Here is a 141,434-nt window from a genome sequence, read left to right as displayed (position 1 = left end):
GTCCTGGAGTCAATATTTCTTTAGCAATGTCCCGCGCCGTGAGATGTGGGTTGCTACGAGATGTACGCAAAATGTTGCGATCGACGAGAGAAGTAGTACAACGCGGTCGGCCACGTGTTTTCTTATTAATAGAACCTTCCTGAACCTTTAAACGCTTAAGCAACTTGGTCACCGCTGATTTGGAAATGCCAAATTGCTGGGCGAGTTCTTTACGCGTCCGTCCTTGTTTGCGACCCTCTACGATAGCTTTCCGTTGTCGTTCGTCCACATTTCGAACACCACGAGTCTTCGCCATCTTCTAAGATACTAAACTAATGTTTACAGCCGTGTAGAAGTAGCGACAGAATACATAAACATAACGAGTACACAAAGGTTGTCAACGGACAATTTTGGGACAATCAATAAATAACTTTGAAAATCATAGTATATGATGTCAAATTTTTTTATACATTACACACACAGTGTACATGATACCAGCTATCTGCTGTAAAAATTTGAATTTATTTTCTTTACTGTGAAAGAAGTTATGGTCAAAAACCCTGAAGGTGATATATTTTTGGCCGGTACTGTACATCATTGAAACGTCGACGTTTGAATTTGAACTTTAGGGTAGCCAAAGGAGCGGGGAGACGGAAGGCGGTGAAGGGGAGATACGGGACGAAAGGAGACAATTGTCTGATGAGTGTGATTCATAAAATTCAATACTCATAACGTAACGCCCTCTCAGCGAGACGTAAAATCCCTAAAAGAATTTTTCCGAACAACATTCCACTCGAAACGTGTGAAAAATTCATTCGAAGCAATAGTGAAGTTACGAGCTCTTTGATGCTCCATCAAATGAAGAAAGAAAAGAAGCAAACAGAGGCCAATGGAAGTCGACACAATGGGAGTTTTGCTTGGTAAAAGCATGAAGTGACGGCCAAGTATAAGCGGTAAAATATTTCAATCGATTGGAGCGAACCGCTCGAGACTTCGACAATGTCGAAGTCGTCCCTCAGCATGTCCCTTTCGCATGTAAATACGATCCAACGATTTCAAACGGAAGGTACTCCCGATGTGTCTTCGCTCAAATAGAATTTCGCTCGAAGGCATTTGGTAAAAATATATCGTCGTGCCGACATCCGCGAGACCGTTGAAATATTCCGGGAAATGATCCTTAGGTATTTCCTATTTGGAATCGCTTTCTCTCGGCCATGTAATAAACGTTCTCAATTATTCCTATTTATTCCCAATTCACACCTCAGGTTCGCTTTCGATCTGTACCGAAACGCGACGCTGGACGTGCACCTGTCATTACACAGTGGTTACCTGCAATCATAAAAAACCAAGGTACGCCCGGCGATCACTTTCACCGTACGACCCGACCGAGTTCGGTTTCGTTAGTAGTGACAATTTACTCTCTCCACTTCTCGAGATCTTTACACGTGGAAGAAGGGCAAGCAATTAGCCTATTCCGTGAAATGTCGCGACGACATGAAGAATGTAGCGGCTGGCAACGCTGAGACGCAATCGACGTGGGAGTGTGCTGAATTGAGCGACTTAAATCTCGTCCGACGAAGCTGGAGATCTCGATCGAACGAGGGTCTTTATTGTGTTTACGTACTGAAAGTACGTCTCGACTCGTCCTCGGTCGAAATCGGTCAAGGCGCAAAGTTTCCCCGCGAATAAATCGCGAGTAATACTTGGGAAGAACAGACGCGCCGGCGGCGCAGCGGATAGCGACTGTTGAGTGTGTTTGTTTTTATCTATTTGTAACCGTGTCAAGTTATATCGCATATTCCACAATTAATTAATTACGATTAAGGTCTAACTGGCTAATGGGGGTGGACAAGGGACATCTTAGTACATACGATGTCAGTCAGCAACCAGTTTCGCGCGGTATCATCGCGAGATTTTCGACACTCGAAAGTCACAATTATGAAGATGATAGAAATGTGCGAACTATTCGAATTCGAATCCGAATAATTCGAATAGGAATCAAATACGTTATCGTTTGCGTGCATCAGCTACAAAAACGGACCATCTGGGCCTGTATGTCTGAACCTTTAACTTGTAATTAACTTAACTTATGATTAAGAATTTAATTATAAATTACTTTAAATATTTAAATATATGTTTTACTTTAAGATGATATTACAATATATCAATATTCCCTTTCATATTAAAATCTTCCATCATTATTTTATATGTTTAATAGTCATGTTAAATTTTTTAGTGTTTTCATACGATTTCATTCGATTCGATTCGATTCGAATTCGAGTGAAATAGATTTCATAGATTCGATTCGAATTCGAATTTAAAAAATAAGATTCGATTCGATTCGACATGAAAATTCTTGATTCGCACATCTTTAGAAGATGATAAATAAGAAAGACAGGAAAAACGATTCCACATATACTCGATGTAACTTCAACCATTTTTGTGCGTAGTCAATGCGGCTCAGCCAAAAGAGAGTAAGAGAGGGGGCAGAGGAGAGGGAGAAAGTGAAAGAAGAAAAACTCGATATGACCTAACTGAGTGGCTTAACTGACTACATTGAGTCTCCTTGTGAAAAAAAGAGGTTACTTTCGAAAGAAAGATAAGTTATTGTAAATGCTACGTAGTCTGCCAAAAAAGAGTGAGAGGGGGACAAAGGAGAAGGAGAGAGTGAAAGAAGGAAAACTCGATATGACCTAACTAGATGGCCTAACTGGCTACATTGAGTCTCTTTGCGAAAAAGAGAGGTTACTTTCGAAAGAAAGATAAGTTATTGTAATTATTGCAATAGAGGAATACGTTTATGCAGTTTAGAAATGGTTTAAATACGCCATTCAATGAGCACGATGTTAAAGCAATATAACAGATTTTGATTAATTGTCATCCGCGAAAAAAAAACAGTAACATTCTCAAAACGTAGTAATATTCAGCCCGTTCGTGGTTAAAAAATAAAATTTCCAATCGAATATATTCTCTCTCTTATTTATTCGGGAGAATCATTTCATCATATTTACGCGTGTGTAAGTTAATGGGAACTCATGTTGATGAGAAGGTATCGTCGATCTTCGGCTCGTAATACAATATTTTGAGTTTCCAAGTCACAATTATATATTATTTTAAACGCGTTTCAAATATTTTACTCCGGAGAAGAACGATAAACCCGTTCGGACCTCTCCTAGAAACCTGTTTTTTCTGAGATTTCACTCTCCATACACCATAACGTGGCATGAATATCACGTAATAGTATCAAAGGATATAACTATTACCATCGACTGATAAGCTGCAATAATCCTACATGCCTAGGAGACCTACATGCCACTTTTGAATTGAGGCGAATTGCTTCAGATCGTAAAAATAATACATGTGACATTGTAATTCTTGTAGCGCTATACTTTGATAGCTTGATGAATGAACACTTCATGAATTTAACGATGATGGATCGCCTGATGCAAGGATAAGGCATATTAAACAAGTCTAGCAAGGCAGCGCAATCAGCGCAATTTTCAAATATAACTTAACGCACTCATATTTATATTTGCATTAAATTATACAGATTTCAAATGCATCGTCATACGTAAACGCGTGTGTGTGAAAAAAATAGAAGCGGGAAGGAAGCAAATGGCATAAAAAAAGAAACGATAAATATTAAACAGAACGAGCTAAAGTTTGCACGTCATTCTTGAATAAATATCTACGCACGCTCGTGCATGCGCGATAGGCGTAATTGTAAATTAGAATAAAGTTAAAAACGTTAAGTTACGTAAATCTTATCATTCTAACCGCGATAAATATACCCTGATGCAAATGTGGGGATACGATATTCAAAATAAATCGTCAAAATTCAATGTTAACTCGATTGATGAACAAGTGCACGAGTTGGCGAATGAAATTCAAGTTCAAAAAACACGCGGAGACCGACAAACTATATATAATAACTATAATTAGAGCGATTAGAACGTCTCATGATTACGCGACCCATCCTGTTCGGCTCGTGGCGGTTAGTTACGTGTAGTAGGGAGTCGTCGATTACATATGTACGATAGAATACACGTAGCGGTCGGGAATGGCAAACGTGGAACTGCCAAGCTCAGAGTGTAGATCGTTGTGTTAAACGAGGCTGCATCGCGCAAGGACAAGATCTACGCGCATAATTTAGAACCGTCTCTCTTCGTTCCTCACAGACTCGGTGAATACACCATCACGCGAAGGGAGAAAGAGAGTGCAGTCGAAGCTGGAAGGATAAATCGTTATTGCTGAATCTCGTGATACACCGTGATATACGTGAAAGTCATGGGCTCTACCGTCAGTACTTTGGGGTACGTAGAACAACAAGAAGCAGCGCGTCGAGCGGCAGTGATTACCGCTGACGTTTGATTCGCACACCATTTAACGCGTCATATTGCGGCCTATCGCTTAATCATGTCCAGGCACTCAGACGCTAAATATTACGTTAGTGACAATCATGCGCGTGTTTGAGATTGAGAGAGGCACGGGCAGAGGCTGTATTCGCGACAGCTACGGCCGTGCGAAAATCAACGCTCGCCGCGAATATTCGGTAAAATGAATTTGTGTGAAAAAAAATACAATAAATATATCGTTATGTGTGTGTGTGTGTGTATACGACGTTATAAACATGTTCGTGTATGTACATAACATTTCTTGAGGTTCTACAATCTCTTGCTTCGCGGTCTAACTCTACGGTATTATCGGAACTGCGGTATTGCGCGGATAACACGAATGAAATGCTTGATCAAAGAACCATGTATCGCACCTCCAATTTCGTAAGTGAGAGAGGAAAGCTGTGTATAAAACACAGTTGAATATAATTAAAAGATAATTCTTTTCCGAATATTTTCAAAACGAGTTCAGTTATTTCCTGTACTTTCTTGGACGTTGAATGCGAATCCAGCTTGCTTCATCACGATACGATTCTGAGCAATTTGCAGTTACTGCAAACTGCACAAAAGAGCCATTTTGTCATATAACTACGAAATGTGACGTGCGGAAGAAATTTGTTTGCGATCAAAATTGAGTATGTTGTCAGAACTCGCAGTCTTTAAAAGGAATTGTTTCTCATGTTTCTATACGGTCGACAACATATTCGTGGTTGACGATTTACTAAACAGCTTTCGATTACGTTAATTTAAGCTCAACGGTTTTTTAGATCTCCGAATCCGATGCCGAAATTCAAAATGGATTTCGTATGGTGGACATTTTTTTGAGTTTTGGCATCCTCTACGAAGGAAAGAAGTAAAGAATCGTACGTATCGTACGTTTACCACGTGAACTCCGTGCGAACCGAATGCGTAAAATATAACATAAACATGCTTCTTTTATGAAACTTTCATTAGATCAATATTTACATTTTTTCTTGAGTGGTCCGTGCAACAACTGCTACTTATAACTGACAACTGCTGTTTATAGCCCGCAAATATGACAAAGATAAGTCACTTTAGCAGCGCACTGAGCGATGGTACAATTAACAATAACAACTTATGAAACTTATCACTGCGAAATAATTTATGCCTACTTTATCTTGAATGCTCTGACACTATTCTCCTTAAAAATTAGTGCTTATTACGTACACGTGTGGTTCATCGCAGAACCGTAGAAATTTACGCTATGTTCTGGTATATTTTCTTACATTCGCAGCAACGAAAATACAACCGATAATAACTGACATCTGTCGCATATCTAATTGAATCATCGTCTAATTGAATTCAACATATCGCTAAGCAAGCAACGATCATACTTCAGGTGCGTATGATTTTTTTTTTTTTTTACGAAAAACTATCGTGAAGACGAGAATACCACTTCGTTGTCGTTTGTTCCGCAATTTGCATATTTTAATGTGTCGCAATGCTTTTGTCACCGACTGTACCATTACAAGAAAAGCATCGAGGCGGCACATCAAGGACGATTCTATATAAAAACTACGCAAAAAAAAAGTAACGCTGATAATTGGTCAACGTCATATCTAAGTATTGGTCATGGTATCGGTCATATCTAGGTATAAAAGAAAATGCGCATGTACATACAAACGGGGTGACTACATTTCGCACTATGCATCTGTCAAATAATCGTCTTTTATTCATCGCAATTAATAATTGTCTTTCAATGTGTACAATGTGATGAACGAATAATAACGAAGATACACGCCTCAAGGCTGAATTATAACTGTGCGATGCAATGACATTCACTAAGTGGAAATAATTTATCTTTTTCGGAAAATCTGCTGAATACTGTCGTCTCTCTCGAATATTCTTCATCTTATTATATTTTATACACGTGTGTATGCAAACGAAATGCGTGCGTAGAATATGAAGCAAACTCGTTTCAAAACAATTTTATAATCAAGGCGTGTTTCTTCTGAAAAGATACCGCGTCGTAATTCAGCTTTGTGCCGACGTTTCGCAAACATTGCAGCTTGCATCATCAGGACTAGGAACTCCGATGATGTAACACAGTAGATGATGAAACACATCTTGATTGTATCAATGGCCGCGAAAGTGTAAAAAGTAAAATTTCATAATGTTTTATAATGTTATTATTTTTATTAGAGTGGAACGACGTTGTATGAAGCTCATGTGAGGAACAATCGGTTCGTAAGTAATCCGTTGCCTCTCTTCGTTTCCCGACAATCGCAATGAATGGATAAAAGATAGAAAGCGGTTTGTAAGCCGACTGTAATAATTAATTCACCGACTGCGGCTGAAATGCGCTTGGGAATTTCGCTAATTCGCTAATTCGCTTTCACATCCTTTATTCTTCGCGTAAGTTCGCGTCTATCTCGCGGCAGCGTTTTTAAGCGTCGTGACGTTTGTACATTTGTGCCGGTCGAGTCCATAAATTCCTCGGAATTAGATGCAGATTAGACAGATGCACGTTACGAGCGCCTCAATGTTGTAACCCGTCGTATAATAAAGTGTTTCCGCGTGTAATAATCAACATCTTTCTAAATACATGGGAACACTCGCGACGAGTCACGTAATGAAGGTAATGACGCGTTGCGCGTAAGACAAAATTTCGCGTCTGGCTGATAGCGAGTCGGTCATTAAAAGTCGTCATTTGCAAAAGAGAAAAGATGACTCCGCCGTTTGCGAAACTCCGTCGCAAGTATTCATCATGCGCGAGATAAATGATTTCACATTCGATTGTACCCAACGAGTCAGCAATTCCTCCTTGTGTCTGACTACGGTTACATAAAGTCGCCGATTAAACTCATTAGACTTATCGTGAAATCTGCCGCTACAAAGATTCCATTGAGAGAAACGGCGCAACAGCCTTATTGCGTTGCATGTCGCACGCGTTTACAAAGTTCTTCGTCGCATAAAACGTAATGTGAGAGAATTTGTATTCTTCTATTTCTTCTTTCTCCTAAGAGAACTTCTCCTACCGCGAACTGTTGTCGACGAGACTTGATGGAGAAATATATGTAATCGGTCACTTTCGTTCGCCGATCGTTGATCGTCGTTGAAAGTGACTGTCGGGTCGGAAAGATCCGGGTGGCCATGATTTCTCGATTTTCGCGAAATCCAGATTTTTCGAATCCGGATTTTCACGAAGGGACGCGAGCGCGAAGTTCTGCGGATGTGCGCAAGTTATGCGCAAGCGAAGGAAAATTTCGCTCTCCCTGAAGCGCTATCGTTCATTTCGGCGGATTATTGTGTGTAAATTTTGAAGCGTTGAAAGAAGGCATGGGAGAAGAAGCGGTGGAGAAACCGCACTCTGAGTAAAAAATAGTAGATAAAATAGTATATGTAAATAAAATAGTATAGATAAACAGTAGATAATAAAATATTATATATGTATACATGTAAATATTATATATGTATATATGTATATATGTATATATGTATATATGTATATATGTAAATATTATATATGTATATTATGTAACTTGAATGGCGTCAATTCATGATGTATGAATCAACGAGTATTCTCGATATGTCGGTCTCTTGTAGTTTATGCTAGAAAACTCGCCGCCAGTTCTTACGCAAAACCAAGCTGCAGCGGATCGTTGAGAATTAACGAACCGCTATCGTTCCAATAGCAATTTTCATCGAGCGCAACCCAACCTGGTTGTTCGAGCGTGGTCGCAGGTAACAGTTTATTTTACACAACATTCGACAATATGTGCAGTGACATTTGAGACTTCTGTAGCCTGAAAAAATGTTTCGTTCAGCTTTTTTCTCGGTAAGGTGTCGCTTGTGGATGTCATTTCGATGCAGTGTCAGGGCATTGGTTAGTCGAAAGATTTCAGTCGACTAAAGTAATCGGCAAATCGATCGTGAAAATTAGTCGTATACACAGTGTGTGGAAAAAAAAATGTCGGGGCATTTTATTCGGAATTATTATTTCGAAAAGATATGACGTTTTCGGAAAAAAATGTTGTTTTACACAAAAGTTGTAGGGTACCAAGTTATCCATCGTGTGATGATATTGGTTTGATTTTAAACTTGGAAAAGTAATATCAAGATCATAAGTTTCTTAAATGGGAACCCCTATTTCTTAACATCAATTCTTGTAGCCGCTATCAAAATCTTTTCAAGCCTTTTCAGATCTTTTCAAAACAGTATGACCAAGTTTTGCTTAATCAAAAACTGTACGAGATATTCGTCCCTAAAATTTAAATATCGCCGGATATCCGAGCGTTATCCAAGGTGCACCTATTGTCAGCAATTATCTGACTTTATTGCAGCTTTTTTACAACAATTCTTAATCACTTATTTCTTTGTGAATGAACTAACTTCGATTTTATTATAGATTTCAAATCTACATCTTATTTCATTAAATTATTTATTAAAATTGGAAACAACGCTAACACCCGGCGATATTTAAACTTTAACGGCGCATGTCTTGTACAGTTTTTTTAATCATACTGTTTTAAAAAAACAGTCTCAATATCGACTACAGAAAAATAATTCATAATAAAAAATAGGGGTATCTATTTAAAAAACTTAAGCTCTTGATATGACTTTCTCAAGACCGTGATGCGATGAGTAACATGTGTCCTACAACTTTTGTATAAAACATATTTTCCGAAAACATCATTTTTCCGAGATAATTCAGTGTCCCGATCTTTTTGTTATACGCTGTGAATAATTCAATCGATTGATAACGTCGATTATTAATTAGTCCAGAATTAGAACATTTGATTGAAACAACCGCTACGTATCATCAGGATTCATTCGATGTTTATTTAAATTATTTTACTCAAGAATAATTCTCCATTCGATCAAACATTGGTTTTTGATGTTACATGGACAATTCAGCCCTTCCGTTAAAAAAAACCTGAAGAAGCGAACTGAAGTGTTGATGAAACATCCGAAAGAAATCCAATGACGCAATATCCTACTAGATAAATCAAATAACAATATAAAGATATGATGCATGAATCTCAAGAATAGAAACTCGTCCTACTGGTTAGTTTTTGCCTCTTTTTTTTAACACGTTGGTCTGAGATGCGGATGGCAGAGCGAAATACGAATACATATCTACGAAAGAACTTATTCAACAAAGTTTATAGGAACTTTATTTTAGTTTCTTCGGAAATAATAAAATAGGATAAACTTAAAAAAAAAGATATTTATAAAAAAGTAAAAATAGGATAACAACTGTGATGAAATAAAATAAATGTTTTATGAACATTTTATCTCAACCAAGTTATTATAATAATAATAAAATTATTATTATTATTGTTATTATTATTATAAGTAATAATTCAAACAAATCTTTTTGATCGTCATGACAGAAATATTTCGATAAAATACAATAACTTAAAATTATAATAACATTGACGGCACGACTCAGTCAGAGCGTGTGTTATTCAGTTCATGACCTAAGTAACCCTCAAAAGTAATCCTCAAAAAGAATAAGCCCGCATTTATTGTTTATTAAAAAATTATGAAGGAGCTTTATAAAAGGACCGTAGTTTTTCGACACAGATTTCCCGGCAATACACATACATTTAAATATAATATATCGTCATATTCAACCTATACGATTTATTTAATAAATAATCGGAATGATGCTGTAAAACATAAAACGATGGCCGTATCGATATAAATGTTTTTACTTTTATTCGAAATACATTCCTTCTGCGTCAATACACAGAATGAGAAGCGGTCAAATAAGGAGTAATTCTTTTCTGATTTCGGAATCGCTCCGAGTACCATTGTCACCTCCAACACGCACGTCGCTTGTGAGTACACCTTATACCTTGCATAGTCATTGCATATCTGTGCACTTTAATACAAGTTTTATTTGTTTCACTAAGTGGTCAATTCGATCATTGTGTTATTCAACATTTATTATTGGAAACAGGAATTATAATTGTCAGATGTACGCTATGCATGTGTGCAGTCTCACAGTCATCTCATAGTCAGTCATGTTTCCATGTTTGCATGTTACGTTTTTCACAAACAGAAATTATCGAATGTACAATAAAAAAATTATCATGTTTCCGTATATTATTATTTTCAAAAGGCACACTTGTACCTCATAAAACGCGTGTTGGTGGACGCAGGATGCCGATACGAGGGCTAAGTTCCAAAACGACGAAGTTAAAGACGATAATGTAAGTTTATGTTGCTGACTAACTATAAATCTCTAACATGAACCGACCACGATGTAATCGCATCTTCAATTATTCGAGAAGAAAGGAAAACAGACAAGAAACCGAAGTCAAATTTCGTTTTAGATTTATAAGTTCTGCGGTTTAATTTATTAATCTATTAATCGCCAATATTGTATAATTTCTCTCTCTCTCCCTCCCTCTTTCTCTCAAAAAACAATAAATGGAAACAATTCCTCAAAGCTTCAACCCGCACTTCCACTTTCGTGGAACCGACGATAATAATCAAATTAACAAAGAGATATCCCGAGAAATCCCGAGTGTGCAATAAAACTTTATGTCGGAAGAAATTAGCGTGTTATCTATTATTTCTCCCGGAAGTAGCAGTCAAGATAACGTGCCAGTAAATAACAACTGACAATAGCATGTCTTAATATATCAATATTATAAATTTCTCCCTCAACGATCGTCAATATGTTTCCTTACATTTACATTGCTGAGTTGGAAATAATATTGGTGACAATGATATGGATGGATGATGAGAGATGATAACGGGGAAAATTCTATTAAGTGATGCTTTCTGGGACACGTAAAACGAAAGCCGATTGAATAGAAGTCGGCATCTCCATGACTCATGGCACAAATAATTTTATCGCGTTTAACGATGCGCACATAATTGTGTGCGGTATGACGAAATCTCGCAAATAATTAACGCTCGTTCTTTTCATCCAGCTCGCATTTTATTTCAGGGATGCCAAATCGTCGGTCGAATTTACAATCAACGGAGAGTCGCATGTGGGTATGTATTCCCTTCAGAGTGTGATTTGTGTAAATGATGATGATTTCGCGATAGAAAAATGGACCAAATAATTTGATTAAAAAGAATTTACTCATACCACCCAGCAGTCGCCCATTGTCTTCTATTATCTTTTTATATATTATACACCTACATATTCGTGTGTGAGTGTTGCCAAAAAAACCGGGTCAGTCACCTCATCTTTGAGAAACCTATCAAAATTTGCGCGCCCACCCAGTTCTATAATATACATAAAAATACGTGAATCCGTGTGGCATGTTCATGCATTACGATTGCGATGTATCTTGATTGAGAGTGAGCCGATATCATGTCGCATAATCGCGATGCAATTTCAAAATCGTTTTCAGTGTCCGGAAACATACCGGTCAACACATCCCTCAATGTCTACATCCGCGACTATGCGAAACTGCGTGGCACAAAGGCGATGTGTCACGAAGGTGGTTGCGGTGCTTGCATCGTTGCTGCGGAAATCGACGGTCAGACAATGGCCGTGAATTCCTGTCTCATACCGGTGCTGATCTGCAACGGGTTCGTATGTGGCGTATATCGACTGTTCGGTCTCGATGAGTCGACGGTGATCGTATGCTTAGCGTATGAGCGGCTTTCATTATGTTCGACAAATAAATACATGCGTGTACAAATACCTCGACTTTAACCGCTATCAGCAGTCTAAGCATAAATCCTCATAAAAAACGTGCAAAACTTAATGAAAAGAGTAAGCAAATTGCCACGATTTATTGCTTCTTGAATAACGAAAACACGATGACAAGATAATTGTTTCGAAAATAACTTTCCCGATCTTAATTCCCAATAATAATTATCTGTTTAAAAATTTTACCATGCAGTTTCCCTCGATATTAATCCTCGACTTAAATATAATTGCGAAGAGAGGGGACAATATTCTCATCTGGCCTTGCGACTCAAAATTTCTCATCAGTATCGCGTCCGTTTTGATGGTATGTTTCGATTTCTGAGTACTTATTTTTATAATGAATATTTTAATAGATGGGTGGTTCACACGATCGAAGGCTTAGGCAACAAGAAGCAGGGTTATCACACGATACAAGCTACGCTCGCTGAGAAGAATGGCTCGCAGTGTGGATACTGTTCCCCCGGCATGGTGATGAATCTCTACAGGTATCCGCGCCACGAAGAGATCGATTGAAATTGATTGAATGTATAAGAAAGCGGAATATATAAAAGGTTCTACTCAAAATACAGTAGAGGGTCAAATATCAAATCTTCGTCGTCCTCGATGTTATTTTACTGACCGTAGCAGGATACAACGATAAACTCTGACCGGCAGAAGTTGTTAATTAATCAGGAACACAATTTTCGCTCTGAACACGCTTTCAACGATACACGCTGACGATTATAAAATATGTATTTTAATACCCTTTTCATCATATCTTCCAGCCTCACGAAAAATAAGAAATTGACTATGCAGCAGATTGAGAACTCGTTCGGCAGTAACATATGTCGCTGCACCGGTTATCGGCCGATATTGGAGGCGTTTAAAGGATACGCTAGCGATGCGCCCCCGTCTCTGAAGAAAAGCATTCGCGATATCGAGGTGAATATCGCGAGTAAGATTTTCATTCCTGCCAAGAATTTTATCTTTTACAATTCCGTCCAGGCGAAGCCTGGAAATCTAATCTTGTGCCATCAAAGAAAGTTCTATTCCCAAGATTCTCAGACTGGTCGTATTAACTTGAGTATTCCTTTCGATATCTAATTCGCGACAAAAACTATATTTTCGCAGGATCTGTACAAAATCAAGACTTGCCCGGAGAGCGGTTTGCCATGCACGCGTAAATGCGCGGACAACAAACTTCAGGCCGGTGTTCCGTTGGACATTAAATTGGATGACGCTGAGTTTTTCAAGGTTTACTCGATAGAGAATCTGTTCGCGATATTTCAGCAGAAACCGAAGGCCACGTACATGTTGCACGGCGGCAACACCGCTCACGGTAATTGCGAGAGAATGTTCCCTTCGTTCGCGAAACGACGTCTTTGGATAAAAATATCGAGACAGAATTTAGAATATTCATAAAATAATGCTACATTCCTGCATATTATTATCTACTTCGTCAAATAGAAAATATAACGGGCTTGTTGTAGCGATAAAAAGAGAATCCGGTCGAGCAAACATTCGATATTTTTACATGATTTTTATACGTTTTCATACGTTTTATATATATATATTTTTGATATTGATACGCTTATATATACGTTCGCGCAGGATCAACGATCTCGCGATAAATAACACGTGCCGATATTAAAGGGAAAAGCGAGCTCAATATCCGGTGTTCTGTGCCGATGCAGAATGCCGAGATAATCGCGAAACTTTCCGATGCGTTCGTCATCAGCGCGCTTAATTGAAAGTCACCAGCGCCGTTTTTCGGATAGTTACGTGTTAATGCAGATCACTTATGCACATGCGAAATATATCGTGCAGGTAGATCGGATACTTTTTCATGCAAATTGTATAGTTTACATATGTGGTACGTGCATAATATACATCTGACTGAATGCATCGACTCTCCACAAATCGCGTAACCAAGTTATAAATAACTCTCAATTTTTTGACTCTAAATGAACCTTGAAAACGAACGTTCCAAGAACGAACAAACAGAACCTCGATGTTACAAAACCTTGTCCTGTATGAGCCCGCAGGTGTTTACCGCGCGGCCAAGTGCGACGTCTACATAGACGTGAACGACATACCAGACCTGCGTCGTATCGAGAAGACCCACGACACCCTGACCCTGGGCGGCAACGTGTCGCTCACCACAGCGATGGAAACGTTCGAGAAGTACTCTAGCGAGAGCGGATTCAAGCACCTGCGCCATTTGGCCCACCACATCGACCTGATCGCCAGCGTGCCGGTGCGTAACATGGGCTCGATCGCCGGCAACCTGATGATCAAGCACGCCCATCACGAGTTTCCGTCTGACCTGTTTCTCATGCTGGAAACCGCCGGTACCCAGCTGCACATCCTCGACGGGCCCGGCCGCAAGCACAACCTGATGCTGTTAGACTTCCTCAACACCGACATGCGGCACAAGGTCATCTACAGCGTGGTGCTGCCGCGCCTGTCGGACGAGTATGAATACAGATCCTACAAGATCATGCCGAGGGCGCAGAACGCGCACGCCCATGTGAATGCCGGTTTCCTCTTCAAACTCGACGGCGGCGGCAAAGTTTTGGAGAAGCCCAACATCATCTTCGGCGGCATCAATGAGCACTTCCTGCACGCCAAAACTACCGAGCAGCTGCTGGTGGGCAAACGCATTTTCGACAAACAGGTGCTGAAGTCTGCCCTGGAGACTTTGCACAATGAGCTGCAACCGGACCATGTGTTGCCGGATTACTCGCCGAAGTTCCGCCGAACCTTAGCCATGGGACTGTTCTACAAATTCTTGTTGAGCATCAAGCCGGACGAAGTGAACGCCAAGTTCCGCAGCGGCGGCACCATTTTGAGCCGAGAAGTCTCTTCAGGTGCGTTGAAGTCATCCGGGGTGACCGGGGGTGGTCAGTTTCGCTCTCCAGTAGCGTGTTCTCCTTCTTTCTCTTTTTCACTCGAAATTGTCCGATCAAAGTAAATTCAATGAAGTCAGTAAGAGCTAATTATCGTGTCGTTTCCGAGACTTAACTAACCTTAGTCCGGGCCAATCGTATCTGTCGAGCGAAATTGTAGAAGCGAAAACACTTCTTGAAAATATTTCAAGCACGCTAGAATTTTGTAGTCTTTCGTTTCTCGCGGGAAACATACGAAAACGAGCAAGATTATTAAATTTCGGATGCAATAACAAAAATGTAAATTGCATTTGGCGTATTAAGCCTCAGCATTGACCCGATGTTTCTTTCAGATTTCTAATCGTGGGAGATTTATTTCTCCTTTGATGCTCAAATCTTTCCTGCGAGAATTTGACACATCTTTTGCATTACTCAGATACAAAAGGAGTAACTTTAGGGCCCAGCATACCCTGCGTAGCCGTGTTAAGATATTATACATCGGGCGCCATATATTCAGCCTTGAAGACCGAGACAAGTGTACTCTAACAGATCATTATAGGTGTGCAGGATTTTGATACTGACAAAAAAATCTGGCCGCTCAACAAACCCACGGTGAAGCTGGAAGCGATCCACCAGACCTCGGGCGAGGCTCAGTATTGCAACGACCTGCCGCCATTTCCCGGAGAGGTATTTTGCGCCTTCGTCCACACAAACATCGGCAACGGCAAGATCGAGAGCGTAGACCCGAGTAAGGCGTTGAAGATGAAGGGCGTGATAGCATTTTACAGTGCCAAGGACGTGCCTGGCAAGAACCTATGTATAGCGGCCGCCAGTCAGGAAATTATGTTGTCGCAGGACGAAATATTGTTCGCCGAGAAGGATGTGCTATACGCAGGTCAGCCGATCGGCGTGATCGTTGCGGAGACGCACAATCTGGCGAACGAGGCCGCGAAATTAGTGGAGGTCAAATATAGCGACTCTTTGAAGAAGAAACCTATAGTGTCGATCGATGACGCCATCGCCGCGAAAGACGAAACCAGATTCCTCAAGAACGGCGAGAAAGTTGCTAAAAGAAAGGGTACGTGTGCTTGCGTCTCGGATAAATTTATATGCTTCATCCCCCTGCCGTAAAATTCCTATTCTAAAAGGATATTCTGAAATAACCAGATATTTGCTCGAGAAAAACATGTAGGGAAGTAAATAAACTAAAGAAGTTTAATTAACGTGTTAAATAATAAATTGTCTTCGCAAGTTCGCGGAATACGGGACAGAAGCGACTGTTGGTGGATCCTTGATATTCAATACCGAAAGGACAATGAACGGACAACGGGCCTTCGGGCTGATTCCTGCTTGCAACATTATAGAGAATCCCCATTTCTGGCATTGCGATTCTTCAAGATTGTAAAATTGAGAGAAAGATCAACATAAAGCACGGAATGTGTTTTTTGTTGCTTCGCAGGAACGGACATCAAGCACGTGATAAAAGGTGTCTTCGAATGCGGTAGTCAGTACCACTATACTATGGAAACTCAGTCCTGCGTTTGCATCCCTGTGGAGGATGGTATGGACATCTATCCGGCGACACAGTGGATCGATCTCATTCAAGTATCGATCGCACAATGCCTCGATGTCAAGAATAATAGGTGAGTCATTAATCTCTCTCTCTCTCTCTCTCTCTCTCTCTTTCTCTCTCTCTCTCTCTCTCTCTCTCTCTATCGACCGCTTCATAGAACAGCTTCGTACCAACCGTCTCATGAGTGATAGTGTAATTAATAACGCAGGAAATTCAGATCTCTCCGTGCATAAAGAGAAGCTCACACTCTCTCACAGCCATTTTCTCATCGAAAACCTTCATTCGGGATTCGTCTACGACCTTGACCCCTGATAGCGAGGGTAGACGTTATTAACATAAGTTCCATTTCGACAGCATCAACATCAGCGTGAAACGAATCGGCGGTGGATACGGGGCGAAGATTTCGCGAAACATGCAGGTCGCGTGTGCTTGCGCCCTGGTGTGTCATAAGCTGAATCGCCCGGCGCGATTCGTCCTGTCGATCGAGAGCAACATAATGTCGGCGGGCAAGAGATGCGCCTCGCGCCAAGAGTACGAGGTCGGCGTGGACGATAACGGAGTGATACAGTATTTGAATTCCAACAGCTGGAGCAACAGCGGCTGCAGCTTCAATGAGCCTCACTCTTTCCTGGTGGTGCATCATATGGAAAGGTACATATCGAGAGAACACAGCGATATTACGTTATTTAAACAGGGTGTCTTGAAAATACCGGAACCCCCGGATAACTTTGCAGGATCAAGTTTTCATGAAAAGCTTTAAAGACAAAAGTTGTGGAAAATCGAGTAACGGACTTGATGGCGATCTTGAGTTTGACCTTGGCCATGACCTTCAAGGTCATTTGGAGGTCAACTTGCGTTTTTTAAACGGGAACCCTTATTTTTTATTACACTGTTTTTTTCTCTACCAATTAATTTGGACAATTGTTGTCTAAAACATTTTTTTATTTGTCTAATATTTTTTGAGATATTTGCGGAAAACTTGGTAACTTTTTCAACATTTGACTTACGATAACTTCTCGTTAACTATTTGTTGGAAGAAAAATGATACGAGACTTTCTTGCTTTATTTAGTCTGAAGAATATATCGTTGCAAGTAGTGCCCCGATTTTTGTTATTTAATTTGTTATTTATTTTGAAATTTCCAAAAGTCAGTAAGTTAACAAAAGTCAGGGCGCTATTGTAACAATATATTCTTGAGACTAAATAAAGTAAGAAACCATTTTTCTAGTGCCACTTTTTCTTCCGACGAATAGTTAGCGAGATATCGTAAGTTAAATATTGAAAAAGTTATTAAGCTTTCCTCGAATATCTCAAAAAACATTAGGCAAATAGAAAAATGTTTTAGACAAAAGTTGTTCAAATTGGTAGAAGAAAACAGTGCAATAAAAAATAGGGGTTCCCATTTAAAAGACGCAAGTTGACCTCCAAATTATGAACCTATGAAGGTCATGGCTAAGGTCAAATTCAAGGTCACCATCGAGTCCGTTACTCGATTTTCTACAACTTTTGTGTCCAAAGATTTTCATGAAAACTTGATTCTGCAAAGTTATCCGGAGGTTCCGATATTCTTAAGACACCCTGTATATTAAACTTTGACGTTGCCACTCATTCGACGATCCCGTGTAGAACTTGTGCATCTGTTTAAGGACCAATTGTTCCAACTTCGTGGTAAGTTAACTGATAGTTAAATCATATCTCTGTTTTTGTCCAAGTTGAAGGAAAAACGAAGACAAACATATGATTTAACTATCAGTTAACTTAGCAACACCGAAAAAATTTTATTCTACATTATAGAAAAGTAACTAAAGTATAGAGTATTTGTCACTAAAACACGCGCCAAGTATATATTATAAAAAAGAGAGGATTTCCCTCTAATATAAGTATAAGAAAATATTCTAATGAGATATTCTAATAAGAGTTAGAATATCCCTCTAATATGGATAAATAGTAGTAACCTCACAAAAACGTACGTCGAATCCACGTGGAATGCACGTTGTATTCACGTGGCGACACACGCTCGGCTGTTGGATAGACTGTCGACGAGGTTGAGTGTGCATCAGTACTTCTCAGCCAGAAACGGTTTGTCGAACCACCACCACAACATCGACATCGTTTCAACGTTGTTTCGCTATTATTTTGACGAATCATTTCAGTCTAGGTTACGTAATACTCATATACTTTTTCAATAATTCGTACTTACTTTCAAAACGGCAGACTAATTCCGATAAATTATGTAAGCAGCCACCTTTTCACTTCTTCCATGTTTCAGCACTGCATCACTAGATTTCCTAGATCACTAGACTTCCTTCGAAACACGTTCAGGACACGAACGCAATAAAAGCTGCGTAGACTATAGTTTACGCATGCGCGAGCGCGAGTGTCGCGTTCGTCAACCAACTGGCGACGAAATATATATATATATATATATTTTAGAATATTTTCTTTATTTTAGATGTTATTCTAAATAAAAGACTTTTAGAGGGGAATATTCTGAACTTTTTACAATATTCGATTAGAAGAAAGCTTTAGAGGGAATTTTTCTAAAATTAAGAATACGATTTTTTCGCTGAAGAACAATCTGCCCTAAGTCCGTGAGATTTGCGAGTAATCATATGCAGACTCATGGAAGAGCGCGTCTCCCGGGGATTTTGCTTCGTTGCGACGGGGTTAATCGACAGTAGCAAATAAATGCAATTGACGATGCATATTCACCCCCTCCCCCCTCCTCCGTTTGACTTTCTGTCGACTATAATTTGTTGCACGCGATTGGTTACGTTTTGCGCGTAAATCAGTGAAACGCCAGCGATATTAATTTCAATATGGCATGTTGAATGACCGTCGGTCACCGGTGACCACCATGACAGTCAACGTGCCGTATTATAACACTCCATTGAATACAATATTAGATTAATGATCATACCAATGCATGTCATCGGCAGTTGTTATACAAGCGACACTTGGACGTGCAACGGATACGACACGCGGACCGATCTGCCGTCGAATACATTTTGCCGAGCGCCGGGATCCACGGAGGCAATGGCCATGATTGAGCACATAATGGAGCACATCGCGAGAGTGACGAAGAAGGACCCGGTGCAGGTCAGACTGCTGAACATGCAAAGCGAGCATAAGTCTGTGTTAGAAACGATGATAAAGGACCTGACAAAATCGGCCGATTACGAGATGAGGAAGCGGGTCGTTGAAACGTTCAACAACGAAAACCGTTGGAAGAAGAAGGGAATCGCCCTGGTGACGATGCAGTACCCTCTCTTCTACTATGGTCAGTTCAACGCTGTGGTGTCGATTTGTGCACGTGACGGCACGGTCTGTGTCACACACGGTGGCATCGAGTGCGGCCAAGGCATCAATACCAAGGTACAGCTTCGCGAGTAAACTTGCGGGAACGATCGCATCGAGCATGTCGATTCGTCGAGGGGGACCTTATACAAGGTGGTGGCATACGTAAAGCTTAATAATTTGATATCCTGAGAACTACGTTCATCGATCAGCCCCTTAAACACTTTTCCTGAAATTTTATAGATTTCAGGAAGACTCAAGACTTAGCTTCGTTCATTCCTCTTTGTGAGAGTAAGGAAAGAATAATTTTAAAATAAAAACATATACATATTCACGGCATGATACAGTTTGATTCGCTGGAGTAAAAAATATCGTAACGTACGTCGAGCAAAATTCCAATGATGTGAGGCGGTGTGGACAAATATTTGACCTGATTGCCGCGGATCCATCACGGATTTGTTTCCGATGTTTTTGTGAAACGTTCACAAAAGGCAGAAACTGAATCCACACACAAGCAAAATTCTCTTAGAATTCTCTGTTGGTCTAATTGTTAAGTCGGCTTGTGTGAACCACCATATATTCCATTATAATTTATCATTATTTTTAATTTCAACATTATTTTTAAAATCACTAATATATATCTTTTCTTTCTTCAGGTCGCTCAAGTGGTAGCATACACGCTGGGGATCGATCTAAGCTTAGTCAGCGTCAAAACCACTAATAATATATTAACACCTAATAATTCGGTTACCGGAGGCAGTGTTACCAGCGAGAGTTCTGCAATGGTAAGACTTCTAATGGTTCAAATCCCAACTCCGGGAAGGAAGGATAGCGTGGCGCGTATATAATTTCAGCTTTAGAACTAACACGCTAATTTCACGTCAGGCCGCAAGAATCGCATGCCAACAGCTCTTGGACAGACTCGAGCCGATTAAAAAGGAAATGAAAGATCCGAGCTGGCCAGAACTTGTTCTGCAGGCGCACTTAAAGGACGTCGACTTATGCGCGCGTAACATGTAAGTGTACACATCAGTAGTAATACGTTAAATTATATTGACAATAGAGCGACAATAGAGAGATGGAATTCAATATTTGGCATACGATTGCGAATAAAGGAGAGAGAGAGAGAGAGAGAGAGAGAGAGAGAGAGACTTTCGACTCTGAAGAAAAATAAGCGTCCGAGAGCCGTCGTCGGGTATTGGCCGCGATAATTAAAATGTAACAACGGGAGGATATGATCATTCATGTCGATTCTCCTCGGACTTCCTACGTACCGCAAGTTTCTAATTAGAAACACATCACCGCGCAGAGACGCTAATTTGCTTAATATTCCAAAAATTGATTACATCGCGATATCTTCATCATTACTTGTAATCACTTGTGGGAAACTTTCTTAATATGTTCTCGATAATTTGTAAATATCTGCGCATCCTCGCGGGAAGGACGTGTCGCCCCAGCAAACACAATATTATATGTAACGTGCATGTTAATTGTGTCAACAATGTGTCGCAAATGCTCGAAAGTTTTTCTCACTTACCTCGTTCTTGACCGTCTCGACAGGTTAGTACCTCCGAAAGATTTACAAGGCTATGCAATTTATGGCGTCACCATCGCCGAGGTCGAAGTAGATATGTTGACCGGACAGCATGTGGTTAATAGAGTAGACTTAACAGAGGATGTTGGTATAAGCCTGAATCCGGAGGTCGACATCGGCCAAATTGAGGGAGCTTTCGTGATGGGGATGGGATACTGGACTTCCGAGGATTTGGTCTACGATCCTAAAACAGGATCGTTGTTGACTAACAGAACTTGGGTATGTTGGGTTTGATTAATAGGATACGTTACATAACAGCAACGCTAAAATGTGACGAACGCGCGGACCTTCCGTTGTACGTCCGTTTCTTAAGACGAATGCGTTCGTAAGATCGATGCGTGCCATGAGTGAGTTTGATTCCCGTCGTAGAACTATAAGCCACCAGGAGCGAAGGATATTCCCGTCGACTTCCGTGTAAGCTTCCGCAAGAACGCCGCCAACAAATTCGGTGTCCTCCGTTCGAAAGGTAAGTTTGATCATTCTGTCGATTCGAGTGTGAATACCATTTTCTTCCTCCACAATATCGCGCGCAATTTAAGAGTGAAAACTTTTCTATAATGCTCAAATTCGTATTTCGATAAGTGACAATTAAAAAACGAACAAAATTAAGTCTAACAGCCGCGAGAAGATAACACGTGTGATTGTGAGATGTTTTTTGAAAGTTATAATACAAAATTCAAAGAGAAATCTATCTACTGCGAAAGAGACGACAGATTTGAAAAGATTGAAGGATCCATCGGTTAATTCACACATTGTTAAGAAAAAAACGTTCTTTCACAGCCACCGGGGAACCACCGCTTTGCATGACCTGTGTAATTCCGTTTGCGATACGTAAAGCATTGGATTCCGCCAGAGCAGACAGCGGAAATACGGATGTTTGGTATCGATTAGGTGAGTTCTGCGTATGGCAGCACAAGTAATTGTACGTTCGAACAATATATGACGATCCGTCTCTCTTTGTTGATCCGGACTGATCTCTCTACTCTTTGCAACAAGGGGAAAAATTTAACTGATATTGCGCGGTTTCAACCATATCATTAATCGTCTACTCGTGCTTCGGTTACACACGTTTCGTTTCTTCTCTTCTCTCTCTCTCTCTCTCTCTCTCTCTTTCTCTCTCATTGAAATCCTAACCATTGAGGTTATTCGTATCAAGTTTCTTTGTCGTGCCAAGTCGTGCGATGAGCGTCTATAACAATCTCCAGTTTCGGCAAAGATAGGAAAAGAAAATTAAAATTTAGAATCAATAGTCGTAGAATCAAGCGACTCTATAAATTCCCATAACGTGTATTATTATAACACATATTCACTCATCATTCGTAATCTTCGCAGATGGACCACTGACTACGGAGCGAATACTCATGAACAGTTTGACCAGCAAAGACAATATGGTGCTCTGAATGAACGCGATATGCATTCGAGAACGGTGTTTGCGGAATCGATTTCTCTACTTGCTACATATCGCTCTTATCTCTCTCTGTAATAATTTAATCGTCTTCCTTAACCGAAATAACCAAGCAAGCTTTTGCACACAGTGCCGTCTTTGCGCCGCTGATGTGCGACGTGATCTTTCAGGTAATCAAGATCGACTCACTATAGTTAAGAATTAATTTGAGCTCTTAATACAAGAAGCGCACACACATACATAACGTGTATTATGGTAAATAATTTCAATAAATATTCTATTAAACGCCATTGATGTGCTACATAGTAAATATTACAACAACATATCTGCGGTGTGTATATTGATATTAATGATATAATATAATGTAAAGTAGTCGTAAATAATAAATTGTAAATAATCAAGGTATGTACGAGCATATACCAAGTATATACTTTTCTCGAGAGAATCTACAGCATACGATTACCACGTACAGACATCATCGTTAAACGTCGACGCTTGAATTTGCACTTGGGGATGGTGGGCCGAAGAGGGGGGCGGGCAGGTGGGAGGCGGTGAAGGGGAGAAATGGAACGAAACGAGGTAACGGCATGATGAGTGTGATTCGTAAAATTAAATACATGTAGCCGCGCTAGCGCAGCGCGGCGTGACGCTCTCCGCGAAGAGTGGAGTAGAAACGCTTCCTGGAATGTAGTTCCGCGGCCACGCCACTTTCAACACGTCCTGTTTGCGCGGAAAAATGTACATCACCCGCGCATCTTGCGCGCAAAAAAGGAAAGCACGCTGAATGCTTAATTGTACTCGCGCGCGCGCGCGCGAGCGTTCTTGAACAATTAAAAGTTGTGAACGCATAAGGTGAATACCCCAATTAGCGATAATTTCTTCTTAAAAAATCAGCTCATGCTAAATTCATGTCCATGCTAAATACGTTTATTTATTATTCGTGCTTTCATTCTCGTGATGATAATCGTTTCCGGGGAACTTTGTATATTTTGAGTTGTAATAAATTTCGAGTGAAATTAAAAGCTGTAGCAAATGCTGGAATTATAATAACAAGCGTACTGCTAACGGCGGCAGGTTCGGACAATTAATCAGTATTATTACAATGGATTTAAAATCTTTCTGCAAATTAGAGAAATATAATTAGTACCTGAAATGTTGAAACTTTGCGAGCGAAATGTTCAACAAAACGTTGTAGTCAATAAAAAATGTTCAACAAAATCGACGCTGTATACATAGTTTAACGCGTACATTCTTAATTTATTAATTTATTTTCACAGTGGGATTATTTATTCGCTAATTGGGACGTTCACCTTAATAACGAATATATATCGAGCGTGAACCGAAGAACCGGTATAATTTCGGCAAAATCAATCTTCGATCTTGCGGTAATGTGCAAAGGTGCTTCCTTTCATCACATTTTGTGTGATAAATATGTATGTATATATGTATACACACACACACACACATATATATATATATGTATATAATTTTTTATACTGTCATTATCTCTCTTTCTCTTTGTGTGCTTGCAGCGTCGGAATCCAAATCAAATTATCTCCGCAATCAGATCGGTTTCTTCGCCTGTGATAAATAGTTGCGCAATGCCAGAGAGTCTCACAATGATCTTCGTATCACGTACTTTGTCTATTTTTATCGTCTTTATCATTGACCGTTCTCATAACGTGATAATCATTTCCAGGGTACGAATGTAGCGTATGGAGAACGTTCTCTCAAGCCGAAGCTGCAACTTCGTCTCCTCGTCTCTGTGTGTATGTATGCGTATTTATTTATTTATTTATTTATTTATATATATATATATATATATATGTACATACATACATACATACACGTGCATATATACACACCTCTCTCTTCCTCCCTAAACTCCATTCGCTAATCCGATAACGTCGCGAGCTACCTTACACGCCGGGTTTACGATAAAAAGTAGAACGGTCCCTTTCGTTATTGTTTTGAACGGAGAAGTGATATTTTTCGCTTTTCGTTCTTGATCGTCAAGCAAGAACGCGGTGTAGTCGTGCGAGAAAGCAGGCGAATGTGATGACTATAGCTTTGACTTGGACGAAACATTAGCGAAACAAAAGGATGCGCACATTCAGAGATATAACGTCACACAGCGAACGACAGAATCGCATTGGTCACGGTATGCGCACTTCTGCGCACGCACGAATTTCTCCGAACCGCGGGATGTTCTTTCAGAAATCTTTCGCACCCAATGTCAAATGCGCTGGCAAAGCCGGAGGCCTCAAAGTGAGAGATTTTCATCAAGGTAGAATTCTGTGAAAAATTGGCCAAGCGGTCAAGAATCTTCCTTATTCCTGATTCCTCAATAATGAGTTTCGTTACACTTTTACAACGTAACAACCGACGCTCAGGTAAGTCTCTTCTCTTACATTATCCGTTATCTTCGACGTGGTGCAAATTCGTTAACCACCGAGACGACGTTGAAACAGCGATCGTTTTCTTCAGAGATAATTTGCCCGCCTCTGGTCCTTGAAAGATCCTTGAAAGAACGTCCCATGTGGCTCTCCACGCGCGCGCAAGGTATACACACGCATACACAAACACGCGCGAGCGCACGTTAGTTACTTAAAGGATTGATAATAAAAATAATTCGATTAAACTATCTAGCTACGCTTTAAACTTATCGCGCTCGATTGATATCTCACTCGACACAGTCCCGTCCAAATCGCGATCATTTAGTCGCCACTCGGTCATATTTCGCATGCCAACACATGGCTACATATATATATATTTTTTTATATTTATATATCATCTTTTTTGCACTATCTATCTATATCTATATATATCCATATACATATATATATATATATATATATATATATACACATATATATACGGATCTCTACGTATATTCCTTCTTCTTTTTTCCCCTATTACAGCGAAGACTATATGCTGATTTGCATATGTGTATACCTTAAAGTAAATATACGTCGCCAAAGATATTCTCTCTCTTTCTCGCTCTCGCTCTCTGACACCACTGATTACCGCTTTATCTTTCCTCTCTCTTCTTTATCTTCTTCCTCTCTCACGACATTTGTACAACGAGAAGGCATTGTCGGCTCGTCATTGCGCGCTCACGATGCCGGATCGCTGCTATTAAATTTAACCGGTGACGGCACCCGGTAAGGTCATCGCGTGTGTACGTGCATAATAACCGGGGCCACTTTAACGATCGATGATAATATTATACATAGCGGATTACGCATACATACATGTAACATCATAACACGTTTTACGAGAGATATAACTCTCTCTCTCTCTCTCTCTCTCTCTCTCTCTCTCTCTCTCTCTCTCTCTCTCTCTCTCTCTCTCTCTTTCTCGTTACCGCGCGCGCATTCGCGCTTGTATTCCAAATGCATCGATTACGCCGTGTATATGTATGTATGTGTATGTGTGTTGTGCGTGTGTGTATCTGTGTTATATATGTCACGATCAAGACGATACATCCTCGCAACATCGACTTACCAGCCAGAGAGTCAATTTATAGCGTGAATCGAATCTGGACGACGGTTCGCACCTACTGTGTGTGTGTGTGTGTGTGGGTGTGGGTGTACATACATATACATATATATGAGAGCGTAAGCGCGCGCACATATGCACGTATATGTACATTTGATACACATGCAAGCATAGACAGTACGAGATTACGTTAAAACTAAATAACAGTAAAGCTTTCTTCCGAAAACCCCGAAATCTTCCCGGGGTGAACGCAAGCGCGACAAGCCGTTCTTGGAGCAACAAGGCATTCTATCTTAAATCGCGATAAAAACTCGTCGGGAGTACGATTCGTGCGACGAGGCCGACGCCGATTTTTTCGCTCCTCCTCTCTTCTTCTCTCGCTCCTTCATTTACAATTGATTGCTATTGGTATCGATTTAGTTCGTCTCGGGCTGATCGACTATCTAAACCTCGATAAATAAGAGCCCTTCGACAAATCTTAATAATGTACAGTATCCCTTATGTGGCCGAGAGAGGCTGTTTTACATGGAATAGCGGGTAAGAGGTTTGCGAGACGGTATTCAACTAGTTTTACAGTGAGAGAAGTAGTAGAATACAGCTGGATCTCATTTATATCTCCCTAACGTAATAATATATACGTAATATTGTCCTGTTATGCTCGGCCACCGGTAGCTTCAAGCGATGCCGGCCGCGAGAGCTCCCTCTCCGCAGAAGAGGCAAAGGAAAGGGATCGATCAGAGAAAACGTGAAAACGTTAATGTAAGATCACAGTGAGAAGAGGAGGGCCAATTAGAGTCTAAAGTCGCTGTTACGAAGGATAAATATATGTGTGTAGTAACTTTAAATATATTACAAAAGAGAAAACAATGAGCAGCGATTCAACCTCGATCCGCAAAAACGGCCGAAGTCGGTGTGCCGAAAAAATTCGCTACGTGTGTGTGATGTATGTTACAATTTGTGTATCGATGTGGCTACGCCACGGTGAAAAAAATCTCTCCCTAAATACATATATATATCTACACGAACAAAACTCCCGCATGCAAGTTTTGCGAAAAATTTACAATGAAATCCCCCTTACTTACTCGACGAGTAATAATAAAGTAACAGTAATAATAAACAGTATCAATGATGTGTGATCGTCGCCGCTCGCGTCACCGTCCCAGAGCTACCGGCGACCCATTAAGAGAACTCGCACGATCTCTGCGGTCGCGAAGCTCGACCTTTAGCTACCGATTTATACAGACTAACTCTCCACGGGTCGGTTACGCTCATAGAGAGGATCCTGTGAGTTCGTAGTATCATACAAAAATACGTCCGACTACGAAGAACGACTGTGTGTGTGTGTGTGTGTGTGTGTGTGTGTGTGTGTGTGTGAAATCAATCGGGCGACTCAAGAACGGAAATGTACATCGACGGAAGGGAAGCGAAGCGTTTCGTTGATACGAGAGAGCTCGACGATATATATCTGGCACTCGCTTCCTCCGCTTCATCCGCTTTACGACGCCGCTTTCGCGCGTTAACCTTTCTCACTTTTCAACCGGCTTCAACCGGTAAAACGTACTCGTTTCCACTCGACTATTCGGAACAATTTCTTTTACTTATCCTATCAATATCAATATGTACACACACGCACGCGCCCAGGCACGTGCATTTTTTTTGGCGAGACAGTTCGAACACTTTTCGCGCGAAGTTAGGGGCGCGATAAATTGCGTGCCACTACTCGCTGAGCTTGCACATTGATTCGTGATAAGAATTGAAGTGACGATATATACAACATCCGACGTTACATCTGCATGTACGAAGGATTCAGGAAAAACGCAAGTATCTTTTATTACATTTTTATCCATTAGATAAAAATATATAGATATAATATAGATATTGGAAGGGCGAATATACTCGCGCCGTGTACGATGAATTTCAAAGCAGTTTAAACATTTTCTCGTACAACTCGGGACGCAGCGTATGCCTAATAAGAGACCTTATTTCCGAAAATTTTCCAGAAACAAGTTCGCTTTCATTGAGTCATGGGCTGCGATTGAAAAAAATATTTAGACTATTTCAAAACCCAATGTATCGTTACTTTAACTCCTGTCGTGACCGATTATCAGACAAACCCGACGAGCAATTGTGAGCATTTTATGCGCTTCTAACTTTGAAAGAAAACGCCCATACCGTTTCACAAACAACTGCACGTACGCGCACACACATAATGAAACACATACATATGCTAATAAAACTAAAGATATCGACGACAAGGACAGTGAGAAAGGTTAATAGAGTGTGGTCTTAAATCGCGGTAGAAAATATTCTGCGTAGCACTCGAGAAGTCATGATCGGCGGTTCAGAAATTCAATACTTACATCAGCTACTGTCTCGACGGCTCGATTCTACCAGCGTCGTTCGGCCACTGTGGGCCAATTAAGTCGTTAATTAGTCGAATGCCTCATTCGCCATGCGCGTTACGCAGATCCGAGGGGAACCGAAAGAAATCATCGCAGCGGCGGCCAGACAACGTTGGTAGAGTCGACCTTTTCAGTCCACGACGTAGCGTTGCAAAGGAATAGATAGAAGAATCGGAAAGAAAAAAAGTTTATAGACAATACTAAGCGAGATCGCGAGTAATCGTGCGCCCCGTCCGCGATCAACAGCCGGGCCGATTGATATAAGCGAGTCCCATTGATTGACGCGAGACCTCGACGGTGATACTTTTGAACACGCCCTTTGACGAAATAACTGAAGGTCGTTCGTCGTAATCCGCGAGAATATCGCGTTCGCCTCGTTTGTTGCGATTCTTCAGCAACGAATCTCTATATAGACTAGCACTGCATATGCTGCTAATCGCCAACGAATTCCTTTTCTTTCTTTACCTCCGTACACGGCGATTCTTTCCTCTTTCCATTGTCTCTACATGAACTAACGCTCACTCGAAGCAGTCGCGGCGTACAGATTTGCCCGGGTGAGACGGGTAAATCGCGGTTACAAATGACCAATCGGCACAAGCTACGATTCCAGACGACAGATTTTCGTTTTCGTACAACGACAATAATGCTACGATAATGACGGGGGAATCGAGCGTATACATCGACAAATCTCAAACGGAACGGGATATTGACTGTATTATATAGTACTGTGCTTGAATCGTAGGTTTATATCATACTCGTCATTATATATGAACGTCGTAGTCTTAATTTGTTTATATATATACATATACATACATACATATATATATATGTATATACCTCGTTTTAATCTACCTGATTACGATATCTTTGAATAGTACGGATAAAGAACATTTAACGAATCCATCTACTCGTTTCATTGTCTTTCTCTCGCGATGTATATATGTGTTTAATATGTATGTGTGTGTGTGTGTGTGTGTGTGTGTGTGTGTGTGTGTGTGTGTGTGTGTGTGTGTGCGCGCGCGCGCGCGCGCGCGTGCGTGTGTATTTGATAATTATCGCGCGTGTATATCTTTATTGTTTCATTTAATACTTCGAAAGGAAGCATCGAAATTCTCTCTCAAGTCAAATCCATACATTCGCAGAACAATATGTGCATGCGTGTTTGTTTACGTACGTAACGTACACGCGCGCAAACACACACACACACACACACACACATACACACACATACACACACACACACACACACACACACACATTCTGTGAGGACTGTTCTTTTTAGCTGAACTTAGTTAGCTAGAACCTCGTTCTTCTTCTTCTCAACGTTAGACCACATGCTTATTTCATTTTGACGGGGCAAAGAGTACAACCCAGTTCAGCTAAAAGACAAAAAGACAGACCTGTATATGTGTGTATATATATGACAACGAGGATATATATATCCGAAAAATCTATCTCGATATTTTTACTCTGCTTTGCACTTATTAAACGGTTTCGCGTTACAGCGGATATTGGTACGTGCAATCGTCGTCTAACGTATAACTCTAACGCGATTACGTTTAGAACCGTGACGAACCACCGGAATCTCCCCTTGCGTCGCACCCTTAACGCACCCTTAACGATATTACAAGCGACCCCTCTGCGACAACTAAACGTACCTAAATATCGCTACATCGTAATTACGGAGATCCTCCGTTGAACCTAGAAATGCATCTTCTCAACAAGCTTACCCGATATCAACGAAGAATAGTTCACGCGCGCTGCTAATTGCCACATCCGATCACTCAGTTCACTGTCCATTTTCACGGCACGAGCCTTCACGGAATCACTGGATCCGCACTCGCGTGTTCGTGTCATTCTAAACGCAATGCGTTCGCGAACAACTCTTGTCTGTCTAAACTGAGTCGTGCCCGGCTACGGATTTCAGGATGAGAAAACCACCCTTGACTACAGTACGATTCCCATGAACATTGGCTGGAATATTTAATGAAGGCTCAATCGCTCTCTCTTCTTTTATCTTCCCACTCACCGCTCCATTCATTTATCCTCTCTTTCCCTTTTTTCAGCTTATGCCTGATAAAATCTCCAAGACAAGGATTTTCGCTGAGAAACGCCAGTTTACTTTAACCAAATCAGTTCATGGGAACGACGCTTTATCGGAATAGTAACGCGTGTTACATACTCGGCAAGCACACACATATATGTATATGTATAAATTTATATATACACACATATATATGTGTGTGTGTGTATATGTATTATTATTATTATATATATATATATATATATAAAGTATGATACAGTTGCCGATCGTGTATTCACAATGTGACGGTTCATGTGAGATTTAATGATCCAAGATTGATCGGGCCCACGTCTAACGGAAATAAGCGGGAATAAATCATGTGTGTTTTGTTTTCTTTTCTAGGCATATTACACAACGATATTTACAAAACGTCGCTCCGTCTTCTTAGTTCCATTTTGAATCCTGGAACAGTTAAATTGATATTTGCTTTAGTACCGCGCGCAATGTTACGTTTCCGCAGTGTAACATCGTTCGCAATTCAATTTATTTCTTCAGCTATGTACTAACGATCGATATTTATACGATGTACCAAATTTTCATACAACGTACTCGTTTTGCAAGCAACATCGATCAGATTAATGACGTGATGCTGCGTGATAATAGAAAAAAAAAAATGATGTAGAAAATGTGAAAAGGTGTTATTAGTAACATAGAGTGGTCGGTAAGAGTTACCTAAAGTAGACTCGTGAAGTGATCGACGACTCAAAAATCGATCGGCGTCACAAATGTTACGTCGCACTTATTATTAATCACAGATGTATAAGTCACAGAGATTATATGTACATTATATTACCACGGCTCCAGAGAGTGACACCCATTGAGAGAAATCGTTCGAAAAGGAATATAAAGATCGCTTGTACAAGGGCTGAGGCTGTACAACTACTACTACTATATTTAGTGACTCCACTAATTATACACACACATATATATATACATACATACATATATATATATGTACATACATACATATATACACATATATATATACATACATACATATATATATGTACATACATACATATATACACATATATACATACATACATACATATATATATATATATTAACATACCACGCATCAAGTAAAATCATAAGGACTATATGATACAACTTACTATAGAAAACTCATTGGGTCTCGTAATCTTCGCGTATATTGTCTCTGCGCTTTGCAATCGTGAAGATTGTGATCAGAGTCTCTCATTTTCAAAATGCAATTCCCACAACAGAGTTACTGTAGCAATAGCAAATTTTCTTCCACAAGTGGGAATATTGTAAGTGCGGTAAAAATTATACGGATCCAATACGTGACTGAGCAAAATTACCGCCGGCCGTTGATCAAGAAAAGCTCAACTTGTATCGCGAGAGAGAACACGCTGTCGCGTTCCGTCGTGTTTCGAGCATTGCGAATCACATCGGCATTGTCGCGTCATCACGATTAATCGACACACGTCGTATCCCCGTGTCATACACAGGTCATCACATCCTACTGTAGTACGTTACTCCTCGAGATCCATCGACTCAAGCGCGCAGAATGCTAAATGAGGAAATAGGTACCTAATCCCTTCACAGAGCACCAAACGGATCGAGCTGGACAGCATTGCCTTGTGGCTGAGCTGCTGCTTGAGGATGCTGCTGCTGCAGGTTAGGACCCATCATGGGATTCGCACCGGCCATTTGCATCATGGGTGCAGTTCCTCCCGCAACCATCATACCGCTACCGGCGGCGGAAGCACCTGGGATAGTACACATCATCGGCCTCATACCCTGCATACCCTGCATGCCCTGTATGCCCATCGGTATACCTTGCATACCCTACAGACACCAGAGAGCGAGAGAATGAGATGTATATACAATAGAAAGCGTGTGCCTTTCGAAATAACGCTTTTCTTAAGGTAAGAGAACGGAAGACCGATCGACTGTGCCGTTTAGATCAAAAGTCGCACGGTGGTTGAAAAGGAGAAAGAAATATATCGCATTAATCGTCCGAAACGATTGCGCATTGACTCCAAGTCGAAGTGAGCTAAGATAAGAAATTAATTTTTATAAAAGTAAGCACCAACAACGCTGATAATCGAGCGAAATCTCAGCGCGATACGAGAAAGTATATTATAAATTATAAACCGAGGTAAAAGATGCGTTAAATGTAATGAAAACACTTTACAAGCGTCCCTTGCCTCTTTTGTTTCCTTCAGACATTCCCGACGTGTTCTCGCGTGCTTACTTTTTCCTCGGCCAACCCCGCTTGTAGATCATTTTCCCAACTGATCTGACAATTTTTATCGCGCGCGCACGCGGATTCTCTCACGGAAAATATGATACTTCATTTATCCTATGTGTTACCTGTGTATCATGTCATCACACGAACGCTTTTATGTCTATCTATCTATGTGACTTTCATCTACGTTTCATCTAGCTTAAACTAAAATATCTCAAGCGAACAATAGCCAAGGACGTACGAACAACGAGAGAGATCTCAAACCAGTCTGCAGGAGAGCGTAAAGATAAATCGTCTGCGATCAAGTATCCGTCCACTACATTCTCAAGTCGTGCGCCAGCGGTGTACATGTCGATGCAATAAGCACACAATGCACAAGAAACGCAATGAGGTGTCGGAGTGGAGGCGACTCGCCACTTCGCCTCGGATGGTAGAAGACCGAGATCGGTATGCAATTTACAATGGATGTCATTATTGACAAGGTGAGTTAGTGACAATACGTGTTATCGCACGCCGCACTCGCGTAGGCTGCGGCGAGTTTGGCGTTGCGTCGTCGCGCCGACGTTCATCATGCGTCTCACCAGAGTAAGGATGCGTCGTGATTGTAGGACTTACCATCATTGTGGGCTGTGTGGGAAACCCCATGGTCGTGGTGGTCGGTAGCAGCTGCGTCATCCCTTGGCCCTGTAACATCCGGTAACATGCCATATGCCATGCATGCAACACTCACCCAAAAGGGACGCTAATTGACGGGGAAAGTGTCGTTACGGTATTGCGAAGAGCGCGGAGGAGTCCCACGACGCTGCGGCTTAGTGGAAAACTTGCGCACATGTATCATCGGAGATCTACGTGTGTTTGTGTAGATATAAGAAAGAGGGACAGAGCCGAAGCCACGCAGATACACTACGCGCGCTTCGTCAACGTCGTCGTGCCGATGTCGTGCTAAAGCGGTAATTACTTACAAAAGAGTTTGCACCTCACGGAACGTATCATACAGACTCGTTTTAAACGCCTACCTGTGGTATCTCGAAAGAAATGCATCATTGGACGAAGTGTTTCAGACAAAAGCCTGAACAAGGTCAGACCAAGGTCCTATTTTACGTTCTATTGCCTCCTTAAAACCAAGCGACTTTTTTCTGAAACATTTTTCCACTGATGCACCTATTGAGAGAAATTTTCAGGCGAACATTTAAAATAGGTCATTTTGTACATATCACAGAAAGTTATGTGTGTATATGTGTGTGTGTGTGTGTGTGTATGCATGCATGCTGAGTCACCTGCGCTCTGCAACCAGTCGGAGTTAGTGAATTTAGCTCCGGAGATATCGACCGCTTTAAAGCATCGCAATTTTGTGTAAAAGTATCGCTTCATTATGCTCGAATCCAACCAAACGTGTGACTTTTGCGCACGCGGCTTTTTGCCCTCTGTAATAATGTACGTTCAAAAATCAAGCTGTGATCCGTGAGGTGTAATTCTTTTTATGAATAATTACCGCTTAAAACGATTCACTGGCCCGCGCGACCGACAAGGAACTCTGACGTCTCCTTCGCGAAATAGCGCTCAATCGAATGTGGGATGTGAACGAGATGAAAATGCCACTGCTACGAGAAGAGTCAATGAACTAAGGTGTTACGTAACATTTAAAAAATCTAAGTATGTCTAAGTCACGGTGTGTAAAAATAACTACAGCTTCCTTATCGGAAACGACAAGGCAGATCGCTTCAACAATGATGTAATGATCTGCGCACAGCAACGACAGCGAATAATAATACGTGCGCTCGCCTGTCCGTATCTGTGTCTGCGTTCATGTCTACGGTGTATTGATAATCGGAAGAAACGTGCTGCGACGATACTCTGTAACGATAACAAGACCGAGAAAAGAAAAGTCGGGGCTCACCATGGGTCGATATCCAGCACCAGTCGTAGCTGCCATTGGTTGCGGTGACCATCCAGCTGGACCGCCCGTTTTCGCGGCGTTCTTCGGAGAGTTCCATTGCATTCCCCTGAAGAGAAAGAGAAAGAGAGAGAGAGAGAGAGAGAGAGAGGAGTACTCGTTGTTCAACATCACGTTAACGATCACGTTTTACAACAGTCGACTTTGCAACTGACGATTCATCGTCAGTTTACCGTCAACGTTTTACAGGCGTGACATCAGCGAGATTTACGAAATTGAATTTCTATATTCGGAATTAAAGTTATTCACGTACAAAGATATGTTCTCAAACACTCACTTGACTTGCTGCTGAGCGCTCTTATTAATCGTCAAGTTCTGCGCAAGGCTGGCGAGGCTACTGTCCAAATCTCCGGTCAGGACCTTGCCGGTGCCGGCCGCCGCATTGCCGATCGGTTGCCCCGCGGCTGAAACATTGTTAGCTCGGGATACAGTTGCAAATACATCAACGCCAACTCCCCGCCCCCTCTTCTCAAACTGTCAAATCCCAAGCAACATCTACATCAAGTGGAACATCGACTACGGTGGAACCCGCGTGGGAACTCGAAGCGAATCGTGTAACTAATTCGTATAATTACGGGATCCAACGCAAGATAACATATTTTCGTAACGAAGAAAGAAAAGAACTGAACAAACGAAACGACAAACAACACCCGGCAGACTTTCAACGAGGGGGAGCAGCCGTCGTCGAAAGGTGTCTACGTGACCACAGCGTGCAGCAACAAAATTACGCAGAGATCTCTGTGTTTTTCTACGTCGTACGTCGTACAATTAGTCACGCGAATAACACAGCACATGCACAGCACGTCGTAGGTCAATTGAATCGTACGTCCCCGTGAGAGAAAAATAAGATAACCAGGGGAGGTTATCGCGCTATGTTCTCACCACTACAAGTCTCAGCTACACTGTACTCCCGTGATTTTTACAACGTCCGGGTGTAACCGGGCTGAACAACGCTGAACTACGAATGCTGAATCAAGATTGTCTCGCATCTTGTCGCGTGCTTGAAATCATAGGCGGCACTTCGCTTGCCGGGCTAGCGAGCGAGCGATGCGATACAAACCGAACGTGAAGTGCAAAGATTCGTGCTAAGGAACAAAGAGGAAACAGCAGGGCCGGTGCAAGGGGCCGGGGAAGGGCAGGAGTGGCAGAAAAGAAAAGAAGAAAACGAAACCTGGGGGTGGATTCACGGATTGAGAGGCAGAGGAGAAAAGGGAGAGGAGCAGAGGTGCGAGAGTCTCATGCAATTAGCGTGACTAATTGGGGGCATTCCCGTCACCTGACATGGCTTGCTTTGCCGGCGAGCCGTACCCCACGGGGACTTGGGCTTGGGTAGGGATACCATAGCCGACTATCGGGCCACCGGGCATGCTCATGGGTTGCTCAGTGGCGTCGTCCGGGTTACACGCGAACATACCGCCCGCCGACTGTGGCGGCATGCGTCGTTGCTGCGGCGGCGGCGGCTGTTGTTGGGCCGCGAGGCCGGCGGCTTGTTGTTGTTGTTGTTGCTGCTGTTGCTGGGCCAGTGGTGCCGGACGCGACGGAGACCCACCCAGTGCCATGCGGATACTGTCGTTGAGATCGTCAAAGGCGCTCTTGCCCGGGGCTGAACCGGCGGCGGCGTTCGCCGCCGCCGCCGCCGTAATCGCCGATGCAGTCGCCGACGCCGCCGCTGGCCTACCATGTGACGCTCCGCCGACGCACGTCGGTGACAGTGTACGCGGTGCGCCATTCGCGGCGGTCGCGGGTGGCGGTGGTCTAGGTGGCGGCGTGGCAGTGGACGATGGCTTGCCGGCGGCAGGAGGCGCCGCCGCCATCACGTCGGCCGCGGCGTCTCCGTCACTGCCGTTCGCGGCCCTCAGCATCGCGGTGGACTCGGCCCCGAAGAGATCCGCCTGACCACCGCCGGCACTGAAGAGGTCTCCGCCTTGCGCCGCCGCCGCTTGTGCCGGCTCGTTTATCGCGCCGCCAACAACAACGCCGCCAGCGGCCTGCTCGAACAGCCCGAAGGCGCCCGCGCCCGCGCCCGTTGCCTGACCGCTGCCACCCACGGACGGAAAATCGGACATGAAGGGATTAGGTACGGACGCGGCCGTTCCTGGGGCGCCAGCTTGCGCAGAGAAAGTGATCGGGGTGCATAAGTTAGCTAGTTTCTTCGTCTCCCTTGCGGTCCGGGCGTTGTGAGCAAATGTTACGATACCTTACACGAGATCATTTGCACCGTGACCCGATTAGTTATGTTAGTTAGAGAGATAGATAGATAGAGCGGAATGTGAGAAACTCTTACGTTGCAACGGGCGCAATGTTAACGCGACAACGTTCGTCCGTAGCGTCCGCTTACAAATCGCTTACACTCGCGGAGAGTATACCGAATAATCTCAACGATTACCACGAATGGCGCGCATGGACAGAGCGACTGTTATTCGTCTCGTCTCACTCTGCCATCATTGCGAATCTTACGACACTATCGGCTGCGAATCGCGGAGTCTCTCGCGACCGTGTAATCGCTGTCTCACTCGGTACTTCTCTGCCTATGTAGCGTTAAATCGGCACATGTGATTGCTCAGGCGTACGAAATGTTCAAAAGTAGAAGATGTATGATGCAAAAATATCATAAAAATGGCCGCGGAAGATACACGGACAGAGATGAAAAGAAAAGAAGAGTAAACGACAGAGAGGGGAAACTAAAAAGAAGATGCACAGAATCTGTCTCTGTCTCTCTCTCTCTCTCTCTCTCTCTCTCTCTCTCTCTCTCTCTCTCTCTCTGTGTGTCTCTCTTTCCTCTCTCTCAACTCTGAGTGAGTGAATACGTTCGTTACAGTATCTACAATGATCCCCGCTTAGCTATCTCACGATTAAGATCTCACTTACAAGATTGCTGATCTTGATTTCCAAATACGGAGGAAAAACTGTTATCTGTAACAAAGTTATTATTTGCTGGTGGCGCAGCCGCGAAACCTAAAAAATGGAAAATGGAAGAGAATGAGAAACAAAAGGGAAAAAAAAAATAATCAGATCAAGCGCGGTGACGGAAGAAGCAGCGATGATCACGCGCGAGTATAACGCGACTTAAGTCTCGTGCTCACCATTACCGTTGGTCATCCACATGTTGTTCTGCATCTGAGCGGGTTGCGCGGCCGCGGCCGGTTGCGCCGTCCCGAACATGTTCGCGAACGGGTTACCCGCCAGTTGCAAGAGATCGTCCGACGCCTTTTGCGGCTGTTGCGAGGAGAACAACAGAGCGTGAGTTTCAGCTGTCTCAAGTCGGAGTCGCATTAACATCAAACCACCGAGCGATTGACCGAGAAATGAACGACTTTTCTCATTTTTCCTAAACGTTACTCGAATTTACATATCGATGCATTTTATATTTCTGATGCAACATAAAAAGAAGCAAGTCAACGTCCTTCCTCGCCTCTCTGCATATTTTTCCGCTTTATATTTTTAACGCGGACATTGAGCAAGATTAAAAGAAATTAATACACGTTCTTTCCTTGCATAATTTACTTTGTACAACTTGCGTAACTCATATTCGTCGCTTCGATCGCTCCGATAGAGATGAGTCGCGCTAATTGTCGATTGGTCACACAGTATTGAACGTAGGACAAACATGCTGTTGCACGTACCTGACTGTCGGACGCTGGTACAGCACCAAACAGATCCACAATCGGCTGATTAGCATTGTTGGTTGGAGAACTGAGGAAGGGGTTTGTGCTGGGACCACCCGATGGTGATTGAACTTTAGCCTGCGGATCGAATTCACTGATCAAAAAGAATCGTTCAAAACAGAATTTGCACATTTCCAGTTGGAAGTTAGAACTTTGAGGACTATTGAGACACATTGGACAAGTGTTATTTGACAAGTAAAATTCGCTTGCAATGCTTATAATGCGACAACGCGATGGTCATCGATGGTCGGCACGTGGCGTGTGGACAACAAGTTGCGCAAAATTAGCCCGACATAGAACGCGCGTTAACTCGATATGGGTACAATTAGGTGCCTCGATTGAAAGATCACAATCAGTGTGACTGTGCGACGAGTCAATATACCTTGTATTGATTCATGGCGGCTTCCTCTTCCGCGAGAGCTTGCTGTCGCAACGCTTCGTCGATATGGCCGTTCCCGGTTTGGTCGAGTCGCGCGTTACTGGCTGCTGTTCCGAACGCGGTACTGGTGGAAGACAGGGCGGACACTCCCGACTTTACATTGGTTCTATTGCTGCTTGGGCGATGATAGGATGTCGGATGTTGTGTCGATGGAAAAGAGGACGGACAGAAGAATACGGAAGGTCCGTTTCAGCGTAAAATGTGGCGAGAGAGGAGCGTAAAGGAAAATATGTAATTGAAAACAAAGGAGAAGACAAACAAAAAAACAAAAAAGAGAGACGGTGTAGTAACGTATAGATGTAACAATGCGTAGAAAATTGCAAATGTGCATTGTCACGCACACATACAACAATATCCTTCCCACACACACACACACACACACACACACACACACACACACACACACACACGCACACACGCACGCACGCACGCACGCACGCACGCACGCACGCACACACACACACACACACACACACACACACACACACAAAACACACATAACACTCGTACTCTCGACTTCACTTCTCCTTTTTCTCGCATTCGCTCTCTTCTTCCCGCTTTCGCAACTGTATCCTAATATACACATGCATTTATCGATGTTCTACTCTCTATAGCAAGGAGTATAGCCTTAATATTTTGCTCGGTACACTTTACGTGACCTGTATTTGAAATGATGTACTACGAGTAGTGTTGTACTTGCGCTATAATAAGCAGTTTTGTATAAATACATGTGCATTGCGACGTTACGTAGTTCTCATACTCTTTGATACTTTTATAGATAAATTGCTTTAACAATTAAAAGTGCATCATCTGCAGATACTGAGTGTGCGGCAATCAATGAATGTACGATTTTTCTTTTCTGTAATAAATGGACAGATTTATATAGCTGTGTGATTCATAGCTATGTGATTTAATATTAAATCAACATTTATAAAATTTCAAGCGATGGCACAGCGTGATCGGTTCCGATCGCAATTGGTAATTCAGACTGAGATGTTAAAGCGTGCTTAACTATAACCAATGAACTATAAGGGAACTACGTTATAATTATCTAGATACATTGCGCTCATTCGTGCGATATGTAGGAGTGACAGATTGGATGGTGTAATAATCACACACAGTCACGACTCTCGATGAGAGATACGTACACGTATGTACATAAAAATTAAATACCCAATTTAAGAATATAACCTAAAACGGATACCTAAAACAGATTTAGGATAAAGGTCAAAATTTATAGGGATGTTCTACAACTAAACATTAAATATTGGAGACAATATTAACCTTGTATCCAGGGATACCATCGACAAATTTTTCAAGTTGGACAACTGTTCAGAAAGATAATCAAGAATACCCTTCCCAGCGACAACGCTAAAGAATATTATCCAGATCTCTGCAGTCGATAATTACATAAAAGAAAAATGATCAATACATTCCACAGGTCCAAAATAATTAATCGGGAAATCAGGATGTTCGGAGAAACTCACGGAACCACGTAATTCGTTTGCGTAATTCTTACATGTGCGTGTGCAATAAACGTATGTCAAATATTGTTCATCTTAAAAAGCTCGTGGCGATACGGAATAAAAATGAGATTTTCTGTCCATCGGGTATGAAAGAACGATGAGACGAAAAAAATAAATATGTATATATAGATAGATAGATAATGGAGTTTAGAGAGGAATAGTAATATCAGTTTCAATAGCATTCAGCATTCTATGTATCATAGATGTTTAGGATTATCCCTACGTTAATCGATATGTAAGACATAAATGAGTTGGATAAATGAAAAACTCAGCGTACCTTGCTGATTGTGTCGGTGTATTCGCGGCGGAGCCCTTCTTTCCTTCCAACGATGCGAGATGTTGCTCCAGGGCATCCAATAAACTGCTTGGTGCCTAAGAAGCAATACGCTGGTCATTCTCAGAGCATTATCGAGCTTATCTATCGCGAAGGTGCAAGGTAAAACTTTAATTGTGCATTTAGTCCCGAAAACATTTCCCTCCACTAAAATGCATGCATTCGTCTGGATGGTCAATGAAAGATGAATATATTATGAAAAATCTCCACAGCGATCAGCTAAAAAATGATTTGCGAACACGACTGATTCCACAAAATGTCCGAAAAATATCTCATAGCTCATTATCTACGCTGCTCTCTCTCTCTCTCTCTCTCTCTCTCTCTCTCTCTCTCTCTCTCTCTCTCTCTCTCTCTCTCTCTCTCTCTTTCTCTCTCTCTCTAATCTAAACCACACTAATTCTATTTCGTTAGATAATCAGTGATGTTATTACCTGCAATAATGTACAAGAGGGAGAAACAAATGAAAATATAATCTTTTAGCATAGCTATGTAATTTTGTTCGCATATAGTTAATAATTCCCCGAAGTAGCAATCGACAATTGAACACGAATAATTAAACAGACCGTACTGGTTGACGGTATTAGCGGAATGGCGAGAGATAAATAATATATTGAACGCACGCACCTTCGTCAGGTCTGGTATATCTCCCTTATCGATGCCGACATTCTGCAAGAAAAATATGCGATCAGTTTTGTATTAACCACGGCTGTCTTTACGTTCATCAAGCCATGCGTGCAACTTACTTCCGCGACTTTCAAAAACTCTCCGACCCTGTCCATGCGTATAAGGAACTTCTTGTAGAGGTCTAAGGCGTCCCGGCATTGTTTCTTATTCATGTCGAAATACTTTTCTGAAAGGTCACACGCAATTGGACCGATTAGAGCATAATTCATGATATTCACACGCGAGTCGCTCGCGATTAATTACACCGCCGTTATCGATATCAGCGCGGATACACGTTTCTTCCTAGATAGCAAAAGGGAGTAGTATGTTACCTAACAGATTAATGATGCCGTCATTATAGCAGGCGAATAACCGGATAAGATCTCGAAAGAGAAGCATGAAGGCCATGTTTATGACGCCATTTGTGAGGTCGTTAGCCGTGCAATCGAATTCCAGCAGTGCGTCGAGTTGCGACTGCAGCACCGGCAACGTTTTCAGAAGTTTCTCAGCATTCATTGTACGCAGAGTGCCGTCCTCCTTCCTACAACGTGATTTACGCGGCGATTAATTGCTTCAATATATATACACACAAACACACACATATATATATATATATATATATATATATATATAATGAGATTTATAACGGTAATTACAAATATATGAAGTGCACTATACAATATACACATTAAATGCTCAATCAGTCGCTGGAAAAAGCCAAAGGTGATAATCTCGATGCCGTTTGATTAGTAACGAAATTACTTTTAACACGCACACACGCGCGCACGCACGCACGCACGCATACACATACACACATGTGCACACACATACCCTCTTTTCACTTTGCAGAAGTCGAACGCTACCGTCCTGTAGGAGAGAGCTTTCTCGTTGAGGTACTTGGCGTATCGTCTGATAAACGGCGACATGTCATATCCTGACGCATAAAAAACGCTCATTACTCATCCGTACGTATACAATGAGGTGCGATGAAAGCACTAACACGCTACGCAACAGTGCGTAAAAGTGAAATTAGAAAGTCGGCTGTGCGACGGTGCTGTTGCATTAATTTCATAAGTTATGTAAACGTGCACGCGCGTCGGATCGCCCGTTCCCCGATTGGGAGTTACTCGCGTCTTTACCGGACATTTCGCAAATCTAGTCCGTTTACATTTACGACGATTGTAACTGTAAACACACCCGGTGTGATCTTCGATCTACGTCACATCGATACGCAGATTACAAAATTCGTGGAGTTATGCGGTTGAGTAGCATTGTAAAGTTAAATCGAAAGAATGCTCGCATACACGTGCTACGCGTATCCCTGTTGTTCTTGCAAAGTTTAAGTCGGACGATACAGATACAGAAGAGCTACGAAGCCACGTTAGTAAGTACCATGTAACGTGAAGGAAGTAGAACGAACGTTTTGCAATTAGAACTCACCCACGCGTATTCCTGCTGTGCCCAAAAAGATAGAAAGTTAGTCCAGGTTAGTAAATCGTACACACAGATGCCAGACACATGGAAAAAGAGAAAGAAATTCGCATTTTCCATGTAGACGATAGAGCCGCACAATACGAGGAAGTCGGTCGGTACGGAAAATTCGGATTCGTCGCGGGAAAAGAGAACGCACGCGCGTATTCATCGTCGTTCCGGAAATCCACGAGCGTTGTTACTTTTGCCAAGCGATTCGTTCTCATCGTCGCCGATCATCTCTGACCGGCTTGAATCAAATTCCGTCTCCGGTGTGCGCGTTTTCGGCGAAATCGGAGTGACCGTCGTCGCGATGATCGACTTGCGACGTTCAAATTCAGAGAAGTGTTGCAACTTCTTATGCGACACGTGCATATCATGCCTAGCCGTAGCAGCATTGCCGCGACTAATTCTGCGTTAATCGGATTCGCGCGTAACTCTTGCTGACGAAGAGGATTGTGCGGAAAGCCGTGCACATCGTGCTGCGTATGCTGTTCGCACCGTGAACTCTTTGGTTAATCAAGAGACGAGTATTAATTTTCCGTTCCTCAGGTGAATGAATTGCGTTTCTCGGTTTTGGCAGACGTTACAAATCGTTATGGAATTAGTTGCTGCGTAAAACGTTCCGAGATTGGCGGAAAGAAAAACGGACGTGCAGCGTTGCGGATTGTCGGTACATTCTTCGGACTTCATTCACGAGGACAGACATCGCTGGCAATAATTATGATCATCTGAAAGGCCCACGAAACATGATCGGTGTTGACTTCGTGAATCGTGAGCTGAAGAAGCGTGCCGAAGCACTGATTTGTTGTCCGTTGCTCGGTCCGAAGCGGGCTTCACTGAAAGGAAATTCCGATTTTTACAGCGCTCGGTCGATGTCCGAGTCATCGGCTGTCGATGTTGCGATAACTGCGACAAACGACAGAGGCGAGCTTTTCGCCGGAGGGAAATCCGCGAGGCGCGGATTTATCGCGCGTGTCCCATCGATACTTTCCGCCAATTCCGGAACGTCCCCATGTGATCGTTCCCGAGAAACGCGTCAAAGTACTCGCTGATAAAATCGTATCACGAAATGATCACCTTGTACGCCGCTCTTGTCGAGAAAATTGCTGAGCTGGAACGTACTGTTGCTGGAGGCGAGATACTGCGTAAACCTCTGCGCACAAGAAGATTATTTTAGAATCGGTCGGGGACGAAAGAAGAAATGTGCGAACACGCGTATCTCTAACGGAGAGAACTAGGGGAACAAAAGGTGTGTGTGTGTGTGTGTGTGTGTGTGTGTGTGTGTGTGTGTGGTGAGAGCTTTACCTCGTTGCCATAGCAGAGCATATGATGCACGGTGATCAGAGCTTTGAACACCACCGTCCAGTTTGTGTTCTGCGAGCGTTCGATCAAGAGGTTCGCCAGTTGTGGTATCGAGACGTTCGGCTCGTTGGTGCAGTGGATTAAATCTGAAACGAGAAAGAGAGAAAAAGAGAGAAAGGCAGACAGGGGGAGAGAATGTGTCAGTTTTTAGCGGGCGGCCGAGAGAGGCCAAGGTTGTCGGAAATATTTTCTGGAAATAGATCACCCGCGAGATAGAGAACGCTTTCGACATGAGCCCGCTCTACGGCTGCGGAACCTTGCATCACGAGTCCCCCCCGCAATGGGACATTGACCTTCGTCTCACGAAGAGATTACAAAATTGCACTGTAATTCACATACGATTCGCAATTAACGTCTGCGGCCTGCGGCTTGCGTCGCTGCGCTTCAACGATTATTGCTTTGTCGTTGTGTGCGCGCGAGGAACCACCCTGCCTTTTGTAAAACGCGTCGCGTTCTCTTGTTTCGGAGACTACCAACGCGACTTTCCGGTTGCACGGTTTCGGTGAAAATATATTTCTTTCTTCTGCGTTTCCGCACACTGCTCACGCTAGATTTGCACTCGACTATTGTACGTGAAAGTGCGAGGTAAAAGCGGCAGTGGTTGACTCGCGCGCGTACGAGCCCAGGTTTAGAACTTGGCTTGTTAAATGCAATCAAAAGGCATACGTCGACCTTTTCGTCGATCACGCAGTGATGCTAAATTGCAGTATCACATCAGTGACAGTTATCGATTCCGCTTCGGTTCGGTTCTCCGCTCGATACGATGATTCAGATGTTCAAGTGACTCAGAGGAATCTGATGATTCACAGAATTCGTATCGCCCTCGGCGTTGTTCTTCTTATTCTCCAAGTAGCCAGCGCAACAATGAGCCGCGGTATGTATAAATATGCGTCACAAGTAATTATGCAAGATAAGAATACGGGATAAATTGATGGGTTCAATCGGCGTGTTTCTACATGTGTATACGGCTGCTAACTACTGAAAAATTGCAAGGTCTACGACATCAAAGATCTCTCAGTCGTCCCGATGAATAACATGACACGAGCATCGGCTCATTCTTCGCTTCGTATCTCCCTCATTGAAGATATTTGCATGCGAGCGTAAAAGCGTTAAAAGCCGCGATGTAACAGCTTGGCAAGTAAGAAGTAAGTGCCTGGGAAAACCGACGCAGCATTACGCACTCGCATTCGTATACGCATGATTATAGCGTGTGAATTTACGACCGATACAATGTATGACCTTTCTCTCATCACACACAATTAGATGAGCAAGCCGACACGTAACGCTATCGACAGGATCTTGTCCCGAATTCTGCCCGGCGAATTGCGGCTCGTTTAAAAACAGCTCGTGGAGAGAAGCGCCGAAGGTTCTCGATACTCGAGCGACGCTCTCGAGCCCTGCTCGTTCCCTTCGCCGGCGTACTCGAAAACGGGAATAGCCGGTGCGCGCTATCGATCACACACCGTGACTGCGACCTGCATGTGCCAAACTCGCGTCACGTCGCTTTAATCGTCGCGTCTCGCGTCCATTGCGGACTGACGGAAGAAAATATCACGCGTCCGCGACGTTGACGCGCGGCGGCGACGGCGGCAGCGACGACGTTAATCCGGCGCAACGGAATCCGCGACGACGATGCAACGTCGGGCGACAACATCGATGGGCAACAATCTACGCGTCAATCGCGATTGATCGACGAAAGCGGCCACCACGTCGTGTAACAAGGTTAACAACGTATCCTCGCTCTATTTCTAAGTGCGCCGGCATTTAACGTCGAGACGGGCGTTGCTGGTGCGACGATCATATTCAGCCCTGGCTGGCCAATTCGCCAATCGTGAATTTGGTAATGCGCGATCGAGCGGTCAGGGGCATGCATTGTAAATCTCTCACTTGGGAGGGAGAGAGAGAGAGAGAGAAGAGAGAAATTGAATTATTTCGTGTTACAAGAAAAATAATAAATACAGAAAATTATTACAATCGAGAGAGGATTTTTGCGAGTATCGAGTCGTCCCAACAACACGCGGTGGTCCGACAGTTGCAGGCAAGCGAGGAAGAATAGCTCAAAAGTAGTGGGTAAAACTTGAGAATTTTAGGGCCTATTCCGAATTTTGATATTTATTTGCTACTTATGGTAAAAATCTTTGTTGTGACTCCGACAGTGATGATCAATCGGGGGAGCCCGAGAAAAGTGTTACCCACTTATTTTTTAAACAATTCTTTTGGTAAATATTCAGAAGTACTATTATAACTACGTTTTCTTGTTCAGTAATTTACAAAACTAGCTGTAAAAAAAAATGTACACAAAGTTTTACATATATATTAAGGGAGGGGGGCTAAGATCTTTATAGGAAAAAACATGGAAATTTTATTCCATATATTAAAAACTTTAAATATCGATTTTATACTGATTAAATACCGTTCACAATTATTACTCGAATCTTTCGCCTTACTAAACAGATGAGTCTACGATATACTAAAAATGGATACTGCAAAGATTAGCAAGACCCCTACGCAAGATAGGACATATCATAAATTACAAGCAGAGCATTATTCATAATCATGCTCTGCTTTAATCAATAGCACAAATTTATATTATAAAGTCTAAATTATAGCGAAGAATAGTTTATGTCTTCGGTTTTTATGCTTTTACTTAATTTTAAGTTTAAATTTGATTGGCATTTTTCCTTCAGAGTTTTATAAGATCCGAAAAAACTTGAAAAAAATAGGTCGGTAACATTTTTTTCGGGCTCTCCCCATTGATTATCATATTGTCGTAGTCACAACAAAGATTTTTATACTCCCACAAGTAGCAAAAAATAAACAAAAAAAAAAAAAAAAAAAAAAAAAAAAAAAAAAAAATATATCAACATTCGGAAAAAGCCCTATTCTAAAGTTTTACCAAGTTAGTGTAATTGGTTGGACAGTAAAATTTCACGTGTACACAATATGCAAGTAATATCCGTTTCTTCGAACGAGCAGCGAGAACAGCGAAGAAGAAGAACAAGGCAGGCAAACGGACAAACAGACAGGCAAATTAGACGCGAGATTGCGTCTATCTGATCCGGCGCGAAAAAGACGAGAGAGTTAAGCAACGCTTTACCGCGCGGACAGTTTCCCACGCCTCTAAAACCATCTCTCGCTCTCGACCGATGATCCCGCAATATCGAAGTCACGAGAGGGCTTCCAACGAAAGTGCAGCGCGCGAGCGGAGGGGCACACCGGATAAACGCGAATAAAGCGGTGAATCAGCAGTAAACTCCATTCTACGAGCTGAGGCATTTCCATACGATTAACGCGCCAAGTACACGCTCGGTGTTAACCGAGCGGCGATTTCCCAAACTTATTTGTATTTCGTATACGCGAGATGGGCGCAACTGCATTTTCGAAAGGCGCGGGACTGCCGCGTGTACGACGCGACGCCACAAACCACACCGTATACAACAATCCCTCTCTCGGTGTAATTTTCTGACGTTGTCGTCAGACTGAGTTCCTGAATGTTCACTTTCCGAAACGCGGTTCTGAAATTTGCAGTGTCGATCTCGATATATGACGAACCAGAGAATAACAGTCCGACAATCTCGAATTATAGAAGCTGCTTTCTCGATCGGCGACCGAAGAAATCGGGAAGCCGAAAAAATTCGCTTCATCAAAATTCTCAGTCGAGTGACTAAGCGAGGGGAAAGGGGGGAGCAGACAAAAGCTCATGACTCAGAAAGGACATCTTTATTGCGGCGATCGGACGAAAATTCGCCCAAACACTCGGCTGCTTTAAAACCCGCTCGAGATACTCGAGAACAATCGGGAAATCTCCTACAGGAGTCTTCCTTCCTTCCTTCTTTCCTTCCTGCTCCCTCCACCCGAGTTTTCGTCTGATCTTCAGGTAACGCAGAAAATCAGAAAATGACATTCCTCGGCCGAAAATTCCTTTTCGCGCAGATAACGCGTCCCACGAGACAATCGGCGGTCGTCTTGCCGAATGCAAAGGTTGCGCACGCGAATGCAACGAGCGGCGCGCTATTTGTCTCGGGCGGCGTGCCGACCTTGCGATGCTTCCCGTGCTAATTATACTCGTCTAAAGACGGGCGGATTTGGCGGTCAAGTATATCCACCGGCGTCACCGCTTGTCAAAGCAAAAACACGTTTCGCGAAAATTCATTCAGACCGCCCAATTTGCAACAATAACACACGTAGCCATTGTCGCCGCCTCCGCACGTTGTTGCGCGTGGAACGAATGCGAATTCGCGTTGTACGTTTTGTCGAAAAAAAAAAAAAAAAAAAAAAAAAACGCAGCCGCCGAAATGGCCGACGAACCTACATCCACCTACGAGGTATTCAGGATAAAAACGTAATTTTCAAGCGCTTTATTTAAAGTGTTTTCCAGCGCGAGAATAATACTATAGCTAGTATACTAAAAGTATACTAAAGATTTCATATATTTTTCATAGCACTGAGAAATTAATTATTAAGGGGGGAATATTACATGCGGAAGGCCGTTTTCAAGACTGTTTTTACGCTTTTTTACGAAACAGAAACGACAGGACTTGAAATTTTCACAGTGTATTAATTAATGTTCAAAGTACAAAATAAATTTTATTGAATCACAAGAACCGATCCAATTTGTAATTATAAATAAAAATGCAGTCATCCGTTTGCGAGCTTTATGTTTACTGTCGACATAATTCCGGGTCTCTCACTACTTTGAAATCAAAAACCGAGAAAGATTTTAAGAATATACGGCGGACGTTGTAGTCCGTACTAAAATGAAGGCGGTGAAGCCAAGTTTGGAAAAGTAATGACTGTACAAAAAAAAATATATCGAAAATGAAACTTTTCTCAATTTCATTATATTTAATCATGTTTAAAAAATAGAATAAAATAAAATATAACCGTGTTCTGAGATAGGGGCGAAAACTACACGTGTTGTTTACTGTACTATACTGTATAAAACTTTGAAGTTATTCGGTTCAGTAGTTATTGCGTAATCATGTCGAAAACTTAAGAAAATGGTGTTTTCAGGTGAACGCGCGTTTCAAGTTTTACGTGTTTACTACCCATATATCATAGATAGTAACAAATTTATTTTGTACTTGAACATTCATGAATACACTGTGAAAATTTCAAGTCCACTGATCCTACCGCTTCTGTTAAAAAAAAATTCGTAAAAATAGCCTTGAAAACGGCCTGTTCCGTATGTAATTCCCCCCTTAAAGAACCCAAGACAAAAAAGTGTCGGACTAATCATCAACATTTTCTAAGATAGTGTGTGGCGCAGTGTGTGGTCGGCAGGTGGTCGTATCAAACGATCGTTAAAATTGCTAGGTGTATAGATGAAACGAGCACGGGAGCAAAATAAAGATGAAAATAAATTAAATGAGCATGCGTATATGTGTAGCAATGTCAGCAGCCATTTGGAAAAGCACGCTCGCTACAGCAGCTCGAGCTGCGCCGAGAGGGGACGGCACACGGAGAATAAAATTCGCGTTTAATCGATACACAACAAATGTATGTTCAGCGAGACGCGCAGCTGATGATACGCGCGCACAGCGCGCGGCCTTTAAATAAATCTTCCGATAAAGTCGCGTGATTGGCAATTGTCGGAGGACGTTAAACAGCGCGCTGGTAAAAACAATCGCGCTATCTAGGAGAGCTGAAGGGGTGTGTTCGCCGGATTGCGCTGCGTGTATCTCCAGACACGGACACGGGGGCGTGCGCGATAATGTCGAACGCGTTTTGGCAAGGAGATTGCAGCTGTGCAAGCCGAGAAGACCAGCCACCGGCAGCCCGACTGCCAAAGGAACCACCGCGAGCCTTCTCGAGGAAGAAGGATCGGCTGTGTCGTCCCGGAGTGTCCCGGAGAATGTCCCCGATTTTCACCGCGACGAATCGACGAATCCCAGCCTTAACTCGAACTCGACGAACTCGCCTGAATAAAGCTCCCCGCTGAGCGCGACGTTGAGTATATTCTGTTGAGTTGCAATCGCGCGTCGCGAGACGGGACTTGGAGGGAGAAAATTATGCATTTCTTCCACGAGAAACCCGGCTACCTCGATACACGCACTACACACTACAATATCTGAACCCAAGGATGATCCTCGGTATTTTCCGTCATTATGAAAAATCGTGCCGCGTCGTGCGCGCGTCCGACGCGCGCCATAACGCGCGAGGTCAAGAATATGGGCGAGCCTTCCTCACTTTAGATTGCTGCGACTCACATCCTTGCTATATTCAATTTCTCACTTTTTCACCTCCTCTCGGGCTCCGTCCTCGGAGGACTATCAACTCGGAGGACAGCCCGCGTTTCGCGAAGCGATTCTCGCGCTCGTGTATACACACACGTCGATATGATATGTAAATTTCACCGAGCGGAACGTATGTACCTAGTCCTGCCGCGCGCTCGAATTCTCTCCCGGTTGTAATCCCGGTGTGAAACGCTTACTCATATTCGCAGCCGACTTATTGAGCGAAAAACGCGAGAATCATTTGAGCGCATCGAAACGCGAGCCTCGGGGAAGACGGAGGAGACTGTTAGGACTCTCGTGTTACATACCTATTATATTTGTCTCGAAATTCCGGTGGTGCCACTTCGTCGTTTCGTTTTTAATTAAACGTCATCGTATTTTATAGCGACTCCCTTCAGAATCAGGGTTAATCGAACAGCTTGATTTGTCCGCCGCAGAAAAATGTCGCATGCCGAAAAAGGTGAAGCGGGATTTTACATTGATAAAATTGCGACCTTCGGCTCCGGAGCGAAGTTTTCGCAACGTCACGTTCACTTTTCGTTCGCGACGATCGAATTACCCGCTCGAGTTCGCGCGTTTCTTTCTCAGCGCCCCCGGCGAAAGAAAGAAAATATAAGGAAAGAGAGAACGAGAGAAAGAAAAACGTAGCGCGCGTCCCGATTATATCAATGTCGAGAAGTCAATGCGATGCTAATGTCGCAACTGGAAGTAATGCGGCTTTATGCGGACCCGGTGATAACGCGACATACACACATGGATGAATTCCATTTCGGAATAAGTGGAACGTACGATATAAGGGTCGATCGATTGTGAGTTCGACTCGGCCCCGGGATCGATCGTAAATTGCGAAACGAGACATGCACATACATTCCGCGACGCGATCGATGCATCGCCCGGAATTTCTGCATTCATTCCGGATTTAGACCGGTTAGTAATTTCTGCGCGGTTCTTCGGCGACGCGCCGAAGAATCTTGCTTTGCTGTAGTTTAAATTGCCATTCTTGCCGTTTTACGAAGCGCAGGGTTTAAAAAAATGTCATGTTGTTTCAAATTTTTTTAATGTGTTTTATATTATCTCTCTCTCTCTCTCTCTCTCTCTCTCAAGAACGAGTAAAGAAAACAACGTCAGAGCTTCATAATTTTCCGGAAGGCGGCAAATTTTTCCGAAAAGAAAAAACATCTTTTCCGAAAGATACCGAATTGACGCGAGAAATTGCCGTCGACGCGACGAGTCGAGTTGTCCGACGACTGCGCATATCGCGCAGATTTAATTAGTCATTTTGTTCATGGGCGTCGTCAACTGTTGATATTGGCAGAGGAAGTTCAGAAAGTGCGACGAGCACACTCGCACGCAGTTGGAGATCCCTCTCGTGAATGATCGTGCGGCGAGTATCGAGGAAACAATATTCTCGCCGAATGATCTCGCGCACAGAAGGCGCGCTGTTGTTCCTCCGGGTAAAAAATAGAGGTGCTATCGATTGACCTCTCGGCCGCCGTGTGCATTGATACACGCTATGCAATAAGGGGAACGTTGACCGTGACGGCGACGTATAACTTTAATCCCGCCGGTGTCGAGTTCTCCCATTCGCTCGCTCGATGTCGCAACCGGCGTTCTCTCCGGCGTTATCGTAAAAAGCGTTATCGCGCGAGAATACGTGAAAGCTTTCGGCATTCCTCCAAGATTTGCCGAGGCGGGTGGGCCCCCTCCCCCCGCTTTAATATCGATCGACCTGAATCACACCCTGAGGATACTCCGCACGTAATTGGTGCGGAAATTAAGGGACAATGGGACGATTGACGAGACGAAAACTTCGCTGGACCTCACTGGTGCAACGATTTCGAGAGATGAATGATTTTTTCGCACGTACTTCTTCCCCGCTTAACTTGCCCCCCGCCCTCCTCCTCCTTCGCCGTTGAGATCTTCCCTCTTATCTTATCTCGAGTCTTCAATCACGATTACGCTAACAATATTAATTAATGATGAACTTGACATTAGTTCTCCCTCGTCGCCCACATCGCAGAACTAGAAAGGGACGCGGCGACAGGTCAGCGAGTAAGGGTTAATTAATCGAGATTAATTTGCCGGGCAAGCCGAGAGATTGAAGGTCGCCCTTCTCATGACCCCCGGCGGCCTTATTTTTTCGCACGGCACGACAGTTGGCGACTTTGTCACGGAGCAAGATACGATCTTACCGTGGCGTATCGATCGAAACCCCTCAGAAACACCGATACATTGTGTAACACCGCGATCGTTGACCGTGAGGGACGCGAGTGACTTTAACCTCTTTGCTGCCACCACAGCGCGGATACTAATAGGCCAACTTTTGAGCGACTCTAAAGCCATCTAAACCCTCCTCAGCGAGAAGTAACTCTGCTCAGGAAAGCAGAGCGAAGTGGCCGATAAAAGTGAGGGAAACTCGCTTCGTCCTGAATACCCACACATTTGCCAAATGTTTTTCTACTCGAATAAGGTTACGCGACGCGACGCGACCTCTTGCCGGCGTAAGGCCGGCGGCCATGTGAGGAAAACCTCGCGCATAATCACACTGAGCAACCGATATTTGACGAAAAATCTTGCAATTTGCATAGGAAGTATGAAGAAGAAAGCTGGCAATCAGAGGGCAATCGGCGCTTCGACGACCTATCGCCGCCGACCGTTGATTCTCGTTCATTCTCATTCGCGCGAGCGTGACGACGCACGCAATGACAGCGTCATCGATCGAGAGCCCGAAGCCGCCGATGCAGAGGAAGTAACGCCCGCGATCTTGAAAAGCGCGCGCGAGCGACTTTAAAGATCTGCTCGCCTCCGCCGCGCCGCCGTGGCCTCAAAAAGAGAGAGGTGATTTTTACATAACGCCTCGTCGCCTTCGTAATCGCGGCAATCGGTCTTATCGAGCCTCGCCTCGCTCCTCGCTCGACGATATCTCGTCTCGTAACGAGGAAAACACAAGCCGAAGTGGACGACTTCGAAGACCTTGGCGGATGCGCGAACAACCGGTGTCATTGTACGGCTCGGAGATGGAAGGGACCGTAAGTAAGCGAGTAAACGCTCGCGCGTCACGCTCGAGCTCCGGAATGAGAGTTCTATTTTCAAGTTGCACGAAAGAGTGCAATCCGAGATAAACGAACGGGCCGAACGGCATTTGGGGAATGAGAAGTGCCGAGAGAGAGAGAGAGAGAGAGCAAAGGAAGGAACGAACGGAACGAGCGCAACTTGGCGATTCTCCTCGCGCGACGCACGACACGAGGATCGATGGTCCCCGAGGAGGAGCTGAAGACTCGCTAATGGCTCGTCGTCGCGTTCGCGTCCACCTCGCTTCGTCCGATAATTCGTCGCACATACACAGCATTCGCAGCGCGCGCGACACACGCACTCTCGACGCACTCTCCGAGGGCACGTGGCCTTCCATTTGTGTCGCACAATGTGTTCTACACGAGCAGCCGCTTTCGCGAATGCTTCACCGTGACATAGAAGCCACCGCGCGGCCAATTATCGGGCAGTTTGACGCACGGCGGACTTGCCCGTCCGTAGTCGAGAAGCGACGGACTTTGTTGCTTCGGATCGATGGTGAGTTCGATTCACCTGCGCGAGGTGAGAGAGCGCGAGCAACGACGCTTTCGAAACAACGCGCGGAGACCAGCACAGTCAGCGGCCCGTCCGCGAGACGCGCTTTTAATTAACCCGCGGATTCCTCGGGGAAATCATCCGCGCGCAACGTGCGCGTCGACGGTGAGAGAGATTCTTCCGCAGCATGTCGCGCGTCAAAACGTGCCACGCGCCTTCCTCGATGTAGGTAGCCGAACGGCTCTGTAAGCCCTGTATCGAGTGTTAACCCTTCGCTGCACCAGTGATCCTCTTCTCACAAGTAAACCTCGGGAAACGTCAGACGCCGATTTGTCCCTAATTTTTTATAGGTATTTTTCATGTCAAAATATGAAGAAATCTGTTATCATTTTTAGCTTAAATTAATCTTTTCGAAAGTTTTGAAGTTTGGCACTAGTACACTATTTTGTACATATTTAAAACAATATTTCTTAAAAATGTATATATATATATATATATATATCTATCTGATTTGTTGAAACTTGTCGCCGATTGTGAATCAGAACCATTTTGTAAAATTCAAAATGGCGGATCTAATATGGCTGACGTCATTGTTGAAAAAGTGTTGAGTTTTATACTACATTCGACGTTGGATAATCTTTCGGCTCACTATCCAGCAAACAAACTCATTTTAACGTCAAAATCTGGTAAAAAATGAACAAGAAATGAACAAGAAAAGAAGAAAAAAGAATTTTGCAGAAGAGTAAACTGTCGTTACCCAACGTCGAATGTAGCGTAAAACTGAACACTTCTTCCACAATGACGTCAGCCATATTAGATTCGCCATTTTGAATTTATTGAATTATTTTTCCAATAATTAAAATTTTTCACATTTTCTTTAGCATATTTGCTTTAGCATTGCTGGACTACTAAAATGTTCCACTAGTTAATACATCAACTTTTAGAGTCATCATTTCAAATAAGTAATTTGTTATCAATAAGCATATACTGTCAAATACACACAAGACCATCGTTTTTAGAGAATAAATTCGTTCACATGAAATTTTAAGTAATAACGTACACTTCAAAATCATTATCCACAGGTTTTTGGGATCGCTGAATACAAATCCACAGGTGTGAAAAGTGCAAAAATGAAAACGGCAGACCCCATATGGTGGAGATAATTTTCAAAATCAGTCGGATTCGCTTGAAACTTGTTACTCGGGGGTTTTTGGAGTCGCTAAATACGAATCCGGTGTGAAAAATACAAATTTCAAAACGACGGGCCTCATATGGTGAACATAATTATAGAAATCAAACAAGCTGACTCTGCGCTTGAGAACCGGGCAACTTGGACCGGTGTCAACCTTGCCGGCGAACCTTGCCGTATATATCCGTCATAGCTCTGGTATTTCGAATTTTCGATAACGAATTTGCAATTAGCTACCTCGAAAATAACCTTAAATAACAAATTTCAAGCGAATTCGGCTGATTCTGAAAATTTCACCCGCCATATTGGGTTCGCCATTTTGAATTTCATATTTTTCACACCGGATTTGTATTCAGCGATCCTAAAAACCTCCAAATAACAAGTTTCAACAAGTAACAAGTAACAAATTTCACAAAATTATACTTATTAGAAAAAAACGTGCAACAAAGGAGAATTAATAAGAGAATTGATTCGCGTCGAGAAAGTTTCGGCGCACTCGTCGTGTCACGATGCACGCGTACACCTTCGGGATAAACGAGGGGAGGGACGAGCGGTATCCTGCAGCAGGATTCGGACTGGAATCGAGACAGTGGAGTACAATTTCGACCTTGTCTCACATAAGTTCAATAGATAAATGAGTCCTTTGATATCGCTAAAAAAAAAAAAAAAAGAAAATGTGTTACAGATACATGTGCAGATAGATGTGCTACAAAAGAGCACGCGATTGTACAAAAAGGGCTTCGACAAAGAACATTGATCCCGCATCTAACGTAAACCGGGGCTCATCACGTTCAGTCACGTTTCCGCTATCGCGTCGCCGACGAGCCGCGAGGAAAATTCCGGCTGGAGGTCGAGACAGCAACTTCGGCGAGAATCCAATTTCCCGTTTTACTGGTAGACAGGAGCACGATGATCCTTGCAGCGTGAGACGGTTCGCGCGCAGCGAGTCCGAGCAACGTCTTTTACCAGCGATTCGCGTTTTTCGTCCCCCGATCGAAGGTGTCGCAAGACGTAAAAATAACGCGGCGACATTACGAGGATTTTCTCGTAACCGCCGCGCACGGAACGCGACACGTAACGCGTTCGTCGCTCCGTCGAAATTATTGATCGGCCGCGGGTAGTGAGCTTTCGCGAGTGCTGGCTTCGCGATTCGGCCAGACGAGGACGAGGACGAGGACGAGGATCGAGTGGCTGCCGGTTTTCGAGGAGCGCATCTCTCTCGGATCATTAATCCCTCGGATTCACGCCGTGGATTCACGCACGTGCCCGCGCCGCGCGATTGTCGAACATCTCACAATTTGATTTACATCGAACTGGTTCGTGCGGGGAGAAATTAATCGGGAGAGCCGGGACCGACGTTGCGAGGAGAAAACACGCGAGAGAGGGAATTTCCGAGGCTCGTCCTTCGGTAGGCACGACCGCGCTGCTGCCGGGTGTCGTGACGAAGTAGTCGGCAAATAAAGGGTAACCTAACGAGAGATGGTAAAACGACACAGTACGTGTGATTCCGGTCGACGCTCGCGCGTGTAATTAATAAACGCGAGTCACACGAGGAGTCACACGAAAGTATCAGCTGAGACCGCGGTGGTTGCTGAAAGCGAAGGTGAGAGACGCGATATCCCGCGTGCGCACCTTTCGTATCGCGTCTCTTAACAGCCGACTCGACTCGACCCGGCGAAGATCCGCGAGCTGACAATCAACAGTGACCGATAAGTCTCAAAGACGTGATAATAAATATTATTCCGTCGCGAATACAGACGCATGTCTCCGAAGAGTGCTCTGAAGAGCCTCTGTATCGCAAGAAGACGCGGTAGTGATAAGCAGCCGGAAAATTCAACCCATAATCGCGCTTGGCGTGAGGTATCGGGACATGTTTGTCCAAATTGGGGCAAACTCGTAAATTCGAACGAGCTTCAACCACGACATCGGTGTGCGCGCAGTGCCTTGTATATAATTTAAAGTTTGAAAAATCTGTTTTATCGAGAACGAGAGAGAGAGAGAGAGAGAGAGAGAGAGAGAGAGAGAGAGAGAGAGAGAGAGAGAGAGAGAGAGCGCTATCAATTATCAAGTCCATTGTCACTCGTCCCGACGTGGTTTGCTCGCGGTACGACAACGGAAGGAAATCACCAGCGATATGTAATCACGAAATGGTCACATGATTAACGACCGCTGTCGCGAAAGGTTCGTTGGGAATTCTTCGCACTCAAGATCCTCGCCATTCATCCTAAACACGACAATGTACACTACGAGACACGTATGATTACACCACAGTTAAAGTGTGTTGTCGCAATCTATAGGTGTACACGTTACACAAATTCGATGAATCTTTGCAATGTACGACTATCCTGCGAGCTCTCGAGTGTAATTGTATTATAGTGACACGAAATACAATACACGCCCGGAGTATATACTGGTTGAAATAATTGAAAAGCAGAGTCGAATCGAGTAAATGAGAAGTGAAGAAATATATCCGGAAAATTTGTACAGACTGTGTGAACCTCGACCCGACGAGTTTCGATTTCTACCGATACAATTGTTTCTCCTGTCTGATCGGCGAGAAGCTTTAGAACAATGGCATTTTCGACGATTGTATAAAAGCAGCATCAGCAACACGCGATTGCAATGGCTCCTTTTTCCCCTATGCATTTTGTATGTTGTATATATTGTCTCATGTAGGTACAAGGTAATCTACAAGTGTTGTCATTGTTAAGATAAACACCGAGATTACATCTCGAAAGATACTTGGTTTCCTTCGTAAATTTCCGTCCCTTGCGGGATGTCTTTTATCACTCATCCTCCCTCTTTCCTTCCTCCCGTTCCTCTAATTCTCCCTTCCTGCTTCTGCTTCTCCACAATCGACTGACGGAGCGTACGTCCCGAATTCTCTCCTCGGACTGGAAAGGACCTGTTAACGATCGTGCGAATCGAAGGAGAGCCTTCTTCTCCGGAAATCGAATATGCGTGAAGCGCGAGACCTGTCCTCCCTCCTCCACTGCGCGCTCTCGACGGTTCCTTTCTTCCACCTTCCTTCTTCCAACTGCTAAGTACACATTTGAGAGTTGATAGAAGAAAAGCAGATGTAAACGCAACTAGGAGAGAAGACGGCAGACCTGACATTTCGATACACGTTCTCCTATCCAATCTCTCTCTCTCTCTCTCTTTCTCTCTCTCTCTCTCTCTCTCTTTCTCTCCCTCTCTCCCTCCCTCTCTCTCTCTCTCTCTCTCTCTCTCTCTCTCTCTCTCTCTCTCTCTCTCTCTCTCTCGACAATCCCTCAAAGTAAAAAACTACGAAAGACAGACCTCCGGCCGTTTCCTTGAGCGGCCGCGCATAATTATTATTATTGTTATTGTGTAGTTGTTACATCATGCAATTTTTCGAAACTCCACCTTCGCCGAACGACTCTCGCACATCGATCGGCCGTTGGAGATTTGCATGAATATATTTCGTAATACGTTGAAACGTAACGAGAGGGAATCGGAACGACCAGCGAGTCAAGGGGAAAATATTACAACGCGCATCGTCTGCCGAGAGGACATTCCACCTCTCGGAGAGCCGCACACGAGAGAGAAGAATTTTGTAACGATCGAAAGAGCTGACTCGCGAGCGAGGGGAACAGCTTGCACCGGGTGAAGCGAAACCAACAGTGGCGAGCGGCTCTCGTTCGCCTTTCTCGACGGGAGCGGACGGAAGAGGTGAGCTGACTCTCGTTCGCCGTTCGCGTTCGTTAACTCGCGATCTCCTCGCTGCTTTCTTCGCACTGTCACTCGCTCCGCCGAACAGTCGAGCTCGGTCACGCCGATCTGCGAGCGAAGTGCATCGGAAAGTAAGGGCGACCCCCGACCAGAGTCGCCAACCAGATCGAAACGTCCGTGTCCGTTCCACCCATCGATAATCTCGCGTCTGGACGCGCTTAGCCCCCCCCCCTCCCCGTTCCCGCCGCAAAGAGACCCGTCCAGGAAATAACGTCACGGTCACGTTGAGAACGTCGAAAATCGTTCCGCTCGCAGGACTCGAGCTGGAAAGTCGGAAAAGTAGCGCGAAGCCGATCTCCGCGGAGCCGAGCGCCCTGCCATTAAGAGGGAAACGCGACGGCGACGACGCTCCCCATGCGCGCACCGGGATACTCTCTCTCTCTCTCTCTTTCTTACTTACAGTCGAGATGCTTCTTCTTGGGCCCGATCATCTCCTCCGTGGTGGCCTTACAGACGGATTTAGCGAGACCCTGACCGGCGATGCTGTGTCTCGCGGCCAACAGCCTGTCGTTGATCGTCTGTCCCGCCATACTGTCGCGCTGTCAGTAGTAGCAGGCAACAGCAGTTACGTCCGCAACGTCGCGGATTCTCCCACGAGTGACGAGCAGCGAAGAGCGACAGAGAAAGTCCGGAGGAGCCTCGCTCTTGGTGTTAGCTCTCCGTTGGCACCGCGCTCTCGGCGAGACGCGAGCACGACGAACGTGACGCGACGAGAGAGCGGACGATCGCGCGCGCGCGCGCGCGCGCGGCTCCCGGCAGAGCGGCTGACCAGAGAGCGAGAGAGACAAGGCGGCCCGTGGTCCGCGGGGTTACGCGAGGTGCCACTGGTGCAACTTCTCAGCGTGTACGAGGCGACGGCGACGGCGACGGTGACACGCTAGCACCACGACGAGCACGACACGAGGCGCACCGCGCGAGGCGCCCGCGAGACGACGTACCGTTCTCTCCCCGAGCTCGCTCCGACACCACCGCTGTGTGCTTTTCCGGCCCTCCGGTACCTCTCCTCCTCCTCCTCCCCTCTCCTCTCCTCCTCCTCCTCCTCCTCCTTCCCGTCGTCCTCCGCCTTCGCGCCTCCGCCTCGGCCTCGGCCGGTTCAGCTGGCGAGAGTTCGCGTCTCGCGAGCGATGCCGCGGATCCTACACGCGATAACCAACGGAGCGGAGCTGAGGCTCGCGCTCGCGCTCGCACTAACAGAGCGGTAACGGCTCAGCTGGAACACGGCACGACGAGACGGTCAGCGGATAGCGGCGGACAGCAGGCTCCTTCTGTCTGTCAAGATGGCGGCGCTCTCGGTGCCGACGGCGCTTCCCCTTCCGTGACTGCCAGCTCTGCGCGCCGCGCCGACGAGCCGGCCGGACGACGACCAATCGCCGGTACCCGCCGCCGCGGATACTCGGCACCCGCTGTGACGTCACGCAACGACCAGTCGTTGCGCGAGGAGGTTGCGAGAGGGACGAGAGCGGAGCCGCGCGCATGAAGCGCGAATGACGCGCGGTTTTCGCTCTTTCCCCTCGGCCTGTGATAGCGGCTCCCTTGTACCTTCGACTGAATTCGCACAAAGCGAGTCACACACTTGGCTTATCGATCGCTTCTTTTCGCCTCCGCTGCGAGCGAGACGTCGCTGGCGCTGCTCGCTTCGCCTCGGCTCCTCGCGATCATTGATCGCAAGTCGGCAAGTTTTGACGTTCCTCGGCAGTTGCCAACATGAGGCGCCCTTCCTCAGGAACATTCGCGATGTCCATCCGGAGAACGCGGAGATTCGCCGCGAACTGCTTTCGCACGGCGATTGCTTCCGCACCTGCGCCGAGATACGAGTTTTCGATTTCGCACGGCACGGTGGAGATCGAGAGGAACGTGTTCGCGCATTTCGTAACTTTCTCCCCGCGTCGCTTCGCGGTCTTCAGCGGCTTTCGCCGAAATGTGCCATCTGCCATTGCTGACGCAAAGCTGCATTCAAGATCGAGCTTACCGATTGAAAATCGGACCCCTAACCTTGCGCATATACGCATGTAGGACAGGTGGTTCCAATTCCTTGATAAGTTAACTGATAGTTAAGTCATATGTCTGTCTTTGTCTAAGTCGAAGAGAAAGCAGAGATAAGCATATGATTTAACTATCAGTCGACTTACCCAAGGGCTTCCGGTTGTCCCGACTTCTTGGTAAGTTAATTGATAGTTGAATCATATTTTTATCTTTGTTTTCCCTTCAATTTAAAAGAAGACAGACATACACGATTTAACTGTCAGTTAACTTACCAAGGAGGTTGGAACAATCAGCCTAAGCTAACTGATAGTTAAATCATATGTCTGTCTTTGTCTGAGTTGAAGAAGAAAAGAAAGGCAAACGTACGATTTAACTATCAGTTAATTTACCAAAAAGTTGCAGAACAATTGGCCGGCACAGTTGAAAATCGCTGAAGACCCTACTAACGAAGCGTGCACACGAACGTGCGTCGCGAGCTTCATCAGCGACTTTATAAGATACCGTGAGAAGTAGGAAGTCGACGATGGTGAATTCATGTCGGTGCTCATCGAAGCCATAGAAGGTAATTAAAAAGAATATCGACCGGTGACCGATCTCGTCGATGACTACTTACGGCAAGCTGTGCTCGACACGCTGCCGACGACGAGCATCTTGCGGCACGTATTGCCAAGTCTCCCATTTTCGGCTAAGAACCGCGCGAGTGTGCGAATCCGTTTGGACGAATCCTCCCGGAACAATTCGCACGAGCACGCACCACATTTGCGCGGAGAATCGACCAATCGCGCGTCCGGCTTGAGCGGCGCAACGACTCGGTATATTTGAAATCAGCCGCGCGATTGGTCGGTTCTCCTGCGCGTTACGCATCACGCTATGCAAATCTATCCGGATGGATCTTCACCGCCGAGCGTCAATTGGCTGCGTTCAGTAGAACAAAATGATCAGTGAGCGCTTAGTGATTATTGTCTGTGATTGGAGCATTCTTTTAGATTCTTCATAGACCCAGAAGTATTTACCAATCAGGAGCGAGAATCGCTAAGCGCTCACTGATCACTTTGTTCTGCTGAACGCAGCCAATGGGTGCGTTCACAAAGCTCAACAGTTGAGCATCCGATGAGTGAGCAGTAGAAATGTACACTGAACGCAACTGATCAGAGTTCTGCGCGATTCGGTTGCGCGGGAAAAATGTCAGATAAACGTACTAAATATTACGGCCCGTCTACACGCTCATGTGTCTTGTAATTGTTAAGTATTTTTATAAATATAATTCATATGTGTCTGTTACAATGTAATTCTACGCCATCCTTGACATTCCCCGACATATATATATATTTGGATTTATATGACTATTTTCTTTGTTATTTTCTTTATTCATGGCCTGCGCCATGTTGGATCGGAAACACCTCAGTGAAGGTAGCGACGAATATCGGAGTTGCGTTCAGAAAACAAAACGCTCACTGAGCGCTCAGTAACTATCGGTCCTTACTGTTAGATCCTTACATTCAGACCAATAACGTTGACGAATTACTCAACCGTTGTGTAACCGTTGTGTTTTCTGAACGCAGCCATTGGCCGCGTTCAGTAGAACGAAGTGATCAGAGAGCGCTTAGTGATTGTTGCCTGTGATTGGAGCATTCTTTTAGATTCTTCATAAACCCAGAAGTATTTACCAATCAGGAGCGAGATTCAATGGAAAATCTAGTAATGTTGTCCAACTGTTGAGTCTGCTGAATGCAGCCTTTGGCTGCGTTCAGAAAACACAACGGTTACACAACGGTTGAGTAATTCGTCAACGTTATTGGTCTGAATGTAAGGATCTAACAGTAAGGACCAATAATTACTAAGCGCTCAGTGAGCGCTTTGTTTTCTGAACGCAACCATTTATGATGAGAAAAATGGCGACCGTTCACTCAACGTGTTGCGACTGAGTGCATCGCTCAGTAGCATTCAGAACGAAATCACTCAACTGTTGCACAACCGTTGAGTGTCGTGAACGCACCCAATGGCACGTGGGATGTCGTCGCTACGGAGTGCGGAGGCTAACGAGTCGATCGAGCACGGCGCGGTGGTAACTCGGCACTCGCGCGGTTACCGACGCGACTCCAGGAGTCGCGCCGGCGCTGGAACGTGACTGGAGCGCCAGCGAGCGACCGCCAGCGTGAGACACGCAGTGCATCGCGTGTCCGGAGCGCGATTCAGTCGGTTTCGATTCAGCGCGAGACTGCGCGGGGTCGAGCACAGCGGCGACGGCGACGGCGACGGCGACGACGACGACGACGACGAGGAGGTGGCGATCGACGAAAAGGTGCCAAGGCTGCTGTCTCGGTGCGCTACTCGCAGTGTCCCATCAGCGGCCCGGCCGCGCGAGTTCGACCGTTGACGTTCGTTTGTCTCACCGTTCGTCCCCGACGAGAGCGTCAAGATTCTGCGACTCACGCTCGCCGCGATCAGGAGGATGACGACGGCGGTCGACAAGGAGGAAGCGAGGAAGCGGCTGACGCCGATCCAGTGGCATGTGACGCAGGAAAAGGGCACGGAGAGGTGAGGCGGTACGACGCGCCAACTCGAATTGGCCAACTCTCGCGCTGATCGAGAGCGACGTCGAGTTTCGGCTCAGTTCTCACAGTTTTGCTCTCCCGCGAAAACGATTCCTATCTCGCGACGGTCGGTCGCGAGATAGGAATCGAGACTCTTCCGAAACGAGACTCTTCCGCGTGTCCCGCGAGGCCCGCCGCTCCGAAGTCGGTTTCGGAAACTTTGGTTTTGCTCGTAAGGTTGGCAGGCCTTGGACTAACGTAAATATGTTCCGTAATTGATCAGCTGATTCAGATCGACTTTACGATCGAGGGACTCGGTAGTCGGGATAAGTAATAAAAAATCTATCCATTTCACTGCTTGGTGTTACAAAAGTAGTAGCTAAAACCAGACAAATAATAAACCAACGATATAAAATAATAATATAAATATAAATAAACAGAAATAATGGCCGTGAACGTTCAAGCCACGTCCCTTCAAGCTCGTTGTACTAATAGAAATAGTTTGGCGAAACTAACCGCGCGAGCAGCTGATCAATTATAGAATGTAATTCTAAGTTAGTTTTACGACCTATCAATCTTATATAGTGAAAACCGAAGATTCCGCAACCGATTTCGGTCCTTTGAGGCCAACTTTCAGCCGAGCGAATTCCAGCCGGTCTTGATCTTCGATGTATTTCGATATGCCCCTTCGAGATATCTCCCTCTCTGTCTATCTGTCCGAAATTTTTTACGCTCCAAATTGTTCCAAGAGCGATCCTCAGCAATTGCTCTTTAACGATAAGAGAGACGTTCTTGTTTATCTCGCTAAACAAGACGGATGTCGTGGCAAGCCGAGCGTTCCCATTGCGGTGTCCGCTGATTTTGCAATCGCCGGCCGAAGCGCAGTAATCTTGCGTAACTGTGATAACACAGGACGTCGAATTATTCTAATTTTATCGATGACACGAACGGACGTCGTTCGTTACGCTCTATATTTACCCGATCCGAGAGATTCGTTTGCCTTACATCTGACTCGCTCCCGCGTGATCGCGCACGTCTGGCAATGCGCTGTCCAAATCTTGAAGAAATCTTCACATCAGTCTGGCGTAATTTCGTAAAAAAAAAAAAAAAAAAAAAAAAAAAAAATTCTCTCCTTCACACGTGTGACGCATATTATCCAATTTGAGAAATGCGTTTTTAGCAAACCCCTTGTTCAGAATTAAAAATAAAATTGTCAGCAGGCTTCCAGATTATTCGGCAAGGGAATCGTCCGGAAGTCTCGAGTGATATCGTGAGGCTCCGCGGGAGCAGCGTTTAACCGTTATCGCTATACGCGCGCGCCGTCGATCGTCCTGTTGACAATCGGCAACATAATTAGCAATCGCGATTGTGTCGTCGACACAAATAAAGGTCAGCTCAGAGCACGCTCCGCCGAAGAGCTTTGGCAACAATAGGTTCACGTCGAAGAATCGAGAATCCGAGAGAATCGACGAATGTTTTGATTGCCAACCAATCAGGGCGTGCCACTCTTGCTCGAATTCAAAAATTATATATTCACTGGGTTTTGTAAGAAGGGTTGGTTGGTTTGGTTGTTCGTCTCTCGACCAGTTAGGCGGCTCGTGCTCGGAGCTTCTTTTTCTCAGCGACAAAGCGCACTCGCTGCTGTCGTCGCCGCTTCTCCTCGCGTTTGCGAGTTCAATTCGTTCGTGCATTGTAAATAATTATCGATAATAGAAATTAGTTCTCAGTGTTTTCAATTCTGAGTATAGTTTATTATCCAATCCACGGCACGAATACAAGATTCGTGTCTCCCGTGTATCCGCGCCCAGCGCTGGGCGATTCCAGCAGAGCGAGATTCAGGTTTCCTAACCTGCATCGGAAACACCCCTCTTGAGACATTTGGAAGCAACGTCGGTCAAATGTCTAAACATTTTATGGGAAATTATTAATAACTAGAAATTATTTGCAATGCACGTACAATCCCGCTCCCGCGCGACACCGCTCGTGCGCGTTTAATCTTAGACGAAGAATACCGAAATAACTTTTTTTCAAGAGCGTAAGAGGCAACCTGGCTTTGAGCTGTCTCATGGCCAGTGGGTTTAAAAATAAACGTATGTGTGTCACTGAGAGTTTACCGTCTTTCCTTCGCGTCCCGCTAACGCCTTGAATTCGTTTTATTCGATGCAGGCCATTCACCGGCTGCTACAATAAGTTTTACGAAAAGGGAATGTACACCTGCGTCGTGTGCGATCAGGAATTGTTCTCCTCGGACACGAAGTACGACAGTGGATGCGGTTGGCCCGCATTCAACGAAGTGTTGGATCAGGGACGCATTAAACTTACCAAAGATACCTCTCATGGTAAGCAAAGAGCTGGAGCTCTGCTCTCAGTTATTATATATCTTTTGTGATTACGTTCGCGTTCTTAGAATGGCGCTATGAATATATATCTCACTCTCATCTTCACATTATCAGACGTTGCACAATCCTCGATAGTACGCACTTTAACATCGGATATCGCATTAATCCTTGATAGCACGCGAGTATGTCATAGAAATACGAATTGAAGAAATCGCGCAACACAGCGCAGAAGTTTGTTCGGTGTCAATTTTCTACCGACATACCTGCTTGCTATTTACAAGACGCATCGTTACACATCCCCGTCGTAACATCGCCGTCTAAATGCTTCAATTTTCGATATTTCCCAGTAAAGTCATAAAAGAGAAATCATAATTGTATCAAAAGTCAGTCAAAAAGTCCGGTTCGATTCTGTGTCTTTAATCGCAAATCGGCTGCTTTGTATTACGACAAATGCTGCCAGCGAACGGTTGGCGCAAGAATCATAAATAACACGAGCGACTACTTGATTGATGAATAATTTGCTATTAAATACAATAAAGTTAAATTTAACTTTAATGTTTTTAAAACTCGAACCAGACTTTTTGTTCAGTCTCATAATGATTTTTACTTGATGCTTCACTTGTTTATTTCGTTGTAATATCGGTCGTTGATTAGTAGAAAAATCCTTTTCTCTTTTTTCTTGTATGTAATTGTACACCGTATATATATTTGAGATTATATTTTAAATTTTTTTATAAAAATTCTTGTAAGAAAAAGAGGATTTTCTTTGTAAACTCGCTTACACGTAGCTCTACAATGTACATAGTACACAGTATAATGTTGTACATACATTGAACATTGACACTCCCCATTCTCCCCCAGTTCCTGCATGTACTCGCTTAGAGTGTGATTGTGTTAGACTTTTATCACTTTATATACATTGAACTAATATATCGCATTGGTTGTACATTATGAAACACCTGTTGAAAATATGAGCAAATAAGCAAGAATATTACTCAATTGTGTTTGCAACTTAGTGATGGGCGATTTTTTAGAAAAAAATCGATTTTCGTACCGATCTGGAACCGAAATAACTAGACGGATTTACTAAAAAAAAAAAAAAATCGATCCAAAGGAACCGAACTTCCTAAAAATCAATCTAAACAAATCGTACATGATAAGAGCACATTTAAACATTTCTTTTTATTTTTTAATGCCGACGACATGCTTGTTTTCGCGCTGGATTATTGGATTTACTGAGATCCAATGACATACTATAAATCAAATATCAGTTAGAACGAGGCATTTCTATTCTAGAAGAAGATACTCAGAAACAGCACACATGTCAGAATGAAAAATTGAAGGAAGCTGTTTAAAGAAAATATTTGGATTTCTTGAACATGTAGTCTTTTTATGGTATTATTTTAGATAATATAAAGATATTTTCCAAAAACGGACCCAACATATAAAATCGTATCTACCAATGCTAGTGTAAAGTAAACGTTTTTTTTTTCTTGTTAAAAACCGCTAGATCAGCCGAATACTATCAAATTGCCACGCAGTCTCGCATATTCACACGCGAGCAAGTCGTCGTAACCGAGGCGTTCAACAAAACAAGAAATATAAAAGATGACGGTCGCTCGATGATCGGGGCTTCCTGCGGTATGCGTGACTGCGCGCTTAAGGTGCGTTCGGGGAGACGTTATTAGCGTTACCAATACAGACGTCATCAAAGCTGCTCGTGAAACCAATGTCGCGATAGTGACAGCGAGCTCCAACAATAACGTGACATTGGCATCACAGCACCGTTTCCGCAGTTTAAAGGCCTTTTCAATTTTAACATCCTACAGATTTATTTAAACGCCATTGTCCACTACGTACGCGAGTAATAGTAAAATAATAAATAATAATGTACCGATATTGTTTTTCACGTACAGTGACAGATGTGCACAAAGTTTTTCGGAGTAGCCGTTCACGGAGCATACAATTGCTACGCTACCTTGGAAGAAATAGCGTCGATAGCGCGTAATTATAGCGTACAACGCTACCATCAGTTATGTCATACGTTTGTTAGCTTTATTATCTGGCTCCACAAACAGTCTATAGCGGTAAATAGCGCTAATAGCGTCTGCGTGAACACGCTCTACATGTTGACACACTTTAGATATTTTAAAGATATCCGATTTGAGAAATTTTTTAGACATATTTTTCGTGACAGCTTTTCGCTCTCAGAAAAAAAACAGCACACTAGATCACATTCTGACATTATCATGTCATCTTTTGAAAGTGTCTCTAAATTATCAGGCTCGGAAATGAAATATTTTAGAGAGCTTACTTTATAATATATTGTTGTCTGAGTAGAAATAACCGTGTAATTAAAACCTAGACTGAGTAACCAGAATTTCAACCGGTTAAATTCTGGCTGCTTGATATAATGATAAATAAGCGTATCACAACGAATCGAAAATCGATTCTGTAACGAAAGAATCGATATGTATACAAAAATCGAACAGGAAAGAATCGGTTAAGAAAATCGAATTTCAGAGAAAAAGTATCGATCTTCTGAGAATTTGAATCGGGATTGTTGTTCATCACTAAGTTTGCAAGCGCGAAATTTTCAATAATCGCTCTAACGTAGCTTAAATTCTTACAAGATGGCCAAGCATCGCCGGATGACATTTTTGTCCTCTCACGATTACGAATTCTCAATACATAGATATTGCTTTCTGCAGTGGCAATTAAATTTTTCTGCTTTTACGTTTGTTAGTTGTTACAATCGTTATAGCAAGTGATAATTGAGATAACAACGATACTTTGTTGTTTGCGAGTGTGTTTCGATATTCACAACTAAAGGTACAGACTAACAGCGTCGTAATTAAAGGATGCTGCGTACGTAATGTATCTGCACAGTAAGATTGCAAGGTAAACGATTGATATAGAAAAAGATTTATTCCTATGCGTTATTTTGTACATGAAAGAAAACAGTACGCTTAGTCGTGAGCAATGTTGGACGTGTCGAAAATAACGGTTAGCAACGGTCGAGCTCGCGTGTGAAACGTAGAAATATTTATCGAAAGTAAAGTAGTTTCATATATGTACACGTATCTCCCTGTTGTTGCTCATGTATTGGTATCTTGTATTGATATAAAGATACATGTTCTCTGTTACTTGATTTCTCACGATCGGATCTCCGCTGTTTTAAGTTCGATCCTCTGGACTGAAGCCCTCTTAGAGGGCTTCTGTTAGCGATAAAAAGTCATATGTAAGACGAGAAGGGCGTGTCTAATCATCACACTCTATTGTTCTTTCCTTCCGCCCTCCTTTGCCACTCCGCTACTACTACTACTACCACCAACCACCACTTCACTCTCACCACTGAAAAAACACCAATGAACAAAAATCGCGTCGCAAAAAAACGACGCGTACAGTTGGCGGCAATCTACTACTGCTGATCGCAAACCCAGATATGGTGCGGACCGAAGTGACCTGCTCGAAGTGCGACGCACACCTAGGACACGTGTTCAACGACGGGCCGAAGCCTACGAGGAAGCGCTTCTGCATCAATTCCGCCTCGATAAGCTTCCATCCGAGGAAGCAGGAGGAAAAGTCTACGCAATAAGCTATTTTTCCCCGCCGCTGTTACATTACATATTTACATAAGGGGGGAAGGGACTGTTATACAAATATTGAGATGTCTCCGTTTTCTTTAGGCATGTTATAAGGACAGAATGACGACTGTTACCACCGCGATACCCAGTGGGGTGTCTGAAAGCAAAGTCTGCCATTACGACGAGAGGGGATGAAAGAGAGAAAATCTAAATGTCATCTCCGACATGCGGTGCGATGTGAATACTATCGCTACTAACAAAAGTTTCTCTCTCTCTCTCTCTCTCTCTCTCTCTCTCTTTCCACGTCAAGTTTTATCACGTTTCCTTTCTCTCTTTCTTTCCCTCTCACGTGCACGTGCGTTTATGCTCGTTTAATTTATTGTAGTGTTTAACTGTTTTGTAAACAATGTATATGACTTTTTTCGTATACCGCGAATGTTCCTTTTTACATGAAAACTTATGCAAAAATGACAAAACATACCTATTTACATGGAGACGTGGTAGCATTTTCGATCAACTTTTCGCACGTGACGAAAAGCATCGGACGTTGTTATTTCTCTCGGATGTTATATTATTATGTACTCTCGATATTGCGTATATACATATCCGTGGCAGAATAACATCCTACAAACCGCGTATGCTACAAAGAATCTCAGAAAGACTATAAGAAATTTATATAACCGAAAGATGTTATTTTTCCAATATAATATATAAACGCCATATATATATATATATAAAATGTATAAATAATATTCTTAATACATAAGTTTTAACTTAATAATACATTAAATGAGGGCTGAAACGTGTGTGATAATCATTCTGCGATCCTCTTAATCCGCTAAGCAGGAAGGACACATGAAAGGAAGAGTGTGTGTCTTTGTTATAAAATGTTTCCTTATATTGTAACGTTCCAAAACAAACTGAAAGATGTTATAGTACAATATATACGTAAAGTTCTAGGCATTATTTTTACAATTCATTATTCCCATTTTTGTTTTGCGTACCTTCGCTTTGAAATTTATCATCATGCGCGGTAAAGTATTACATGCTTCCTGAGAGACCAGATTTTCATCGAATGATACCCAAAAGCGACAAGCGCGTTTCTTTCTTATAAAAGTTAAAGCCGGATGAACCTTCGTCTCTCACGAAAAGTCGTAGAATCGAGGTTTTTCTTTTTTTCTTTTTCAATCTTTGCAGTAAAATAGCGACTTTATTACTAGGCCTACTTCTTCCATTCGAAGAGAGATCACAAAGCATTTTCAAAAACATCGTAAAACGCTACAGCAAAAACATGCATACATACATACTTAACACGATCTGTAATACAGATCTATTAAAAGAAAGGAAAAAAAAATAAAACCTAAAATGAGACGATGATATGCGCGATAGTTTACACAAGTAATTAAATGCAATTGGAACGACTATTAAAAGATGCGAATGCGCAAACGGATGCAAAGTTGCCCGCATTCTTATCTCCTTCTCTCCGCCCCTCCCTTTACTTCCTCTCCTCTTTTTCTTTTTTCTTTTTATTGAAAAATTCACTTGCCCGCTTTTTTCTCGGAGCTCTCATATACTCGTTTGCTATATACGCGTTGCACGATTCGCTTGATTAATGTCAAAAATAATAAGTACTTTCGTATGCATCACTTATTATTATTACGTTAAGGCATGTTTGGTACAATTTTTTGTACTTTTGTTTACGCGACAGAGGATCAACGTGTTGCTCATCGTCCGGTTCGGTGTATCAGCGAATACGTCTACACGCTAACTAACTAACGTGCTTTTCAATCGGAGATGCTTATCGATCGTGTGTGATCTTTCACGCGGGCAGTTTTGCATCTCGCGGCTGCGCCATTCAACTCTCGTAGGTAAGGACCATTTAATATTAATAGCTGCTAGAGAGTAGCTGATAGGTGTCGCAAAGAAACATAACAACGCATAACGAGGGACAAAGCTCTCTATCGCTCCGAAATATTTGTGAAAATGCAGGACCTCGCTTTATAATGCTCCTGTGATCGCTTGAATGTCAATCTTAACCCTGGATCCAAGCACTATCCTGTGCTTGTTCTTTTTTTCCTCTTTCTCTCCTTTTTTATTCAATTACATCCACTGAACTCTATCTCAATCGAAACCAGTGTCGGTCACAATCACAATCACAAAGTGCGCCAGTCATGTCTCTCGCTTTGTACACAGCGAAAATGAAGTAAGACTCGTCAGGTGAACTTCGATCGAATTAAAATAACACGAGACAATAGTTTTTCACATCGTATAGACATTAACATAATGTTCAACATTATGCACGTATTGTTAAACATACACTATATATCAACAAAACTTATTATATACATAACAAGAGTAGAAAAATGTCGAGCATATAAAAAAAAATCTGCAACATTAATATTGAAACAGAGCAACTAATTACCGAGCACAGAAATATATTAGAAAATGAAGTACTTATACGTATCTCTTTTTCGTTATTACAGACAAATTAAACAGTTAAAATTCAGACTGACGAGCTAACGAGGAAATGAAAAAGTCTACAGTATATCAAAGAAAGAGTTGTAATGGTCTATGATGGCCAGTTCCAGTTTAGGATAGAGTTCAATGATCATACCTTTTCTTTGCTAATACTAAGACGTGCGCACGTTACTTTGTCCTTAATGTCTCTTAACGCCAACTTATAATACGACCGATTCGGAGACGGACGTCGAAACAAATCAGTGCAGAGTATTTGCAATCATAAAATACTGACCGACACAAGAAATCTCATTAATTTGTCCCATGACGGATAATATCGACGAATAATAGCGATACATTTCAAATATCGTCAATCCAAAAAGTCACTGTCGTCAAATCAAATTTTACGTTAAAATCCTACCGCTTTCACCCTTCCCAAAATCACAAACGTCACGGACAGATAGATCCTCGTTCTTCTTCAGTGCAATCTACTAATCAGCCATAGCCAATGCATACGCAACTTCTTGAAGGTAAATAGCAATTTCAATTCTTTTCGGCATTCCGACTCAAAATTCGGTCGTAAGCGTTGATACAAATCTGAGCTGTTTTCTCTCTCTCTCTCAGTCGAGTACAATCAGACATTATAAAAATCTAATCAGGCTTTTCAAAAGATGATACTACGAAAAAGTGAGAAAAGAAGAGAAAATAAACTCATTATCGAGTAGAGCGAATACACTTGATCATATATAACTTCTCATTATCAAATTTTACATGTATATTACAGGATGTTCCAAACAAGAAAATACATGAAGATATCTTGGAAAAACGATACATCCGGAAGATAAATACTTCAATAATATATTTCAGTTACACATATTTCAAACGCGCAAATTCAAAGAAGATTCGTCGAATAGCCGATTCATGCGATCTTCTTAATATTCCTAATAAGTCTACATCAAGATCGTTTTGAAGTTTCAAGTGGAGATTGTCGTTTTGTATTGTGAATTCTCGTTGGATGATTTTCAAAATGGTTGAATTTCTCAAATTACCCACAGTCGATCTCCACTGGTGGTACAGCCTGAGTAATATCTACAGTTTTTATTTCCACTGTTTGTTTCCACGATTCATAATTAAAAAGGCTTTTAATGAAGAAAGGTTCAATTAAAATGTGTCGTTTTTAAGATATGTTTATGTAACTTTTTATTTGGAACAGCCTGTACATGTGTGTGCGCGCGCACGAGCGCGTGTGTACATACAGTGCACACAAGTACAGGCTTCCTCTTTTTTTTTTCTCTGCTCGTTTCACGTATGCAATATAAGTGTATCGTATTAATTTTTCTCGGTTTATAACTCTATCGTATTTATTCTCACGTGATTTCAGTTAATATTAATTTATATACGAGTTCTATACATATATGTATAATGAAAAAACCCCTTCGACCGAGCGGCCACCCGCGAGATGCTAAGATCGAAACATCGAGATTATTTCTGTGATCTGCGATCCTTCGAAATTCGAGAGGGAAAGGAAGAAAATTTAATATCTAATCCTGTGTCATCTGAAATAGAATGCTCGAATTAAAAAAAAAAAAGCCCAGTATTTTTTTCTTCTTCTTTCACTGCTAAGTCGAAAGATGACGCAAATATAGCTCTCTTCCTCTCTTTTTCTCGATTTTGAAACACATTTGTCGGCGCGCGGATGACCCGGTCGAATACAATGGCGCGTACGAAAATGAATAAAAGAAATATGATACGCATCTATAATGAGTTCGATATATCACCTAAGTAACTAAATACTTCCAAGGTATCCACCTCAATGTCACGATGCTTGGATGATATAATTGTATATAATACAATTAGGAAAGACGTATCTCTCGATTAATGTTCGATGCGAATACAACCATAATAATAATACATGGAAACTTCGTTCTACACATAAACTGTAACAACTCAAATCTCTCCCACGTAGTTCGTTTGTTTCTTTTTTTTTTCTTTTCCTTCTCAGGGTGCTAAAACGAAGATATTACATATCGTAACGATGGTTCAAAGTCATAAGAAATCTAGCGCGAGTTTTATTTCTTTTTCACGTCTCTAAACGACAAGACAGGCACTTTATAGTGTCACAAAATGCTCCTACGTCTGAACCTTGTTTTAAAGTTTCATCGATCGTCCGTTCGTTCATTCCGTTTTCTCACATCTCTCTCTCTCTCTCTCTCTCTCTCTCTCTCTCTCTCTCTCTTCCTCTTGCTTTGCAAGACACGTTAAAGACAGTTGCGTTGGACTTACAGCGAAGAACACACATGACTGGACAAGCACATTGTCCTCGGGGAAAGATATTCTTATTAACTAAGTAGTAAACCTCGGTAATAAGTTTGACGTGACAAGTCCTAACGTGTCTCTCACATTTTACTTTTGCTTTTGTTCTCTAACCGCGCAAATGAGAAAAAGTACTCACTCATCTTTCCGTTATAAAATTCTAAGTCAGCGGCTTAGCAAACGGACGTTGCAAAACAATCGTGTACGTAAATAGATTCGGCTAGATGCGTGCGAATCGATCTCTCTAAGTCGGCTGTCGATATAAACACATAAGTTCCGATATTTTGCACACTAGGTATCAACCTAAGACGATTAATGCCTGCGATGCGAAGGGGACGTAATAGAATAACGAATTTAATACTCAGCGATCGGAACGCGACTCTTGAGAACGTTTAAAACAAGTTTAGGCTACTGCTTACACGTCTATCGTCGCTCTGACAGATCGAAACACCGAAAACATATTGCTCCGCTCTGCGCAACCTTCTTCAAAAAATATCAGTCCGACACGAAGACCAATTTACTTTTCCCTCTGTCCGCGATTTCTCTCGTTAAACACAATAATAAATGTATTAGAATAGGTTCTATGTACTTGTTCACATTTGTCTGTGGTATTATCTAGTAAAATTTTTCGCTATAAATAATATGCGTATGTTTCTAACTCCGCGATCCTTCAGATTTCCATCTTTCCTTCTTCCTTTTCCCCTCTTCTTTCTCCATTTAAGAGTTAATAATACTAGTTTTATATTTTTAGAAAATAACTGACAATCGCTTGTATTTCCTCGATGACCATCCAAAATTGCGGCAAGAGCTCGTCTGGCTATAGCACACATACAGTAAAATACGGCAAGTACGGTTTTTCCTTCCCCACTTTTACTTCTCTCAGAGACTAAATTAAGACATCATTGAGTCCATTGCACTTAATTGTAATTGGACTTATCGAGGAAAACAAGGTTTTCTGCCGTCAGATGGCTCGTAGCGATCTGATTTAACTCTCTGATTTAACTTTGTTCGCTCGCAACATGCGAGAATCGAGCATTTTTAAAAACTTTGCAACTCGCTTCTCGATACTTCGTAACGGTATCGAATAAGTTTTATCTATCTATGACTTCTCTCTCTCTCTCTCTCTCTCTCTCTCTCTCTCTCTCTCTCTCTCTCTCTCTCTCTCTCCTCCCCCCCCCCTCTCTCTCTCTCTCTCTCTCTCTTTCTCTCTCTCTCTCTCTGTATATATATATATATATATATTTATATGTGTGTGTATGTAATTTATAATATATGCATGCGTTTGTGTACATAATATTACATAGGACGCGCACAATATGTATCCACATACAATATACACATACGTATGCATATATGCACACGTACATATGCATATACATGTATCATATATGTATATACATCTACATGCATATGTGTACATGTTAATTTTTATAATATATATGTTTATTCATTATTTATTATATATTATTAAATTATTGTGCCGTTTCCGTTTTGGGAGGGTGATTCATTATTTCTTTTTCCATTTTTTTTTCCGTTTTTTCATCTCTCACATAACCATTCTTACAGTCACGTTTTACGACTATAATCTAACACACCACTGTCTTAATTACCTTTGGCAGCGTCCTTCGCCGCCATTATCAAAGGTGTTAACGAAGCCAGTGGCCTGGCTAAACCCAGAAAAGCATGCTGCAATTCAATTTAAACACGTATTTCCAATTAATTTTGGAACACACGCGGAAGAGACACGTGCATATACGCGTAGAACATTGATTTCCTCGGCAATAACAGTATACAGTCATGTCTCTTACCTGTAATAGGTCGGAAGCTCCGGATCGTTTCTCCACTTCAACCTCGAGACATCGATCTAGGAAATCTTGAAACAAAGGCGACAGTTTCTCCTTCTCCTTGATCTCCGGCTTGCCATTCGTTGCGATCAAGTATAACGCTCTCAGCGGATTTTCGTTCAGATACGGCGGCTCTCCTTCTATCATTTCAATTGCCATTATTCCCAATGACCAGATATCGACCTGCAGTGTCCGGGGGGCAATTTTGACGATTAATCGTTAACGCGTATCTTCGACTCCGCACAGTTTTGGGATTTACAGTAATCGACATTTACCTACCTTAGGTCCGTATTGTTTTCGCGTCACCACCTCTGGCGCCATCCAGTACGGCGTGCCGACCATCGTTGTTCGCTTGTTCTGTTCCGGCGAGATTTGCGCGCAGAAGCCGAAGTCCGTCAGCTTCACTCCGCCATCCAGACCGAGCAAGATATTGTCGGACTTAATATCCCTGTGTATAACCTGATTACAGTGAAGGAACTCTAACGCCTGTAGAACTTCCCTGCACACCGCGGCGATTTGACCTTCGTCCATACACGTCTCAGTCACAACATCGGTCAAACTGCCGCCTGGCAAATATTCCATTACTACCCACAGTTCTTCCCCTACTAAATAACTATCCAAGTAATTTACAACATTCGGATGTTTGTTCTCCCGCATCACCAGGATCTCGTTTATAATAAGCTCTTTTTTTGGTTGCTGCGACAGATTCATTTGCTTTATCGCAACTTCCATGCCGGTGGACGTCTCTATTGCCGTATACACCGTCCCCGAGGCACTGTAACCAATCGCTAGTCAATACGGTAACACATGTGTAACTATAAACGTTTAGGCATGCAAACAACATGCTTTCATATTGCTGTTTTATAGTTGTTCTGTATCTTACCCTTGTCCTATCTTCTCCATCTTAGTGTACTTTCTATTAGGATCCCCCACGCTTACGATTGTTCTAAGCTTCTCTAATATCTCGTCGTCTGACATCTTCTTCTTTCTAGCCTTATCACCTTGCGCCGGTCGTGTCTGATCGGTCGTCGTTGACGTTGGTGTCGCTTGATTCTTATTTCTATCTAACTGAGACTGGTGTTGTTGTTGTTGTTGTTGTTGTTGTTGTTGTTGTTGTTGTTGCTGCTGCTGCTGCTGCTGTTGCTGCTGCTGCATACCGTTTCGTTGCGGTGAGCCCAGCGCAGTTGTCAACGGAGGTGGTGGCTCTTCTTCTATAGGTTTCGTGTACTGTACAGCGAAAAAAAAAGTATTATAACAGTTAATACGAGAATAATTTATATTTAATGGCACTTGTAATATCACAGACATAGATAAATGCACAAGTTGGGCACAAGGAAGAAGAACTTACGATGGACTTCGTGCGTTCCGGTCGAGCGGAAATCGGCGGAGGCGGCGGCTCGTCCTCCTGCTCGGAGCTAGTTGCACACGCGTCCGTCGGTGTGCTACTCGGACTACTGCTACTCAGTCTGTAACGTTGTCGTTTCTCAGAAAATATTTAGACGACGGTATAAACGCGAGATATGAAAGTGTAAAAGACTCACCTGCTCAACGACTGTTGAGAATGCGAGCTGCCAGACGCTTGGGACATCGCCTGTCCGCGAATATTCCCCACCCCCGTGTTGATACTTATTCCCATACTTCGAGGACTACTCGCCCTTTCGATTGGAGCTGAAAACACACAATCTTGTTGTTAATACGACGATGAAAGCGCGAATTAATTCAGCGTGAGTATATGACCGACGAGATATCTATACTTACCAACTACCCCGACCATCTTGGTTGTGGTCATATATTTTGAGCCTTTCGCCTCTTTACTGCTACTATCGTACCAATTTAATACGTCCAAAACAGCCTGTGGATTCTTCTTCTGTTCTTGTTTACTGATATTGCTAGACATAAGCAGTCTCGCCCACGCTTCCGGCATACCCTAGGAAAGAAACAAGCACCGTGAAGCAACACGCGTTATCACACTTATACCAAACCGACAAGTGGTAAATAATCGGAAGATTGTCAAGTATAACGCTAGTGTGTCTAAGGAATGTACTTACTCCTAGAATTCAGAAACATGCAATCGTAACACATGCATGAATAAGAATTGGGAAATATGTTTGTGTTATATTTTTGTAGGTACTGATAAATTTTAATCGTGACATAATTAAATCTATACTTATTTAACTGTTTTGGAACATTATTTAAAAATCAAAACAATTATGTTTGGTGTAGTCGTCGTCTATTGTTGTTTTATACATATAATATCACACACGCAAAATATAAATTGAGAAAATCAAATCGAAAAAAGAATATTCTCTTTTTTAATACAATTTCTTTTTTAATGTAATTTTTTTGAACAGAGCAGATAATTGAAATTTGGAAGATTTAATGAGGTCAATGTTTTCATAAAAATGTTATTTAGATACATGCATAATTTCAGTTTTTTCTTTTTACTTTAATATAAACATTTTTTATATTCCGCGGAATTTCGCCAATTTAAATAATCCATTAATTACGTGTCGGAAATTATTCTGTAAGAAAAAAAGATTGTACGCAACGTCGACTAAAGCTTATATCAATCTACAAAAGCGACAATCTAAATATGGATTATTATATGTTGGTACTCCAACGAAAGATAAAAATAAAGACACCTAGATTCTGTAAACCGCAACGAAAAGAAAGTGTCAAACTACGTGGTGTATGTAGAACGTAAGGTACAGGCAAACTAGCTCGTATTAATTTACTTACTTTCAATGGCAGCTTGAAAGAAATACGTGTTTTGTTAGTTTATCATGTGGAAATAATAGATATAAGAAGCGTCGGACAAATCACCAAAGTACCCTTTCTTAAAATATCTATATCTATATATAGATATAGACATCACGCATATTTATATTTATATATATATATATGCATGAACGAGTATCCCATGTTCCATTTTGATTAGGTACGGAAGATCCATGTGAATCACACATGAGAACGTATGACGATGCAATAAAACAGCAACGATATATCAAGAGTAAGCTAATACATGAAAATTTATTTCTCTCCCCATCCCTCCATCTCCCACAGATAATCCGTACCGTGATTACAACAGCGAAGCGGTAAGCGAGTGCATTTTGAACAATATAGTGTAGAGAGGCGACTGACTGTGCGAATCTGCGAGTCGCACGAATCGAAAACCTACCGTAAATTCACCGGTCACGGCGTCAAATCCCACGTGTACAGTGTGCTCGAAATTCGTGGGATAACTGATGTTGGGCTTATCTTTGTTCTCCTTCACCTTCATCTTGCCCTTCAACGTCTTTTTCTTACGTTCATCAGAGTCTGGTTCCTTAGGCAATGGACGCATGTCCACTGGTAAATTAGGCGCAGATTCACCCCTGGAAATATAAATGTATTATCACTAACAAATTTAACAATTTATCTTCATATAATTATTATATGCATATGTAATGCATTATATGTATGTGCATGAACCTGGCATATATCTCACTCTTTTAATATTGTACTACATTATGAATAAAGACAGATAATTTATTACAGAAATAAATGTTGACATTGCTGATATTTTTGCTATTACAAGCATTACAAAATATTGTATATATAAATTTCTCTGACATAACAATATTGGATAAGATGTATCTGGACAACTTTAATAATAGTTGATAGTTATAAATCTATACCAAGTGATATGTTTAGCGACATAATTTGATTTAATATATTTTTAACTAATTTTGAAGAACAAAAATTCTTACATGTCACATACACCAATGCATATGAACATTATGACTATATTATTGGAATATTTACATCTATACTTACAAACTAGTTACCTGTGTAAATTTATGATACTTAGGCAAATTATAAAGTGCATATGTCATTAATTTTAGTATATGAACGCTATATTGATATCTACTGCTATAAGCAATCAAATTTCTCACGAAGATGAAAAATCTTTGAAGCATTTATATAATATACTGTATGCGAGTTTATGAGACGATCTTCAGGATTAACTCAAGATCAAGCAGTATTTTGCAGAATCTACTTTCTTTCCCATAAATCATTTAAGAATGCAAATTTATAGCAGATAACATGATATGGAACATACCTGTTTGATGTCAATCGTACAGGAGGTGCAGGGGGTTTGTCTTCCTCATCTGACATGTTGTATCCGCTTCTGTTCCTTTGTTGCCAGTCTATCCTCCGTTGCTGCTTCTCTATGCCTTCAAAACGGGCCCACGTTTCGTGTCAACGAGCGTATATATCTATATTTATACACGCTTCGTCGTCACGATTTTCACTTTCAGCTGCATGAGAGAATCTCCTTATGAAGAAGCACGAGGTTCCCAGTTGGAGTCCACCAGTGACGACGACAACGGCGACGGCGATGACGACGACGTCGTTGACGAGTTGCCAATCCCACGAATTCGTCGAAAGGCACACCCGGTAAGATAAATAAGTAGATAGCAGAGGTCCCCTCACCGCGCCGCAAGGACACCCCTCATCAAAGGATCCCCGGTACCGGCTGTGGTGCGTGAACCTCAACGAACGAACGAGTCATGGCCGACCGGCGGTGAGCGGTATCGGTGATTAGAGCGTAGGGATTGGAGAGCGACTTGAAGGCTCCCTCGTGGGTGTCGCTTCCCTTCCGGCTGTCGGCGCCAAGAGACGCTGGTCGCTACTTCTCTCGTTCGATCACTGGGGGTGGTTGCCTGTCTGCCGTCGGCGGCGTCCAGCGACGACGCACGGGTCAATGTCGTGGTGGGTACACTAGGGCGCATTCGAGGACGGCGAGGAGAGAGCGTTTCTGAAGCGTGATTCACGCACGGGTGCAGGCACCCCGTCGCATCCTCGAATCTTTCGCTTCGTCTCCCTCCTCCTCTCTTTCGCTCTCTCTTTCTCACTCTCTCCCTCTTTCTCCTTCTGTCTCACTTTTTTTATTCTCTTTCTCACTCCCTCTCTGTCACTCGCTCGCGCTTGCGTGCGTTCATAGCTTTCTCTCTTGGCCTCTTTCTCTTTCTTTCACTCACTCACTCACTCACTCATTCACTCACTCACTCACTCAATCACACACCACACACGCACACACACACACACACACACACACATACACACTCACTCACTCACTCACTCTATCTCTCTCTCTTTCTCCCTTTTTCTCTTTCACTTCTATACTCTCTCAACGTCGCGATGCCTATAATCGCACTTCTCATCGCGCGCTCCCGCACACTTACCAGCACTTACTCTCGCACTCGCGAGCGAAAAGGTGCGTGCGAGCCGCGGTGCATACAACGATGGAACGTATATAGTGTCCAGTGACGGATTTAGATACATTGCGACCCTACGCTACAGCATAAACGGTGCACCGCTCCCATTCTTTCCGATATGAGATAGTAAACGTTGGAAAAGTGTTCCCTTCTCCGAAAGTAACGCGAAAAGCTGTAAGATCCAACTTATTTTGTACACACACACATATATATGCGTATATATGTATACGTAATACAGCTTCACGGTGCATGCTTTACGATTTACTTGTTCATCCGTGATATTTCCCCCTTTTTTATTCTACAAACACTCCGATTAGTGCCTCGATATCGCCCCTTCTGCCATCTTCCGCTTTTATCTCGCCCACTTTTCTCAATTACTATCTCTCAATCGAGATTGGATTCTTTGCGGTTTAGCCCGAGGGACGGTAGAGGGATAGAGGAGGTGAGAGACAGCTCTCGGTCGCCGTTCTCGACATTCTTCACATCTATGATTAGCGCCGACTAATTAACGCAGGCGTATTCATATCGTCGTGGCGTGAACATCGCTCTTGAAAAGGTGATCGTGGTGGCAACATCAATGACGGGACAGAATGAAATCGAATCAAATGTTCTCGATTTGTCTCGCAATCTTTTTATCTCTTACGCGATCTAGTAAGAAACTTCACGCGATTCGTCATTTTCATCGCTACTTTATCACCGGTACTTCTTTACGAGATGAGAGTGCACGAATCCCTAGTCTGTAATTGTGTTGTCTTTTTTTATTTAAATCGAGTTATGATTTATACTTAAAATGAAATAAGTATGCATTTAAAATTTAATGGAAAAGAGAGAAACGAAGAAAAGTAATAAGCTTTCTTAGGGTCATATCACGTAAATTAGCATAAGTATAAATTTACAAAGAATTTACATCTCATCCGACATCCAACATACGATATTCGATGTCCAATAAAAGATTCTTTTTTCTAGAAACAAAAATATTACTAACTAGGAACTTTAATCCTGGGTCTACAACTTTAGGTCTGTTCATTGTCGAAGAAAACTTCTGAACTATTGTAATAAGTTGGAGTGAAACGTGTACACTTTCTTAAGCCAGCGGCACGATGCTTGTTTTCGTGCTGGATTGCTTGCTGGATGAAAATATTGCGTTCTGATTGGTACATTTCCATCCATCTTCGGAAATGTATCAATCAGGACGTAGTATTTTCATCCAGCAAACAACCCAGCACGAAAACAAGCACCGTGTGCCGCTGGCTTTAATCTACTCTATTCGATTTAAGCGTGGTCTACAATGGCCGTAAGCAGTAAGAAGAAAGCGTGAACAGTAAGAAATGGACCAACCACAGTTGATTATTTTTGTCATAATCGACTGTGATTGGTTTATTTCTTATCGCTTACGCTTCTTACTTCTTACTGCTTACTGCCATTGTAGACCACGCTTTATCGGACAGCATTGAGTTGTCATAAATCATGAAGATAGTAGATGATCGTGCCTATCATACTTTTCAGTCCTAGTGGAACTAACTCTAAAGGCTCGTCTACATTAGCTGTAAGAGTAAGGCTGTAAGGTTGCAAGACACGAAATGAAATATTTTCATTCGCTGACAGCTTACGTTGCAGCCTTACAGCCTTACTCTTACAGCTATTGTAGACGAGCCTTAAGGCCTGGTCTACAATAGGTGTTGTAAGCTGTAAGCCGTAAGAACTGACCAATTATAGCTGATTATTTTTGTAATAATCGACTGTGATTCGCCAACGCCACTTGCGACACATATTGTAGATCAGGCCTAACTCGATTTATCGTAAACACCCAGAATAGGCGAAACATAAAATTCTAGTGACCCTAGGTTTGGTAGGTAACTACAAAGCTGTTATACCGGCAGTGAATTATATCAATCATATTAGTATACACAGTATATATAAGATACATACGAAAATTTACTCAGAGTTGAAGATCTTTATTTTTATCTCGTCGATGTTTATAGCAGTTAATTAACCATTGCACGATTACGCGTGTGTGTTATTTGATGTTTTGTAGATGTTTTAGATTATTCGTCAACTTTACCACACCCTAGTGCAAAAATCAGAACGATGACACTTGCGATAAAAAGCTATAGACATTAAACTTAACATTTATCGTCAAGTATTATTGATCAGCAAAATAAATATTAGCAAAACAAATAACGTAAGTATCACTGTAATATCAATGATAATGTCATTTAACAAGTTCAAATATAAGTTTAATATAGTGTTGTACCATATTTATACTGATTCGTATTTTTTCATCGAATGTCATTGTTTGAAGTGATATATTGCAACGATTTGTAATTTATGCAAGCACAGATAAACTTTTAAACTCAATTAAAATCATCTCCATTATGCACCTAGAAATACTATTGTAATTAATGGATTATTATTTTATTCATCGAATTATTCTTATCAGATTATGGATTTGGAGTTTGATGATATATTAGATAAGAAAAGAATTAGAAGTTACGAGGAGATTTTGGGGCAAAAGCAAGATAAAGAAGGATTTGAAACTGCAACCACAATCGAACAAGTGTGTCCTTACATAAATATACAAGCATATAATTTACTTTAATTACTTATTTTTTACTTATATTCATGATACTATAATATAATGTATAAAATTCATATAAGCAATGTTTCATTTAAATAAAATATATTCAAACTTTCAGAATCGTATTGAAGATGATGTGCTTACATTATATCAATTATGCAAAGAACCAACTTTAATTAAACAGAGGCATATTAGTTTTTTAAAGAAATCAATCAATAATTTAAGTGGGGCTTATGAGGTATTTGTTTATTTAATATAAAAAATACAATTTTATGAATATATTATACAAGTAAAAGCTGATATATTATTTTTATATATGACAATTCAAACATAACAGTATATCTTGAGTATTTATAATTATAGTGTTTGGACTGCAGCAAACCTTGGCTGTGTTATTGGATATTGCATTCACTTGAAATATTAGGAGAACGTTTGGGGGACGAGGAATATTCCAAGATAGCAGGCTTTTTAGCTAAGTGTCAATCACCCGAAGGTGGTTTTGGAGGTGGCCCAGGACAATATCCACATTTAGCTTCTACATATGCTGCTATAAATGCACTATGCACTATTGGTACGCAAGAGGCATACAATGTGATAGATAGGTATGCATGTTAACACATAGAAAAATATAATTTTTTCTGCTATATTATTTGAAGAATTCCTATATCCTGTACATTTCTTAAAGTAAGTAGTGAATTGCTTCTTCACCTGCTTATACTATTTAATGGTAAAACTCCTGTTTAGAGGAGACACCTTCAATGATTTTATCTTACACATATATTATAGAAATCATCTTTCTAAGAATTCTTCAGTTGAAATATTTACTATGTCAGAAAATTATATTCCATTTATAAAGCTTTTGTTAATAACTTTTAAATAAACAATGAGTAACAGCTAAGATCTTTTAATTGTTACTGAGAAATATCATCTTTATAATATATATGAAGAATAAAGTCATTATTGATGTCTTCCCTAAACACGAATTATATCTATTTAACAAATAATTTAACTAATGTTGCATCTTACAATAGCAATTTTTATATTATAATTACTTTTAAATATAGTAAATTTATATATCCATACAAATGCACCATTTTAACTTCCTACTTTTTGACATTTAGTTCAAGATACAAAAATTATTCTATGATATAATTTGTCAGGTCTTGAAAAATATTTCATATGATAAAAATCAAAATTTCAGGAAGAACTTGCGCCAGTTTCTAATGTCTCTACGAGGGGAAGATGGTTCATTTTGCATGCATGCCAATGGTGAAATTGACATGCGTGGCGCATACTGTGCTCTAGTTTCTGCAAAATTAACAAATGTGTACACTCCAGACATGTTTAGAGGTACAGAAGAGTGGATAGCCAAGTGTCAGACATGGGAGGGTGGGTTTGGAGGTTGTCCAGGGATGGAGGCTCATGGTGGATATGCGTACTGTGGCTTAGCAGCACTCGTGCTTCTTGGGAAAACATATATGTGTCGTTTACCAGCACTCTTAGTAAGAATTACATAAGTAATACAAGAAAGTATGGAATTACTGATAAGATCCTAATAAGGTCTTTATTTTTATATTTGTTTACGATATTATATATAAAGATATATATTTATGTATATTTTATTTATTTATTTTTTTCTTTTTTTAGAGATGGATAGTAAATAAGCAGATGCGTCTAGAGGGTGGTTTTCAAGGACGTACCAATAAACTGGTGGATGGTTGTTACTCATTCTGGCAAGGTGGAGCATTCCCATTGATTCATGCTATCTTGTCGAAAGAAAAAGAAGAGTATAATTCCAATTACTGGTTGTTCAATCAAGAGGCCTTACAAGAGTACATATTAGTTTGTTGTCAGCATCCACTAGGTGGTCTTCTGGATAAACCGGGAAAGTATGACTTGTGTCCATTCATATCAGTGATTATATTACTATTATTGCATTTATATTAGCAGTTACATCATAAAAATAAAAAAATTGTATCTTATGTAACCAGAGTAATTTGCGATAATTGCGAAATAACATATATCGTGATAACGTTGCATTTCATCATTTTTCTTTGTTTTTTTCAGAAACCGAGACCTATATCATACATGTTACGCTCTAAGTGGATTATCAGTTGCACAAAATTCACCACGTCCATCGATCGTTGGATCAAAAGTAACAAATTCAGTGGCGATTATACATCCAGTTTACAACTTGGTAGTATCCTCCGCTACAAACGCGCTAAAACATTTTGGTACCCTACCGATACCTGATTTTGATGCGTCTTAGCTATTTTAAATTGTATTATATCTAGGTTTCTCTTTTCTAAAATATAGATTTCAATATATTATATAAACTATTATTTCGAATGTACCTCTACTCAGTAAAGATGTATACATAGAAATTGATATTTTCCAAAAAAAAAATTATGTGATGCAAGAAAATTAAAATTTATATAAATTATATGAGATATAAGAAGAATATTATGAACTCAATAATTTATGAAGAATTTCTTTTTACACAATTTCAGAAATATCTACTATGACAATTGTGACAACATATGTTTAGTTTAAGTGTTTCAATTAAATAAACAAAAGATTCTGTGATAACCGATTAAAGTGCAAAGTAAAAGATTGATAAAAGCCAACAATATAGCTTTTATAGACCCTTTAATTATAAAGGTTTTATTTTAGAGATTTTTATAAAAATATATTCAATAGATTATTTTTTTATAATGCGATTGAGGTTTGAAGTTATTTTTATTCCTGAGAGATGTCAATTAACATTTACTTGTAACAGTTTGAATCGTAATTTATTTAAAACAAATGTAAATATTTTCCTGTTTTTACTAACACGAACACTACAAGCGCGCGCCATTTTAGCTTATTCATATTAAAGTTAGAAGTTTAGAATAAATATTATAGATCAAAAATAATCCCTGGAGTGTAATATAAGTCCGATAATATCCGACTCCAACATACGATGTATTTAGGCGCATACAGTTTGAAATTCCATGACATATTTTCTGCATTGGGATGACTGGCGTAGGAATGGAATTGATCCATTTGGAACCATCTATTGAACCATGAACCATATTTTCTACATAGTAACGCGTAACCATATAACCAATGAAAATTTCGACGTTTAACAGTTCTATGCAAGATCATCTTAAGCTCTATCTCTCCCTCCCTCCCTCTCACTACCCCTCTCCTACCCTCTCCCCCTTCGCCCCTCTCTCACTCGTTATATACATATAAGATATGCATATAAAATATGTATGCGTGTTCGTGCACGTGGTCATACACATACAGGCTGCTCCATAAATTGTACATAAACTTTCATATCATTTACAAAAATGGTAACAAAATGATATTCGAACTCTCCATGTTAATATTAGATGATTTAAAACTGCTCGAACAAATCATATAAATTCAACATACAAATAACTAAATATTTATTATAATAAAGCGTATCATCATTAATTTATATTTGTTGTTCGTTGTGCTCAAATTTACGCAGTATATTTAGCAATTTGAAAATATATCGACGTTTTTACAGCAACTGTCAGATCCAAATATTTAACTTCAATCCGACACGTATGTGTATTTAGACATATATTTATTATGTATATGTATTGTTTTATACGTATGTTAAAATCATATATATGCGTGCCTATGCATACGCATATACTCTCTCTCTCTCTCTCTCTCTCTCTCTCTCTCTCTCTCTCTCTCTCTCTCTCACCCTCCCTCCCTCTCTCTCCCTCCCTCTCTCCCTCTCTCTCCCTCCCTCCCTATCCCCTCCCTCTTTCATTCTCTTTTTCTTTCTCTCGTTACATTTATTACCATTACCCGAGAAAGAAGAAAAAAAAATTATAGCTTATTATTTTATGTTATAAAATTGTTAACGTGATATAACCCCATTATAACTCCTTTCGTACAAACTGTCATTCAGCTGTCAATCGCCGCGATGACAGCCCCAACAACACGAAGGCGGTCGCAACATGACATCGAAATGACCAATTAGCATTGCGGAAATGAGGCTGCAACGTTTCGATACGACTTCGATACATTCGAGATTTGGATCACATGCCTTTTTTTAAAGGGAATATCTTCGGAGTGAAGGTGTTCTTTTATGCGAAATAGTAATATAGTTTTATTGGTGAATAAAATCAGTGAGCTATCTTTCGGAATTTATGTAACTTCGAAATTTAACTTTTAGTTGCGTCGTCCTCCAGAAATACAATTCGTAATGTCATTAAATACGAGAAGGCTGTTGACACATACTGAAATATACAAAATAATATCAGTGCTTTTCTCCCCGCCTCACACAACATTTTTAGAGAGCAGTTTAATTTCAAAGTATAGCAGTAGAGGGCACGACGGTCCTCTATTTATACTATAGACGAAAGCCGTGTTCCAAAATTCATTGCCAATACTGAAAATATATAGTTTGTGTCACGCAAACTATAATTTTTCAGCGCTGGCAGTGAATTTTGGAATACAGCTATAATATATCTAGACTGCGCGTTCTTCCAAATTTCAAGAGTGGGGATATAACTCTCGGAAAAAAAGAAGCACTCTGTTTTTACCATTGAAATATAACCATACTGGAAGGAGCACTGCCCTATTCGCTCCACTATACCGAACGGTCAGAGAAAGATAGTTAAGCTGGGACCGTGTTACCTTTTTCTAGCGTCAACTACCGTGGCTGAAAACATGGTCCTCTCTACATGTGCATGTACAGTGCGTGTGACGAATATCAAATGATTCAATAGCTCATATTTATAGCAGAGAGGAACATAAGAGCGGCCAACACGGCGTTTTCGGCCACACCGACTTTCCGCACTGTGAAAGAGCGCCATCTGCATCCATTTTGAGAGGGGAACTACGATGCTATATCTAATTTTAGGTTTCGGCAGTAAAACCTACATGTACTAGCGGACTGCCAGTACTACATCCATTTTCAGGCAGTTTATGTCCGTGCTACAACCATAATAGCGTACTTGACAAGCACGGTCTCGCAAATTGTTAATATCTCCGTTTCTATTGGCAGTTTAAAGTCGAGCTTTATGGTGAGAATAGGATAGATATAGGACTATATTGTGGTAAAAGCGTGTTCCTGTATCTTGAGCCGTTTAGGAGACAAAAGCCCGTTCCTGTATCTTTAAGGGCCATCACACGTAGAAAAATTTTAACCGTAACCGTAAGGTTGTAAGAAAACTAGCCAATCACAGTCGATTATTATAATGTCACAAGAGAATGGATCGACTGTGATTGGTCAGTTTTCTTACAACCTTACGGTTACGGTTAAAATTTTTCTACGTGTGATGGCCTTAACCGTTTAGGAGATATCGAATGTTAAAGTTTTTAAATTATACTTTTACTATCTCCGTTTCTACTGGGAATTGAAAGTCGAGCTTTATGGTGAGAATAGGGTTGATATAGGACTAAATTGTGGCAAAAACGCATTCCTGTATCTTGTGCCGTTAAGGAGATATCGATGGTTACATTTTTTAATTTTAATGTTCATATCTCCGTTCCTACTGGGAATTGAGAGTAGAGCTTTATGACGAGAATAGGGTTGATATAGGATTATATTGTGGCAAAAGCGCGTTCCTGTATCTTGAGCCGTTTAGAAAATACCGAAGGTTACATTTTTAAGTTGTACTGTTAATATCTCCGTTTCTACTGAGAATTGATAATTTATATTGATTTCAAATTTTCGTGACTTCTAATGTCAAAACGTGCAATCACGATTCGATGCGATTTGCTCGGATTATCCTTATTTCGAATCTAGATTAACGTCTTATCACAAATAATTATCACAAATAATTAACTTATAGTCAGTGACTTTTCATTTTTTTGCATTGATTTTGGAAAAAAATGAAAGAAATTGAATAAAAAAAAGGAAAAAATTGAATATAAATATTATAAAAATGGTCACCCCTATTAGCGTCATTTTGTGTCATTGCTAGGAGTTTTCCGCGCGGTCTCGAAATATTTCTTCCCGAATTGCGGGCAGTGCGTGGCGTGAAAGATGAGAAAACGAAGGGGCAAGATGGGAGAGATTTTGGCTCAGCGATAAGATTTGCCGCTGACTTGCCTCGTGTCCCCTCCTGCCGCGCGTACGTTCATCGATGGTGCGACAAAGACGGAGATCGATTGATCACCTGTGCTTGTCTAATTTATTATCTCTTGTAAGGGGAAGTAAAGTGAGCAAGAACCGTGCACGCTTTGCCGTTACCGTCAGGATGGATGTAGTGTGCACACATTTTCTCAGGGGCGCGTCGGCAGAAAAAGCGTCCCGGCGTAATCGGCTCTGTGTCCGGTCTGGTTCAGGGTATCATCAATCATGAATCTTTTCCTTTAACGTGAAAAGTGAAAATTTTCTAAAGTAAAAGCATATGGAAATATTCACTTTTCACGAGTTCATACTAGAGGAAAAGATTCATGATTGATACCCAGCAGTGCAAAAAGAACAGATCATAGGCTGAAGTGTAAGCAGTAAGAAATAGAACAGTCACAATCGATTATTCTTATAATAATCAATTGTGATTGGTTTATATCTTATTGCTTATGCTTTATTCTTGTATCCATTATAGAACGGCCATGACAGACCTTCTACAATAACAAATTGATAATTTTTCGGAATAATCGACTGTGGTTGATCAATTTAATTACGTCTTATAACTAACGGCTTATTGTAGAAAGCCTGTGAAAGATTCCGCGAGAGCCTTTGTAATCAATTATCTGTGTACTTTTAACGGTAAATAATGGAGTCTTACCGACGCGTAATAACGTAACGAGATAGCTGGTATGAAAGAAGAAACCGACACAGCCGTTGGTACCTGACTCCTTAGCAAGATAAACCATATACTTTTTTGGAAGTTAACGTTTTGATTATACCACACTGAATCATATACTGCTTGTGCAACATCAGTACTCTAACAAACAATAACAAAATTTTAAGGCAGTGGAATTTGAATAATCATTAAAACTATTAAACTAATATAAATATAAAACTAAAATCATTAAATTATTCTATATCATTCGACATTAAGTTATTAATTAAAGTATGTAATTATGACGTTATATGATAAGAGGATATTATAGTGGATATATTAGTGCATGTATGTGTGTATAATAAAATAGTTTAAAAAAATTTTATAACTGAATTTTGTAACTTCCTTTAGCCACATATTTACAATTACATGTTTACAAACGTTGCCAAAATAATATATAAATAAGCAATCTTACAAAACAAAAAATGATTAGATTTAAAATATTTTTGTTGTTGTTTTGTGATCTATTAAAATTAATAGAATGAAAATAGACGAATGGAATGTTAGAACAATGAATATAATTTGTTATATAATGTTAAACAAAATGATTACGAGTAAAAACTATAGAAAAAAATTGAGTAAAAACATGTCAATAATTATTTATATTAATATATATGTATAAAAATTGTTTTCTTCTTTTCTCAATAATAATCAAAAGCAGGTGAAACAAGATTCAAACAATTCTTGTTAATTATTATAATAATATAGTAATAAATTTTTGAAGAAAATATAACAAAGAAAAGAACTTTTCACAGGATAAAATAGTGCTGAAAGTGTTAGCTACTGCATCATACTAAGTTCCATATGACAATTCATCATAAGAACATATTTTTGCACTATATTTAGAATATTTTATCTCTTTACCTAATTATATTCACTAGATATATTTTATTATCGCTTAATAATATCCCAGACAGCAATATCCCGGACATCCATTGGATGTACGTTTTACGTCCAATTTATGTCCGTATATCCGATTTACGTCCGTGGACATAAATTGGACGTAACAAGGATGTCCTTATTGGACATTGGACCTGTAGGACGTCAGATATATGGTCGCGGACATAATAATGTGTGCCCGTTTTTTGCAACTTTCGGAACGCATCCCGACTCGAAAAGAATGAGAGTCATTGCTTCACCTGCGGTGCCTGCGCAGTGACTCACAACGAAAGGCGAGAAATGAAATATACGCAGTGGGACATATTATAATAATACAGACTCAGATGAAATGAATACTCCAGCATTAAATGGAAATGAGGGAATACAGAACAGACAAGAGTCATCCGATGTAAGTCTTATACTCCGGAGGACATTCGTAAAAGGCAGGCACAAATAAACATGTTTATGTTTTTAAAACAATACGAACTTAATTAAGAGAATTAAGCTGCATTATGATAGTTACGATTCTGTTATACATTTATATGTATTAATACATATAAATACATAATACATAATACATAATAATAATACATAATATATAATACATAATACATTTATATGTATTAATTCTCTTAATTAAATTCGTATTGTTTTAAAAACATAAACATGTTTATTTATCTCTACCTTTTTCAGATGTCCCCCGGAGTATAAGACTTACATCGGATGATTCTTGTCTGTTCTGTATTCCCTCACTTCCATTTAATGCTGGAATATTCATTTCATCTGAGTCTGTGTTATTATAATATGTCCCACCGCGTATATTTCATTTCTCGCCTTTCGTTGTGAGTCACTGCGCAGGCGTGTTCCGTAGGCGGAGCAGTGACTCTCATTCTTCTCGAATTAGGATGGCGTTCCGAAAGTTGCAAACAAATGGACACTTATTATTATGTCCGCGACCGTACGTCCATCGGACGTCCATGTCCGAATTTGTGACAAACGTACGTCCTATAGACGTCTTTTGTAAAAAAAAATGGACATATAACGGACGTCCAATGGACATCCGTGTGCTATCTGGGATATAGATCAAATTTGAAATGTTCACAAATAGCCTAAATAGATATGTAACCTAAATAATCTAAAAAGTAGATTATTCATTTATATATTTGATAAGCCAGACAGCATAAAGTTTTAAAAGATATTTTTCTGTGAAAAATGGGATGACTTTTAGACATATTTAAAATTCTTTTAGAAATTTATACTGTGTGTGTGTGTGTGACTGGGATTTGACTTACTGCATCCATTAAGTGATCGGCTGGCCAAGCACATGCATAAACTTCTATAAGTCCAGTTATCCATAGAATCATGAAATGTGTTTTGTCTGCTGTTGTACTTTGCTATACGCATAAACATACTAAGATAAACAAAACATAGTTTAGAAAGTTAGTAGCGATTCTTATAGAAAAATCAGAGACAAAATTACTCACATTTAATTTTTCTTCAACTCATTTGATATTTTGCATTAAACAAAAATTGCTACTAACTTTACAATTAATTCAAAACTACTCTTAATAGTATTAAAGAATCACTTTGAATTGAAAAAATTTTAATTACAAAATAATTGAAAATTATTAGTTGTTATTAAATTATTATGTTTAAATTAGTATTATTTATTATTGAAGTTATTAATAAAAATTAATTTATATAAATTTTGTGAATTTTTTGATTGAGAGAAGTGATCTTTTATTTTCACAGAATTTTAATTTTATAGAAATATATTATTCTGGATTCTTTTATTTATCGTTTTACAACATATTAAAGAGTAGTACAATGATAGTACAAAAAAAATACATACGCTTACAATTGTTAAACCACTAGCTATAAATGTCCATGTGCAAATGATTATTAGCGCTAATATTACTGAACGAAAGGCAATGATTACCTCTTGAGCATACCTGGAAAAATTTATTATTTATCATTATTATTACTATCATTACTATTATTACTATCATTATTAATATCTGAATCCTTTTTTAAATTTTGATTAATCAACAATCAATTAGTAAAATTGTTAACTGCAATTTCTAAATATAATTTATCGTTTTAGAGGCAAAAAATTTAATAATTTTATGCATGTATATATGCATGCAATGTGGTGTGCATGTGTATATTCATATAACAAAGCAATTAATACTTAACTAGCAGTAATTTTAAATACAGATTATATTAGGTGCTTGAATTAATTCTCGCTGTTGATAGAGGTCAGTAGTAGTCACTGAAATATACAGTGCTGGCAAAAAGTTCCGCAATAGTTGGAAATCTTGGAAAATATTGATTTCTTGGAAAAATGTTTTAAATAAAAAGAATAGGGCTTAAAAAATCTATTAGATGATAATATCTATCTGACCTTGGTATGACCTTGAAAAGCTCGGTCATGATCAACATAAAAATATTAACAGGAATCCCTATTTTATATTACACCTTCTTTTTCTACCAATTAATTTGAACAACTTTTGTCTAAAACATTTTTTTATTTGTCTAATATTTTTTGAGATATTTAAGGAAAACTTGATGTTTTTCAATATTTAACTTACAATATATATATATATATATTTCGCTAACTATTTGTCGGAAGAAAAAGTGATACTGGATTTTTTTGTTCTATTTGGTCTCAAGAATATATCGTTACAATAGCGCCCTGATTTTTGTTAATTTGATGATTTTGAAATTTCCAAAAGTCAGTAAATACTGTCTTGTGTTTCAGTCAATCAAGTCAAGATTGCTATCAAAAGGAAATAATATTAATTCTATTCAAACTGAAGTATGTGCAAAGTAATTCAGTTGACATATTAAATCAGATTCTACTTGGCATTGCATTAATTTTAATTTTTTTCTTTTATTATTAAACCATCGTATACGTGACAGTACAATGACAATCCAGTATAAGTGCAGTGTCAATATAGTACCAGTATACTGCCTCATACTGAGTTATGAGACCCCGTAACAACGGAGATAAAGATGTTGAATTGGAAAACCAGGATAATGGATACAAGACAGCAGCATCGTGACACGGAACATGACAACATAAGCAGGACGCGACATCACATCTCCAGGTAAGTATATTAAATTATCATTATACAGAATATTTTCTGTTTTTAATGAGCATTTAACGAATTTATCGCGGATAAAAAAATTCTCAATTTGAAATTTAAACTAACGTTCGTAGTCCATTATTATTTAACAGAGAAATAAACTTCATAGATCTCTGAATTCATTAATTTGTGCATGTACCTAAGTTAGCTACAGATTCAGGTTATTAAATTTTTATTAAGGAAGCTGCTTAAGACGAAAGCTACAATCGGTATTCTGAATTTTTTTATCGATGAAGAGACTTAAAAACTCTTTGCCTATAAACTATTTTTAGAGGTACTTTCATTAATAAAAAAGAATTCCGAATTTTGATCTATTTTTCCTCCGTGGCTATCTATGGAATTATGGAGTCAAAAGCAAGAAATAAAAAAATTCTTACGGAATACATTGAAATAAACATATATAAAATTCATAAAATAACATTTGTGTAAAATATAACTAATGAAATCAATGTCATCAATATACTGTTTGTCATTATTATAATATAAAACTGCGTATATACCGAGCGAACGAATATCAAAATATCTATCAAATATCGATTCTTTAATATATCTCTTCATGAGCGAACCGGATCAAAAGTGAATCTAATGCCGATGAACATTTGGTTCGTATATGCTGCGCACGTTTGCTAAATTCACTGTTCGTTATTTAGCACTAAATAATTTATACATTAATTAAATCACATAGAGACACTCATTCACATAAATTTACTCATGGATGTTTATCACAAATTTTGTGTAAATAATTCATAATAACGTCCAGAATATCTATTTTTAGAAACATCCGAAACAATTTACAAAATACTTGTCGATAACCTTTCACTTTCGCTTTCATTTTACACATACTTTCTATTACCTCAATAATTTGATGTGTCGGTGTACGCACGCGATAATCTCATCGGTTCCGTTGACAGCCCGAAATTGTTGAGACAAGATCTCGAAACGCGCTGCGGTAAACCATATAAGAAAACCGATAAAACTGCTGAGGCAAACAGTTGAGAAGCACTGCCAAATGGCGATAAACTGATGCACAAAGATAAAAGTCTTGACCGGTTCACGTTCCACGTCGAAGGGATACTTCGCTTCTGTCGGAAAAGCCTGATCGGCCTCCACCAATGGCGTAACTATTGACATTACGATCGCAGTGAGAAAAACCGCGAACGTAAAGGCTGCGTAAAAAGGCACGCATTTGTCGGTGTATCGTTGGTATACGTCTCTTTCGTGCACTTGCGCACATTCGAAATTATACTCCATCTCTGAAATCAAATTCTGAAATTTTGTATGGTCAGTTGGAGCACATAACGTCTGACGTTTGTACAATTAGAAGCAACAATGCCTTCTTTTTAGGTGAAAGAAAGGACCAACTTTTTTACTGGAGGAACAAACATCCGACATAGTTTGTGTACAGCAGATCGTTATACCTAAAGTAGAAAGTATTATAATATTATAATATTATAATATTATAATTTCTAATTATACGATTTTGCAAACGAAGCTTGCAAACAAACTTGAACATTTAATCAGACATGCCTAGGATAGCACAAGACGTCCCAGAACAATCCTAGGCATGTCCAAGATGTTTTGGGAAGAATTCCATGGCGTTCTCAACACATCCAGGATGATCTCAGGATGTGTTGTGCTATCTGAGATCGAATTTTGAAGATGGAGAACAATATTTGCAAAGATGCTACTTTGTTCACCATGTAGCACAAAACTGATGCCAAAAGTAAAATACGAGGTGTTTTTATGTTTTTAATGCTTTAATTAAAATATTTAAACTTAATATTAATACATTACGATACATCGGTTCGGGGGAAGTTTATTCAGGATCGGTTTGATATAATTTTTAATTGGCACTTCTTACTTGCAAACGGTCATATTGCACACCGAGTAGTGATATTTCCAGAGGGACCTGCACAAAGGCTCCCAATAAGCACCATAGCTTCGTTATCTTTGGCAAATCATAGTCATTATAGTAAATAGTGTATGTCATAGGCACGATCAATACTATCACATTCATGCAGAACAAGAAGCGCAAAGTTTTGAAACGTATGACTTGAAATCTACTAGCGGTCTTCAGGAGAGGCCATGAGAAACATAAAACGATTATGACTTTCAAAAATGCCATCGCCACTTTTGGAGTTACTTTTCTCGCCATAATTACGCATCTAAGACTTTATCGATGTAAAACTTCCGGTTCCTATACATTCGTTCTCAATTGCTGCTCACGTTATGTTATCTTTACCGAAGTTATAAGCTTTTGCCAGCCCATAACATATAAATATATAATGTTTAATAGCATAACTACACAATATACCTTGTAATTTGCACACGCGTTGTAAAGAAAGATGTATATTGTGTTTAGTGAGTACGTATGCAGCATATACTTTAGACTATCCGGCTATTTTCCGGATAGTGCATAGTTGAAAGTGTTATATTTATAACACGCGTATTACAAAAGCGTTAGGTACAGACCAGGGGGAAGTATGGCAATAACCCGACTGTATAGCAAATTGTCTTGCGCGGTAATCCTGGATACTACTGAATCTGTAATAATCAATTTCACATTATATAGAGAGGCAAGAGCCAGTAAATAATACGAACATACACAATGTTGAACAAAAATCGCCACTTTGGGAAAGATATATGTGTATAATGTTCATCATAGCAGACTATTTCTTTTTACGTTAAATTAAAACTTTTTTCCCACAAAAGTTATACTAAATTGCCTTAGTACTTATGGATATTTGCAATTTTCAAAAAGAAAGATGATAAAGGACGTCAGAAAATACTTCTATAAATTTCTTCAACGCTAGTGTCATTTTAAAGTAATATAATAATTTACATATTTCGTTATACGTGTAAGTATTATTAATTATTTCTTGAACAGTTGTAAAACATAGACAGATTTATTTGTTTCTTACTTAATATAGATAAAAGGAAGGGGGGGTCTAATTAAATTGAAAAACTACAAATAAAATAGAGATTGCTGAAGAAAAATATTCATTATTTTGTACTTTTTAAGATATTACTACAATATAAATCACTATAATATTATTTGCTGAAACATTCTTGTCTACATTATCTATGACAAAATAGCTTATGGTTACTAGGAAGAATGTTATGAATTCAACAATCACGGCATTATAATGCGATGAGTATTGTTTGCTAGATTCTTAATATGAGGATTGTAGGTTCTCCAAAGTTAAACAATTTGTGTTTTTAATTCTCCATCTTGAAAATTAAATTATTCTTCATTTTGCATAACAACTCGCAGCGTCGTGAAATATGAAAAAATAGTTGATAGATACTGTAACATTAATAATATTTTCATACATCATGTCTCACGAATAGAATATTATATTTCGTATTAATTGTGATTATATATTATATTATTGTAATTCATGACGCAAATGTCGCTAATATTTTACTTAATATTGAATTGTAAATTGCAATGAAACATTTAGTAATAGCGATGGTAATTAGTGCACATAATTAATATCACAACGTAATAATTAACCATGTTTTCTCACCGATGTGTAATAATTCAGAGATAATGAAGGCATAACGCACGGTATCGAGATAACTACTGATTTCTGAGCCCTTAATATAATCATTTGTAAACTTTTACGTAATTGAATTGACTGTTCGTACCATTGCGCATCATAAATCGCCTGTGCGACCTCACTGCTCTAGAGAAAAAAATATCGAATGATCATGATAAATTAAAATAAAGTATCAAAAACGAGGGAATAGAGACAAAAGCAGAATTAACTTACGATGTAAATTAAATTTTCTGCTGGCCAAGTATACATGAATACTTCTGATAATCCACTGAAAGTTAAACCAACACATTGGATTTTCATTGACAATGGCTGTCCCTGCATTAAGAATAAAATCAAAATTTTATGTAACGTTTTACTTTGAACTATTCACTCGATTATCTTCAAAATATATAAGCAAATTATTATATCTATTTATCAATACGCACACTACCATTATTATTATTGTGCAGTAGTACTCACAGTAATAAAAATCAGGCCGACTATAATTAATGCTGTAGTACTGAGAGTTATAGTTGATAATGCGAACGGACGGACTACTGCAATTACTTCATCTGCGTATCTAAAATAAATGTTTTATACATTTTTGTCAAGATATATTGTCCTAATATTTAACCCTTAGCGCTCCGTTGGCGCCGGTACGGAGACATCACTCATTTGTTTAGTAACTCCGGTGGCTCCGCTGCGGAGCCAAATGTTTTTAACATGATTACGCTTCAGATGCTATGTCATCGTCGGCGTTGGCAATTGTTATCTGTAGTTAAAACGTGCTAGTCTGTAATATTGAGGTTAAATTATTTTACGACCTTTTTTATGGTTAAAAATATGGAGACGAATGAATGTTATGATGAAAACTTAAAGCTGAGTGATAATGAAGACATATTTGATTTTCAAATATTATTATTATTATTATTATTTTATTATTATTTTCAAGTATTATTTTTAAGAAAAGGATGGCAGACGTCAAACTAGTGAGTACTGCGACACTTGCCCAAGTAAACCCAGAATGCACATGGGGGATTGTTTCCAAAGATATCACACGATGGTGAATTATAAAATTTAAAATTTATGTTTCATTTGCAAGAGGAATATACATATTTATAAAATAAATAAAATCAAAAACATTCACAAGCACGTGTAATTCCTTCCGCACAAAATAAGACTTCTCCTTCTCAGATGCTCCGCTGCAAAAATGTGTCGGTGTTGCTGGTAGACAGTAGTACAAAAACACACAGAGCGCTAAGGGTTAAACGAGTCATCCCAAATTTTTAAGCAAATGATGTAACATGAAATCTCATTACACATGTCTGAACAGATTTCTCTTCAAATAAATTTCATTAATAAGATAAATATGTTTTAATACTTACTTTAGTAACTTCTGATGTTTTCTAACACATTTCATTAAGCCATAAATATCTGTGATTGTTCGTAATTCCTCATTTAATAACTCAAATCTCACTGAAATAAACCAGAGTAACATAGCTATAAAAACGTTCATAGATAGCTGAGCAGCAGCTTGGGTAAACACAAAAGCCTGATGAATATAAAGAATAGATCTCAGCGGTTGTTGATAAACGTCAAATGGATACTCGGCAGTTGTTGGGAACGGTTGATCCAAAGTAGCTGGTCCAGAAATGATGATAAGACAAGAAATATAAATCCAGATAATCGATCCACCATAGAAATAAACACACTTGCCAATGTATTGATCAAAAATCGGCTCTTCATGAGACTTAAGCGATTCACAGAAATTTTCCATTTCGAAAGTAACCAACTAAAACCACACACACAAATATTTTTTTATAAGTTTAGATCCTTTAGATAATTTAGGAAGATAAATCCTAATACAAAAATGTCAAGATTATAACGATTTTTCGTGAAAGATGAGATACCTTATACATATAAAAAAAATACGCGCACGGAAAAATTTCGGAGGAAGAGTACTTAATATGTTTATATTAATTACTTGTAGACGATAGGAATAAACCTTACAGCTCACAATATTGCAAATTATGTGTATAGTAGGACACATAATAGTTAGAGATTTTGCCATAATTAGTGGATCATCAAGGTGATTCTTAACTGCATTCATCAACCCTATCGTTACGCCGAAACTTGAAATCAAACACAAATATTGATACAGACTCACACAGACAACTTTAAGTTTAATTGTATCTTTTGGGAGCGGCCAGCACCAGGTTATAAACACACTTAATTTTACCATGTGAATTATTTGCTTTAGCGCCCGATTCTTTAACATAATTATATTAAATCACACACGCATACGTCACAATATATACTGAAGAAATTTCAAAAATTTATAATGATACGTTGAACAAATATATAACAGAAAAAGAATTTTCTAGCCAAAATTCTAAACAAGAAGAAGAAAACAAACGATTACATTACATATTTCAACATAAACAGTCATACAAGTTTTTATAGACTTCCGTTTCACATCAAATATACTTTCACAATAAAGTTCTCGTAAAATAAGCAGAAAGACGACGTACTGTGAAATGTATGTTACATTATATCTGTTGCGCTCGCAACATAAATTGCAAAGCATATTATAAATGCATCGAATACATTAATATGTTACTATGTAGCTCTGATGCTTTACTTGGGGTATAAGGTCGCTGATGAAAGCATAGGGTATATCTTCAGGATTATTTTCTATACGTTTCTGTGAATAGACACATCTAAGAAAGGAAAAAGAGGAAGAAGGAGATTGTGCTGAATTAGAGGATACGTAAATATTGCCATTAAATATTATTGCCGTGTTATATAACAATTTCATTGGATATTACTCATCGTACAATAAATTGTCCTAACGCATACTTAATCTCACTAATGTTTCGACGATAAAAGATATAACATTTTCCATTGCATATTTTTGTTATTGTTTAATTTGTACTCAAATGCTGGAAAGAAATGTATCCAGATTAAATTACTGATAGGACATCTCTCCCCAGACAGAATCGGGGAACTTCTTTCTATAAACAGAATGAGGATTAAATTAGTCATAGGACTATGTTGACTAAATATACTAGTCTAAGAGCACACGTGAGAATTGCAGAACAATGAGGATAAGAACCGATTCTGTGAAGAAACTAGTGAAGATAGTATACAAATATCGCTGTTTTCGTTAGTTGCTAAAGGATATCGATTATGGAGCTATATGTATACAGAATTAGCATATCTGAAGAAGATGACGGTGAGCAACCTGCGAGTTTGGTGAGACTTTGTTGGACTCGTCTTATTCGTCGAGTGCAAGCTTGACCCTACAAAGTTTGTGAAGTGTTACGATAAACATAAGATAGTCTAAGTCTAAGTAACTTTGGAAGCTGTTAAAACTCCACACATGTATTTATATTATTACTATTGCTATTTATATTTATTAATCTTAACGTTCTTTGTTCTGCTTATTTGTATTGAAAATATTATATTTGATATTTAGAGTTTCTGCGATATGAAAATATGTTCAGTTAGATTTCCAGTTTGGTCCCATGTTTTTCATTGATTTGTTTCTGATATCTGAGATTTTTTGTATCATCTAAGTAGGATTTACATATCATTTTGATATCATTTTGATCAATGAGAATTGGAATTTCAGTTTATTCCAGGAAATAATGAAATAAATACTATAAAAAACTTCACACGATTTATATGAAAAAAAAATGTTTAAACTTTTCATCAAGGCTGCAAGAATTACAATATATAAAAAATTCAAGCCAATTGGCTGAAGACGTTTTTCTCATATAAATTGTGCAGGATTCTTTCATCTGCTCGTTAAATTCACGAATATTCTCAACGAATATGAAAAAGAACTGAAAATTGGACCATTAAAAAGTATTTTATGAAGGTAAAAAGAAAGAAAAATGCCAAGTATAAAAATATGTAAAAAGTATCTTATGTACAAAAATATTAAAGAGAAATCATTAAGAAATGAATACTTTACGAGATACTTGATATCTTTTGTTGAAAAGTATCAAAAGAAAATATAACAAAGTATCTCAGAAAATATTCATTTCTCGACAATCTTACTTACCAGTATTTACTTTTGAAGCATAACGATCTAAGAAATCAATTTATGTTAAAAAGAATATACAACTTCATTAAGAGAATCTAAGTTGATCTTGATAAGCATTAACAAAATCAGGTCAAATAATCTACAGATCAGATAATATATTTCTTTAAACCTTAAACCAGAGCTAGAGACGATCTGCACATTTTGAGCGAAATTCAAAAGGTGACACCCATCGTCCCCCTGCCACCACTTCGCGCTCAGCGGCCGAGGTAAAGATCGCGATGCGTTCAGTCCGTCGCTGTATAAGAAATCAGCTGAAGCGCACCCTCGCATCATATTATCATTAAAATTTTTTCCTCGTTTAATAATCACTTTAAAATATATATGTTTATGCGTTATTTATATATATATACATATATATATAAAACAAATTGAATTTTTATTATGTACAATAAGCAACATAATGAGCAACATATATATATATACACACACACGCAAAACAATAATACGCCACGCATTATATACATGGTACTACTATACGTAGTAGTAATACTAGTAATATTAGTAGTAGTAGTAGTAGTAGTAGTAGTAGTAGTAGTAGTAGTAGTAGTAGTAGTAGAAGTAGTGTACTAAACTACTGAGTAAAAAACTATTCATCTCTTTATACTTTAATAACAAGGAAAAAGAAAAACCATATTTGGAAGAAAATAAAGTTCTTGAAAAACAGTAATAAAAATTATTTTAAATACATCTGCACAGTTCATGACAAGTAAAATGTCCTCCTTACTTCTGCAGCATTGCAACGTGACTAGAGTTGTACTAAGAAGTCTTATTCCGCATAATGTATGTATTATCTAGAGCTATTGTTATGTTGTATTATAGCGCAACCCACTTAATATTTTGCATACTCCATAATTTATTAGTCTTCCGTTGCTTTATATCCGTCTTATGTATATTACACTTTTGCTTTATATCTGTCTGATGTCGATGATAGTAAGATAACCATCTATAAGCATTATCTATAACTTCGATGAACAGTTACATCGTAGCAAAATGACATAAATACGTGTTAAAATAATTTATCTGGAAAATTTACCTGGTACTTCAAAATTCCATTTCTTTTATAGTTAATATCGGTATAAATGCTAATGTGTGAAACATAGATATATATCGAGCGGTATGATGTCTTACCGTCTTTATTTTGCGAGAAATGTACAACGGGGAAGTATTTTATTTTGACATCTACAAAGTCTCTAAGAGTATTTCATAATAATTTGTGTCATAATTCTTATAATAAATTGTGCCACTTAAAAATATAAAAGTAGATTATTTTCCGAAATTAGTAAAAAAATATTTCACATCTTCCGGAGGCATTAATTCTAGTCAGAAGCGGTAACACTAAACACGAAAAGATTAATATATTGGCATGTCTATTTTGTCATTTGTTCTTCAATATATATTTACATATAATTTTATTCTAGAAAATCCGGAAAAATTTATCAAATTCAAAATCGTCACATTTTCTCAAAAGGAGATTTATCAAATGTTCGAAAAAATAGAGGAAAATCATTGATAATAGTGGCGAATATTCCGAGAATTAAAATGTATTTTACTTTTCTGTAAATTAACATTCAATTTTATTTAAAAAATGGAACGGATTAATTTGTAAACCTAATAATTTAAAACATTTATGTAAATTAATTTCAGATATTAATTGCAGATATTAAAGTAGCTCTTTTCTAAATTACAATGAATGAACATTTCGGTTTTTCTTGTTTTTCCATTTAATTTTGTTCTTAATTATATCTATTATATCATGAAAACTATTTAAATCAACTAATTCTCAATAAAATTTTTAGTGATAACATTTTTAATAAATATATACGTGATTTTTTATAGAAAAATGCGAGGAAAAATAAAGTTTACAAAAGTAATTAATTTTGTAAAATTAAGTGTGTTCATTACTTGTTTTTGGCCACAACCAAAAGACGCAATTAAATTAAAAATCATTTGTGTGGCACTGTATCAGTATTTCTCGATACTGTTATATTTAGCCTTGACGTTAGCACTGATAAATACAATTAAAAATCACCTTAATGATCCTGCTATTATGGTAAAAGTGGCAATATTTATATGCCCTATTACACATGTGATATGTAAAATTGTGGTATATAGAATTATTTGGCATCGTCTACAAGTAATTAAAACAAAAATATATTTAATATAAATGTTTATAATATTAGAAGTCATATTATGGGATGATTGATCGAGGAAATAATGTTAATTATTACGTCTTCTTTCTATATAAAGTGCATATAATCAATTCCAGTCAATCACTTTCGAAATGGAAAATTTTTATAAATTGACTAAACCACACGAGGAAACTATCTTACAAAAATATATAAACAAATGTGTCATTTTTTACGGTGGATCTATAATTGGTATATATCTGATCTCTATTATCATCATCTCTGGACCTGTTACACTTAATCAACCTTTTCCAATGATGGCTGAATATCCATTTGATGTTTTCCATCAACCGATGAGAACGATTGCTTATATACATCAGTCTATATGTATTTTGCAAGGTTCTGCTCACATATGTATAAATACCTACACTTCGCTTTTACTCTGGTTTTCGTCGGCGAGATTGGAATTGTTAACCGACAGTCTGCATGCAATTAGAAATATTTATGATTTGACGAAGTGTGTTCAAAAACATCAGAAATTATTAAAGTGAGACATATTAAATACCAATATTAACTGTTGCACCTATTGTATCGCAAATATTAATTATAATTTTAACATGTATATTTTCAAAGTGTACATTGCATCCAATATTTATATATGTATTTCATTGAAATTCTACTAAAATTTGGAAATATAACAGTGAATGTGTGTGTGCGTGTGTCAAAGTTTTTTGGCAGGATTTGATATTATAGGTATAAATATTAAATGTTAATTGTTACAATATTATTTATATTAATTACATTAAAAGGCATAATAGCGTATATTTTTTGCAGCTATAAGATAAAAACGAAAATTATATCACATTTTATTATTATTTATGACGTCGATCGATTAGAAATATAAAAGAAATAGTTTTTTAATAAAAATAAGATATTTTAATTTGATACACGCCATAGATTTATTTTAGGTATGCGGAACAAGTTATTCACGCAATACGTCCCTTTGCATTCATGGTTACGTGTTTTAGTACCCTTGGATTAATAATAGTGGGTCTTATTTTTGTTACTGTACGTATTTGCATTATGATTATATATTGTAATGGTACTGTTGCAAAACGCCAACTTCAAATCTTTAAAAAAATTCTTGTCCGCCTTTGTATTCCTGAAAATTTATATTTATTTATATAGGTTAATATAGCTTTTATTCTCCAGAAAGAAATCTGTTAACAATTTATCAACAAATGGGCAACAGATTCTATCAGGATTTGTCGACAAATTCGTAGACATCTGTGTTCATATCTCGCTCGTGTCCTGTCGACAAAATCTGCTGACAGAATCTGAGTGTAAATTAACGGCAGAAAACAAGCAGGATCTACAATATGCTCCATTCAAATACATTGACATGACAAATCCTTCGATTTCATCAGTATTTTGTCACATGTGTGTGGGATAACACTCTGCTATCAGATCTTGTTATATTTCTGCTAATAAACTTCTGACAGAATCTGCAGCAGATACTATGCAAAATCTGTTTTTGCACCTTTTGCTGTTTGGATTTCTTAATGGAATATTTTGATCTATTATAAGAAATTATGCATTATTTTAAATAGGATCAACCGTTGTCAATGAAAATTCAATGTGCTGGTATAGCTTTTAATGGATTATCAGAAGTATTTATGTATACCTGGCCAGCGGAACATTTAATCCATGTTGTAAATATATTTTGTCGCTGAAAAAAATCGACTTTTCTTATTTCATAGAATTTTATTTCATTAGAATTATTTAGAATTTTATGCATGATATTTCTTTTTCAGAATAACAAAATCGAGAAAGCTATTTATAGTGTGGAATGGTACGAACATTCAGTAGAACTTCAGAGAAGTATACAGATCATTTTAATAAGGGCTCAAAAACCACTGCTTATTACGATACCCTGCGTCATGCCACCATTATCTCTAAACTATTATACAAAGGTATTATACAAAGGTAGAAAAGTTTTAATATATTATTATTATATTAATTGTTATATCATGTAAACACAAAAGTATATTGTAGGCTATGATAAATCTTCTAAATAATAAGCTGTTAAACCATAACGGTATTAGAATATTAACATATTACAATTATTATAGTATTTGTCGACCATATTTTCTTATTTCACGGCGCTACGAATATTTATGCAAACTAGCCAAGAAGTAGACGAACCAGAGATATAAGAAGGAGCATATTCTTGACAATTTTTGAAAGTAGGCAAATCATTGTATTCGTTCTAGAAATAAATAATAATAAACAATACACATACAAATCATTGTTATCATTAAATCGTGTGGTATTGGGAAAATAATGAATTCTCAAAAATTGTTTTGATAGCAGATCGTGTACACTCAGTCCCGCGAATGCCTTACCATCGATAAATCGACAATTACTAAAAATTCCCGGCTAACCGCATTGTTTCTAGCTACGCGTTTCACGTAATTATTGATTAATCCAGGAAGCGAGTATATATCTAAAGTAAGAGTGATACTTTGACAGTTTGATGTTTTATCTATGCGTTAACGAAAAGAAAGAGAATTAATAGACTTTTGATAGGATTTATAACGTACATAATGGAAATTTAACTTTTATTATGTACAATAAGCAACATAGTGAGGTAACATATATATATATATATATATATATATATATATATATACAGACTGTTTGAAAGCTTACCATGCAGACGAAAGTTGGAGATAGATTGGTTGTAGCCGAGAAGAAAGGTCATGTACCATAATGTCAAATTGGCATTAGTTATCGAGTTATTAATTGAAACATGTGAGCCAATGAGCGCGTAGAGAGCGTTGCGCGGCCGTGGTAAGCACGTAGACATTTGGTATAGGCGGAATCAAGGAGCGTCGACAGGCGAGCGCGCGCGGCGAGGGGCAACTGCAAGCGACAAGAGGCGAGCGCGAACGACGAGCGAGCGAGCGCAAGCCACAAGAGACGACCGCCCAACACTCTTTACGCGCTCATTGGCTCACATGTTTAATTTAATAATTCGGTAACTATTGCCAATTTGACATTATGGTACATGACTTTTCTTCTCGGCTACACCCAATCTATCTCCAACTTTCGTCTGCATGATAAACTTTCAAACACCCTGTATATACACGCATGACAATAATATGCCACGCAATATATACATGAAAGCAGTAGTAGCAATAGTAATTGTAGTAGTAGTAGTAGTAGCAGTAGTAGTAGTAGTAGTAGTAGTAGCAGTAGTAGTAGTAGTAGTATACTAAACTATTGAGTAAAACATTATTCACCTCTCTATACTACAATAATAAGAAGAAAGAAAATCCATGTGCGAAAAAAAAATAAAGTCCTTGAGAGACAGTAATAAAAATTATTTTAAACACATCTGCACAGTTTATTCATGACAGGTAAAATATACTCCTTACTTCTGCAGCATTGCAACGTGACTAAAGCTGCACTAAGAAGTTTTATTCCGCGTAATGTATGTATTATCTAGAGCTATTGTTATGCTGTATTATAGCGCAACCCACTTAATATCTTGCATACTCCATAATTTATTAGTCTTCTGTTGCTTCATATCCGTCTTACGTAGATATTATTAAGATTACCGTCTATAAGCTCTATCTATTATAATTTCGACGAACAGTTACATCATAAAATAACATAAATACGTGTTAAAATAATTTAACTGATGAATTTATCTGATTCTTTAAAATTCCATTTCTTTTATAGTTAATATCGGTATGAATGCTAATGCGTGGAACATAGATATATATCGGACGGTATGATGTCTTGCCGTCTTTATTTTGCGAGAAATATACGACAGGGGTGTATTTTATTTTGACATCTACAAAGTCTCTAAAAGTATTTCATAATAATTTGTGTCATAATTCTTATAATAAATTGTGCCATTTAAAAATATAAGAGTAGATTATCTCCGGAAATTAGTAAAAAATATTTCACATCTTTCGGAGGCAATAATTCTAGTCAGAAGCGGTAACACTAAACACGAAAAATTTAATATATTGGCATGTCTATTTTGTCATTTGCTCTTCAATATATATTTACATATAATTTTATTCTAGAAAATCCGGAAAAATTTATCAATTCAAAATCGTCACATTTTCTCAAAAGGAGATTTATCAAATGTTCGAAAAAATAGAGGAAAATCATTGATAATAGTGGCGAATATTCCGAGAATTAAAATGTATTTTACTTTTCTGTAAACTAACATTCAATTTTATTTAAAAAATGGAACGGATTAATTTGTAAACCTAATAATTTAAATCATTTATGCAAATTAATTTCAGATATTAATTGCAGATATTAAAGTAGTTCTTTTCTAAATTAGAATGAATGAACATTTCGGTTTTTCTTTTTTTTCCATTTAATTTTGCTCTTAATTGTATCTATTATATCATGAAAACTATTTAAATCAACTAATTCTCAATAAAATTTTTAGTGATAACATTTTCAATAAATACATACGTGATTTTTTTTATAGAAAAATGCGAGAAAAATTAAAGTTTACAAAAGTAATTAATTTTATAAAATTAAGTGTGTTCATTACTTGTTTTTGGCCACAACCAAAAGACGCAATTAAATTAAAAATCATTTGTGTGGCACTGTGTCAGTACTTCTGGATACTGTTACACTTAGGCTTGACGCTAGCACTAATAAATACAATTAAAAATCACCTTAATGATCCTGCTATTATGGTAAAAGTGGCAATATTTATATGCCCTACTACACATGTAATATGCAATATTGTGGTATATAGAATTATTTGGCATCGTCTACAAGTAATTAAAACAAAAATATATTTAATATAAATGTTTATAATATTAGAAGTCATATTATGGGATGATTGACCGAGGAAATAATGTTAATTATTACGTCTTCTTTCTATATAAAGTGTATATAACCGATTCCAGTCAATTACTTTCGAAATGGAAAATTTTTATAAATTGATTAAACCACACGAGGAAACTATCTTACAAAAATATATAAACAAATGTGTCATTTTTTACGGTGGATCTATAATTGGTATATATCTGATCTCTATTATCATCATCTCTGGACCTGTTACACTTAATCAACCTTTTCCAATAATGGCTGAATATCCATTTGATGTTTTCCATCAACCGATGAGAACGATTGCTTATATACATCAGTCTATATGTATATTGCAAGCTTCTGCTCACATATGTATAAATACCTACACTACGCTTTTACTCTGGTTTTCGTCGGCGAGATTGGAATTGTTAACCGACAATCTGCATGCAATTAGAAATATTTATGATTTGACGAAGTGTGTTCAAGAACATCAGAAATTGTTAAAGTGAGACATATTAAATACTAATATTAACTGTTGCACCTATTGTATCGCAAATATTCTTTATAATTTTAACATGTATATTTTCAAAGTGTACATTGCATCCAATATTTATATATGTATTTCATTGAAATTCTACCAAAATTTGGAAATGTAACAGTAAATGTGTGTGTGTGTTTTTTAGCAGGTTTTGATATTATAGATATGAATAATAAATGTTAATTGTTACAAAATTATTTATATTAATTACATTAAAAGGCATAATAGCCTACATTTCTTGCAGCTATAAAATAAAAATGAAAATTACATCACATTTTATTATTATTTATGATCGATTAGATTATAAAAGAAATAGTTTTTTAATAAAAATAAGATATTTTAGTTTGATACACGCCATACATTTATTTTAGGTATGCGGAACAAGTTATTCGCGCAATACGTCCCTTTGCATTCATAGTTATGTGTTTTAGTACCCTTGGATTAATAATAGTGGGTCTTATTTTTGTTACTGTACGTATTCGCATTATGATTATTTATTGTAATAGTACTGTTGCAAAACGCCAACTTCAAATCATCAAAAAATTCTTGTTCGCTATTGTATTCCTGAAAATTTATATTTATTTATACAGGTTAATATAGCTTTTATTCTCCAGAAAAAAATCTGTTAACAATTTATCAACAAATGGGCAACAGATTCTATTAGGATTTGTCGACAGATCCGTAGACATCTGTGTTCGTATCCCGCTCGTGTCCTGTCGACAAAATCTGCTGACAGAATCTGAGTGTAGATTAACGGCAGAAAACAAGCAAGATCTACAATATGCTCCATTTAAATACATTGACATGACAAATCCTTTTCGATTTCTGTCATCAGTATTTTTTCACATGTGTGTGGGATAATATTCTGCCATCAGATCTTGTTATATTTCTGCTAATAAACTTCTGACAGAATCTGCAGCAGATACTATGCAAAATCTGTTTTTGCACCTTTTGCTGTTTGGATTTCTTAATGGAATATTTTGATCTATTATAAGAAATTATGCATTATTTTAAATAGGATCAACCGTTGTCAATGAAAATTCAATGCGCTGGTATAGCTTTTAATGGATTATCAGAAGTATTTATGTATACCTGGCCAGCGGAACATTTAATCCATGTTGTAAATATATTTCGTCGCTGAAAAAATCGACTTTTCTTATTTCATAGAATTTTATATTAGAATTATTTAGTATTTTATGCATGATATTTCTTTTTCAGAATAACAAAATCGAAAAAGCTATTTATAGTGTGGAATGGTACGAACATTCAGTAGAACTTCAGAGAAGTATACAGATCATTTTAATGAGGGCTCAAAAGCCACTGCTTATTACGATACCTTGCGTCATGCCACCATTATCTCTAAACTATTATACAAAGGTATTATACAAAGGTAGAAAAGTTTTAATATATTATTATTATATTAATTGTTATATCATGTAAACACAAAAGTATATTGTAGGCTATGATAAATCTTCTAAATAATAAGCTGTTAAACCATAACGGTATTAGAATATTAACATATTACAATTATTATAGTATTTGTCGACCATATTCTCTTATTTCACGGCGCTACGAATATTTATGCAAACTAGCCAAGAAGTTGACGAACCAGAAATATAAGAGAGAGCATATTCTTGACAATTTTTGAAAGTAGGCAAATCATTGTATTCGTTCTAGAAATAAATAATAATAAACAATACACATATAAATCATTGTTATCATTAAATCGTGTGGTATTGGGAAAATAATGAATTCTCAAAAATTGTTTTGATAGCAGATTCGCGGACTCAGTCCCGCGAATGCTTTACCATCGATAAATCGACAATTACTAAAAATTCCCGGCTAACCGCATTGTTTCTAGCTACGCATTTCACGTAATTATTGATTAATCCAGGAAGCGAGTATATATCTAAAGTAAGAGTGATACTTTGACAGTTTGATGTTTTATCTATGCGTTAACGAAAAGAAAGAGAATTAATAGATTTTTGATAGGATTTATAACGTACATAATGAAAATTTAACTTTTATTATATACAGTAAGCAACATAGTGAGGTAACATATATATATATATATATATATATATATATATATATACACGCATAACAATAATACGCCACATACATGGCAATACATACATGGCAGCAGTAGCAGCAGTAGTAATTGTAGTAGTAGTAGTAATAGTAGTAGGAATAGTAGTAGTAGTATACTAAACTATTGAGTAAAATATTATTCACCTCTCTATACTTTAATAACAAGAGGAAGGAAAATCCATGTGCGAAAAAAAATAGAGTCCTTGAGAGACAGTAATAAAAATTATTTTAAACACATCTGCACAGTTTATTCATGACAGGTAAAATATACTCCTTACTTCTGCAGCATTGCAACGTGACTAAAGCTGCACTAAGAAGTTTTATTCCGCGTAATGTATGTATTATCTAGAGCTATTGTTATGCTGTATTATAGCGCAACCCACTTAATATCTTGCATACTCCATAATTTATTAGTCTTCTGTTGCTTCATATCCGTCTTACGTAGATATTATTAAGATTACCGTCTATAAGCTCTATCTATTATAATTTCGACGAACAGTTATATCATAAAATAACATAAATACGTGTTAAAATGATTTAACTGATGAATTTATCTGATTCTTTAAAATTCCATTTCTTTTATAGTTAATATCGGTATGAATGCTAATGCGTGGAACATAAATATATATAGTGCGGTATGCTTGCCGTTTTTATTTTACAAGAAATGTACAACGAGAGAGTATTCTATTTTGACGTTTACAAAGTCTCCACGAGCATTTCATAATCATTCGTGTCATAATTCTTATAATAGATTGTGCCATTTAAAAATATAAGAATAGATTATGTTCAGAAATTAATAGAAAATATTTCACAACTTTTGGAAGCAATAATTCTAGTCAGAAGCGGTTACGCTAAACACGAGAATTTTAGTATATTCTTTACATGTTTATTTATATATAATTTTATCTCTCTTTGAATATATATTTATATATAATTTTATCCTAGAAAAGAGAGAGTTTCATAAAAATGTTGACAAATTTATCAATTCAAAGTCGTCACCTTTTTTTCAAGAAATGATTTATCAGATATCCGACACAAAGAGGAAAATTATTGATAATAGTAGCGAATATTCCGAGAATTAAAATATTTCATTTTTCTGTAAATTAACGCTGAATTTTATTAGATAAATGGAACGGATTAATTTGTAAACCTAATAATTTAATTTAATTATTTATATGGGTCATTGCTTCAGATATTAATTGCATGTAAAGTAGCTATTTTCTAAATTAGAATGAAAGAACCTTTCGGTTTTTCTTTTCTTTCTTAATTTTTAAATCAACTAATTTTCAATAAAATTTCCGCGATAACATTTTGAATAAATACATATGTGATTTTTTATAGAACCATGCGAGAAAAATTAACGCTAGCAAAAGTAATCTATGTTGTAAAATTAAGTCTGTTCGTTATTTGTTTTTGGCCACAACCAAAAGATGCAATTAAATTGAAAGTTATCTGTGTAGCATTGTATCAGTACTTCTCGATACTTTTACATTTAAGCTTGGCACTATCATTAATGAATACAGTTAAAAATCACCTTAATAATCATATTATTATGGCAGAAGCGATAATAATTATATGCGCTACTATGCATGCGATATGCAATATTGTAGTATATAGAATTAATTTGCATCATTTACAAGTAATTAAAACAAAAATATATTTAACATAAATGCTTATAATGTCAGGAATAATATGTGATACCAGGAAAATAGTGTTAATTATTATGCACGTCTTCTTTGCGTATATAAAGTGCATATAATCAATTCCAGTCGATCATTTTTGAGATGGAAAATTTTTATAAATTGATCAAACCACACGAGGAAGCTATCTTACAAAAATATATAAGCAAATGTGTCATCTTTTACGGTGGCTCTTTAATCAATGTATATCTATTCACTATTATCTTTATCTGTGGACCTGTAACACTTAATCAACCATTCCCGACAATGGCAGAATATCCATTTGACGTTTCCTACCAACCGATGAAAACGATTGTTTATGCACATCAATCTATATGTGCATTACAAGCTGCTAGTCACATATGTATAAATATCTTCACATCGCTTTTACTTTGGTTTACATCGGCGAGATTCGAATTATTAACCGAAAATCTGCGTGCAATTAGAAATATTTATGATTTGATGAAATGCATTCAAGAACATCAGAAATTGTTAAAGTGAGATATATTAAATACCAAATTACGTGTTTCATTTATTGTATCGCAAATATTCATAATTTTAATATGTATATTTTTAAAGCGTACATTGCATCCAGTATTTATATATATATTTCAATGAAACTCTACTAAAATTTAGGAATATAACAGTATGTGTATATCAAAATCTTTTGACAGATTTTGATATTATAGATGTAATTATTAAATGTTAATTGTTACATGATTATTTATGTTAATTACATTAGAAAACATAATAGGCCATGTTCTTTTGGAGCTATAAGATAAAAATGATAATTATATTACATTTTATTATTATTTATGATGTCAATCAATTAGAAATATAAAAAAAGAGGTAATTTTTTAATAAAAATATGATATTGTAACTTGATACACGCCATGCATCTATTTTAGGTATACGGAACAAGTTATTCGCGTAATACGTCCCTTTGCATTCATAGTTGTATGTTGTAGTACTTCTGCATTAATAATATTGGGTCTTGTTTTTATTACTGTAAGTATTCGTATTTCTAATGTTATTTTCTGCAATAATACTATGTATTGCAAAACATTAACTTCAAGCCTTCAAAAAGATTCTTATCTATCATTGTACTCTCGTTAAAAATTATTAAAAATTTATATTTATACATATATAGAATATGATGGCTTTTATTTTTTATGAAAATATTTTGATCAATTGAAAGTAATTTGTACATTGTTTTAAACAGGAGCAGCGACTATCAATAAAAATTCAATGTGTTGGTTTAATTTGTAGCGGATTATCGGAAGTATTTATGCATACCTGGCCAGCGGAACATTTAATTTATATTGTAAGTGTATCTTATCGCTGGAAAAAACGACTTCTCTCTCTCTCTCTCTCTTTTTCTCTCTCTCTCTCTCTCTCTCTCATTTTATATAAAATTTCATAAAAAATATGATAACTCTAATAAATATGATAACTCTTTTATAGTGTAACAAAATCGGAGAGGCCGTTTATAGTGCGAAATGGTACAAACATTCAGTAGAACTGCAGAAAAGTGTACAGATCATGTTAATGAGAGCTCAAAAACCATTGACAATTATGATACCCTGTGTTATGCCTTCATTATCACTAAGTTATTATGCATCGGTAAAGAAAAGTTTTAATGTATATTACTATTATATTAATTGTCATATTATCTACATAGATACAAAACTATATTGTAGGCTATAATAATTTCTACATAATAAGCTATTAAACCATAACATTAGAATATTAATATATTACGATTTTTACAGTATTTGTCGACCATATTCTCCTATTTCACGACGCTACGAATATTTATGCAATCTAACCAAAATGTAGATTAACGAGAAATGAAATAGAAAGCATATTCTCAATAATCTTCGAAAATACGCAAATAATTATATTAATGCAAAAATATATAATAATAAACAGTACACATACAAATATACATATAAATCATTGTTATTATTCAATTGTGTGATATTGGAGAACTGAATTCAAAAATTATTTTGATAGCACAGATCTTGTACACTCAGATACCTTGCACGTGTATATACAGACCTTACCTACATACTTTAGACGTGTGCACACGGACTTTTTTACCATTAATTGATAATTAACAGAAATTTCTGAGTAACTACATTGTTTCTAGTTAAGCGTTTTCCATAATTATTGATTAATCCAGGAAGCGAGAATGTATCTAGAGAAAGAGTGACATTTTGATGTTTGATATGTGTCAACAAAGAGAGAGAGAGAGAGAGAGAGAGAGAGAGAGAGAGAGAGAGAGAGAGAGAAAATTAATAGAATTTTAATAGGCTCTTTATTATGTGCACAATTGAATTTTTATTATCTAGATAATGAAAATTTGATTTTACATATTTAAAGAACTATAAGAAAAAATAACCGTAATAAGCTAATAAATATGAGATTAATATCTTTCTTTTTTTTTTTAATTCAATCAATGATACATGTAATTAATACAAATAATTTGTTCTTGATGCTGAAAACCAAAAATAGAGTTATCTTGTAGATCAGAGCAAGGAGAAAGTAATTTAAACTAACCATATTTCTGATATATAAATAAGGCGGGGAAACTACTATTCATTTAATTAACTTTGAGCACTTTACGTGGCGCTTTCTACGAAGGAACCGAAATTTTAGCTAGTCGACATTCCAGTGTTGCTTACGGCCTAATTCTTTCATAGCCTGTTGAAAGCATCATAAATATTCTAACCTGAAGCTGAAACGTTATTCTGAAGGTTCCGCAGTTAAGGTTAAAATATTGGTACATTGTAAAGGTTTTTATACATGTTAAATTCCGTAAAGCTGACAATATTTAACCTTATCGATGCTTTTAATGGAATATACCGTGACTTATTTCTATATATTTCTATCAAAATAAAATAAGACTGAAAGATAAAGATAGAGAAAAGAATAGGTGAAGTGACATCGTAAGAAACATCGTAAGAAAAGAAACATAAATTCGGTAAGAGAAACAGCTCAAAAACATTACGTATAGCTTTGTGAAAAAGATAATTTTTCAGTGAGAGTGTCTGCAAGATTTAGAAAAACTATACGAAAACTCGATTATTATATTATGGCTTTATATAATTAGGTAATTTGATATATAAAGAATTTGGAAGAATTTGGAATTTGGAATCATTCTTCACAATAAGTTAATAATGGCATTACCAACAACGACATCAAATAATAATTTAATAAAATTATCGTGGGAGCCACATCGACTTTCACATTCTAAGCCATCGTTTGACAGTCATGAGATGAACCTTGCGAGTCGTAAAGATTTGTGGCACAAATTTATCATCTTTAATGGTGCTTTACATAGTCGGACTGATGTCATACGTGCTGTAGTAACTGCTTGTGAATCAGAATTTCTAATACCAATTATGTATACCATCGAAGATAAACACAAGAGTACATTCCTAGCAAAATGCAGTGCTACTACCATTGAAAATATAGTGAAGCAAGGACTATGTATAACATTGCCAGGTGGTCAAGAATTGTACATGGACATTGTGTTGGGATTTTTCAGTGTACACAAACTACAACTAAATACAAATAGAGTCATTGCGCAAGCTCTACATGATAGATATGAACCGATAAAAAAAGTATTCAATCTTGATGATTTCGAGAATGAGAAGGCACTAGGTTCGATATTTTGCCCGATCTCTATACCAAAGATCCTACATTTTATTCTGCTTTGTAGCAAAATGGGAATTATGGGTAACAATCGAGAGTCCAGATTGCCTGTGCGTGAATTAAGCCTGAAGAACAATAAGATTACAGCTATCATACTATTTGACAAGTTCTTCAGTTACCATTTGACTAAACTAGATCTGAGGCATAATCAGATTATGGACGTAGAGTATTTGCGTTATTTCTGCGAATTTAAAATAAGCGAACTTTGGTTGGATGGGAATCCACTTTGCACAAAATATACAAGCTCCCAGGAATATGTACATGCTGTGAAAAATGTTTTTCCGCATCTACAGAAGCTAGATGGAATTGTCATAGGAATGGAAACGAAATTCGTACCCTGTATACAGAGTAATTATCTCGGCAGTGGAACAAAAATTTCCTTGATTAAGCAATTTGTCAGACATTTCTTTACGTTATATGATCAAGACGATAGAATAGTTATGAATGGTTTGTATGACAAGAATGCGGTATATTCCATGACATTAGGTACCACAACAAATCACACATATAAGGAAATCATTAAAACATTCTCTACAAACAGAAATTTGTTGAAATTCGTGGATTATGCCAAATGTCATGAGTTCCTGTTATGGGGACCTGAAAAGATAATCACCGCACTTCAACGACAGCCACCAACGTTACACAACTTTAAGACTTTTTATATCGATTTGTTAAACGAAGGAGACAATCACATAGCTATTTCGGTACAGGGATTATTTTCATATCGGACGTTACCCTGTTCACCCATGTTATTCAATCGGACTTTCATTATCATACGAAAGGAAGACAATGAATATTGTATCACTAATGACCAATATTATATCGACGGTACGCCTGCTAATAACAGCGATGTAAAATATGAATTTAAATCTGCTCCTAAATTTTCTCCAACAGTACTTAGTGTGTCTGAGAAGGAGCAACTACTTAGATTTTTACGCGAACTTACTACAATGAATATTAGATACTGCTATAAATACCTTCAGGATGCGGAATGGGATATAAGAAACGCCATTTCTATGTTTATGAAAAACTATGCGGTCAATAATGTAACTCCTGAAGCTTTTCAATAAATTTATATTATAAATTTCTGTGTTTTTCCTAGAAAATAGAGTTTTATAATTATATATGTAAATATTTGTATAAAAAAAATAAGATGCTTGAATTTGCATTGCCTTGATGCAATTAATCTAAATGTAAATAATGCATTGTATTATACACTATTAAAAATGATTATTTAAATTAAAATAATGCGAATTTAAATATCTTTTTTTTCCCATAACCATGTAAGTGTAATATAAGTAAACATAAAGTATAATTAAAATGTAAAATATTTGTTTTATTTATTTTGTAGTTACATTCATATTCATATAAAAAAGATACAGTCTCTAAAAGGTTAGATAAATAATATTTATTAATTTATAGAAAACGGATATTTTATTAATTCGTAGAAAATACCATTTTATTCATAGAAAATTTTATTAATTTTTTTATTATTAAAATAACCTCTTAAATTAAGTTAAAGTTCTTGTGAATTTACCGTGGAACTCTTGATTCATAATGTCAGAAATGAAAAAATATGTGGTCAAAATTCTTATATGTCATATAAATTTATACAAAAGAATTTAGATTACCAAAGCATATTTGTGCAATCTGAAATATTCTTTCAAGTGAAATATTCTTACAAAAATATTTATTTTATTTATATTATTTTAAATCTCTCTATACATTTCTTTTTATCTTATTTTACTTAAGAGCCTCAACAACCTTGTTGCGTGTTTAATAGAGCAATAGCTTTAATGATGAAAGGTATAGTGTTGACATTCGAATTTACTCCCAATTCGAACACCTTTTTCATCAATGGTAAAGCATGTTCTAAAACAGAGAAATAAAAAAAATTCACTCATAAAACAATAACAAGGGAAATTCGTTTTATATAAATTGGCGTTTTACCTTGCATACATAGCACAATGTCTGGTAGTTTTTCCAGAGCTGATAGAAGAACATCCGCTCTATGACTATCCAAACACCGCTGGAATGCCGATAATATGTTCGCGTTTGGCAAAGGACGATGTTTCAGTACTCTGGCAAGGAGAGTATGCGCTAGAGTTCTAATATTACCCTGTGGAGATACCAACAACTCTGCTATATTATCCATTATGGGCTCCAAAACTAAAGGTTTCCGTGATGATAAATGCTCGATCTCCTGAAGTGCGTTGAATACATCTACGTTCAGATATAGAATATTATGAAAGAAGTTGTATCATATAAGATAATTGTAAATGATAAAAATTGATTAATTTTTCATGTCGCACATATATTATAAAAATAATCATGTTCGCAGGTCGTTTATATTAACATTACTTAGTGAAAGGAAAAAGTATCGTGAAAAAACATATCGCTGTACCTTCACCATGCAACTTCGTAAGAGTGGCCAACAATGACTGCCAATGCTGTGGGAAAACTGATTCGGCAGGTGAAAGTGTGGGAGCTATAGTGATTGGGATATCATCCGCGTCGTCTCCTTCTTTCGGCACAGGTATACTCGATACGAGTACTCTCAAAGCAGTTAAATTAGGATAATGCACTTGCAATTCGTGCAGGATATGTGCATGTTTTTGTAAGTATCTCATTGCCCGTTGTGGATCGTGTGTGATGTAGGATTGTAATAACGACACGAATCTGTTGAGCAAAGGTATCAGATCCTTAATAGGTCCATAATTTTGAAAGCATTGGAAGTAATTCTCCAAATTATTCTCCAACGAAATTTCGTGTTCTTCTGTAAACAAATGCGGTTGCAAAAGCTCGAGCAGACCCATTACTTGCGTGAAGAGATTCAAATGGTGGCCTGTGCGAAATTGCCCGAAATCAAGATAACATCTTCCCATCAAGGAAGACGCTAACATCGGCAATTGTCGTAACACTAATATCGGATGTACTGCTGCCATTTTTCTAGCACACAGTTCGAACTCTTGGGATTTGGAGTTCCAAGACTTTTGTCTGGGCGTTGCTGCCAAAGCTGTCAACAAAGAATGGCTCATGCAATCGAGCACTGAGCCCACCCAATCGGTTATTTTTGCTCCATTGACGAATTTGTTCGTTTGGCAAATGCTCAGGTAACAGATGACTTTAGGAATTTTCATGTACATGTGCAACAGAAATTGATGAGTCATATCTGAATCTACGCTGCAAGTTAAAGAAAATTGTGTAAAGAAAGGAACATGAAACCGTTTTAGTTGCATGCATTAAGGCTCCTGGATGCTCACCGTGACATCTTGGATGGTGACATCAGAATATTTTAAAAATGTGTTCTTTGCTTCTGACGTCATCAATCAGGAATTGAGTGGTGAAAGACCAGGAGCCATAAGGCATTATCATGTGACATTATAATTCAAAATATAGCCGCGGCAAGGAAGCAGAAATCTTAAAGAGATGGATATTAAATCCATAGGCTTACATACATAGTCTGAATGCTCCACAAGAGGCTGCAAAGACTATACCTAACAAGGATAGCCTGTGTCATTTGTTACTTAACTTTTTTTTTATACTCTATTGAAGAAATATAATATAACAAGAAGCTAGATGGAGACAGCAGATCCAAAACATATGTATGATGTATTTTCCTTTATATCATGTCTTCAAAACTCTCGCAAGAAGACAGTCTATGTATATAAATCTATGATAAAATTAATACATCTTAAATGGCCATTGCTTGTATCTCATAATCATAATTCCATTTGATGTTTGATAAGCTGGTGGGAAAAGATTAAATTTTACAATTCTAAATTTGTAAAAATTTGTAATATTTACAAATACATGTATTAAACCAAATACCGCTTTAAGAATTAATAGTCAATTCAGCGGCTTAGTTTCTTTACAACATTTGAAAACAATAAATTGCATCCTTTTGCAATACTTGAAAACAGTAAGAAAAGTCCATAATTATTATTTGTATAATATAGTAAAGATACAAAGAAGCAGATACTTTTATAATCATCTCGGGTAATATGCATGTTTAAAGGACGTCTTGTTTAAGTTTAATCAAAAAACAGAAGTCTTTCAAACATTATAAGAAAGTGTCTTAAAGTCATATACTATAAGATATTCCTAAGACCACAACTTTACTCTTGTTTTTTTCAATGACTTACTACCGAAAAAGAGAAGAACAAAATAAAGTTATATCGTCAAGAAAATTAATGAATGATAGCGCACAAGACGATGTCTCAACCTTCTACCCACCAACAACAACAAGCGAATGCTGAAGTAACATTTTTTTCATGTTCACAGTTTGACATAATCTACATGACAGCGGATGTCGCTATCCACCGCGTCGCGGCATGATCGTTCACCTATCTTCTTAATTAATAATTCAGAATTGTACGTTGTATGCAGAATAGTATGTTTTTTTATTTTTGACACATTAACATAATTTATAAGTATATGACACACATAGATATTTCATATATTTACCACTAGATATTCTATATATCAACAACACAAGTTCCTGTTCTGCATATTACAAATAGTGACAGTTTGAGCCACTATTAAGTGAAGCAACTGTGGTTGTTGCAAAAATAAAAGCATTCTTTGAAATGTAATGTTTTGTTTGAATTTACGTCTATGTTGTCAACGGAGTATAATCAATATCATATACCTAGAATCCAACTAAAAAGGGAAAAAGAGAAGAAAAGAGAGGAGAAAAGGGAGAACAGAAAGAGAAAAGAGGAAGAGAGAGAGAGAGAGAGAGAGAGAGAGAGAGAGAGAGAGAGAGAGAGAGAGAGAGAGAGAGAGAGGGAGGGAGGGAGGGAGGGAGGGAGGGAGAGAGAGAGAGAGAGAACGAGAAATAGAACAAAAAAATTATTTTTGTTTATAAAAGTATCGACTTCGAATTTTTTGTAAAAATTTCCCCACGAACTTACCGAATTTAATAATAATTGAGATACAAGTGTCAATTTTTTACGCGAAAGTTTTATATGCAGAAACTTCGCGGTGCATTATTGTACCGTCAAAAATTATTAAATCTTTGTAGAATTGATCTTGTGTATATATATATATATATATATAATAATCTACTTCTATTGGCCATTTTTTTGAAATATATAAAGAATATATAAAGGATATCTAACACAACGCGTGCAATCGCTCGTAAAACAAATATGTACCACTCGCAGTTGGTCATAGATTGCCAACAAATTCGAGATATCTCAAACGAAATGAGCAGTCATACGCATTGTCAGACGCTCCTTTATATTTGTATATATTAACCCTTTGCGGACGAGTATTCTTTCAACTCTGTTTCCCAGCAGGTCGAGCATGTATAAAATAAGATTGTACATTAAACTTCGCATTGGCGTTTCTTATTTGTTTACCGCTGTAGCAGCGGCATTCGACCTGAGAAGCAAAATCGTGTTACCGCCGTGGTGACGGTATCGTCCGCAAATGGTCACATTTATATAAATAATTGTAAAATATATACCTGCTATTACCCATCATGCGTTCTGCTAAATATATAACCACACTGGCGATCAAGTGATTTTCAACGGATATGCAATGTAGTAATAGATCTAGTCTTACATACATCTTAGCAAGAGCTGCGTTCCTGTTCTGCATATTGCAAATACTGATAGCTTCAGCCACTATGTACGCCACTAAGTTAAGTAACTGTTGTTGTTGCAGAAGCAAAATATTTTCCGGGACATAATGTTTCGGTGTGAATTTATCTCTACCTTGCCATAATTTTGGATTACATGTTAACGCCCATAAGAAATCCAATACAGCAGTTGGATCGTATCTACAATTCGTAAAGGTTTATAATTTTCCATATTTATAGTATATAAATATAGTTTTGTAAGTATAGAATATATACACTAATTTATATAATATAGCACTGATTTGCGTAATATGCACTTTTTCTTTGTATAAAACATTAATTTATGTCATATACATTTACGTAAATTATCAAACGATCAGTAACTTGATCAGTAATCTTGATAATTAAGACTATCAATAAAAATAGGAAGAGATTATCAGGATGACAGCTTGGTTAGTCAGTAGAGTGGAGTACTTGCCTGGTAAGCAAAAGCTCCTCAATTTCTAATACTGCCAGTTCTCTGATATTCTCGATATTTCTTCTTATCTATTATGCCCATTTGTAAGATATGTTTTTACTTACCCGTCGTCGCATTTACTTAACAAATGCTGAACACATTTGTGTAAAGTGGTCCAGCTGGCTCTGTGTGTCAACAAAGTCAACAAATATGGTCTGCAAGAATGAGAGCTCGTGACACTTCCGTCGATAACAATACGTACTTTCGTCTTTCCAAACAAAAGTTTCATTTGTAGGTTGGGACAAGTACCAATTAATTCGGGTTCTACCGATGCCAACCAATCAATCAACAGGCCCGTACGAGGCTTCAACGCACCTTCGTTACTATCACTGACTAATAGTTTCGCCATCGCTTCGACCAAGACGTCGTTCTTCTGCTGTTTGAGACAAAGATCCAGCAATCTGCGGCCTACATCCTCTAGATTCACAGGGTCCGTGCTTTCCAACATCGAACCAGGATTTTCATGATTCTGGATCAACCTCAACAATTCCGTACGTTGCGACGTCTTCGTCAATTGCACGTTGGCGAAATCCCGGAGGATCGAGAGCACCGGCGCCTTCACATCGCCTATCAACGATATCAGGTTTAAGCACATATTACGTGCCAAATCAAGTATGTGTTGCGACATCATTGGCTTTTTGAGCGGAAAGAGTATCATGCGCATTAAATTGCACGAACAATGTCGTATATGCACGAGCGAGGTCAAGAATTGTTTGACCTGCATAGAGCTCAACACGCTGCATATATGTTGTATCGCCAGCACCACCGCGCCGCTCTCCTTCCCGCAGCGTTGTAGATCCTTCGACAGGATCTTGTGAAGACGCCTGTACGCGTCCATTTTCTGATTCATGGGGATATTCTCGATGAACAGCCGATTTATCAAGTGAGGTACATCAGTCTTGACGGAGCACTGTATCACTGATTGCTTCTGCACCGTGGCGCTCGGCGGCAACGGCTTCTGCAGCTTCTGTATGGTCAAGATGCTCTCGTCGGGCAATTGCGGCTCTATTAGTTGCAACACTTGGACAAAAACCAGGCCGCCCGTTGCGCCTCTTCTGTGTTGCACTTGGACCAACTGTGCCATATATGTTTTGTCCAGTACAGCTTCACCGACTGATCCTGGGTCTATTTGGACACCATTGTCCAACGTATGCAGCAGCTTACTCATAGAAGACACAGGTATCCCGAAACTTTGTATGAAAAGTACTAATTGCTGAGGCTCAAGGTCCTTCAATGCAGCATCAACTAACCGCGGGACATTACTCCTGATCATTCTTAATTTAAGCCAATCAGGTATAAGCAATGCTTCTTCGCTGGTGTCAACAAGGAAGGCCTTTGGTGGTTCTGTTAACGGGAACCACGTCTCCAGCAAACTGTTAAACAACGAATCGTCTTCTGATGTGTCGTACGTTAACAGTATAATCATAGCATGAACCACAAGGATATGCATAGTGCATTCTTCTCCATTGCTCCATTGGACGAGAATTTGGTCCTGACTTTCTGACCATTGATAATCTTCTCGTCTCGGCAAGCGAGCCTTCTGAAGATAATTACAGAAAATCGCCATAAAAGCATGCAGGGTTTGTCTGGTTTGCTGATTGTCGCTTTCGGGTTGCGGTAAAATGGCAGCGATAATTGTGCTGCGTTCAACTACCAATTGAGAGATTTCATTGGCTAAGTCGGTTAATTCAGGTAGATCATCATCGACGGTGTGTGTTGCTAGATACGAGATGTAAGCTTGCACCAATTCAGGACTATTTTCGACTTGGCAAGCACTACGCAACGCTGTAGAAAGCAAGCCACGTACTGATAAAAAATGAGGTATGGATGGCAATTTTCGTAGAAGCCATTTCTCTCTAAAATGTATTAAATATGTTAAGTATAAAATGTGTTAAATATAAGATCGGGAAATATAAGATCAAGTGTTTTTCTTTTTTCTTTTTTTTTTCCAGGACACAGTTCAAGAATTTTTATGAACTTACCTCTCGTTTTCTGCGTCAACATCCATATTTTCGTCATCAAGAGTCATAGTATCAAGAATCATCCTCAATCCAGTGATAGCTTGTAGACGACTGCTACTCTGTTGGCTACTTAATCTCCTGAGAAAGTACTCAAGGACTTCATAAGCGTGCTGTTGATCTTCATCAGGGTCAGTCAACAATGTTTGAAGATGGGTTAAAAGTTGCTGTTGTCGAGGCTGCTTCTCGACCGTTTGCGGGCTAGTAGTCAGTAGATACTCGCAAAGACACTGCACCGGCAGCTGGCTTAATGAACCTTCGCTGTTCTGCACTAGATCTGCCAACCACGGCATGCTCTGCGACGTGTTTTGCTGTTGACGCTGGATAATATCCAGCAAGAAATCTGGCTTACGCGATCGGCAAAACAAATGGCCCAATCGGTGAGTGGTATTCAACAGCTGTATCTGCTCCAGCACGCCCGGTGGTGGCCTTCTGGCGATTCCGGTTGGATCCATAGAGATCAATTGTGACAGCAAGAAACTGTTCTGCTCGGACAATTGGATTCGAGTAGACGCTGCGGCCAAGTGTGACTCATATTCCAATATATCCTGCTTCTCAATAGCTTCGACCTGCAGCTCCTTCGAACGCTCTTGTTCCATAATCTCCGGGATAGCCATACTTGGCGGTGGATATGAAAAATGATTAGTAATGCACATTTCCATCAACGTTCTCAAAATAGGATAATTTTTCCACGCACTCACACCTATCGTATCTGGATTATGAGCAGCTAGAATTAATATCATTATCCATCCTTTCCAGTAGAGATTAGATATCGCTAATGACGGTGGCACATAATCTACGGGTATATTTATCGTCCCCGGGGGCTGATATACCGAGAGATTGAAGATAAGTTCGACTAGCTGCGTCTTTTCAACACGTAACATCAAAACATTTTCTGTCGAACTAGCGGCGGCTCGTCGTATCAACTGATCGGTCAGCTCCATCGTCTCTGAATGAGTAATGCTATTCTCCTTCGAAAGGCCAAATAACAGCAATCTATACAGTGTATCCTCCAGCAAGGGTACGTCGGACACCAATCGTAAGTAAAATGCTCTGTCCGACTCCGGCGGCCAATTGTCCAGTTTGTAATACTGCTCATGAGGCTCCAGGTACAGGATCTTTTGCAACGCGTGTAGAAGATCGTTTCTCCCGACAGCATACATTTGCTGTGCCGAGTTTTGTAACCACAGTATCGCCTCGATTTGTATCGTGGACACAAGTGAATGGAAATTGGTCAGCAGAGAGACGTCTTTCTTGTCCGCGCGCTGTGATAAGGATATCGCTTCCTTTACCTGCGGGCTTATTCCCATGAACATACAAAGACATAGCAGATCCGCTATGGACATGAACATACGATCCTTAAACTCGAAAGTCAATAACTGCTGAGCCAAGTCCGCTCTCTCGGACATAAGTGTTTGTGCGAAAGCTACGAGATGTATATCATGCCTACACACACGTACGATCTCTCGAAGTAACGCTCGCAATGGCCTCAGATAATCTTCACGGTTCATAAGTAACTCCTGAAAAATCTCCGCAAGCAACTTTGCCGCCTGCTCAGGTAACGTTTGAAACATTATCGCTAGCATGGGCATGTTGTTCGGATTGCGTGCGTTTGACAATTCGTTGTAGATCGTATGTTTCAGCATAGTAGCTAAATTCTCCGGGTGTAGTCCTATCAGTTCTTTGACACCGTTCAAGTACATATTAATTACAGCTTTTGTCTTCAACCTCATCTTCACCAATTGACTTATTACTTCGACATCCCTTTGAGTGTGTGTTGTACAATTATAACACACGTAACTAAGCACTTCTTGAGCGGTTCTCATTAATTTAGGATTGTGCAACCACATTTCTAATCTGGCAACAGCAATATTTCTGATCTCAACAAAGCCGCACGTCGCAGAGAGCAGTTTCAAAAAGTTTCTCGTAATGGTCTCTGGTTGGCGTCTATTTAATTGTTCTTTTACTGCTTCCAATACTATGGACTCTACGTTCTCTATGCAATGTGTATATCGCGGACTAACAGTGAACTCTATTTTTTCCTTGTCCGCAGATAATGATGTTGCCGAGGTTGTCGGATCTTCGTCATCTACTGTAGAGGGGCTTTGGCAGTCTCGCGGCATTAATACCGGAAACTCGGACTGAAGTGCAGATTTAGGTGGTTGTCTTGTGTTGAAACCAGTCATTATATTGTCGACAAAACCTTTGCATTCTTCGTGATCAATCCAGACACGTTCCCCGACGGCATCGTCCGTATATAGCTGTAAAAAGGCTGGTGTAAATATTAAAAGTATATTAAAAGTGAAACATGAGATATATTATATGAAATCAGGAGAACCTTTACGAATATTTCTGGCCAGTTCTTTTTATCACAGAATCCTTTCATCAGAAGATTTGCGGCTAATACAGGAACCAATGCATTTCCCTTGCTTTTAAAATTATAACTTTGGTCTCTCTTTAAGAGAGATGACAATGCGTGTAATATACAATCATTCGAGAAAATAGATGGGCGAATTTTTGCTATAAATAATAGTCCCATGTAGATCAGTATCTCAGGCTTCCATTTCTGATTCTTCAGTGTTTTTACAGCACCACATATTATGCCTATAACTTTATCACCTTCATCATTCTCATTGGCTTCAAGTGTCATAGGTACAAAGTCAACAGGATCACTGTCTATAGCTACAACTTCCCAAGCTTCTGCACTAGGGAAAGGTGGTCGATGAGGACCAACATGACCTGCTAACTTAGGTTTTTTCTGTGGTATATATTGAAATGACTGTAATGATCCTGAAGGTGCATCTTTTTTTCTATCACTGCCTATATAACATTGTATATTTTCAGTACCATTGTACCAGTATATACATATCAATATATACATACAAGTACAAATATTAATTTGATGTTATATTAATATTGTCAAACAAGAATCATTAATATCAAATAGTTACTTACCAGAAGTTGTCAAACTACTACTTGGTTTTGTATGAACAACACCTGGTCTATTTTTAGCATCAGAACTTTCATTCCGTGAACTCTTTGATCCTAATGCAAATAAATCTGATGGATGCTGAGCAATTTTACTTTTGCCAGCTCTTCCAACTCCTGTTTTGCCACGATCCATGTATCTGATTCACTAGACTTATATGAAAATACAAAAAGAAATTTAGCTTTAAAATAAATAGTTACATATAGCAAATGTTACAATGCACATTAAATATAAGTTATAACGTATGAGACGTTATAATTTTTACTACCAAAAAACAGGATATGATGTATCCTGAACTTCTTTTATCAATATCTTTGATATAAATTTATCAAAATAATAAGAGAATACTGGTTTATTTTATATAAAGAAAAAAAGGATACCTTAACCTATTCAACTGAATCTCTTTTATCTTTCATTGATGCTTATAGGAATTGTACTACATTAAGATCTAACTTCTTTCAAAGATGTACAAAAAATATATGTTAAGTTGATTAATACATACTAAGTATAAATAAATATAAATAATATGTATGCCAAGTATTCTACCAAGTCCCAATATACCAAGAATTATATTAAGAATTCGGTTTCTAACGAGTGTTTTTCAAACTAAGCAACTGAGCATACAGTAGAAAGCACCATGCCGTGCCGCGTCAAGAGAAGTACTTCTCCTCCAACGGCCCCCACCTACTGCGCATTTTCTCGGTGCTTCCGCATTTTCTCTAGTGGATCCGCTAGAGGAGTATTTCCCCTGACGCATGGTACGGTGCTCCTCAGTGTGCGAAAAAATGTTGGATTCCATCTATAGCAGTTATAATAGATATCCATGGACATATTATATTTAAGCTGCAGTGAAAAATAGGAATAGAGCTTGCATAGAAAAGGATGTATTCTGTTTTGAGTCTGCGTGTTCTTTCTTGCACGCAGTATTGTGATATTGGTGAAAAATTCAGTAACGTATGCATATGAGTGGCAATTTTGGCGGGATGCGACCGGCAGATGGGGCAGTAGGTTAATATGTCGATGTCTGGTTTATGCATGCTAGATAATTATGTCATATATATATAATATATATTAAAAATTTTAAGTTTTCAGAGTTTATATATATATATATATAGGACTCTACAAATATTTTTCAATAATATGGGTGCACAACGATATCCCCATGTGCTTGCTTAGATACTTGTATAATGCCGAAAATATCGCGCATGCGCAGAAAACTTCATCAATATCGCATCACTACTTGCACGTGCGATAGAAGGGATACAAAGAGGAGGGACAGCTGCGATATGTATCAACTACCTCCCCTTCGATCGTATGTGCGGTGAGGACGTACGGTCGCGGACATAAAGGTTGTCACTTTTTTTTTTAATGACTTTCGGGACGTATTCCGACTCAAGAAAGATGACAGCTGCTGATTCGCCTACGGAGTACGCCTGCGCAGTAATTCACAACGAAAGGCGAGAAATGAAATATACGTGGTATGCCATAAGTATGTCAAGCATCATTGCATTCAGCGAAGAAAACCGCTGTGAGCGATTAGTGACTATTGGTCCTTACTGTTAGATCCTTACATTTAGACCAATAACGTTGACGAATTATTCAACAGTTGCTCAACCGTTGAGTCAACCGTCGTGAACGCACCCAATTCTTACATTTTGAAAAATCAGCAACGGAGGGATAGATATATAGTGCAAGTCACTCAAATGGGAATGCGTCTTTTGCAAAGTATTGAACAGGTATGTATATTAAATTTTAAGTGAAATCGTATTTTTTAGTCACTAATCGCTCACTGAGCGGTTGTCTTCGCTGTACCGCGATTCTGTAACTCGTTATTGGAGTTAACGACACTTTCGTTATCGTTGCGCAGCTTTTGTATACCGTAGAAAAGCTGCGCAACAATAACGAAACTGTCGTTAACTCCAATAACGAGTTACAGAATCGCGGTACTGAACGCGAATGATTGTTGACATACTTATGGCATACCACGTATATTTCATTTCTTGCCTTTTGTTGTGAGTTACTGCGCAGGCGTGCTCCACAGGCGGAGCAGCAGCTCTCATCTTTCTCGAGTCGGGATGCGTTCCGAAAGTCATTAAAAAAAAAGTGACAACCTTTATGACCGCGACCGTACAGACATAAAATAGAGTACATCCTTTTTTATACGAGCTATACCTCTATTTCTGAAATTTGGGAGAACGCATACTCTAGATAATGAAAGATATATTATCTACAAACTTATCGCTCACCTCTAACAATCGCCGTGTCTCAACATGTACTGCCAGTATCCAAAAGCAGTGTGCCGGTAGTATTTAGGATTAGTAGAGCTTCACGCGCATGCGCGAGATACATGAATGGTAAAGGCCATTGCACGTACAAAAGTTTTAGTCATAATCGTCCGTAAGCAAATTGACCAATCACAATTCGTATATTTCGAGATGCTGGATTGTGATTGGTCAATTTGCTTACGGTCTTACGGTTACGACTAAAATTTTTTTACGTGCAATGGCCTTAAGGGAATACGACCGACGAGGTAATGGATCTGTTCCTTATAGCTGCACTGCTGAACTAGTGCAATAAGTTAAAATGAAACAACTATATTTTTTCTCACTCTAAGGCCCCTTGCACAATGCCAGGCAACAAGCAATAAGAATAAAAATAGACCAATCACAATCGACTATTACAAGAATAATCTATTGTAATTGGTCTATTTTTATTCTTATTGCCTGTTGCCTGGCATTGTGCAAGGGGCTTAACTTATTGCACTAGTTCAACAGTGCAGTTAAAAAGAACAGACCTTATATCAGAGAGAAGAAGGAGAGAGGTCATGGGCCGCTTTTTTTTAGCCGAGCCGAATGCGAAGCGCTCTCTGTACAACTGTGCACATGAACTACGATGCCAATGTCCACGATTCTTTGGCAGTGACACTTTAGCAGAGGTAATATAAAGACTGACAGCCTTGGGTAAATTTTCGTATCAACTAAAGGGGCCCGAATGGGCCCAGAGGTAATTAAAGAGCAATGGTAATAACTATTGTTAATAGGTGCTGGATCGACTAGGTCGCGCTGTGGCCCAAGCGGCTGTGACACTTCTCCATCTATCTCGGCGCGCGCTTACTCGTCAGATTTCTGTAATTAATAACTCGATAACTGTTCCAGTTATCGATAACTGGTCCAGAGAGGAAGCTGAAAGCGGCCAACACGGCGTTTTCGGCGACACCGATTTTTCGCACTGGGAATGGGCGCTATCTGCATCCATTTTGAGAGGGGAACTACGATGCTACATCCACTTTTAGGTCTCGACGGTAAAACCTGCATCTGGTGGCTGTCCGTGCTACATCCACTTTCAGGCGGTTTATGTCCGTGCTACAACCATAATAGCGTACTTGACAAGCACGGTCTCGCGCATTGTTATGCATTTGTAACATGAATTAACATGTTAACATGTACAAAAAAAAAAGAATTGAGATTATATATGATTAATATCATGAAGATTATATACGATTTATATCGATATATAAATATATGATAATAAGATAATATTTTGTGTGTACCCAAAATTATTTTTCTAAAATATTTCAGCGTTACGTTAGTATTTATTTATACTCCGGCAGGCGTTTTTTAGCGCAGTTGTGTCCGTGTGCATGTGTTGCATTGAAAGTGTGCGTGACGTACGTATGCATATACGCACTCACACACACACACACACACACACACACACACACACACACACACACACACACACACACACACACACACACACACACACACACACACACACACACACACACACACACACACACATACACACTCACGCACACACACATACACACACACACACACACACACACACGTGTCAACGCAACCGATAGAATCTCAGGGTATATGCTTAAACATTTTCAATTGCCGTACGTTTCTACGTAAGAATGTAGTCGGCACACATACGCAGAGAAACTGCTCCCGTCTATTCGTCTGAAATCCCGCCCTACGCTCGGCTTGTTTTGACGAGACAAGCGAAAGAAAGAGAGAGAGGGAATGTGTTCTCTCCACCTCGCTCTAATTCGCAACGTTCCCGAGATTGTGCTTCCCGACACACGGCCGAGACTGACGTTTCACTCTCGGCGTGAATCCAACGAGATGATCAATAGCAATCGATTTCGACTAAACTCGTTGTGTCAATAGATTTGCATGACAAATTAACATTGCACTTAAAGATACGGCGTAGCATTGAAGCGTTTGCCAGAAAGTCGCGATTGAAAATCGCGAGTGGTGCCAGAAACAGGCCTGTATTTCTAACCGTTTAGGAGATATCGAAGGTTAAAGTTTTCCAACCTTCCTCCGTTGATATCTCCGCTTCTACTGGGAGCAGAGAGTCGTCATTTACGGCAAAAAGGAGGGTTTTGAGAGGACTTTAATTTGGTGCCAGACCGAGGCCTGTATCTCTAACCGTTTAGGAGATATCGAAGGTTAAAGTTTTCCAGCCTTTCTCCGTCGAAATCCAGCATTCCTCCCTCGATATCTCCGCTTCTACTGGGAGTAGAGAGTCGTGCATGTAGTCGAAAATGTAGGGTTTTGAGAGAACTTTAATTTGGTGCCAGACCGAGGCCTGTATCTCTAACCGTTTAGGAGATGTCGAAGATTAAAGTATTCCAACCTTTCTCCGTTGATATCTCCGCTTCTACTGGGAATAGAGAGTCGCCATTTACGGTAAAATGTAGGGTTTTGAAAGGACTTTAATTTGGTACCAGAGCCAGGCCTGTATATCTAACCGTTTAGAAGATATCGAAGATTAAAGTTTTCCAACCTTTCTCCGTTGATATCTCAGCTTCTACTGGGAGTACAGAGTCGCCATTTACGGCAAAATGTAGGGTTTTGAAAGGACTTTAATTTGGTACCAGAGCCAGGCCTGTATCTCTTACCGTTTGGGAGATATCGAAGGTTGAAGTTTTCCAGCAATTCTCCGTCGATATCCAGCCTTCCTCCGTCGATATCTCCGCTTCTACTGGGAGTAGAGAGTCGTCCACGTAGTCGAAAATGTAGGGTTTTGAGAGGACTTTAATTTGGTACCAGAGCCAGGCCTGTATCTCTAACCGTTTAGGAGATATCGAAGATTAAAGTTTTCCAACCTTTCTCCGTTGATATCTCCGCTTCTACTGGGAGTACAGAGTCGCCATTTACGGCAAAATGTAGGGTTTTGAAAGGACTTTAATTTGGTAGCAGAGCCAGGCCTGTATCTCTAACTGTTTAGGAGATATCGAAGGTTAAAGTTTTCCAGCCATTCTCCGTCGATATCCAGCCTTCCTCCATCGATATCTCCGCTTCTACTGGGAGCAGAGAGTCGCCCATGTAGTCGAAAATGTAGGGTTTTGGGAGGACTTTAATTTGGTACCAGAGCCAGGCCTGTATCTCTAACCGTTTAGGAGATATCGAAGATTAAAGTTTTCCAACCTTTCTCCGTTGATATCTCAGCTTCTACTGGGAGTACAGAGTCGCCATTTACGGCAAAATGTAGGGTTTTGAAAGGACTTTAATTTGGTACCAGAGCCAGGCCTGTATCTCTTACCGTTTGGGAGATATCGAAGGTTAAAGTTTTCCAGCAATTCTCCGTCGATATCCAGCCTTCCTCCGTCGATATCTCCGCTTCTACTGGGAGTAGAGAGTCGTCCATGTAGTCGAAAATGTAGGGTTTTGAGAGGACTTTAATTTGGTACCAGAGCCAGGCCTGTATCTCTAACCGTTTAGGAGATATCGAAGATTAAAGTTTTCCAACCTTTCTCCGTTGATATCTCCGCTTCTACTGGGAGTACAGAGTCGCCATTTACGGCAAAATGTAGGGTTTTGAAAGGACTTTAATTTGGTACCAGAGCCAGGCCTGTATCTCTAACCGTTTAGGAGATATCGAAGGTTAAAGTTTTCCAGCCATTCTCCGTCGATATCCAGCCTTCCTCCATCGATATCTCCGCTTCTACTGGGAGCAGAGAGTCGTCCATGTAGTCGAAAATGTAGGGTTTTGAGAGGACTTTAATTTGGTACCAGAGCCAGGCCTGTATCTCTAACCGTTTAGGAGATATCGAAGATTAAAGTTTTCCAACCTTTCTCCGTTGATATCTCCGCTTCTACTGGGAGTAGGGAGTCGCCATTTACGGCAAAATGTAGGGTTTTGAAAGGACTTTAATTTGGTACCAGAGCCAGGCCTGTATCTCTAACCGTTTAGGAGATATCGAAGGTTAAAGTTTTCCAGCCTTTCTCCGTCGATATCCAGCCTTCCTCCGTCGATATCTCCGCTTCTACTGGGAGTAGAGAGTCGTCCATGTAGTCCAAAATGTAGGGTTTTGAAAGGACTTTAATTTGGTGCCAGAGCCCAAAGTTGTGGAACTGGGCTTAAACATCTTAGCTCATATAGATGTAAAAATCCATTTTTCGCAAAGCGAAAACTATACTTCGCAAGCGCAGGATAACATGTCACCATAAATTGAATGGTATATAATGTGTGTGCAGATAATATCAATTCACAATTAAGTTATATAAATTATATAAATTATCTTGCCAAAATAAATGTATCCATTGGGATTCACAAAAATAATATTGTATTTACCACTAACAATGCCTATCAGCATTTGTATTTATTACTGGGATAACAATTATTATATTATACTATTAAAAGAGCTGTACAAGAAATATGTGAAGTGCATTCTTCAATTTATATAGGAGATTTGTCAAAACCATTTACATGGAACTGATTACCCTTCACTTTATATAGGACATCCAGATCTTTGTTATCAGGATACATTCTGGGTCTGCTTAATGTTATTTTCCATCCACCTTTTCTTGTCCAATCCTAGAGAAACAAAATAACATATATATATGTGTGTGTATATATGTATATATATATATATATATAGTTATTATGTAATTATATGAAAAATACATTAGTCGGCTCAATCTAAAAAAAACTTCTGTCATATCTAACATACCATATTATGATATTTTAGATGATAATACAGCCAATAAACACCAAAGATACCTATTGCTGTCTTGCTTATAATGTGCCGTGTAAACAAGGCAGGTGTAGGACCCTGTAAATAGACAGTAATTATTTTCTCACCATGCGAGCGTCAACTTTACCCAAATCTCCGTACTATAACTGGTTCCAGCATGTTTTGGAACTTGTTCATTGGCCATTTGTAAAACCTCCTGAGTGGATTGTACATCTCTTTGTAGTAATTGTTTGGCATCACTGGTTCCTCAGGAGCCAGTACCTGAGCCTTCAACCATTTTTTTCTCCATGCTCGTTCCTCATCTGTCATTCCTAACATTCGTTCTCTTTCTCTGTCCATACGTCGTGTAATACTCATGGGCCTGTCCCCTTCATGGGCCATATTCTTCTCAATATGTGGTATTCTAAAATGAGACAATTAGTAATTGTCATTATGACTGACGATGAGTACACACTGACCTAATGATAACAAAAGTTGATACAACCGAAATACCTATTGTTAGAAACTGATATTGGCATTAATCCGATTCTAACGTCTGTTACATGTAACTATCATTGTATATCATAAGCTATCACTATACACATTAACTTAACTTTGAGATTTCAATAAAAAAGAATTTATGTGCATAAAACATATAATAATAGGGCATTGTTATATAAATGTTTGGTGTTTCCTTCTGCAAAGAGCAAGATTTTGCTTCATTTCACATCAAAATAACTGCCTAACAAAATCTGACATGTCTTACTTTTCCTGTCATGTACTAGATTTCATTTTAGAATTTATATGTTGTAGAATATAATTCAGTGGACACGTAATGAAGGAAATGTCATACCTCGACATGGTTCTACTGGTGATTATACGATATTATGAGACCCAAAACTCTACAATCACAAAATTTTTGTGAGTCAGGTTATGTGCATCTGTTACATCACAAACACCATATAACACACGCAGAGTAGAACACGACAGAAAGTTACGTTGCGCGCCATCTCTGGGGGAAAATTATCTTCACGTAGCCGAAAAATTTTCATTTGATTTGAAGACGCACAATATGTATAAACATAAAGGAATGTAATAATAGTAACATTGTAATATATTACAATATTTTAATATTATAACATATAACTCACATAATGAAAAATCACGGCAATATCGTGTCGCTTGATATAGTTTCGATTAAATATAATTTAAAAACTTAAAAATGGGCTTATAAATTATATATTTATACAAATCTCTACGAAATTTTCGATAAATTCACAAGAAAAACTTACATGCAGAAATATTCAAAAACAAAAATACTGCCCGTCCATAAAAATATCATAATGAATCGTATCGCAATAGAATGAAATGAACGATTGACAGTGAAGCATAATTATTGAAGCAAAAATATAAAAGGAAACTTGTTACGTCGGGAAATCGGCGAAGAGTAAAGGAAACATTGCACCCTGTGGTCTCGTAGGTATATCATTTATTTATTTAATCGATTTTCTCTCTCGCAGTATATTTTTCTCATTCATATACTTTATCTCTCGTAAATCAATTACAAGTATCGTCATCTATTATCTAAGGGTATAGGTAAGTAAGTTGCAGACCCTTTTTTTCTTTCACGGTATTGACTATATATACTATCCAGATGACTAAAGTCTGTATCTACAAATATATTATCTCATATCTCATACGTGTATACAGGGTGTCTCGCGATCGCCTATTCTCGCGCACCAACAATTGGGAGCGAGTGAGAGAACCACGTTGAAACGAATCGAGAACGCAAATATGACACAACGGATCAACGCACAACGACCGACTCGCCTTTCTTACGATTGCCGCCCGAGATAATCGTGGTCTCGACGTTGTCAAGAGAAAGCAGACACCTTGCATACATATTATATGTATATATATATATATATATATATGTGTATATATAGGATGGAGATCGGAGAAGGCGGGACTTTTGTAATCAGGGATTCATCGACGAATTTAACACCGATTTTTTCTCCCTGCGAAGATCTCAATTGACCTTAAGTACGCGGTCACGTTGAACAGAGAACAAAGCACAGTCCTCAACGAACTGAACGCGACGTGATGTAAGTAACAAAGTCTCGCTATCTTCGCACTCGTCAAGTACATCTATAAAAAGGAAAGCAAACTTTTGTGACTTTACGAGATGTCCCGGTTGACACGACAACGCGTCGACTTCCGCAGACAAGGAATCCCCCGGCGAAGATCGATTTCGAATTCGTACGACGTGTCCCTGCTTTTGTCGACTCCCGTTCTCGCCGGATCCCTGCTCCCTCTCTCTCTCACTCTCTCTCTCTCTCTCTCTCTCTCTCTCTCTCTCTCTCTCTCTCTTTCTCTGTATGTATATTTAATAACATCTTTCTTTTATTTCTCTATATCAATATTCCCATTTCTCTTTCTTCTCTTTCTCTTGCGGCGCGGGAATCAATAAATATAATCCGTTATTCGCGAGTGCCCCCTCTCTTCCCCGCAGGGGTCAAGAAGAAATCGTCGCAGTTCCCGGAGCGAAGCGAGCTCGCCCGTTTTGCTCTCCTCTCTCCTCGTATAGAAGCTTTGGTAAAAGGATTTAATCGGTTACACGATACGTTAAAAGTAGATTTCACTTGATTTGACACATACGATTGAGGTCTCGAGCAAGTTTGTCTGCTGCTTAGCTCGCATCTCACAGCCTAGAGGTGATTTAATTCCGGTGCGCGGACCCCATTTTCAATGGGACGCGCCATAAAACGCCGCAAACTCCTACACGTACCCCGACAAACGCCAAGCCTGCAGATATAATAACATTTTTCCTTTCTCCCTTTTCCTCTTGCGCGACAGCCGAGCACGCCTGTCACCCGAAATTTACACCCGAAGCTGGCCAAACGCGCAGCGCGCGAACGTGCGTTCTCGAGAGTATCTTCTCTTTAACCACGGCCGTCTCTTTTTCGACGAGACGGGAGATCATCCTGGGAATATTTAGCTACATATCGACCGACCGTCGAGAGGCGAAGGTACATCCAGAAGACTCCGGCAGCACCCGGAAGATAATAATTGTCGCGAGGAGCGAATATATTCCAAGAGCGATCGCCGAAATAAATTTCCGAGGATGGAAATATCCCGAGAAAGGAGGAATGTTCTCTCGTCTCGTCTTCGAGTCCTGCGAGAAATCTCTCTCCGACCGTGTTTTAAGTATCCCTTCTCGAGCGACCGAAGCGAAAACAAGCGGTTACGACGCGCGCGCTGGAGGTTCGAGACGATTTCCGCTGTTATTCTTTGTCCGAACGAACAAACGAGCTCTCTCTCTCTCTCTCTCTCTCTCTCTCTCTCTCTCTCTCTCTCTCTCTCTCTCTCTCTCACTCACTCACTCACCCACTCACTCACTCATTCACTCGCTCACTCTTTCATACTCTTTACTTCGCGACGCGAGAGGATCCGGTTTATTATGGCCGTGACAACGTTGTGCGTATTTTCGTCCGCTCGCGGTCTCGCACTTGCACCGCTCTTCCGCCACGGCTTGTTTCCCCGTTTCTCTTTATCTCTCTCGCTTGTTCGTCGAAACGTCTCTTCGCGCCGGAGAAAGAATATCTAAAACGCGTTCGAGGCGCGACGTTTTGTTTTTTTCTTTTCTTTTCCGCGAAGCGAGCATAAACCGCGGGCACCGGATGCATCCCGCCGTTGCCGATATAACACGCGCATGAGCCGAATAGAATGAGAGCGGTGTAAGTCGTGCTTATATGTACTATTAAACTAAGGTGTACGAAGGGTCGCCGAGCGGTTACGCGCGACCTGCTTCGTTTTCTGAAACTCTTGCCTCGCACCATTTTCATTCTCAACGGCTGGATACATATAGACTTTCTCTATATATTTCACACATACGTACACACATACATACACACACGCACACACACACACACACACATACACACACACATATATATATATGTGTGTATATCATGCACGTATGTTTGTGTCCATGTGGTCATTGTGCATGTAAAGTAAATGTACATAGTAAAATTAAAGCGGTAGCAGAATACACTGCAATACTGTTCGAACTATGAAAAGGATGGTGCTTCTCGCCTTCTTCTTCTTCTTCTTCTTCTTCTGCTTCTCTCTTCTCTTATTCACCGATCTATGAGTTTCTTGTGGCAAAGATCGCGGGTCCTCTCTTCCTTCATATTCTTCATTTATCTATGTGTTTATGTACAACGTGTATGCTAACGACTTACCCGGTAACAGTCCTCGTATAATCGCGATAAACTTTCTCATATTTCAACATGTCCCGTATAAACTATGCAATGCCAATGGTACCTCGAGTAAAGATAAGTACACATAAAATATATGCAATCGACAGGTAACGTAATAAAATTATAAAGTACATGTCGCAAACATCGTGGACGAGAGGGAGAGAAAGAGAGAGGAAGAGGATAATCATTCATTTATATGTATATACGCGCTTCAATTCCGTTCCGGACTTGTCTCAACGCGTTCGATGAGAGATGCATGTGCATATGTATATACACTGCTTTCGTAATTAATTAATCCATCGAGCTTGCGACGATCGTTTCGTAAAGTGAACGGGGCAAGGTCGGAATGTTCCTCGCGCGTCGACGCGACATCTCACATTTTTCGCGCCTCCTCGGGGCAGCCAATTCGCGCGAATCTCCGCGACCGGGACAAAAGTGAAACGATTCAACGTGGGGGGTATATTTATAGGAATCTCCTCTCCCGTTCAAATGTTCTTCTTCGTCTACGAGCAAGCGAACCGGTGACATCGGTTCGCGCGGTAAACTGTTCTTAATTCCTACACACTTTCATATGGCGATTAGTGTTTTCGTACGTTGCTACTCTCTGCTGCCCTCTCCTTTTCCTTCTCCCCTTCTTCTTCGTCGTCTTCGTATTTCCTAGCTACTGGTATTGCAGGACAGTGCGTGCACTTTACAATGAATAATGTGAATGTACATTTATGTATACGAGGACACCCCGGAATCACCGCGCTCTCATTTTCTCCGGATGACGTCGAGTTTTTCTTTAACGTCAATTCGATAAAATATATACCGTCTCTCTCTTCCCCTCTCTCGCTAATTGTGCGACTTGCACAATTGATTGTCACTTTATTGAAGAAAGTATTTGAATGTAATACTATACAGAGAAATTTGCTCAACATCAACTGCGTTCATGACAAACTTTTACCGCGAAATTAGTTCGCGTCCAATCAGACATCGGCTGTAACTTAAAACCGGTCAAGAAATAAAAACTGTACAATTGCGCGTCCTCGACGTTAAAGGACCTCATCCGGGTCCTTGGGATTCGCGGTCTAACTCGGAAGTTAGCGATCTCTCTGATTTCGGTGAACAATATTTCACTACATCCACGTTCGCAGGAGCGGAAAGCGCGATAGTTCCGGCGCATCTCCCTCTCACCCCTGCGCTGCGTGTGTGTGTATATATATATACACGCGATAAGTTGCCGCGCAATCCTTAGTACAATATAACTTGCTTACGGACATCGATTATAAGTAGTATATCGATAAATATTACACCGAACGCGCTATATATATATATATATATATATATATATATAATACAGCGGTCATCTCCTTCTCGACTCCATCGTCGGAGTCTTGGCTCCATCACGCGTGGTGGAGGAGACATGAAGGAAAGAAAATATGCGCGGCGAATGCGATTCGCGCCGATCGTAGTCTAAACATCCAACTTACTCGCGGCCAATTTAGGGACGAGAGCGGTCTAAAGAGCGAGATCACAGTCATTCCGTCTTTACATCGCCGTCGTCGCCGCCGCCGCCGTCGTGCGA

The 141,434-nt window shown here is 39.4% G+C and overlaps 13 protein-coding genes and 1 long non-coding RNA gene across 57 annotated transcripts; 8 read left to right on the top strand and 6 right to left on the bottom strand.

Moving 5' to 3' along the window:
- Window positions 1-4,028: 4,028 nt before the first annotated feature.
- On the top strand, window positions 4,029-23,173 carry LOC105181992 (xanthine dehydrogenase/oxidase). 10 transcript variants are annotated; one of them, XM_025299626.1, is made up of 23 exons: window positions 4,580-4,757; window positions 5,141-5,236; window positions 5,629-5,733; window positions 6,537-6,581; window positions 7,941-8,078; window positions 10,093-10,180; window positions 10,465-10,555; window positions 11,302-11,351; window positions 11,717-11,897; window positions 12,375-12,506; window positions 12,786-12,942; window positions 13,132-13,339; window positions 14,046-14,870; window positions 15,448-15,966; window positions 16,348-16,531; window positions 16,816-17,112; window positions 19,400-19,835; window positions 20,414-20,542; window positions 20,643-20,773; window positions 21,318-21,570; window positions 21,721-21,817; window positions 22,132-22,242; window positions 22,684-23,173. In XM_025299626.1, exons 7-23 carry the CDS (start codon window positions 10,506-10,508, stop codon window positions 22,749-22,751), a joined length of 3,828 nt encoding a protein of 1,275 aa, XP_025155411.1. In that variant the 5' UTR covers window positions 4,580-4,757; window positions 5,141-5,236; window positions 5,629-5,733; window positions 6,537-6,581; window positions 7,941-8,078; window positions 10,093-10,180; window positions 10,465-10,505; the 3' UTR covers window positions 22,752-23,173. The 10 variants fall into 10 exon arrangements, with proteins under 10 accessions (XP_025155414.1, XP_025155418.1, XP_025155410.1 ...); XM_025299625.1 differs by lacking the exons at window positions 4,580-4,757; window positions 5,629-5,733; window positions 6,537-6,581; window positions 7,941-8,078; window positions 10,093-10,180 and adding an exon at window positions 4,312-4,531 and having other exon boundaries at window positions 5,125-5,236; XM_025299624.1 differs by lacking the exons at window positions 5,629-5,733; window positions 6,537-6,581; window positions 7,941-8,078; window positions 10,093-10,180 and having other exon boundaries at window positions 4,579-4,757; window positions 5,125-5,236.
- Window positions 23,174-30,670: 7,497 nt separating this feature from the next.
- Window positions 30,671-60,528, bottom strand: lap (phosphatidylinositol-binding clathrin assembly protein lap). 17 transcript variants are annotated; one of them, XM_025299640.1, is made up of 19 exons: window positions 59,516-60,528; window positions 44,317-44,459; window positions 44,089-44,164; window positions 42,979-42,993; window positions 42,370-42,472; window positions 41,871-42,079; window positions 41,619-41,725; window positions 41,500-41,541; window positions 40,819-40,913; window positions 38,959-39,079; window positions 38,535-38,654; window positions 37,995-38,127; window positions 37,780-37,866; window positions 36,188-37,018; window positions 35,189-35,315; window positions 34,855-34,960; window positions 33,573-33,641; window positions 32,297-32,554; window positions 30,671-31,144 (listed from the first exon to the last, which is right to left on the bottom strand). In XM_025299640.1, the coding sequence occupies exons 1-18, from the start codon at window positions 59,643-59,645 to the stop codon at window positions 32,306-32,308; spliced, it is 2,763 nt and encodes a 920-aa protein (XP_025155425.1). In that variant the 5' UTR covers window positions 59,646-60,528; the 3' UTR covers window positions 30,671-31,144; window positions 32,297-32,305. The 17 variants fall into 17 exon arrangements, with proteins under 17 accessions (XP_025155425.1, XP_025155421.1, XP_025155419.1 ...); XM_025299636.1 differs by having other exon boundaries at window positions 38,001-38,127; window positions 38,959-39,127; window positions 59,516-60,524; XM_025299634.1 differs by having other exon boundaries at window positions 38,959-39,127; window positions 59,516-60,522.
- Window positions 60,529-63,115: 2,587 nt separating this feature from the next.
- SelR (methionine sulfoxide reductase SelR) lies at window positions 63,116-74,776 on the top strand. 5 transcript variants are annotated; one of them, XR_003113030.1, is made up of 4 exons: window positions 63,116-63,636; window positions 65,799-65,971; window positions 67,482-67,635; window positions 67,888-69,372. XR_003113030.1 is itself a non-coding variant. In XM_011139096.3 (3 exons), the coding sequence occupies exons 1-3, from the start codon at window positions 63,551-63,553 to the stop codon at window positions 67,544-67,546; spliced, it is 324 nt and encodes a 107-aa protein (XP_011137398.1). In that variant the 5' UTR covers window positions 63,116-63,550; the 3' UTR covers window positions 67,547-69,372. The 5 variants fall into 5 exon arrangements, 4 of the variants coding, with proteins under 4 accessions (XP_011137398.1, XP_025155408.1, XP_011137396.1 ...); XM_011139096.3 differs by having other exon boundaries at window positions 67,482-69,372; XM_025299623.1 differs by lacking the exons at window positions 67,482-67,635; window positions 67,888-69,372 and adding an exon at window positions 71,267-74,776 and having other exon boundaries at window positions 63,159-63,636.
- A 1,008-nt stretch (window positions 74,777-75,784) lies between these two features.
- Window positions 75,785-81,210, bottom strand: Pak (serine/threonine-protein kinase PAK 3-like protein). Of its 3 annotated transcripts, none has more exons than XM_025299668.1 (10): window positions 80,275-81,210; window positions 79,351-79,546; window positions 78,912-78,923; window positions 77,931-78,099; window positions 77,714-77,840; window positions 77,521-77,638; window positions 77,056-77,399; window positions 76,452-76,947; window positions 76,137-76,355; window positions 75,785-76,014 (listed from the first exon to the last, which is right to left on the bottom strand). In XM_025299668.1, exons 1-10 carry the CDS (start codon window positions 80,328-80,330, stop codon window positions 75,931-75,933), a joined length of 1,821 nt encoding a protein of 606 aa, XP_025155453.1. In that variant the 5' UTR covers window positions 80,331-81,210; the 3' UTR covers window positions 75,785-75,930. The 3 variants fall into 3 exon arrangements, with proteins under 3 accessions (XP_025155453.1, XP_025155454.1, XP_011137393.2); XM_025299669.1 differs by having other exon boundaries at window positions 77,521-77,629; XM_011139091.3 differs by lacking the exon at window positions 78,912-78,923.
- A 2,202-nt stretch (window positions 81,211-83,412) lies between these two features.
- Fntb (Farnesyl transferase beta subunit) lies at window positions 83,413-86,339 on the top strand. Its single transcript, XM_011139090.3, has 7 exons — window positions 83,413-83,615; window positions 83,874-83,990; window positions 84,130-84,249; window positions 84,375-84,613; window positions 85,213-85,513; window positions 85,659-85,900; window positions 86,079-86,339. The coding sequence occupies exons 2-7, from the start codon at window positions 83,877-83,879 to the stop codon at window positions 86,278-86,280; spliced, it is 1,218 nt and encodes a 405-aa protein (XP_011137392.2). The 5' UTR covers window positions 83,413-83,615; window positions 83,874-83,876; the 3' UTR covers window positions 86,281-86,339.
- A 1,620-nt stretch (window positions 86,340-87,959) lies between these two features.
- On the bottom strand, window positions 87,960-97,103 carry LOC109503733 (odorant receptor 49b-like). The gene is made up of 6 exons (XM_019840823.2): window positions 96,725-97,103; window positions 95,717-96,129; window positions 93,567-93,666; window positions 93,007-93,108; window positions 90,779-90,937; window positions 87,960-88,276 (listed from the first exon to the last, which is right to left on the bottom strand). The coding sequence occupies exons 1-6, from the start codon at window positions 97,016-97,018 to the stop codon at window positions 88,202-88,204; spliced, it is 1,143 nt and encodes a 380-aa protein (XP_019696382.1). The 5' UTR covers window positions 97,019-97,103; the 3' UTR covers window positions 87,960-88,201.
- Window positions 97,104-97,846: 743 nt separating this feature from the next.
- Window positions 97,847-100,698, bottom strand: LOC105181991 (odorant receptor 49b). Of its 2 annotated transcripts, none has more exons than XM_019840809.2 (6): window positions 100,390-100,698; window positions 99,791-100,197; window positions 98,886-98,985; window positions 98,640-98,741; window positions 98,394-98,552; window positions 97,847-98,170 (listed from the first exon to the last, which is right to left on the bottom strand). In XM_019840809.2, exons 1-6 carry the CDS (start codon window positions 100,681-100,683, stop codon window positions 98,108-98,110), a joined length of 1,125 nt encoding a protein of 374 aa, XP_019696368.1. In that variant the 5' UTR covers window positions 100,684-100,698; the 3' UTR covers window positions 97,847-98,107. The 2 variants fall into 2 exon arrangements, with proteins under 2 accessions (XP_019696368.1, XP_025155455.1); XM_025299670.1 differs by having other exon boundaries at window positions 100,416-100,456.
- Window positions 100,699-104,369: 3,671 nt separating this feature from the next.
- On the top strand, window positions 104,370-106,937 carry LOC109503732 (odorant receptor 49b-like). Of its 2 annotated transcripts, none has more exons than XM_025299673.1 (6): window positions 104,370-104,650; window positions 104,783-105,189; window positions 105,611-105,710; window positions 106,253-106,354; window positions 106,457-106,615; window positions 106,775-106,937. In XM_025299673.1, exons 1-6 carry the CDS (start codon window positions 104,564-104,566, stop codon window positions 106,856-106,858), a joined length of 939 nt encoding a protein of 312 aa, XP_025155458.1. In that variant the 5' UTR covers window positions 104,370-104,563; the 3' UTR covers window positions 106,859-106,937. The 2 variants fall into 2 exon arrangements, with proteins under 2 accessions (XP_025155458.1, XP_025155459.1); XM_025299674.1 differs by having other exon boundaries at window positions 106,457-106,628; window positions 106,775-106,867.
- Window positions 106,938-108,358: 1,421 nt separating this feature from the next.
- Window positions 108,359-109,180, top strand: LOC112588771 (uncharacterized). The gene is made up of 3 exons (XR_003113033.1): window positions 108,359-108,653; window positions 108,743-108,864; window positions 109,162-109,180. It is a non-coding gene; the product is annotated as an uncharacterized LOC112588771 (long non-coding RNA).
- Window positions 109,181-109,189: 9 nt separating this feature from the next.
- On the top strand, window positions 109,190-111,730 carry LOC105181990 (odorant receptor 49b). Of its 2 annotated transcripts, none has more exons than XM_025299671.1 (6): window positions 109,190-109,459; window positions 109,592-109,998; window positions 110,403-110,502; window positions 111,050-111,151; window positions 111,250-111,408; window positions 111,568-111,730. In XM_025299671.1, exons 1-6 carry the CDS (start codon window positions 109,373-109,375, stop codon window positions 111,649-111,651), a joined length of 939 nt encoding a protein of 312 aa, XP_025155456.1. In that variant the 5' UTR covers window positions 109,190-109,372; the 3' UTR covers window positions 111,652-111,730. The 2 variants fall into 2 exon arrangements, with proteins under 2 accessions (XP_025155456.1, XP_025155457.1); XM_025299672.1 differs by having other exon boundaries at window positions 111,250-111,421.
- Window positions 111,731-113,419: 1,689 nt separating this feature from the next.
- Window positions 113,420-115,739, top strand: LOC105181989 (odorant receptor 67c-like). 2 transcript variants are annotated; one of them, XM_011139110.3, is made up of 7 exons: window positions 113,420-113,761; window positions 113,892-113,988; window positions 114,076-114,298; window positions 114,710-114,809; window positions 115,024-115,125; window positions 115,266-115,424; window positions 115,574-115,739. In XM_011139110.3, the coding sequence occupies exons 1-7, from the start codon at window positions 113,468-113,470 to the stop codon at window positions 115,643-115,645; spliced, it is 1,047 nt and encodes a 348-aa protein (XP_011137412.2). In that variant the 5' UTR covers window positions 113,420-113,467; the 3' UTR covers window positions 115,646-115,739. The 2 variants fall into 2 exon arrangements, with proteins under 2 accessions (XP_011137412.2, XP_019696375.1); XM_019840816.2 differs by having other exon boundaries at window positions 113,892-114,298.
- Window positions 115,740-116,329: 590 nt separating this feature from the next.
- LOC105181981 (nuclear RNA export factor 2) lies at window positions 116,330-118,636 on the top strand. Of its 2 annotated transcripts, none has more exons than XM_011139089.3 (2): window positions 116,330-116,787; window positions 116,917-118,636. In XM_011139089.3, the coding sequence occupies exon 2, from the start codon at window positions 116,984-116,986 to the stop codon at window positions 118,589-118,591; it is 1,608 nt and encodes a 535-aa protein (XP_011137391.1). In that variant the 5' UTR covers window positions 116,330-116,787; window positions 116,917-116,983; the 3' UTR covers window positions 118,592-118,636. The 2 variants fall into 2 exon arrangements, with proteins under 2 accessions (XP_011137391.1, XP_019696380.1); XM_019840821.2 differs by having other exon boundaries at window positions 116,846-118,636.
- A 412-nt stretch (window positions 118,637-119,048) lies between these two features.
- On the bottom strand, window positions 119,049-129,348 carry IntS1 (integrator complex subunit 1). Of its 8 annotated transcripts, none has more exons than XM_011139085.3 (9): window positions 129,135-129,328; window positions 128,599-128,784; window positions 127,982-128,463; window positions 125,608-127,904; window positions 123,691-125,481; window positions 122,995-123,309; window positions 119,926-120,704; window positions 119,472-119,744; window positions 119,049-119,393 (listed from the first exon to the last, which is right to left on the bottom strand). In XM_011139085.3, exons 2-9 carry the CDS (start codon window positions 128,765-128,767, stop codon window positions 119,278-119,280), a joined length of 6,222 nt encoding a protein of 2,073 aa, XP_011137387.1. In that variant the 5' UTR covers window positions 128,768-128,784; window positions 129,135-129,328; the 3' UTR covers window positions 119,049-119,277. The 8 variants fall into 8 exon arrangements, 7 of the variants coding, with proteins under 7 accessions (XP_011137387.1, XP_025155434.1, XP_025155435.1 ...); XM_025299649.1 differs by having other exon boundaries at window positions 123,097-123,309; XM_025299650.1 differs by lacking the exon at window positions 119,049-119,393 and having other exon boundaries at window positions 119,480-119,724; window positions 129,135-129,334.
- A 5,850-nt stretch (window positions 129,349-135,198) lies between these two features.
- On the bottom strand, window positions 135,199-136,614 carry ND-B17 (NADH dehydrogenase (ubiquinone) B17 subunit). The gene is made up of 4 exons (XM_011139084.3): window positions 136,459-136,614; window positions 135,768-136,029; window positions 135,603-135,704; window positions 135,199-135,466 (listed from the first exon to the last, which is right to left on the bottom strand). The coding sequence occupies exons 1-4, from the start codon at window positions 136,464-136,466 to the stop codon at window positions 135,329-135,331; spliced, it is 510 nt and encodes a 169-aa protein (XP_011137386.1). The 5' UTR covers window positions 136,467-136,614; the 3' UTR covers window positions 135,199-135,328.
- Between the last annotated feature and the right edge of the window lie 4,820 nt (window positions 136,615-141,434).

This window comes from Harpegnathos saltator, unplaced genomic scaffold (assembly GCF_003227715.2).
Source record: "Harpegnathos saltator strain DR-91 unplaced genomic scaffold, Hsal_v8.6 scaffold288, whole genome shotgun sequence".
Taxonomy (NCBI): domain Eukaryota; kingdom Metazoa; phylum Arthropoda; class Insecta; order Hymenoptera; family Formicidae; genus Harpegnathos; species Harpegnathos saltator.
This window is presented reverse-complemented; position numbering and strand designations above follow the sequence as displayed.

Excerpts from the sequence above, each read along its gene's own strand:
- LOC109503733 (XM_019840823.2), bottom strand. The coding sequence starts at position 97,018 with ATGGCGAGAAAAGTAACTCCAAAAGTGGCGATGGCATTTTTGAAAGTC. Across the intron at positions 96,130-96,724 it reads TGCAATATGACCGTTTGCAA|AATTTGATTTCAGAGATGGA; the intron begins GTAAGAAGTGCC and ends ACAAAATTTCAG. Across the intron at positions 90,938-93,006 it reads CCGATCACTTAATGGATGCA|AGTACTGATGTTGCACAAGC; the intron begins GTAAGTCAAATC and ends ATTGTTTGTTAG.
- LOC105181990 (XM_025299671.1), top strand. The coding sequence starts at position 109,373 with ATGGTAAAAGTGGCAATATTTATATGCCCTACTACACATGTAATATGC. Across the intron at positions 109,460-109,591 it reads TTATTTGGCATCGTCTACAA|TCAATTACTTTCGAAATGGA; the intron begins GTAATTAAAACA and ends AACCGATTCCAG. Across the intron at positions 111,409-111,567 it reads CTCTAAACTATTATACAAAG|TATTTGTCGACCATATTCTC; the intron begins GTATTATACAAA and ends CAATTATTATAG.
- Fntb (XM_011139090.3), top strand. The coding sequence starts at position 83,877 with ATGGATTTGGAGTTTGATGATATATTAGATAAGAAAAGAATTAGAAGT. Across the intron at positions 84,614-85,212 it reads GCATACAATGTGATAGATAG|GAAGAACTTGCGCCAGTTTC; the intron begins GTATGCATGTTA and ends TCAAAATTTCAG. Across the intron at positions 85,901-86,078 it reads CTTCTGGATAAACCGGGAAA|AAACCGAGACCTATATCATA; the intron begins GTATGACTTGTG and ends TGTTTTTTTCAG.
- LOC105181989 (XM_019840816.2), top strand. The coding sequence starts at position 113,468 with ATGCGAGAAAAATTAACGCTAGCAAAAGTAATCTATGTTGTAAAATTA. Across the intron at positions 114,299-114,709 it reads GAACATCAGAAATTGTTAAA|GTATACGGAACAAGTTATTC; the intron begins GTGAGATATATT and ends CATCTATTTTAG. Across the intron at positions 115,425-115,573 it reads CACTAAGTTATTATGCATCG|TATTTGTCGACCATATTCTC; the intron begins GTAAAGAAAAGT and ends CGATTTTTACAG.
- LOC105181991 (XM_019840809.2), bottom strand. The coding sequence starts at position 100,683 with ATGTTAAAGAATCGGGCGCTAAAGCAAATAATTCACATGGTAAAATTA. Across the intron at positions 98,986-99,790 it reads AAACATCAGAAGTTACTAAA|ATACGCAGATGAAGTAATTG; the intron begins GTAAGTATTAAA and ends CATTTATTTTAG. Across the intron at positions 98,553-98,639 it reads CAGAAAATTTAATTTACATC|AGCAGTGAGGTCGCACAGGC; the intron begins GTAAGTTAATTC and ends TTTTTTCTCTAG.
- SelR (XM_011139094.3), top strand. The coding sequence starts at position 63,551 with ATGACGACGGCGGTCGACAAGGAGGAAGCGAGGAAGCGGCTGACGCCG. Across the intron at positions 63,637-65,798 it reads CAGGAAAAGGGCACGGAGAG|GCCATTCACCGGCTGCTACA; the intron begins GTGAGGCGGTAC and ends TATTCGATGCAG. Across the intron at positions 65,972-69,378 it reads TACCAAAGATACCTCTCATG|TTGGCGGCAATCTACTACTG; the intron begins GTAAGCAAAGAG and ends CGACGCGTACAG.
- IntS1 (XM_011139085.3), bottom strand. The coding sequence starts at position 128,767 with ATGGATCGTGGCAAAACAGGAGTTGGAAGAGCTGGCAAAAGTAAAATT. Across the intron at positions 123,310-123,690 it reads TTAAGTAAATGCGACGACGG|ATACGATCCAACTGCTGTAT; the intron begins GTAAGTAAAAAC and ends TACGAATTGTAG. Across the intron at positions 120,705-122,994 it reads CGCATGATGGGTAATAGCAG|CGTAGATTCAGATATGACTC; the intron begins GTATATATTTTA and ends TTTAACTTGCAG.
- LOC105181992 (XM_025299624.1), top strand. The coding sequence starts at position 4,620 with ATGTACATAACATTTCTTGAGGTTCTACAATCTCTTGCTTCGCGGTCT. Across the intron at positions 5,237-10,464 it reads AAGGAAAGAAGTAAAGAATC|GCACACTTGTACCTCATAAA; the intron begins GTACGTATCGTA and ends TATTTTCAAAAG. Across the intron at positions 13,340-14,045 it reads CGGCGGCAACACCGCTCACG|GTGTTTACCGCGCGGCCAAG; the intron begins GTAATTGCGAGA and ends ATGAGCCCGCAG.
- LOC105181981 (XM_011139089.3), top strand. The coding sequence starts at position 116,984 with ATGGCATTACCAACAACGACATCAAATAATAATTTAATAAAATTATCG.
- LOC109503732 (XM_025299673.1), top strand. The coding sequence starts at position 104,564 with ATGGTAAAAGTGGCAATATTTATATGCCCTATTACACATGTGATATGT. Across the intron at positions 104,651-104,782 it reads TTATTTGGCATCGTCTACAA|TCAATCACTTTCGAAATGGA; the intron begins GTAATTAAAACA and ends AATCAATTCCAG. Across the intron at positions 105,190-105,610 it reads AAACATCAGAAATTATTAAA|GTATGCGGAACAAGTTATTC; the intron begins GTGAGACATATT and ends GATTTATTTTAG.
- Pak (XM_025299668.1), bottom strand. The coding sequence starts at position 80,330 with ATGTCAGATGAGGAAGACAAACCCCCTGCACCTCCTGTACGATTGACA. Across the intron at positions 77,400-77,520 it reads CGGAACGCACGAAGTCCATC|TACACGAAACCTATAGAAGA; the intron begins GTAAGTTCTTCT and ends TTCGCTGTACAG. Across the intron at positions 76,356-76,451 it reads GAAAACAATACGGACCTAAG|GTCGATATCTGGTCATTGGG; the intron begins GTAGGTAAATGT and ends CGGACACTGCAG.
- ND-B17 (XM_011139084.3), bottom strand. Across the intron at positions 135,705-135,767 it reads ACATGCTGGAACCAGTTATA|GGTCCTACACCTGCCTTGTT; the intron begins GTACGGAGATTT and ends GTCTATTTACAG. Across the intron at positions 135,467-135,602 it reads ATCTAAAATATCATAATATG|GATTGGACAAGAAAAGGTGG; the intron begins GTATGTTAGATA and ends TTGTTTCTCTAG.
- lap (XM_025299634.1), bottom strand. The coding sequence starts at position 59,645 with ATGGCGGGACAGACGATCAACGACAGGCTGTTGGCCGCGAGACACAGC. Across the intron at positions 42,080-42,369 it reads TTCTGCAAAGTGAAAAGAGG|GAAGGAGGACGGCACTCTGC; the intron begins GTATGTGTGTGC and ends ATCACGTTGTAG. Across the intron at positions 38,128-38,534 it reads TACCAGCGTCCGACAGTCAG|CCGCAAAAGGCGTCGGACGA; the intron begins GTACGTGCAACA and ends TCCTCGCAACAG.